This window comes from Salmo salar, chromosome 15 (assembly GCF_965601325.2).
Source record: "Salmo salar chromosome 15, fSalSal1, whole genome shotgun sequence".
NCBI classification, from domain to species: Eukaryota; Metazoa; Chordata; class Actinopteri; order Salmoniformes; family Salmonidae; genus Salmo; species Salmo salar.
The window spans coordinates 47,821,973-47,965,697 of record NC_138305.1 but is presented as its reverse complement, the minus strand read 5'-3'; the positions used below and the strand labels follow the sequence as shown (position 1 = coordinate 47,965,697).

At 43.6% G+C, this 143,725-nt stretch overlaps 7 protein-coding genes, 1 long non-coding RNA gene and 1 pseudogene across 16 annotated transcripts in view; 4 read left to right on the top strand and 5 right to left on the bottom strand.

The window, feature by feature from the left end:
- The window catches only part of LOC145860877 (uncharacterized), a 6,184-nt gene extending 2,439 nt beyond the window's left edge, over positions 1-3,745 (bottom strand). The window contains exons 1-2 of the long non-coding RNA XR_014380625.1: positions 2,382-3,745; positions 1-978 (exon numbers count right to left, since the gene is read on the bottom strand). The exon at positions 1-978 is cut by the window's left edge and continues 2,439 nt beyond it. This is a non-coding gene — a long non-coding RNA (uncharacterized LOC145860877). The remainder of the gene's footprint in view (positions 979-2,381) is intronic.
- A 39,020-nt stretch (positions 3,746-42,765) lies between these two features.
- Positions 42,766-47,072, top strand: LOC106571490 (inactive serine protease 35). The gene is made up of 2 exons (XM_014144652.3): positions 42,766-43,203; positions 43,882-47,072. Exon 2 carries the CDS (start codon positions 43,901-43,903, stop codon positions 45,353-45,355), a length of 1,455 nt encoding a protein of 484 aa, XP_014000127.1. The 5' UTR covers positions 42,766-43,203; positions 43,882-43,900; the 3' UTR covers positions 45,356-47,072.
- On the bottom strand, positions 46,018-60,090 carry LOC145850244 (clathrin coat assembly protein AP180). 6 transcript variants are annotated; one of them, XM_082961843.1, is made up of 17 exons: positions 59,935-60,090; positions 59,745-59,839; positions 59,499-59,575; positions 59,359-59,373; positions 58,810-58,980; positions 57,711-57,809; positions 56,796-56,969; positions 56,388-56,462; positions 56,066-56,146; positions 55,452-55,517; positions 50,352-50,471; positions 49,419-49,443; positions 49,161-49,233; positions 48,219-48,272; positions 48,010-48,090; positions 47,822-47,935; positions 46,018-47,711 (listed from the first exon to the last, which is right to left on the bottom strand). In XM_082961843.1, the coding sequence occupies exons 1-16, from the start codon at positions 59,983-59,985 to the stop codon at positions 47,846-47,848; spliced, it is 1,347 nt and encodes a 448-aa protein (XP_082817969.1). In that variant the 5' UTR covers positions 59,986-60,090; the 3' UTR covers positions 46,018-47,711; positions 47,822-47,845. The 6 variants fall into 6 exon arrangements, with proteins under 6 accessions (XP_082817969.1, XP_082817970.1, XP_082817972.1 ...); XM_082961844.1 differs by having other exon boundaries at positions 50,352-50,456; XM_082961846.1 differs by lacking the exon at positions 48,219-48,272.
- On the bottom strand, positions 58,859-81,529 carry ap180 (Clathrin coat assembly protein AP180). Of its 2 annotated transcripts, NM_001141027.1 has the most exon segments (16): positions 58,859-58,980; positions 59,359-59,373; positions 59,499-59,575; positions 59,745-59,839; positions 59,935-59,947; positions 60,107-60,112; positions 62,168-62,229; positions 62,787-62,828; positions 62,996-63,097; positions 63,100-63,102; positions 63,326-63,437; positions 63,757-63,850; positions 64,051-64,153; positions 72,497-72,572; positions 73,003-73,145; positions 80,368-80,602. In NM_001141027.1, coding segments are annotated over 8 exon segments (669 nt in total). In that variant the 5' UTR covers positions 80,498-80,602; the 3' UTR covers positions 58,859-58,980; positions 59,359-59,373; positions 59,499-59,575; positions 59,745-59,839; positions 59,935-59,947; positions 60,107-60,112; positions 62,168-62,229; positions 62,787-62,828; positions 62,996-63,089.
- An 8,892-nt stretch (positions 81,530-90,421) lies between these two features.
- On the top strand, positions 90,422-96,975 carry LOC145860821 (phosphoacetylglucosamine mutase-like; annotated as a pseudogene). Its single transcript, XR_014380537.1, has 10 exons — positions 90,422-90,618; positions 91,137-91,337; positions 92,856-93,040; positions 93,453-93,584; positions 95,583-95,843; positions 95,974-96,057; positions 96,129-96,227; positions 96,339-96,451; positions 96,579-96,701; positions 96,831-96,975. The product of XR_014380537.1 is annotated as a phosphoacetylglucosamine mutase-like (transcript).
- A 735-nt stretch (positions 96,976-97,710) lies between these two features.
- Positions 97,711-102,032, bottom strand: LOC106571488 (alpha-internexin). Of its 2 annotated transcripts, none has more exons than XM_014144650.2 (11): positions 101,762-102,032; positions 101,276-101,441; positions 100,982-101,131; positions 100,754-100,873; positions 100,485-100,580; positions 99,850-99,984; positions 99,636-99,746; positions 99,225-99,335; positions 98,928-99,052; positions 98,371-98,652; positions 97,711-98,165 (listed from the first exon to the last, which is right to left on the bottom strand). In XM_014144650.2, exons 1-11 carry the CDS (start codon positions 101,962-101,964, stop codon positions 98,075-98,077), a joined length of 1,590 nt encoding a protein of 529 aa, XP_014000125.1. In that variant the 5' UTR covers positions 101,965-102,032; the 3' UTR covers positions 97,711-98,074. The 2 variants fall into 2 exon arrangements, with proteins under 2 accessions (XP_014000125.1, XP_014000126.1); XM_014144651.2 differs by having other exon boundaries at positions 97,711-98,160.
- Positions 102,033-111,378: 9,346 nt separating this feature from the next.
- LOC106571487 (cyclin-C) lies at positions 111,379-119,024 on the top strand. The gene is made up of 12 exons (XM_014144649.3): positions 111,379-111,534; positions 111,969-112,075; positions 115,794-115,878; positions 116,373-116,442; positions 116,615-116,666; positions 116,818-116,873; positions 117,810-117,845; positions 117,948-118,039; positions 118,123-118,190; positions 118,297-118,376; positions 118,466-118,584; positions 118,694-119,024. Exons 1-12 carry the CDS (start codon positions 111,503-111,505, stop codon positions 118,746-118,748), a joined length of 852 nt encoding a protein of 283 aa, XP_014000124.1. The 5' UTR covers positions 111,379-111,502; the 3' UTR covers positions 118,749-119,024.
- A 1,890-nt stretch (positions 119,025-120,914) lies between these two features.
- On the top strand, positions 120,915-127,591 carry LOC106571486 (failed axon connections homolog). Its single transcript, XM_014144648.3, has 6 exons — positions 120,915-121,690; positions 123,584-123,719; positions 123,901-124,097; positions 124,363-124,580; positions 125,150-125,266; positions 126,549-127,591. The coding sequence occupies exons 1-6, from the start codon at positions 121,431-121,433 to the stop codon at positions 126,839-126,841; spliced, it is 1,221 nt and encodes a 406-aa protein (XP_014000123.1). The 5' UTR covers positions 120,915-121,430; the 3' UTR covers positions 126,842-127,591.
- An 8,109-nt stretch (positions 127,592-135,700) lies between these two features.
- On the bottom strand, positions 135,701-139,703 carry LOC106571484 (POU domain, class 3, transcription factor 2). The gene has a single exon (XM_014144647.3). It carries the CDS (start codon positions 139,653-139,655, stop codon positions 138,312-138,314), a length of 1,344 nt encoding a protein of 447 aa, XP_014000122.1. The 5' UTR covers positions 139,656-139,703; the 3' UTR covers positions 135,701-138,311.
- Positions 139,704-143,725: the final 4,022 nt, after the last annotated feature.

Sequence of the window (143,725 nt, the reverse complement as noted above, 5' to 3'; positions counted from 1 at the left end):
TGCGGACAGTCTGAGCACTGATGGAGGGATTGTGCATTCCTGGTATAACTCGGGCAGTTGTTGTTGCCATCATGTACCTGTCCTGCAGGTGTGATGTTCGGATGTACTGATCCTGTGCAAGTGTTGTTACACGTGGTCTGCCACCGCGAGGACGATCAGCTGTCCGCCCTGTCTCCCTGTTGCGCTGTCTTAGGCGTCTCACAGTACGGACATTGCAATTTATTGCCTTGGCCACATCTGCAGTCCTCATGCCTCCTTGCAGCATGCCTAAAGCACGTTCACGCAGATTAGCAGGGACCCTTGGCATCTTTCTTTTGGTGTTTTTCAGAGTCAGTAGAAAGGTCTCTTTAGTGTCCTAAGTTTTCATAACTGTGACCTTAATTGCCTACCGTCTGTAAACTGTTAGGGTCTTAATGACCGTTCCACAGGTGCATGTTCATTAATTGTTTATGGTTCATTGAACAAGCATGGGAAACAGTGTTTAAACCCTTTACAATGAAGATCTGTGAAGTTCTTTGGATTTTTACAAATTATCTTTGAAAGACAGGGTCCTGAAAAAGGGACGTTTCTTTTTCTGCTGAGTTTATGTACAAGAGCTAGCAATATCTATACCACAATGCAGTTGTGAGCATACTAGGCATTCTATATTATACTACAACATCAGTCTAACTGAATATGGATGTTGTGTTGACTGAATGTTCCAGGCACGTTCCAGAGTGTTCTTCAGCTGGTGAACGTCGTGTTGTTGGATAATGGAAGCTGGTGTTGCAGACTTTGATGCTGTGGCGATGTTGGCAGGGATGTTGGGTTTGGGAAGCTGTGACTCTGGCTCCTTGTTGACAACATTCTACGTTGTTCTGCACTCCACAGACAGGTGGACAAGCCTCTCCCTGAAGTGGTGGGTTCTGGGCTCATACACTTTCTTCACCACCCACTGCGTCGACCTCTTGCAGAAGATGTGTTTGTACTGCAAGTCTCCTGGAAAAACGTGAATACTGATGAGGATGTGTAAAACAATGACTGATCATGAGGATGTGTAACCATACAAGAAACCATGTTAATCTGTAAACGTCAGAAGAAATTTGGCATGCCTCCCCGGGTCCTCTCTAAATATTACCACTGCACCATTGAGAGCACCCTGACCAGTTGCATCACGGCCTGGTACGGGAATTGCTCCGTCCACATCGGCAAGGCCCTCCAGCGGGTGGTGAAGACAGCCCAGTACATCACTGGGACCGTGCTTCCACCCATCCAGGACATCTACTCTTAACGGTGCTTGAGGAAGTCTCGCAGCATTATCAAGGACCCCACACACACACCAGACACAAGCTGTTCTCTCCCTTACCGTCAGGCAGATGGTATCGGAGAATGAGGTCTGATAGAAACTCTCTGAGCATGTTGGTATCTACAAGACTGCTGAACACTTGAACTTGACTGACCACCTGCTTTGATTCTCCGCACCTTAGCACACATCACAACTACTGCTACCAAACACATATTATACTGCTCAATGTATACACTTGCCCCCAACCCCCCCTTCTCCAATACACATATTGTACTATACATTGTGCCTTCCTGTATAATACTTATGGTAAAATGTTTATTATATTCTACTGCCATTTACTTTGTTTTTATTCTTATTTTTTACCATTTCTCATTGTTGCATTAAGGAACCTGCAAGTGAAGGAACCTGCAAGTAAACATTTTGTGGGATGATGTATACCATGTGTATCCCGTACCAACGACCAATAAAACTTGAACCAAAAAAGGATACAGTAGACTGGTACAGTATGTGTTCTGTTACGTTCAGAGTCAATAATGGGGCATTGAGATGGACTGTTAGCAAAGATGTGAAACGTTTGATGGGGGCTTGACTTGTTGACAGTCCAGTTGTGTATTGTTGTATATGAGGGCTTACAGTTGTGCTGTTGGGTAGACAAGCACTGCCAACAATAGAGTAAATATGTTGGAAGAGTACACTAACAACCCCTCTCCCCCATGCCAAAGAATATGTCGGACACTCAATAGTCAGTGATTAGCCAACATTTTACAAATGTGTCCCCCATCAATACACACTCAAACAAGGTACTATATCCACCCACCCCCCCTCACGTCAATACATGAACCTTCACACACACACAAGTCAGTCACCCACACCATCCCCTCCTTACTAATACCTCCTTTTCTCCAATGTTGAAGACGTCAAGCCTTGTATGAACAATTAACTAAGCCTCCACTACACAGAGAAAACGACAGTAGTTGTAGCCTACTTGTAAACACAACAGCCATGACAACAAGACACGGACCATGTATAAGCCTAGCTCCAGCATATTTATTTACTCATCGTGGAGTCATGGAAAGATTTAGCAAAGGTAACTTACACTAGTTCCTGGTGCTGAGTTTGAGTTTGATGTTGATGCCGCTGCAGATGTTGATGGGATCGAACACATAGTCACGTTAGCCTCTACGGTACTGTTAGTCAGTTAGTTAGCTAGCTAGCTACGATCCGGTAGGCTGTAGTTAACGTAGCCTAATGTAGCTAATGTTAGCTTGCAAAGTTACAAATCACTTTGCCAGATAGCTGCTAGATAATTACATTGATTTGCTTTGGAATGTCTAGCCAGCGTATTATGAACGCTAGCTAGTTAGATTTTGGTTTAGATAAACAAACGTAGTTAGCTAGGTAAAGTTAGCTACGTTATCTCAGCTCGACTTCTTTTCTGCTGTGCTGATGTTGGCTGATCGGGTACCTTTCCTCTTTGAAGTGAATGGGAAAATCTATGGAACAGCATCACTTTAAAACTTTCGATGTCCTGGCAACCTCATCAGTTGAGACTTCAGGTACATATCGAAATCCTCAGGCTGAAAGTGCTGGATACAAACACAGACATTTTGATATTTCTCCAGGTGAGTATTCAACTGGATCCACCTCCACTGAAATCGCTAGGAATTCTGGATATTGCGGTTTGCTTACAACCAGGAAATGTAGATGACCCGTTTCTACCAATGAGGTGCAGAAACGCTCATATTTGCGTGTAGTGAGGAAATTCTCGATTTCTATGACACATAATATGTTAATAACATATTAATGAGCACACACTGTGTAATAGAGCAGCGGTGAAATTTCCCTTTAACGATTTCTAGCATGCAATGTTGCTGTATAGAGCGCAACATGGTAAATGTAGGAAACTTGGCTGAACAAGTTGCTGTTTTATTTGCCTCAAGGGAGAGTGGTGTGGTCAGCGGGATGTTCTGGACCAAACACAAATGACTAAACTCCAATTAAGGACCAAACTCCAAGGGATCCACTTAAACTCCCACAAAATGAACACAGCCAGTAAGATATGCATATAGTCAGCCACAGTCCTCCATCCACAGAGAGAGAATACCACAGTTATTCAATCATTGAAATGATGTAGAATATGGAGAATAGACTTGAAGTGCTGTAGTATGTACAAGGTCAAGCCTGGAAATGAGTGACATTATGGTTCAGTTTAGTTTTTTAAGACCCCCATTAACTTCTGCACATGCAGCAGCTACTCTTCCATGCACCAGCAAGGTGGTTGTCATGGCAAAGGGCTTGCCTATCCTGTGACATTCCCTGAGTAACCATAGTACCCTATTGCCTTAGGGTGTTACTTTATGATTGATGAGTTATATTGGTTGAATATGTCGGAGGAGAAGAGTTGTGCAAGGCTTTATTTTCGTAGATTGATTTATAACCACAGTGATGCAAAGGTGAAAGTGTTTACTTTGAATCCAGTGCCAAAGTTTTATGTGTGTGTGTGTGACTGTGCGTGTTTGAGGTGATTGTGTTTATGCATATCTCGGTTTGAATGTAAGGGGCCAGGTGTGTGTGTGTGTGTGTGTGTGTGTGTGTGTGTGTGTGTGTGTGTGTGTGTGTGTGTGTGTGTGTGTGTGTGTGTGTGTGTGTGTGTGTGTGTGTGTGTGTGTGTGTGTGTGTGTGTGTGTGTGTGTGTGCATGCGTGCCTGCATGTGGGTTTCATGTTTTCATGTCTGTAAGCATGTGAATGTATGTATGAATGTGATTGTTCATGACAGAGCATGTAATATGAATAGTAGTCTATATCCCTATGTGTATAGAAGTGTGTGGGTGTATCCTGACATTTCCATGTGTTCCTTAAACTGAGTGAAAGCTGATATTTTCCACAGTGCTCACTGACAGTGCTCTGTGTTGGCTGCAGTCAGACCTGCTCCAAGCAGCACACATCTGTAACCTGTTAACAGGTCTCCCATGTTCAGGAGAGTAGACTGCCAGAGAGGAGGAGGAGGAATACACTCCCTGTGTTCAGAGTTGACACAAAAATACACAAACCCACACAGCTGAGTCTCAGCTATGTCTCTCTCCCCTCACTGCTCTGCAGAGATAAGTCCACTGCCACCCCCGGTATGGATGTTCAGTCAGTGGCAGTATGGATATTCTAATGCAGTGTTTCCCAACTCCAGGCCACAAGTACCCCCAACAGTACACATTTGTGTTGTCTCCTGGAGGACTGGAGTTGGGAAACACTGTTATAATATTTGTAAACTCTCTTATTTAAAATGTTATATTAGTGTGGAAGGTCTAGACTAGGTCCCTTTCTTCCTCTGCTTTCTGCTTGCTTGGTTTATGTGTACAGGGTGATTTAGGGATATGCTTCTCTACTGATGAGTGTGTAGGAGACAAAGGAGAGGGGGAATAGAGAGAGAGAGAGCTCTCTGGGTTGTGGTCAGTTCGCCTTACTTCGCTTGGCTAGAGTTATCCACGTCTGCCTTAAGCCAGGTCTAGTCTTGTGGAGGAGGTGGGAGAAGAAGAGAAGGACAGGGGGGAGAAGAAGGAGAAGGAAAAGTAACAGGATGGGGGAGAATGACGAGGTGGAGAGGAGGGCCTAAAGTAGGTGGAAGAGGAGATTCGGTGGAGAATAAGGTGAACAACTAGAGGAAAAAAGGTGCTTGGTAAAATAGAAGATAATGCAATCAAATGATCAGCGAGTCATTATCCCATCGATCAGATCCAACAGTCTAAGATTGTATTTTTCGTCTTTTTTTGTGTATATTTCAATTTATTTTCGATCTCTTTTCCATTTTTAAATTAAATATACCTTCCGGTAACCCATCTCACCCAATGTGACACGGATCCGCAATTCTTTTTAGACCTTATAGCCAGAACCTCCATCAGAAGATAGCCAGCTAATTAGCTACTAGCTATTTAGCCATTGTTAGCCACTGCTAGTGGCCTTTCCTTCTGCACAGACACCAGCCGTTTTTTTAGCCTGGATAATACTTGCCAGCATCGGACTGTTTTCTCCACTACAACGCCGGATTCCTGCCGTAAACCCTGAACCATTACTCCTGATCATCACAGCTAGCTAGCTGCCACCGAGTGACCCAGCCCCGAAGCTAGCCCTGAGCCAGGCCCACCTCCCGGCCTACTCTGTGATCACCTTTGTTGACACGGCTCCCCGCCGTACCACCACGACTGGTCCGCCAACTTAACTCCATCCGCTGTGCCCTCAACCAGTCTTCGCTAGACGTCGGAGCAGACGCTTCTACTTACCCTGGCCTGCTAACTTTAAACGCCGTGTCTCCCGCGTGCTAGCGTAGTAATGACTACCCCGCGGCTTCCCTGTTCCATCTATTGCTGTTCACTGGATCCTATGATAACTTGGCTACATAGCTGATGCCTGCTGGACTGTTCATTATTCACGGTACTCCATTTTGTTTATATGTCGGCCTCAACTCAGGCCTTGTGTGTAGTTAACCGACCCTCTCTGCCCATTCATCGCCATTTTACCTGTTGTTGTTGTCTTAGCTGATTAGCTGTTGTTGTCTTGCCTGTTGTTGCCTTAGCTAGCTCTCCCAATCAACACCTGTGATTGCTTTATGCCTCGCTTTATGTCTCTCGCAAATGTCAATATTCCTTGCACACTGTTGTTTAGGATAGTTGTCATTGTCTTAGTTTAATGAGGAGCCCCTAGTCCCACTCAACATGCCTTTGATAACACCTTCGTCCCACCTCCCACGCAAGTGATGACCTCACCCAGAATAACTAGCCCGTACAGAGATGCAACCTCTCTTATCATCACTTGGTGCCTGGGTTTACCTCCACTGTACCCGCACCCCACCATAGCCCTGTCTGTACATTATGCCCTGAATCTATTCTACCACGCCCAGAAATCTGCTCCTTTAACCTGTCTGGGCTAGGGGGCAGTATTTTCACGGCCGGATGAAAAACGTACCCAATTTAAACAGGTTACTACTCTGGCCCAGAAACTAGAATATGCATATTATTAGTAGATTTGGATAGAAAACACTCTGAAGTTTCTAAAACTGTTTGAATGGTGTCTGTGAGTATAACAGAACTCATATGGCAGGCAAAAACCTGAGAAAATGCCAAGCAGGAAGTGGAAAGTCTGAGAATTGTAGTTCTTCTTTTGATTCTCTATCAAAGCTACAGTGTCTGTGGGGGACGTTGCACTTCCTAAGGCTTCCATTGGCTGTCTAAAGCCTTCAGAAAGTGGTTTGAGCATTTTCCTGTCATTGGGCAGATAATAGGAGCTCATTCGCTGAGTGGTCTGCCTGGCAACAAAGGGATTGGATATGCTCGGTCCCGCGAGTGCGCCCCTCCTTCTTTTTCTTCTTGAATGAATATGCTATTGTCCGGTTGGAATATTATCGCAATTTTACGTTAAAAATACCATAAAGATTGGTTTTAAACAGCATTTGACATGCTTCTAAGTACAGTAATGGAACATTTGGACTTTTCGTCTCTCGTTCTGCACTCACGCGTTATGCTTTTGGATAAGTGATCTGTACGCATGAACAAAACTGAGGTATTTGTACATAAATATGGATTATTTCGAACAAAAACAACATTTATTGCGGAAGTAGCAGTCCTGGGAGTGCATTCTGACGAAGATCAGCAAAGGTAAGAGAATATTTCTAATACTAATTCTGAGTTTAGGTTGCCCCGAACTTGCCGGGTGTCTGAATAGCTCACCGTGATGGCTGAGCTATGTACTCAGAATATTGAAAAATGTGCTTTCTCCATAAAGCTATTTTAAAATCTGACACAGCGGTTGCATCCAGGGGTAGTCTATCAATAATTCTTAAAATAATTGTTATATATTTTGTCAACGTTTATGATGAGTATTTTTGTAAATTGATGTGCAAATTCACCGGACGTTTTGGTGGGAATACATTTTCTGAACATCACGCGCCAATGTAAAATGCTGTTTTTGGATATAAATATGAACTTTATCGAACAAAACATTCATGTATTGTGTAACATAATGTCCTAGGAGTGTCATCTGATGAAGATCGTCAAAGTTTAGTGCTTCATTTAGCTGTGTTTTGGGTTTTATTGACACATGTCCTTGCTTGGAAAATGGCTGTGTGATTATTTTTGTCTATGTACTCTCCTAACATAAATCTAATGTTTTGCTTTCGCTGTAAAGCCTTTTTGAAATCGGACAATGTGGTTAGATTAACAAGAAGTTTATCTTTAAAATGGTGTAAAATAGTTGTATGTTTGAGAAAGTTGAATTATGACATTTTGTTGTTTTTCAATTTGCCGCCCTGATATTTCACTGACTGTGTCCCGCAGGTGTGACGCCATAGAAGTTAATTCTCTGTCCCCAACGCACTAGACGACCAGTTTTGATAGCCTTTAGCTGTACCCTCATCCTACTTCTCCTCTGTTCCTCGGGTGATGTGGAGGTTAACCCAGGCCCTGCGTGTCCCCAGGCACTCTCATTTGTTGACTTCTGTAACTGAAAAGCCTTGGTTTCATGCATGTTAACATTAGAAGCCTCTTCCCTAAGTTTGTTTTACTCACTGCTTTAGCACACTCCTCCAACCCTGATGTCCTTGCTGTGTCTGAATCCTGGCTAAGGAAGGTCACCAAAGATTCTGAGATTTCCATCCCCAACTACAACATTTTCCATCAAAATAGAACTGCCAAAGGGGGAGGAGTTGCAATCTACTGCAGAGATAGCCTGCAGAGTTCTGTCATACTTTCCAGGTCTATGCCCAAACAGTTCGAGCTTCTAATTTAAAAAATGAATCTCTCCAGAAATAAGTCTCTCACTGTTGCTGCCTGTTATAAACCCCCCTCAGCTCCCAGCTGTGCCCTGGACACCATATGTGAAATGATTGCACCCCATCTATCTTTAGAGTTAATTCTGCTAGGTGACCTAAACTGGGATATGCTTATCACCCCGGCATTCCTACAATCTAAGCTAGATGCCCTCAATCTCACACAAATGATCAAGGAACCCACCAGGTACAACCCTAAATCCGTAAACATGGGCACCCTCGTAGATATTCTCCTGACCAACTTGCCCTCCAAATACACCTCGGCTGTTTTCAATCAGGATCTCAGCGATCACTGCCTCATTGCCTGCATCCGATATGGGTCCGCGGTCAAACGACCACCCCTCATCACTGTCAAGCGTTCCCTAAATCACTTCTGCGAGCAGGCCTTTCTAATCGACCTGGTGGTCGAGGGCAGTCAGGTCTGGAGTGAACCAAGGGCTATATCTGTTCTTAGTTCTACATTTTTTGAAAGAGGCATGCTTATTTAAGATGGTGAGGAAATTACTTTTAAAGAACGACCAGGCATCCTTGACTGACGGGATGAGGTCAATATCCTTCCAGGATACCTGTCAATCACCGTATCCTTATCGGCAGACTCAACAGCTTTGGTGTCTCAAATGACTGCCTCGCCTGGTTCACCAACTACTTCTCAGACAGAGTTCAGTGTGTCATATCGGAGGGCCTGTTGTCTGGACCTCTGGCAGTCTCTATGGGGGTACCACAGGGTTCAATTCTCGGGCCGACTCTTTTCTCTGTATATATCAACAATGTTGCCCTTGTTGCTGGTGATTCCCTGATCCACCTCTACGCAGACGACACCATTCTGAATACATCTGGCCCTTCTTTGGACACTGTGTTAACTAACCTCCAAACGAGCTTCAATGCCATACAGCACTCCTTCCGTGGCCTCCAACTGCTCTTAAACGCTAGTAAAACCAAATGCATGCTTTTCAACCGTTCGCTGCCCGCCCCCACCCGCCCGACAAGCATCACTACTCTGGACGGTTCTGACTTAGAATATGTGGACAACTACAAATACCTAGATGTCTGGCTAGACTGTAAACTCTCCTTCCAGACTCATATTAAACATCTCCAATCCAAAATTAAATCTAGAATCAGCTTCCTATTTCGCAACAAAGCCTCTTTCACTCACGCCGCCAAACATACCCTCGGAAAATTGACTATCCTACCGATCCTCTACTTCGGCGACGTAATTTACAAAATAGCTTCCAATACTCCAGTCAGCAAACTGGATGCAGTCTATCACAGTGCCATCTGTTTTGTCACCAAAGCCCCTTATAGCACCCACAATTGCGACCTGTATGCTCTAGTTGGCTGGCCCTCGCTACATATTCGTCGCCAGACCCACTGGCTCCAGGTCATCTATAAGTCTATGCCATGTAAAGCTCCACCTTATCTCAGCTCACTGGTCACGATAACAACACCCACCCATAGCACGCGCTCCAGCAGGTATATCTCACTGGTCGTCCCCAAAGCCAACAGTCTAAGATCATCTAAAAACAATGTGTCACGACACCGACGGAAGGTGGCGCCCCTCCACGCCTGGGCGGCGCTCGGCGGTCGTCGTCGCCGGCCTACTAGCTGCCACCGATCCTCTGTTTCACTTTCTGTTGGTTAGGTCTAGGTTAGGCACGCACCTGTTTTGTATTAGTTGTTAATGGGGGGGGTATTTAGTCTAGCTAGGTAGGATTGTTTTTTGTGCGTGATTGTTCTATGTCAGGACGTATGTTGTTTGAGGAACAAGTGTTTCCCTCTGCCTGTGATTTTTGCAGAGGTTATTGTGGGCTGCGTCCCTGCATTGTGTTGGGCTGGGTTTTTGAGCATTTGTTTTATGCGCCCTGCCCTACCTAGTTTTCGGTCTGAGTGGATACCCATTAAAAGTGTGTTCACGGATTTTCTGTCTCTTGCGCTTGACTTCACCTCTCCTGCTTCCTTGAGCCACCCCTGACACGTCATCCAAAACATCTATTTTTCTCTCTTCCCTCTGTCTCTCTCTCTCCTTTGCTGACTTTGCTCTCATTATTTTACTTTGTTTTCTCTATTTTATTGGAAGTGCCAGTGTGAAATAACAAACTAACGAATTAAAGCAAATACACTATATATAAAAAAAATAAGTATATGGTGCAGCCCTTCAAATTAGTGGATTCGGCTATTTCAGCCACACCCGTTGCTGACAGATGTATAAAATTGAGCACACAGCCATGCAATCTACATAAACAAACATTGGCAGTAGAATGGCCTTACTGAAGAGCTCAGTGACTTTCAACGTGGCACCATCATAAAATTTCACCTTTCCAACAAGTCAGTTCGGCACATTTCTGCCCTGCTAGAGCTGCTCTGGTCAACTGTAAGTGCTGTTATTGTTAAGTGGAAACGTCTAGGAGCAACAATGGCTCAACCGCAAAGTGGTAGGTCACACTAGCTCACAGAATGGGACCGCCGAGTGCTGAAGCGCATAGCTTTTATCCTCAGTTGCAACACTCACTACCGAGTTCCAAACTGCCTCTGGAAGCAACGTCAGCACAAGAACTGTTTATCGGGAGATTCATGAAATGGGTTTCCATGGCCGAGTAAACGTATTTATATTTTTATTTAACCTTTATTTAAGTAGGCAAGTCAGTGAAGAACAAGTTCTTATTTACAATGAAGGCCTACCAAAAGGCAAAAGGCCTCCTGCGTGGACAGGAGCCTGGGATGAAAAAATAATAATAAATACAATATAAATTTAGGACAAAACACGCATCACAACAAGAGAGACAACACAACACTACATAAAGAGAGACCTAAAGACATCAACATAGCAAGGCAGCAACACATGACCACACGGCATGGTAGCAACACAACATAGCAACAACATGGTAGCAACACAACATGGTAGCAGCACAAAACATGGTACAAACATTATTGGGCACAGTCAACAGCACAAAGGTCAAGAAGGTAGAGACAACATTACATTACATTACATCACACAAAGCAGCCACAACTGTCAGTAAGAGTGTCCATGATTTAGTCTTTGAAGAGATTGAGATAAAAATGAAGGAATTGAGATAAAACTGATAAAAATGCCAACAGCGAGCTAGGCCTAATTGCCAAACATCAGTGCCCGACCTCACTAATGCACTTGTGGCTGAATGGAAGCAAATCCTCGCAGCAATCTTCCGATATCGAGTGGAAAGTCTTCCCATAAGAGTGGAGGCTGTTATAGCAGCAAAGGGAGGGACCAACTCCATATTAATACCCATGACTTTGGAATGAGATGTTCGACAATCAGGTGTCCACATAGTTTTGGTCATGTAGTGTTCCTCAAATGGGTGTGAGAAGTTAAGAACCCATTCCTGACACACGTTGTCTTAAAGCGTTTCTCATGAACACCCTTACTCATGTGAGCGATGAGACAGAGAGAAAGCGAGAGCAAGAGAGAAACTTGGAAGCTCATCTCTGAAGCCGCCTCCACACTTTGAACCAGCCAAGACGTCGTCAACAGTTTTTATGTGGACTTTAGTTTACGAGCACAATATTAGTGTTTACGGAATTGTTTTCACTGAGGAGTTCATATTATTATTCTCCCAGACACTAGCAAATATTTAGAGATTTCGTGGCCTTTGTGTTAGTTGCTGTCTTACAAATATTTTGTATGTTTATAATCATATGGTTTCCTGTTCAGAGAAGATAGGCTTGGTTCCCCTCCTCAGACACAACACAAAGGATTGAATGAGAGCATTATCAACATTACGTCAGACAGATTGACTATGTGTTTGTGGGGTGTTGAGCCATGGGTGCATGGAACCATTCAGGGATTGGATTACTCATTGTACGTTAACTAATATGGGGTGGAACAGGTTGCCGTGGTTTGTTATGGGTGTACCCAGCACTCATGGGTACACCGATAATTCAGAAACTGAGACCAGGGCTTAAGAAACTATTTGCACTCACTGCTCCAGTCCTCTACAGTAGAGGGGAGACTCCTTATTTCCTACCCAGCTGACATAGGCCCTAAATATCACCGAGCACCTGCCAGTAATACAAACCCTGATTCAGGTTCCCCTTTCTTACATAACTATACACTATGAAAAACCAATCAGTGCAATGAACAGCTGGTGAACATCAGAGAGAATATTTCAGCCCTCTGGTTCATAGAGAGAGAGCAGGTCAAAGTAGTTTATTTCAATATTAATTAGATTCATACAGAGGGGAAATATGGATATAATATGTTCTACGCCAGCCCAATGATGGCAGAATTCCATAATATTCACAAAGCTGGTCCTGGTAAATGCATGTTATTTGGACTTGTAGGTTGTGATCAACAGTGCAACTGGACTTCATGAATGTATTTTCTAAAGATCTTAGGCCAGTGACATGGGTTGGGGCTGGATTGGTACTGTAGTGTCACAAGAATAATCTTTCGGTCATTTGTGAATTAGTTGACCACTGTACTATGTGAGGCCACAAAGAATACTTTTTTCTCTCTCTCTCTCTGATGAATTGACATACTGTATTCTAAAAGAGTAACCATACATTCACTTCATTAAAGACTGAATATGACAGTGATGTAGGGACATTTACAATCATCCTGCATTTGATAAAAAGGGATATAAAAATGAGAATGGAAATGTAAACCGGGATTAAATGATCGATAGAGTGGAGGGGATGTGATGACTTCATGTTAAAGGAACTCCAAGCAGATTTGGGGGATAAATTACAGGTTCCATTTTGGCATAAATGTTTTTACAGAAAGAAATGATGGATTTCCCTTCAGTTTTGGACCAAGAGAGAGAGAGAGAGAATGTAAAAGAGATCCTGCATCTCCAGTTGTTTATGTGTTTACCAAATTGTCAGAGATGCTGCAGTTTGGTAAACACATAAACAGAGAGCGAATGGAGGAGGACGGGGAGGAGAGGCAGAAAAGGAGGAAAACAGTAGAGTTGAATGATTTACCCCTGTCCTGATATTTCACTATGTGGGGTCAACAGTGCCAACTCTCTCCCACTGTCTGATATTACACTGTGTTTTCCACTGCACTGTTTTCCTCCCCCTTTGTCTCTCTGTGGTATACTTGGTGACAGCGTTGGCCTTACAGAGAATCCCTCTTCACCACACCTTGTGCATAAGAAAGTCAGAAGAGACTAAGCAGCACACACAGTCGGTATTATCTAGGAGTTTGCCTTCTTTTCTTTGTTCTACCACTAATTACTTGATGTGATAACTGATCTGACTTGGATAGGTGAAATCATTATGGTAGAAGACCGGATTTAACCCATCTCTGATTCAAAGGATGCATATCTTAAAGTGATGTTCCAGCACTTTTGTATAATTTCAGCCAGTAGTTTTGAAAGTGGTGCTCACAAGCTATAATGGGTCCCTGTTTTTTGTGTACTATGTCATCCATTTTGTATGTTATGTCTTGTTTGTTTGTTGCAATTCGTATGATATGCTAATAATCCAATTCGTGGGGCCTCCCAAGTGGCGTAGCGGTCTAAGGCACTGCAGCGCAGTGCTAGAGGTGTCACTACATATCTGGGTTCGATCCCACCCTGTATCACAAATGGCCGTGATCGGGAGTCCCATAGGGCGGCGCACAATTGGCCCAGCGTTGTCTGAATTAGGGGAGGGTTTGGCCGGGAGGGGGGCTTTACTTGGCTCATCACGCTCTAGTGACTCCTTGTGGTGGGTACCTGCAGGCTCGGTCGTCAGTTGAACAGTGCTTCAGGGTGAAGCGGGCTGGTGTTAAGAAGCGCGGGTCATGTTTCGGAGGACTCATGACTCGACCTTCGTCTCCCGAGCGTGTTGGGGAGTTCCAGCGATGAGACAAGATCGAAATTGGGGAGAAAAAGGGGGGTAATCTAGTTTGTACAATATGTTCCGAATTTGTTGTGCTTAATATCCCAGACTGCATCTTTCAGCGTGAGATCAAGACTCCAGATGACATGGTGGTCTGTGTGTATCTCATGGTTTACAGGCCAGAGAGACTGAGGACAGTAAATACAACAACACTCCAAACGAGTGAGTATTATCATAATAACAAATGCATAAACAGGCAATATGGTCCACACACACACACACACACACACACACACACACACACAGAGAATGTAGAGATGGAATGGAATCCCAAAAACATCTGGAGTTGATATAGAATAAAACTATTACGATATGTGATGACACATGACACTAACACACAAGAAGCTGTGTTTATACAAATGCTGCCAGAACTGCTGAATAGTACTATAATCTGAAGAAAACAACATGGCAGGTAGTAATATTTCAGTGTAGTTGGACACACTAAATGGGTGGTCATTATAAAGTTTGACTGTTCAGTGGGGTTTTGTGGCAATGCTTGAACAAGATCCGTCTCATTGGCTTTGGTAAAGGTATATGCTGTCTCTGTCTCCCTCCCTCCCTCTCTCTCTGTATATCATTTATCTTTGTATATCTCCTCTGAAGGTGTTTCATTCTGAATAAGAGGTGTGGGTTGTCAGTGTGGTTCTGATTAATTAAAAAACGATCTATAGTCAATGCTAACACACAGAGTATCAGCTCCTTGCAAGATGCCTCATAGTTGTTATTCCAAGTTTTAGAGGGCAGGCACCTGTTAGGATTTCACAACTAGCTACCGTTTGAGCTTTTCAACTAGACTCCAGAGCAGTAACAACTGGTTGTCCATAAGAATGTACGATGTTGACCTGAGATGTCTATTTAAACAGTCAGACACTGATATGAACCACCAGACACCTGCTTTTACTATTTTAGCTTATAGAGTAACACTGCAAACAAACATTCTATTTTCTATACTCAATGTGTACACAATCAAGAAAATGGCTGTTGGATGAAGTCCAGTTTCTTCTGGCTGTTGACTAGTTTCCAATAGTTCAAGAGGTGATTATGCATAACATTTATTATTGGAAATAGGAATTCACAAGAAATTCACTGCAGCTCCAGAGTAGTATTTCATAGAGGAAAATGACATGTGTGTGTATGTGTACGTACTCAACAGACCCATGCTCTGTACTATTGTTCTCTTTCATCTCTACAACACATACACATCAAATCTAATCTACCAAAACAAAGTCTCTCTCTCTCTCTCTCTCTCTCTCTCTCTCTCTCTCTCTCTCTCTCTCTCTCTCTCTCTCTCTCTCTCTCTCTCTCTCTCTCTCTCTCTCTCTCTCTCATAACCCTGTGCTCTCTCTCTAGACACACATGCCACTATTAACACAACTGATACAATAAGGGCCACAATGAAAAATACTGTGTGTGTGTGTATGAGAGGTTGTGTGTTTTCTCCCCAGATGTTCCTACGCTATGCCTGTATTTCCAATGGCTCAATCTCATTCCTACAAGCATGACTTCCCCTCTATTTGCAGTCTGTAATACAGCCAATATGCTTGGAAGGAAACATTTTTGTGTATTTTATTTATTTACTTTTATATTTCTTTTATGTTTCTGCTAACATTTGTTTTTGTAAGTCAGGAATTGTAAGCCTGTGAACAAATATAAAGATTTCTCTCCTCACTCCTTTATTCTGGTAAATAAATAGATTTGCATTTGGAGTGGGTTGTGTTTTCCCTGGACAGTAAACAGCTCTAGGATCCTACATAACATCAGTAAGCACTTGTCTATTGTAGCAACCACATGGATTTACTCACTGATCCGTTTAACAATTTACGAATCACTCAGTTTATTTTCCTTTCTGATCATATACTGTACCAATACACACCAACCCAGCTGTTTCATATACTGTACTAATACACACTAACCCACCTGTTTCATATACTGTACCAATACACACTAACCCAGCTGTTGCATATACTGTACCAATACACACCAACCCAGCTGTTTCATATACTGTACCAATACACACTAACCCAGCTGTTTCATATACTGTACCAATACACACTAACCCAGCTGTTTCATATACTGTACCAATACACACTAACCCAGCTGTTTCATATACTGTACCAATACACACTAACCCAGCTGTTTCATATACTGTACCAATACACACTAACCCAGCTGTTTCATATACTGTACCAATACACACTAACCCAGCTGTTTCATATACTGTACCAATACACACTAACCCAGCTGTTTCATATACTGTACCAATACACACTAACCCAGCTGTTTCATATACTGTACCAATACACACTAACCCAGCTGTTTCATATACTGTACCAATACACACTAACCCAGCTGTTTCATATACTGTACCAATACACACTAACCCAGCTGTTTCATATACTGTACCAATACACACTAACCCAGCTGTTTCATATACTGTACCATTACACACCAACCCAGCTGTTTCATATACTGTACCAATACACACTAACCCAGCTGTTTCATATACTGTACCAATACACACTAACCCAGCTGTTTCATATACTGTACCAATACACACTAACCCAGCTGTTTCATATACTGTACCAATACACACAACCCAGAAGTTTCAAAGACATTTAACACAGAACCAACATTGGCAAGGTAGTCAGTATATTTTAAGAACCATTTAATTGATATTTGCATACATTTTTGTGTTAATTACTGATAAATAATTTGTTGTTCTGGAATAGCATCACATGTTTTGATTTCACCACTTACTGTATGTCCAAAGTGGTAATGTTTATTGACATGACTGTTGTGTCAATCATGGTTTTAGCAATCATAATTACTTTAATGATGGCGGTAAGACCTAGTTGATTATGCAAGCACAGTGATGAGAATGTACTACTGTGGGTTAAACATGACAAAGATGGAATTAATATGAATGGTTTCAGACAATGAAGTAGCAAGGGTTTATGTATAAACACATGCTGTAGGTTTCCCCTTAAACAAAGGTACACACGGTAGATGTCTTCTTACTGTACTTCTTACTGTCATCTTCTGTTTGACATGAAGGGTTTACACTCCAAATCACTAGTTAGTCTACAGTGAAAATGTAGAATGTTTGTATTGAAGTCATCAAGACAGTGTTTATTATGTTAGACCCTTGTATGTTGGGGTTAGTGGAATTGGACAGGGTGTGTGTGGTGGGATCCAGGCTGATAATGAGATTGTATTTGATCCCCTGCTGATTTTGTACGTTTGCCCACTGACAAAGAAATGGTCAGTCTATAATTTTAATAGTAGGTTTATTTGAACAGTGAGGGACAGAATAACAACAACAAAAATCCAGAAAAACGCATGTCAAAAACATTATAAAATGATTTGCATTTTAATGAGGGAAATAAGTATTTGACCCCTCTGCAAAACATGACTTAGTACTTGGTGGCAAACCCTTGTTGGCAATCACAGAGGTCAGACGTTTCTGGTAGTTGGCCACCAGGTTTGCACACATCTCAGGAGGGATTTTGTCCCACTCCTCTTTGTAGATTTTCTCCAAGTCATTAAGGTTTCGAGGCTGACATTTGGCAACTCGAACCTTCAGCTCCTCCACAGATTTTCTATGGAATTAAGGTCTGGAGACTGGCTAGGCCACTCCAGGACCTTAATGTGCTTCTTCTTGAGCCACTCCTTTGTTGCATTGGCCGTGTGTTTTGGGTCATTGTCATGCTGGAATACCCATCCACGACCCATTTTCAATGCCCTGGCTGAGGGAAGGAGGTTCTCACCCAAGATTTGACGGTACATGGCCCCGTCCATCGTCCCTTTGATGCGGTGAAGTTGTCCTGTCCCCTTAGCAGAAAAACACCCCCAAAGCATAATATTTCCACCTCCATGTTTGACGGTGGAGATGGTGTTCTTGGGGTCATAGGCAGCATTCCTCCTCCTCCAAACACGGCGAGTTGAGTTGATGTCAAAGAGCTCCATTTTGGTCTCATCTGACCACAACACTTTCACCAGTTGTCCTCTGAGTCATTCAGATGTTCATTGGCAAACTTCCGACGGGCATGTATATGTATTCTTGAGCAGGGGGACCTTGCGGGCGCTGCAGGATTTCAGTCCTTCATGGCGTAGTGTGTTACCAATTGTTATCTTGGTGACTATGGTCCCAGCTGCCTTGAGATCATTGACAAGATCCTCCCGTGTAGTTCTGGACTGATTCCTCACCGTTCTCATGATCATTGCAACTCCACGAGGTGAGATCTTGCATGGAGCCCCAGGCCGAGGGATATTGAAAGTTCTTTTGTGTTTCTTCCATTTGCGAATAATCGCACCAAATGTTGTCACCTTCTCACCAAGCTGCTTGGCGATGGTCTTGTAGCCCATTCCAGCCTTGTGTAGGTCTACAATCTTGTCCCTGACATACTTGGAGAGCTCTTTGGTCTTGGCCATGGTGGAGAGTTTGGAATCTGATTGATTGATTACTTCTGTGGACAGGTGTCTTTTTTACAGGTTACAAGCTGCGGTTAGGAGCACTCCCTTTAAGAGTGTGCTCCTAATCTCAGCTCGTTACCTGTATAAAAGACACCTGGGAGCCAGAAATCTTTCTGATTGAGAGGGGGTCAAATACTTATTTCCCTCATTAAAATGCAAATCAATGTATAACATTTTTGACATGCGTTTTTCTGGATATTTTTGTTGTTATTCTGTCTCTCACTGTTCAAATAAACCTACCATTAAAATTATAGACTGATCCTTTCTTTGTCAGTGGGCAAACGTACAAAATCAGCAGGGGATCAAATACTTTTCCCCCCACTGTAATAGCACTATATTTCCTGTGTCTATGAGATGAGTCATCAACAGGACCTGTCATGCCCCTCTTCTCACTCTCTCACACTTATTTGTTGTGCTGCTGACCCTCTTCTCATCTCTATGGGCCCTTTTTTCTCTTTTCATCTACCTCTCTCTGTTCTCACTCTACTGCTCTACTTTCCTCCCTTTCGATCGTACTATCATGGATCTACATGGCGACTTTTTCTTTTTTCATTCATTCAATCATTCATTCATTCTTCTCTCCTCCATCTTACTCTGTCTACCTCTGTCTTTATCCCTTTGTCCCTCTCATTGTTTCTTTTCCCCACTTCACCAGGTCTCTCGCAGGCCAGCTGGCAGAGGGGCAGAAGAACATAAAGTGGAGTAGCTTTAGGAGAGAGATCTCGCTTAGGCCAAGTGCCGACGAGAGGAGGAGGAGAGGATGGGTTTGTCTTGGCTCTATACATCTCCCTGTGCCGTGTAACAGAGAGCTTTACAGTTTCCTGTCCACTTTTAATCCCCCCTTTATTGTTATGCGGAGCTAAATGGAAAGTTCCCTTGGAGTGATAATCTAATCAACCTGCTCAGTGTTTTAGTAGTCAGATTTCTGATGTAGCCTTGAGCTGTTGATGACCAGCTGGCAAATGCTAACACAGGGCCATTTTTAGATTTAATAGTCTATATGTGGTCTTGATTAACTTTTCACAGCTCAACACAAGCATACATAAACATGTTAACATCACTCACCTCTCTAAATAGGGAGGACTATTCACACTTTGAGACTATACACACATCTGGGATTAACTAACATACATTATAGAGGTGAGGTGTGTGTGGGGGGAGGGGGGAAGGTGTTTACTTTCCAAATGATGTTGCTCAAGTCATAGGGTGTGCAAGATACTTAACAGGACAGGTTGGAGGGTACAATTATACCATCATTTTAAATGCCAACTGGAATCCTATTGGCTCTAGGCAATTGGCATGGGCACATGTATAACATGCTCACACATTCATTTTATGTCTATTTTATTGTGTTACTTTTATAAGAATATTTCTGTTTTATGATGTGTCACGTCATTTGTAACCTCAACTCACCCCGGGGGAAATTAAAACATTATTTATTCTCAGGGTTTGAAATGATAGAGTGAGTGGTGGAAGGATGTTTGGCCTGTGAAGATGTTGCCCTGGGAGAAGGTCCAGGACAGAGGATCCTGTGAGATGTTGCCTCTGGAGAAATACCAGGATTAAAGGTCCTGTGAGATTTTCACTTGGGAGAAGGTCCAGGATGGGAGTTCATGTGAGACCAATGAAGCATGGACACTCAGATAGACATAGTTCTTACCATGTGTGACTGTGAGCTTACATACAGTGCATTCGGAAAGTATTCAGACCCTTTGACTTTTTTCACATTTTGTTACATTACAGCCTTATTCTAAAATTGATTAAAACATTTTTGTTTTAAGTATTCAGACTCTTTGCTATGAGACTCGAGCTGGCCGCCCGGCCAAACTGAGCAATCGGGGGAGAAGGGCCTTGGTCAGGGAGGTCACCAAGAACCGAATGGTCACTCTGACAGAGCTCCAGTGTTCCTCTGTGGAGATAGGAGAACCTGGCAGAAGTACAACCATCTCTGCAGCTGTCACGTCCTAACCATAGTAAGATGTTATTTTCTATGGTAGAGTAGGTCAGGGGGTGACAGGAGGTGTTTTTCTATGTTTCGTATTTCTATGTTCAGGTTCTAGTTTTGCATTTCTATGTTGGGTTTGTTTGGGATGATCTCCAATTAGAGGCAGCTGGTCCTCGTTGTCTCTAATTGGAGATCATACTTAAGTAGGGTTTTTTTCCACCTGGGTTGTGGGATCTTGTTTTTGGATTGCTCAGTGAAGCCTGCAGAACGTGATGTTCATGTTTCTTTGTTTATTGTTTTGTATAGTGTTCTGAGTATAATAATAAATATTTATCATGAGCATTCAACACGCTGCACCTTGGTCCACTCCTTACGACGATTGTCACAGCAGCACTCCACTAATCAGGCCTTTATGGTAGAGTGGCCAGACAAAAGCCACTCATCAGTAAAAGGCACATGTCAGCCCACTTGGAGTTTGCCAGAAGGTACCTAAAGACTCTCAGACCATGAGAAACAAGATTCTCTGGTCTGATGAAACCAAGATTGAACTCTTTGGCCTGAATGCCAAGCGTCATGTCTGCAGGAAACCTGGCACCATCCCTACGGTGAAGCATGGTGGTGGCATCATGCTGTGGGGATCTTTTTCAGTGGCAGGGACTGGGAGACTAGTCAGGATCAAGGGAAAGAGGAATGGAGCAAAGTACAGAGAGATCCTTGATGAAAACCTGCTCCAGAGCGCTCAGGACCTCAGAGTGGGGCAAAGGTTCACCTTCCAACAGGACAACGACCCTAAGCACACAGCCAAGACAACACAGGAGTGGCTTCAGGACAAGTCTCTGAATGTCCTTGAGTGGCCCAGCCAGAGCCCAGACTTGAACCCCATCGAACATCTCTAGAGAGACCGGAAAATAGCTGTGCAGCGACGCTCCCCATCCAACCTGACAGAACTTGAGAGGATCTGCGGAGAAGAACAGGAGAAACCTCTCAAATACAGGTGTGCCAAGCTTGTAGCATCATACCCAAGAAGACTCGAGGCTGTAAACACTGCCAAAGGTGCTTCAACAAAGTACTGAGTAAAGGGTCTGAATACTTATGTAAATGTGATATACATTTTTATTTGTAATACATTTGCAAATAAATTCTAAAAACCTGTTTTTGCATTGTCATTATGGGGTATTGTGTGTAGATTGGTGAGGGGAAAAAATGATTTAATGAATGTTAGAATAAGGCTGTAACGTAACAAAATGTGGAAAACGTCAAGGGGTCTGAATACTTTCCGAATGCACTGTACATGCCTTCATAATGTATGATGAAGTACATACTGATAAAGGCATATTTGCGGGTATGCGTCTGTTTTAACATACCCAATATATGCTTCGTAATTCCAGGAGAAAAATAGTTAATGTTGCATGTTGTACTTAAAGGTCATGAACAGTCAAAATCATGTTTTTTATTAAATTGAATAATATTTGAAGGAAACCAGGTCAAAGTATGGTGACCAAAGTATGAAAAATATCTGTTGCTTCTACAGTGATAAAGTTTGTTCATAAAGTTACTGGTCCCCTCCCCCATGTCAAACACATGGATTAATTATTAAGGTGAGATCACCTTAACTCTCATTTTAATACACCAATGATAACATGATATTCTCTTACCTAATTGAATAAGTAATGCCTTGTATCCAACATCGGAGAAGGCATGTTTGTAGAGGAGTGTGGTTTATATAGCTAGATAGCTAATCTACTGAAGACACATTTTGACTGTAGGGTGTCAGCAAATATAATTAAACGTTTACGCTGATGGGATCTGACTCTTAAACTTGAAATGAGGAGTGCCATAGCCTGGTTTCTACACCAGAAGTTAATGGTTATCTGTAGGAGGAATGTGGAGGCAATTAATCTTGGAATGTACTGAGTAAAGGAAAGCAATCACATGGTTGCAGGCACTGATAAGGGTGGAGAGATGTGGTTTAGTGAGGAATGGGGGCCGAGGTCAAGTCACATTAAGGGAGAAGGAACACTTTATTGCCCACTTCACTTAACTTCCTGCCTGGCAATAAAGATGTAATGTTTAGCGGGAAGGAGGATGCGCCTCCCAAATTGGGGATATATAATGTATACTACCACTGGTGGAACCATGTCTTTGTCTTATGTACCTGTATGACCCAGTGGGTGAATAAACTTGGTTTGTGCTTTACTAAGCGTCCGTGAGTATTTTACTCTGTTTATTTAGAACCTAACAATGCTATTCATCTATGGCAAAGACACTTACAGTGCATTCGGAAAGTATTCAGACCCCTTCCCTTTTTCCACATTTTGTTATGTTACAGTCTTATTCTAAAATTGATTAAATAAAAAATATTCATCATCAACCTACACCCAATTTGCAAACATTTCTAAAAACCTGTTTTTGCTTTGTCATTATGGGTTATTGTGTGTAGATTGATAAGGTAAAAAAACGATTTAATCCATTTTAAAATAAGGCTGTAATGTAACTAAATGGAGAAAAGGTCACGGGGTCTGAATACTTTCCGAATGCACTGTATATGTTTCCCCTTTCATCGGTGTCTGGTGTTCGCTAGTTACTGGCTAGCTAGATCTTTAGCCATTATGGAACAAAAGGGGGGGAAAGGTTGTTCAAAACTCAGACGCAGTTGTCAAGTCAACACATCCGTCAGTGATGCTGTGAACCGCATCACAAGACATGCCAAACGGGAGATGCATAAAAAATATATATAACATTGACGCATTTTCAATGTTGTTTGAGTTGCTTTGTGTATCACCAAATTTGCTTGAGATGATTTTACTGCAACACCGCTCACTGCATCCACGTTGCTTGACATAGGCATTTCATAGAGCGGTCAGTCAAGGCGAGCTCATGAATATAAGATCCCCACCCACTCAGCATGTCTTTTCAAACTTCCTGGTAGTTAGCCATGAGAGAAACATTTATTTTTAATTCAAGATCCAACCGAAGCCATTCTGTGACCGTCTCATGATTGATTTATGAACTTGAATCTACTTTGTTTACATCTATGTCAGTGAGTATTTCTCCTTTGCCAATGTAGTCCTTGAAAGGTGTGGCATATTAAAAAGCTGATTAAACAGCAAAGGCCACTCGAAAATGTGCAGTTTTGTCACATATCACAATGCCACTTACAGTACCAGTCAAAAGTTTGGACACACCTACTCATTCCAGGGTTTTTCTTACATTTTTTAAATGTTCTACATTGTAGAATATTAGTGAAGACATAAAAACTATAAAATGACACATACTGTATGGAATCATGCAGTAACCAACAACAAAAAAGTGTTAAACAAATCAAAATATATTCTTCAAAAGTAGCTAGCCTTTGCATTGATGACAGCTTTGCACACCCTTGGCATTCCCTCAACCAGCTTCATAAGGTAGTTACCTGGAATGCATTTCAATTAACAGGTGAGCCTTGTTAAAAGTTAATTTGTGGAATTTCTGTCCTTCTTAATGCATTTGAGCCAATCAGTTGTGTTGTGACAAGGTAAGGGTGGTCTACAGAATATGGCCCTATTTGGTAAAAGACCAAGTCCATATTATGGCAAGAACAGCTCAAATAAGCAAAGAGAAGTGACAGTCCATCATTACTTTAAGAACTTAGAAAGTTTCTTCAAGTGCAGTCGCAAAAACCATCAAGGGCTATGATGAAACTGGCTCTCATGAGGCCCGCCATAGTAATGGAAGACCCAGAGTTACCTCTGCTGCAGAGGATAAGTTCATTAGAGTTAACTGCAGAGTCAGAAATTGCAGCCCAAATAAATGCTTCACGGAGTTCAAGTAACAGACACATTTCAACGTCAACGGTTCAGAGGAGACTGTGTGAATCAGGCCTTCATGGTCAAGCTGCTGCAAAGAAACCACTACTAAGGGAAACCAATAATAAGAAGAGACTTGCTTGGGCCAAGAAACACGAGCAATGGACATTAGACCGGTGGAAATCTGTCCTTTGGTCTGATTAGTCCAAATTTGAGATGTTTGGTTCTACCCGCCGCGTATTTGGGAGACGCAGAGTATGTGAACGGATGATCTCCACATGTGTGGTTCCCACCATGAAGCATGGAGGAGGTGTGATGGTATGGTGGGGGTGCTTTGCTGGTGACACTGAATTTGGAATTCAAGGCACACTTAACCAGCATGGCTACCACAGGATCCGCAGCGATACACCATCCCATCTGGTTTGCTCTTAGTGGGACTATCATTTGTTTTTCAACAGGACAATGACCCAACACACCTCCAGGCTGTGTAAGGGCTATTTGACCAAGGAGAGTGATGGAGTGCTGCATCAGATGACCTGGCCTCCACAATCATCCGACCTCAACCCAATTGAGATGTTTCTTATTTTTATTAATTTTTTTTTACTTTTATTTAACTAAGCAAGTCAGTTAAGAACAAATTCTTATTTACAATGACGGTATAAGGGCACAAGGCGAGACCCAGATGCAGACACAGGAGGCAGATGGTTAGAGTCCAAGATTAACAATTTATTAACAATCCAAAAGGGGTATGCAAGAGAATGGTCATGGACTGGCAAAAGGTCAAAACCAGTTCAGAGTTCCAGAGGTACAGAATGGCAGGCAGGCTCGAGGTCAGGCAGGCAGAATGGTCAGGCAGGCGGGAATGGAGTCCAGAAAAACAGGCAAAGGTCAAAACCGGGAGGACTAGTAAAAGAGAATAGAAAAGCAGGAGCACGGGAATAATGCTGGTTGACTTGAACATACAAGACGAACTGGCACAGAGAGACAGGAAACCGGGATAAATACACTGGGGAAAATAAGCGACACCTGGAAGGTTTGGAGACAATCACAAGGACAGGTGAAACAGATCAGGGCGTTACAGACAGCCTACACCGGCCAAACTCAGATGACGCTGGGCCAATTGTGCACTGCTCTATGGGAGTCCCAATCACGGCCGGTTGTGATACAGCCTGGAATCGAACCAGGGTGTCTGTAGTGACGCCTCAAGCACTGAGATGCAGTGCCTTAGACCGCTGCGCCACTCGGGAGCCCCAATGAGTTGGACTGCAGAGTGATGAAAAAGCAGCCAACAAGTGCTCAGCATATGTGGAAACTCCTTCAAGACTATTGGAAAAGCATTCCAGGTGAAGCTGGTTGAGAGAATGCCAAGAGTGTGCAAAGCTGTCATCAAGGCAAAGGGTGGATACTTTGAAGAATCTAAAATATATTTTGATTTGTTTAACACTTTATTTGGTTACTTTGATTTCATTTGTGTTATTTCATAGTTTTGATGTCTTCACTATTATTCTACCAAGTAGAAAATTGTAAAAATAAAGAAAAACTCTTGAATGAGTAGGTGTGTCCAAACCTTTGACTGGTACTGTATCTCTCAAGTTTTGAGGGAGCGTTCAATTGACATTCTGACTGCAGCAATGTCCACCAGAGCTCTTGCCAGAGAATTTTATGTGTATTTCTCTAGCATAAGCCGCCTCCAACGTAGTTTTAGAGAATTTGGCAGTATGTCCAACCGGCCAAAAAAACACAGACCACGTCTATGGTGTCGTGTGGGAAACTTTGTGAACAGAGTGCCCCATGGTGGCAGTGGGGTTACTGTACGGGCAGGCATAAGCTACCGACAAGAAACACAATTCCATTTTATCGATGGCATGTTATTAAATGGCAATGCACAGAGATACTGTGATGAGATCCTGAGACCCATTGTCGTGCCGTTCATCCGCCACCATCACCTCATGTTTCAGCATGATAATGCACAGGCCCATGTCGCAAGGATCTTTTCACAATTCCTGGAAGCTGAAAGTGTTCCAGTTCTTCCATGGCCAACAAACTCACCAGACATGTCACCGATTAGGAATGCTCTGGGTCGATGTGTACGACAGCGTGTTCCAGGTCCCAACAATATCCAGTAACTTCACACAGCCATTTAAGAGGAGTGGGACAACATTCCACATGCCACAATCAACAGCCTGATCAACTCTATGCGAAGGAGATGTGTCATGCTGCATGAGCCAAATGGAGGTCAACAGATGCATATCTGTATCCCCAGTCATGTTAAATCCATAGATTAGGACCTAATGAATTCATTTCAATTGACTGATTTCCTTATATGAACTTTAACTCAGTAAAATCATGGAAAATGTTGCATGTTGCATTTATATTTTTGTCCAGTATATGTCAGGCAAAGCAGCACTCCCTATTTTTCTGAGAAAGAGAGAGAGAGTTGTCTTTGGAGCGATATGAGAGGAGAGAGGGACTTTCCTCTGAAAATCAGGGATTCCTTAGAGGAAATATGCTGGAAAACAGCAGTAATTCTATAGAACATGAATAATACCCCGGAGTACAGAATAATAATAATAATCATTTTAAAAGAGGAACATGTTTTATGTTTTTAATACACAGTTAGTCACTTACTACCTCATAGCTTTAAAACAGATTGACTTGTAGGTGGCGTTGAAGAGAGTTCAAAAGAAAGCTTAAAAGACTGTGTTGTATTTATGAGACAATGAATTAGTGGAACAATAATCATTTCCACTCGTTTCACTGTAGATCGTAACGAGAGCTGTAAAGGTTTATGCTAAGTTCCTATTCATTAGTGGTACATTCAGAATGCATTCCTCCCACTGGAATGACTCCAAAACAAACATTCTTAACATTGCTAACAAATTAGTTATTCGGTCTAGCTCTATCTCCATCTCATCTCCATGTCCTCGTACAGTCCCATTGACCCTTTGAACATGTAAACTTTTCTCACTTCCGGACATACAGTATGTTTACAATAAATGCAGAGACATGATTACGTAGTCAGAAGGCTTTTAAAAAATATATTTATCATTCTCTATCACCAAAACACAGAAATTATACAAGTGGAATTGTGTGATATGGGTGTGTTTTGAATTTACTGCATTTTCCCTGTTTTGCTTGAGAGGCAGAAAGCCAATCGCAATCAGCAAGGTCAATTCCAAATTCCTAAACCTCCAACATGAAGAACATTACACCACAAATCAATCAAACCCCACTCAGAACATTCCCTCTCTCAATGTGTTAGTTATGGTTACAACCCAAATCTGACTTAAGAGCGTTGAGGCTTCATATAGAGAAGTTATCACTGGTGTGCATTACCACAGCTGCCTCACCTCAAGCCTACAACCAGCTGTTAGTAATAGCCACACAAATAAATGATTAGTTGTTGGTGTAGTGGGAGAACTAGAGTATGAAGTAGGGCTGTGAAGGTTATGGAATTGTGGGTTAAGTTTTTTTGTCAGGCAAATGTCCATTGTCACCTTATAAACGTTCCAATTGCAAAATGAAGGCATGCTATTTTCTCCTCATCTCTGTCTGCTGCACTACTTCCAGCAGCTGCAGTAGCACCAAATATTCATTTTTTTACTAACCCTTGCTAGCTCCTTGTTCTATTTGTGGTAGCACATTGCTTTCCATTGCTTAGCAATCACAGTAAACAAGTCTATCACACAGTGGTCACGCAGTTGCATTGGGTGGAAACTGGTTGAATCAATGTTGTTTCCACATAATTTCATCCAACAAATTCAATGTGATGACATTGAATCAACGTGGAAAACTGATTGGATTGCAAAAAAGTTATGAAAATAAGGGAATTTCATATTTTTTTCTCCTATCTTTTAACCTAAATCCAATGACATGGTGAAATGTTTTGTTGAATTCACGTTAGTTGACAACTCAACCAATTGGAAAACTAGACGGTGAACGGTTAAAAACAATTGTATAATAGGTTAATCGTTAATTTACACTACTGTTATTGGGTATATTGGATATAAAATGAATGTATTAGAACAGTTAAGATGGTTATTTCATTTTATTCATGGTATCATCCTTAATTGTCAGTTACAGGGTTATACAAATACCGTGTCAGCCCTAGTATGAAGTGCTGATTTTGTATGGTTCAAATCCTGGATGGATCCGGCAATGCATAATACAGACATTGGAATCCACTATAACCCTCCTTGGGTTTTAAACTGTGGGTTGGAGAAGGGCAATTCCACGGAAACAGATTCACGCCGAGACTCCGATCTTTCACTTTAAAATGTATGCCAAACAAAAACCATGTATTTCAAAGTTTAACAAACCATACAACTCAATGCACAATGACTACTTTGAACAATTCCGTTACCATGGAATTGCCCAGAAGTTACAGAAAAAAAGAGTGAAAGAGAGCCTTCCAAACCATGTAGCCAAAACAGCATTAACGTTACAAACAAGCTGGCCTTTCAGCACGGATTCTTTGAGAAAATAAATCAGAACCTGAGTCTGACCACATGGGTGGGTCTATGATTTCAAGGTGGATTTTATGACTGAATATTTTCATTGACCTGAGTAGTCTAAAGGAGGTGCTCATGTTTAGACCACCCTTTGTGTAGGGCTTGCACAATTACTGTATAACTGTGTAACCAACAGTTATGGATGAAGACTGTCATGAAAATAAAATAACCAGGGTTTTTTTGGTTTGTGAAAAGAACAGCTGACTGAAGATGGGATGGTTTGACATTCGTGCGGTTGAGTCAATTTCTGCTGTATCAAGGACTCTACCACGTGATGAAACAAGGAAGGTGTTGTAGTGAACAAGTCTTCGGTTGCCTAGGCAATGCCCCCCTTCTTGCAGCAGCAGCACAGACAGTCAGGAGAGGAGAACATTTGCATATAATAACATGTATAAATAAAAATGTGTCATTTGGCTGATCAATAACCAAGATGTCACAGCCCTACCTTTGGGCTTCGCTCAGGGACTACAGGGGGATGTATAAGGGCCTATAAAATCCACATTGCGGAGAACGCGGATGGAATCACGGGAAGCAGATATTAAAATGTAATTCAACAATATTCAAAAAATGCTATGAACTTAATAGGAAATCAACTAAATGTATTGAACTTATTAGAACATGTATTCATTTGCCCAAGTTAATCATAAGACGAACAAAATGAATCAGTGATTCTTATTTTCCTGCTGCTTTCTGAAACTGCACCGGAATGCCCATGTCTGTGTGTGCGTGCGGTGTGTATGTTTTCACTTTGTGTAGCCATTAGCGATGATGCTAATGGTAACCTTCTTCTGGTAGAGATCTAAAGGCTTTCCCAAAAACCTTCTCAATTAAATGTTTACTACAAAGTAGCCTATGCCTACCCGGGAGAACGATATCATTATTATTTGCATAATTCCAGTGGCCATTTGTTTTGTAAACTCTGCAATCACATGAGCGCTAGAGAAACACTGCTAATCAACAGTACGTTGCTGGTGCACACTTTCATTAAAGGGTAAAAAAAATGGCACTGACCTACACACAATACCTCATAATGTCAAAGTGGAATTATGTTTTTATATATTTTTACAAATTCATAAAAAAATTAAAAGCTGAAATGTCTTGATTCAATAAGTACAATACAGGTGTCCTTCCTACCTGTGCTGCCGGAGAGGAACGGAACTGCACAGGGATTTCACCACGAGGCCAATGGGGACTTTAAAACAGTTACAGAGTTGAATGGCTGTGATAGGAGAAAACTGAGGATGAATCATCAACATTGCAGTTACTCCACAATACTAACCTAATTGACAGAAGGAAAAGATATTCCAAAACATGGATCCTGTTTGCAACAAAGCATTAATGTTGTACTGCAAAAAATGTGGCAAAGCAATTAACTTTTTGTCCTGAATACAAACATCATACATTTACATTTTACATTACAAAGTGTTATGTTTGAGGCAAATACAATACAACACATTACTGAGTACCACTCCATATTTTCAAACATAGTGATTGCTGCATCATGTTATGGGTATGCTTGTCATCGTTATAGACTGGGGAGTTTTTTCAGGATTAAAAAATAAACGTAATGGAGCTAAGCACAGGCAAAATCCTAGAGGAAAACCTGGTTCAGTCTGCTTTCCACCAGACACTGGGAGATTAATTCACCTTTCAGCAGGACAATAACCTAAAACACAAGGCCAAATCTACAAAATCTACACTGGAACTCTTACCAAGAAGACTGAGTGGCCAAATTACAATTTGGACTTAAATCTACTTAAAAATCTATGGCAAGACCTAAAAATGGTTGTCTAGCAATGATCAACAACTAACTTGACAGAGCTTGAAGAACTTGGGAAAGAATAATGGCGCACAATCCTGCTGTGGAAAGCTCTTAGAGACTTACCCAGAAAGGCTCAGTGATGTAATCGTTGCCAAAGGTGCTTCTACAACTCAGGGGTGTGAATACCTATGTAAATATTTTCACTTTGTCATTATGGGGTATTGTGTGTAGATGGGTGAACAAAATAAAATGTTGAATAAGTCAAAGGGTATGAATACTTTCTGAGGGCACTGTATCTCTCTCATACATCTCCCTAAACCTCCTGGGGTCCAGCAACATTAAGGCATTTTTACATGACATTACATTTCATAATACTTTTCACAAAACATGAAGTGTGTGCCCTCAGGCACTACTCTACTACCACAAATCTAAACTCAGCAAAAAAATAAATTAAAGGCAATTATGGTCACAATTATGGTCAAACTTAGGACACTAAAGAGGCCTTTCTACTGTCGTGTCTTTGGGCATCATTAAAACCGAAGACTTATTTTTATCAAATAACTCTCTGTAATTATTATTACGCGATTAAACTGATTAATCGTGTAACTGTAATTAACTAGAAGGTCGGGGCACCAAGGAAAATATTCAGATTACAAAGTTCTAATTTTCCTAATATAACTTTCCAGATATCATAATATCTGATCTATGAGTCTTCTGATTTAATGACTTATTATTTACCTCGCGTCAGTCTCATTCCAAATGTCGTAAATTGTTGTTATCTGCACGAACCCAGTCTTCACTAAGTCATCCATACATCAATTGTCTTAAAATCATTTATTTACTAAACTAAGTAATTCACAGAAAGCATACAAAACAGTAGGTATCGTTACAAAGAAATGGTAGAGGAATGTGCCCTAGTGGGCTAAACCGGCATGGCGGCTTGTTAAACAAAAGTTGATAATTATAACAATTGATATGCTAATCCTTTGCACATGAAAGCTCACTCATTCGGAAACAATTGCAATCAATATATATATTTACGCTCGGTGTGTCGTTGTGATCTTTGTTGGAGAGTTTCGTCTCTCTCTCTCTCTCTCTCTCTCTCTCTCTTGGTTAGAATGGATCTTTCAAAGTGACATTCGTTCATGTCGTTATAGAATGGATGTTTCGTCGGTCTTCGTGTTCAATGATACCGAATTCCTAGCTGCAGACTAGTAATTAATATCAGACTGGTTATTATTCTGTATCGATAGTTTAACCACGTGGTATGGTTAAAGTTCAGTAGAGGAATGCATGGTCAAACCTTGGCCTTCTCTTCTCGAGGTAAGCTGGTCTAAAGAAAGAAACCCTGGGTGGGGGTTTATATACTGAACGTAGAAAAGTCTGTCACATGACGCCAGGTCCTGTCTGTGTCCCTGGGGGTGTGCCGATGACTTAGTTAAGACTTTGAACAGAAATACAATTCTCTCACATTAACATCAGTACATAGCATCTCAACATATTCCAAATAGCTTTATCCTTATTCATTCAGTTGATACAACCATTTAGATGTAAGTCCCATAGCTGAGGCTATTATATAAACATTATTATGGTAATATGGCCGTATTGTCTCTCATGAGTTTCACAACATTGTACCAAACGGACCAGTTCGTAGCTGGATTCTTCACCGATCTTTTATACCTTCTCCAGAACATAAATGTCGTTCGGTTCCCCTGTCCTGTGAGGTGGAAGAATTCCTTTGTCTCTCTATGAAACCACTCTGTCTCAACACTGTGGCCACGAGGCAGGACATTCCCTTTGGAATTTACGACCGCCTTCTGACCACAGCAGCCTGGGTGTAGGAGACAGAGGGAGATGGTGCAGAAGTAGGGGGGTGGTGCAAGGGGGAGGGGGTCAACTGTGCTCCCTGTACTCAAAGAGGGCAACGTCATGACACTACTGACTCTGAAAAACACCAAAAGAAAGATGCCCAGGGTCCCTGCTCATCTGCATGAATGTGCCTTAGGCATGCTGCAAGGAGGCATGAGGACTGCATATGTGGCCAGGGATATAAATTGCAATGTCGGTAGTGTGAGACGCCTAAGACAGCGCTACAGGGAGACAGGATGGACAGCTGATCGTCCTCGCAGTGGCAGACCACGTGTAACAACACCTGCACAGGATCGGTACAAATGAACATCACACCTGCGGGACAGGTACAGGATGGCAACAACAACTGGCCGAGTTACACCAGGAACGCACAATCCCTCCATCAGTGCTCAGACTGTCCACAGTAGGCTGAGAGAGGTTGGACTGAGGGTTTGTAGGCCTGTTACAAGGCAGGTCCTCACCAGACATCACCAGCAACAACGTTGCCTATGAGCACAAACCCACCGTCGCTGGACCAGACAGGACTGGTAAAAAGTGCTCTTCACTAACGAGTCGCGGTTTTGTCTCACCAGGAGTAATGGTCAGATCCGCGTTTATCGTCGAAGGAATGAGCGTTACACAGAGGCCTGTACTCTGGAGTGGGATCAATTTGGAGGTGGAGCGTCCGTCATGGTCTGGGGCGGTGTGTCACAGCATCATCTGACTGAGCTTGTTGTCATTGCAGGCAATCTCAACGCTGTGCGTTACAGGGTAGACATCCTCCTCCCTCATGTGGTACCCTTCCTGCAGGCTCATCCTGACATGACCCTCCAGCATGACAATGCCACCAGCTATACTGCTCGTTCTGTGTGTGATTTCCTGCAAGACAGGAATGTCAGTGTTCTGCCATGGCCAGCGAAGAACCCGGATCTCAATCAAATCAAATCAAATGTTGGATCGGAGGGTGAGGGCTAGGGCCAATCCCCCCAGAAATGTCTGGGAACTTGCAGGTGCCTTGGTGGAAGAGTGGGGTTACATCTCACAGCAAGAACTGGCAAATCTGGTGCAGTCCATGAGGAGAAGATGCACTGCAGAACTTAATGCAGCTGGTGGCCACACCAGATACTGACTTACTTTTGATTTTGACCCCCCCCTTTGTTCAGGGACACATTATTCAATTTCTGTTAGTCACATGTCTGTGGAACTTGTTCAGTTTCTGTCTCAGTTGTTGAATCTTGTTATGTTCATACAAATATTTCTAAGTTTGCTGAAAATCAACCCAGTTGACAGTGAGAAGACATTTCTTTTTCTGCTGAGTTTTACAATGCATGTGTGTGTGTCTGTATCTCTTCACAGTCCTCGCTGTTCCATAAGGTGCTTATTAGTAACTGGAATAAGAAATGTCATAAATGTGTCAAGTGCAGCATCTGGTTGCTCCTCATTACACACCACAGACCAGCAAATATTAATATTATATGACCTCTTATACACTATATTAGGCCCAGCCTTTGGGACTTTGTTTTTCATAGATATGGCTACTAAATTGTGATCACTACATTCATTGGATTTGGAATCTGCTTTAAAGCAGATTTCTGCAGCATTAGTAAAGCTGTGATCAATACATGTTGATGATTTAATTCCTGTGCTGTTTGTAAATACCCCGGTAGGTTGACTGATAGCCTGAACCAGGTTGTAGACACTGGTTACAGTTAGAAGCTTTTTCTTGAGTGGGCAGCTTGATGAAACCCAGTTAATATTTAGGTCACTCAGAAAATATACCTCTCTGTTGATATCACATACATTATCAAGCATTTCACACATATTATCCAGATACTGGTTGTTAGCACTTGGTGGTCTATAGCAGCTTCCCATAAGAATGGGCTTTAGGTGAGGCAGATTAACCTGTAGCCATATTACTTAAACAGTATTTAACATGAGATCCTCTCTAAGCTTTATAGGAATGTGGTTCTGAATATAAACAGCCACATTTCCATCTTTAGCGTTTCTGTATTTTCTGTAGATATTATAACCATGTATTGCTACCACTGTATCATCAAAGGTATTATCTAAGTGAGTTTCAGATATAGTCAGAATATGAATGTCATCTGTTACTAGCAAGTTATTGACTTCATGAACCTCTTTTCTTAGGCTACATATGTTCATGTGGGCCATTTCTAGCACTTTTCTTGGATGCTTGATTGTTTTTATTGCTTTACTGGGAAGCTTATCAGAAGTAGACATGACAATGTTATTTATGTTTGAGCTGAGAGTGCAGGGTGAACTTCCTACTAGGGCACACTGCCTTAGTGCTAACAGTATAACTCTGGTTCATAGGCACATGATTACTGTATAAAATAGCTGTAGGATCGACAGAGGCTTTCAGGGAAGTTAGAGGGACATACATTAGGTGACTTACGTTCATTCAAACCTCTACACAAAACTCTCACTCAGAAATCCCCAATTTCTTATTCCCTGAAGAATTCTTCTGTATGTTATTCTCCTTACACCATTTGTTATCTTCACTGTCAAAGTGGAGGCACTTTGCTTAATTGCCCCAATTAGAATGGGTAATTTCCCTCAAGCAAACTAACCAATAACATTTACTCACATCCATGGGCCAGAATGCAATCAACATCAACTTCTGTACAGCAGGAATGACTTACAGATGTTTGGGACCATCTCAGAGATAGGCTCAGTTACAGTTGAAGTCAGAAGTTTACATACACCTTAGCCAAATACATTTAAACTCAGTTTTTCACAATTCCTGACGTTTAATCCTAGTAAAAATTCCCTGTCTTAGGTCAGTTAGGATCACCACTCTATTTTAAGAATGTGAAATTTCAGAATAATAGTAGGGAGAATGATTTATTTCAGCTTTTATTTCTTTCATCACATTCCCAGTGGGTCAGAAGTTTACATACACTCAATTAGTATTTGGTAGCATTGCCTTTAAACTGTTTAACTTGGGTCAAACGTTTCAGGTAGCCTTCCACAAGCTTCCCACAATACTTTGGGTGAATTTCGGCCCATTCCACCTGACAGAGCTGGTGTAACTGAGTCAGGTTTGTAGGCCTCTTTGCTCGCACACGGTTTTTCAGTTCTGGCCACAAATTTTCTATAAGATTGAGGTCAGGGTTTTGTGATGGCCACTCCAATACCTTGACTTTGTTGTCCTTAAGCCATTTTGCCACAACATTTGAAGTATGCTTGGTGTCATTGTCCACTTGGAAAACCCATTTGCGACTAAGCTTTAACTTCCTGACTGATGTCTTGAGACGTTCCTTCAATATATCCACATTATTTTCCTTCCTCAAGATGCCATCTATTTTGTGAAGTGCACCAGTCCCTCCTGCAGCAAAGCACCCCCACAACATGATGCTGCCACCCCCATGCTTCACGGTTGGGATAATGTTATTCGGCTTGCAAGCATCCCCCTTTTTCCTCCAAAGACAACAATGGTCATTATGGCCAAACAGTTCTATTTTTTTTATCAGACCAGAGGACATTTCTCCAAAAAGTATGATCTTTGTCCCCATGTGCAGATGCAAACCGTATTCTGGCTTTTTTTATGGCGGTTTTGGATCAGTGGTTTCTTCCTTGCTCAGCGGCCTTTCAGGTTATGTCGATATAGGACTCGTTTTACTGTAGATATAGATACTTCTGTACCTGTTTCCTTCAGCATCTTCAAATGGTCCTTTGCTGTTGTTCTGGGATTGATTTGCACCAAAGTATGTTCATTTCTAGGAGACAGAACGCGTCTCCTTCCTGAGCGGTATGACGGCTGTGTGGTCCCATGGTGTTATACTAGCGTACTATTGTTTGTACATATGAACGTGGTACCTTCAGGCGTTTGGAAATTGCTCCCAAGGATGAACCAGACTCGTGGAGGTCTACAATTTTTTTTCTGAGGTCTTGGCTGATTTCTTTTCATTTTCCCATTATGTCAAGCAAAGAGGCACTGAGTTTGAAGGTAGGCCTTGAAATACATCCACAGGTACAACTACAATTGACTCAAATGATGTCAATTAGCCTCTCAGAAACTTCTAAAGCCATGACATAATTTTCTGGAATTTTCCAAGCTGTTTAATTAAAGGCACAGTCAACTTAATATATGTAAACTTCTGACCTACTGGAATTGTGATACAGTGAATTATAATAGAAATAATCTGTCTGTAAACAATTGTTGGAAAATTTACTTGTGTCATGCAGTAAGTAGATGTCCTAACTGACTTTCCAAAACTATAGTTTGTTAACAAGAAATTTGTCGGGTGGTTGAAAAACGAGTTTTTATGACTTCAACCTAAGTGTATGTAAACTTCCGACTTCAACTGTATATGGTCAGCATTGGTTACAGCATTGGACATTTAGATTAACAGTATACAGTTCACCTCTAAAACATTTGATAGGGTCCTATGGAAAGAATTTGGGAGTGTGACTGTGTGTGTGTGTGGGCGCTAATGTGTGCGTGCTTGGTGCATGTGGAGCCCACATATTCAGTGTTCCACCTCTAGAATGGTCTACAACTGACTAGGTATCCCGATTATCCTTCCCTTTCCCTTCTGTGAAGTTCAGTCAAGGGAAAAGTGTTGAACATATATATTTGTTTCAATATATATTTGTTACACATTATGTTTCAAACCCACACTGGAGTGTGTGTAATCTCAGAGACAATCTGGCACATTTCACATTTCACTTGGGAGGGAGGAAATAGAAGGGAAATAGAATGGACACGCACGTACACACAATGTGTTCTCTCTACTCTGCTGTACATCGTTTTAGCTCTCACTATCAGTATGACATTTATCGTTAAAGAGTTTTGGTAACAAGTGAAAGTAAGGTGGTACCGTCCAGTACGGCATCCTGGCAAAATAAATAGTGGGGAAGATCCGTACCGGTAAAACATCACAATAGTTAAAACAAAATGTGAAGAAAACTATAGGGTATTTCACCATGATTTGTCATTACTGCATGTCAGAGGCATGAAACTTTTGCAAAAGGTCTTGAAATAGGATAGCCTACATGCCAAAATGCTATGTTTTTCCGATGAGAACACTGATATTTTGCCAAGGCAGAGATGCCTGGCCGACACAGAGACGCATGTGGACAGCAGTGGACGCATAAATTCGGGCCTAATGACATTAGCCTTAATGTCATTACACTTTTTGGTGTTTTGTGTAAAAGATGTCTCTTTCCATTCACCACTGTTGAGGGCTGGAACTACAGTAAGTTGTGAGTAGATGAACATGTGCAGGTAGCCTAGTAAAGGAGCCCTTTGAAATTATTGTTTGACATTCAGAAAAATATGACTGGTTGTGATTACACCACAATAAAAGATAATCCATTATAAAAGTTAAATGACAAATCTTTACAACGAGCCCCACAGAGATCATGTGTGCAAGCTGATCTGGGAAAAAATGAAATCACCTTTCACCGCTGGGTAACAAACCATTTCATCCTGTCATGATGATGAATAACAGCGATCATCTTTGGCCCTTTCATTGACCTCTGTTCTCATCAACCAATGGCAGAAATCTACCAGGCAGCCCATAACTGAACTATGACCTCTAATAGCTCCACCCATAAAGAGGATACAGTGAGGGAAAAAAGTATTTGATCCCCTGCTGATTTTGTACGTTTGCCCACTGACAAAGAAATGATCAGTCTATAATTAAAACAGTAGGTTTATTTGAACAGTGAGAGACAGAATAACAACAAAAAAATCCAGAAAAATGCATGTCAAAAATGTTATAAATTGATTTGCATTTTAATGAGGGAAATAAGTATTTGACCCCTCTGCAAAACATGACTTAGTACTTGGTCGCAAAACACTTGTTGGCAATCACAGAGGTCAGACGTTTTTCTTGTAGTTGGCCACCGGGTTTGCACACATCTCAGGAGGGATTTTGTCCCACTCCTCTTTGCAGATCTTCTCCAAGTCATTAAGGTTTCGAGGCTGACGTTTGGCAACTCGAACCTTCAGCTCCCTCCAAAGATTTTCTATGGGATTAAGGTCTGGAGACTGGCTAGGCCACTCCAGGACCTTAATGTGCTTCTTCTTGAGCCACTCCTTTGTTGCCTTGGCCGTGTGTTTTGGGTCATTGTCATGCTGGAATACCCATCCAATACCCATTTTCAATGCCCTGGCTGAGGGAAGGAGGTTCTCACCCAAGATTTGACGGTACATGGCCCCGTCCATTGTCCCTTTGATGCGGTGAAGTTGTCCTGTCCCCTTAGCAGAAAAACATCCCCAAAGCATAATGTTTCCACCTCCATGTTTGACGGTGGGGATGGTGTTCTTGGGGTCATAGGCAGCATTCCTCCTCCTCCAAACACGGCGAGTTGAGTTGATCCAAAGAGCTCCATTTTGGTCTCATCTGACCACAACACTTTCACCCAGTTGTCCTCAGAATCATTCAGATGTTCATTGGAAAACTTCAGATGGGCATGTATATGTGCTTTCTTGAGCAGGTGGACCTTGCAGGCGCTGCAGGATTTCAGTCCTTCACGGCGTAGTGTGTTACCAATTGTTTTCTTGGTGACTATGGTCCCAGCTGCCTTGAGATCATTGACAAGATCCTCCCGTGTAGTTCTGGGCTGATTCCTCACCATTCTCATGATCATTGCAACTCCACGAGGTGAGATCTTGCATGGAGCCCCAGGCCGAGGGATATTGAAAGTTCTTTTGTGTTTCTTCCATTTGCGAATAATCGCACCAACTGTTGTCATCTTCTCACCAAGCTGCTTGGCGATGGTGTTGTAGCCCATTCCAGCCTTGTGTAGGTCTACAATCTTGTCCCTGACATCCTTGGAGAGCTCTTTGGTCTTGGCCATGGTGGAGAGTTTGGAATCTGATTGATTGCTTCTGTGGACAGGTGTCTTTTATACAGGTAACAAGCTGAGATTAAGAGCATTCCCTTTAACCTGTCTTGGCTAGGGGGCAGTATTTTCACGGCCGGATGAAAAACGTACCCAATTTAAACAGGTTACTACTCTGGCCCAGAAACTATAATATGCATATTATTAGTAGATTTGGATAGAAAACACTCTGAAGTTTCTAAAACTGTTTGAATGGTGTCTGTGAGTATAACAGAACTCATATGGCAGGCAAAAACCTGAGAAGAATTCAAGCAGGAAGTGGAAAGTCTGAGAATTGTAGTTCTTCTTTTGATTCTCTATCGAAGCTACAGTGTCTGTGGGGTGACGTTGCACTTCCTAAGGCTTCTATTGGCTGTCTAAAGCCTTCAGAAAGTGGTTTGAGCATTTTCCTGTCACTGGGCAGATAATAGGAGCTCAGTTACTGAGTGGTCTGCCTGGCAACAAAGGGATTGGATATGCTCGGTCCCACGAGCGCGCCCCTCCTTCTTTTTCTTCTTCAATGAATATGCTATTGTCCGGTTGGAATATTATCACAATTTTACGTTAAAAATACCATAAAGATTGATTTTAAACAGCGTTTGACATGCTTCTAAGTACGGTAATGGAACATTTGGACTTTTCGTCTCTCGTTCCACACTCACGCGTTATGCCTTTGGATAAGTGATCTGTACGCACGAACAAAACGGAGGTATTTCGACATAAATATGGATTATTTCGAACAAAAACAACATTTCTTGCGGAAGTAGCAGTCCTGGGAGTGCATTCTGACGAAGATCAGCAAAGGTAAGAGAATATTTCTAATACTAATTCTGAGTTTAGGTTGCCCCGAACGTGGCTGGTGTCTGAATAGCTCACCGTGATGGCTGAGCTATGTACTCAGAATATTGAAAAATTTGCTTTTTCCGTAAAGCTATTTTATAATCTGACACAGCGGTTGTATCCAGGGGTAGTCTATCTATAATTCTTAAAATAATTGTTATATATTTTGTCAACGTTTATGATGAGTATATTTGTAAATTGATGTGCACATTCACCGGACGTTTTGGTGGGAATACATTTTCTGAACATCACGCGCCAATGTAAAATGCTGTTTTTGGATATAAATATGAACTTTATCGAACAAAACATACATGTATTGTGTAACATAATGTCCTAGGAGTGTCATCTGATGAAGATCGTCAAAGGTTAGTGCTTCATTTAGCTGTGTTTTGGGTTTTATTGACACATGTCCTTGCTTGGAAGATGTCTGTGTGATTATTTTTGTCTATGTACTCTCCAACATAATCTAATGTTTTGCTTTCACTGTAAAGCCTTTTTGAAATCGGACAATGTGGTTAGATTAACGAGAAGTTTATCTTTAAAATGGTGTAAAATAGTTGTATGTTTGAGAAAGTTGAATTATGACATATTGTTGTTTTTGAATTTTCCGCCCTGATATTTCACTGGCTGTGTCCCGCAGGTGGGACGGTAGCGTCCCACGTAGCCCATAGAAGTTAAGAGTGTGCTCCTAATCTCAGCTCGTTACCTGTATAAAAGACATCAGGGAGCCAGAAATCTTTCTGATTGAGAGGGGGTCAAATACTTATTTCCCTCATTATAATGCAAATCAATTTCTAACATTTTTGACATGCGTTTTTCTGGATTTTTTTGTTGTTATTCTGTTATTCAAATACACCTACTATAAAAATTATAGACTGATCATTTCTTTGTCAGTGGGCAAACGTACAAAATCAGCAGGGGATCAAATACTTTTTTCCTTCACTGTATGTGTGTGTGTGTATGTGTGTGGAGGCCGGTGGGAGGAGTTAAAGGAGTTTGGGCTCATTGTAATGGCTGGAATGGAATTAATGGAACGGAATCAAACATATGTTTTCCATATCTTTGATACCGTTCCATTAATTCCATTCCAGCCATTACAATGAGCCCATCTGTCATGTCCTGACCAGCAGAGGACATAATTGTGTCAGTTTTGGTCAGGATGTGGCAGGGTTTTTGTGTGTGTTAAGTGTTGTGTTGGTGATTGGACTCCCAATTGAAGGCAGGTGTGTTGAGTTGCCTTTGACTGGGAGTCCTATATAGTAGTGTGTGTTTTTCTTTGGGGTTTTGGGTAGTTGTTCTTGCATTGCGTTTGTATGCCTGCAAGACTGTTCCTGTCTTGTTTATTGTTGTTTTCCGGTGGATGCTTTACTCCTTTTTGGAATTAAAATATGAGTATCCACATACCCGCTGCGCCTTGGTCCATTTTTGAAGACAGTTGTTACACCACCCTCCTTTAACTCCTACAACTAGCCTCCAATGTGGTCTGTGTGTTTAGGCCAAGACATGGGGTATTGCTACACAGATGGGAAAAGGCAAACAGTTTTTAGATCCTTAAAAGCCTTATAATGCCATGATTGGTTCAGGTTTGTTGCACTGGCTCTATGGGACCCCTAGAGAAACAAACACAGCATAAGAACAAGTTCTCCCATGTCACCACACTGCTCCGCACACTCCACTGGCTTCCAGTCTAAGCTCACATCCATTACAAGACCATGGTGCTTGCCTACGTAGCAGCAAGAGAAACTGCCCCTTCCTACCTTCAGTCGATGCTCAAATCCTACACCCCAACCTGAGCACTCCGTTCTGCCACCTCTGGTCTCTTGGCTCACCCACCCCTACGGGAGGGTAGCTCCCGCTCAGCCTAGTTCAAGCTTTTCCCCAATGGTGGAACCAGCTTCCCACTGAAGCTAGGACAGCAGAGTCCTGAAACCCTACCTCTTCAAAGAGTATCTTAAATAATCCCCCACCTCACCTCGACCATTGCACGTGACCCCCCCCCCCCCACCCCCCACCCCCCACACACACACTTTATTGAGAAAAAGTTAACTTACTATACTTGTGATATGTGATTGTCCCACCTACCTTTCTTAAGATGAACACACTAACTGTAAGTCATTCTGGATAAGAGCGTCTGCTAAATGACTAAAATGTCAATTCACACATCCACAAGAAGTTACATGTTAGGGCAGAAGTATGTGGTAACATTAACCAGCCAAAGATCTCTGTGAATGACTTAAAGGATCTTTGATTGTGAACACTGGTCACTGCTATACTGTATTAAAAGGGAAAGCAGGAGGAAGGGGAGTGGGGAGGAAGAGAGTTCATTTGGTGAATGAGTTGAGTGCCTGTGCATTCAGGAGGCCAACCAGTTGTCATAATAAATCTTCTGGAGTTGAAATGCAGGTTGTTACCTTAGATCTATGGAGGTCCAGGACTGAATCAATACCAATTTTCTGTTGACTTTTATTGTGTGTGTGTGTGTGTGTGTGTGTGTGGTGTGTGTGTGTGTGTGTGTGTGTGAGAGATCATCTGCCTCTGACAGTGTGTGAAGCCACAAGCCATCAAAGGTTACCTGGCTGACACATCTGAATTTACAGTTTTGCCTACTGACATTCAAAACACACAAAGATATGCCACACAAACTCAAAGGCTGCCATTCAATTAGTTATTTTGTCATAAAACAAATCAAAGCTGCTGTTCAGGTTGATGTCTGATATGGTTAATTATAGCGTATCCTTCAAAGTTATTCAGTCAGCAACAAGGCAGGAATGCAGGATATTTAGCTTAATTCAAAGCAACTCGACTAGATATGTGAGGTGGGGAATGAAAATACGTTTAAGGGAGCTGAAAACAACCAATAACACGTTTTATATGATTTTCCTGCTTTTGTACAGGAATTCCACAGCTCACGGGCTCAATAACTGAATTAAAGTTCAGTCCTCTTTCTCATCGCTTTCCTCATCACCAGGGAGTACCTCCCCCGGTCTCGTCTTGTAACATGAACAAGCGGCACCTTTTTCCATCAAATGTTTTCTTCATCATGGACAAATCTCAGTGAAGATCTCGCTCACGGCTTTTCGTTGCGTTCGGGTTGTTTGATGCGCGGACGATAATGGGACGCGGTCTTTCACGCACTGACTGGTACCCGACTGGATAAAATACCTTTTTTTTTTTTAAAGAGGAATTTTGCTGACTTCTCCAACTTTTATTTTCGAATGCTTGCAGGTATGATTGTTTTGTTAACTCTTGAAGCAACTACAATTTCAATACATTCACGTGACAGACGGGATTGTATAGACACATCAGGCATTACTAATCAATGATTATCAAATCCAATTTCCACTCTTACAGTTTCATAATTTACTTTGCTTTGTGTGATTAGGCTACTATGACCAATGTGAGAAAGTCTCAGAGTTTTATCACCATCACCATTAGACTAATAGGCTAATTCTGATATATCCAGTATTTCCTCTAATCATAATTCGTTGACGTATTAAACAAATCATATTCCTGGTCACTTTCATACCACTGATGGAGATTTTTTTTATCAAGCTTTTGAATTTGTGCTGCATTCTAACAAATAATTTATTTGAATTTAAGCTTGGTATGATCATATTTTCCTTGTGTAGAGAATAGTTGTAAAACGTTATCATCAGAGGAATTTAGGCTATTGTTGGAGCCAATTAAATGTAACAATTTCCCACCCTGTGCCACCAACGAAATGGACTTCACTACCAGCGCCATCTGCTGGTGACAACGCTTTGTAGAGAGAATACTTCAATGACGCTCAAGCAGTTGGTGATGACTGTGGGGGATTGAGCGCCCTCTGCTGGCCTCATCTTATACACCAGTCACCTGTTTCTTTTTGCGCAATCTTCCTCCCTCCCTCTCTCTGTCTTTTAGGCCCTGGTGGAGCAGTGTGATGACTCTCATTCCCCTGTGTCTGCTGCTGCTCTGTGCCCTGCCCCTGTGGGTTCCTGTCTGGGGGGGCCACGGTGATGGTGTTGATGAAGAGTATGGCTGGTCCATGCAGCGGGTCCCGTTGATTCTGGACAGCCACACAGTGCATCTGCGGAGCCCCACGTTTGGTGGGAAGGTTGAGGGGGCAGGTGAGGATGAGCAGGGGGGGTGTGGGATAAAGTGTCAGAGCGCCCTCCCCCCTCCCGACTGGGCCACACTGGAGAGCATGCTGGGATACGAGACGGTGTACGAGAACGGCACGCGCACGCACAGTGACGTCACGCTGCAGGGCCTGAATGACACAACCTCACACACGCCCTTACACACCCCCTCACACACTCGCAGGAAACGTCAGGTGTACGGCGAGGACGGACGCTTTGTCATCTCGGACAGCCACTTCACCACCAGCTACCCGTTCTCCACGGCGGTCCGCCTGTCCACGGGCTGCTCCGGGGTCCAAGTGTCTGAAAAACACATACTGACGGCGGCCCACTGTGTCCACGATGGGAAGGACTACCTGCAGGGGGTCCGCAGGCTGAAAGTGGGGGTCCTACAGGTCAAATCTAAACGAGGTAGGAGGGGTGGGAGGAGGAGAGGGGGGAGGAGAGGAAGAGGAAAGGGGCAAGGAGAGGAAGTGGTAGGAGAAGAGGAGAAAGGGAATGGGATAGATGGAGAAGAACCGAGACAGGAGCAGAGACGGAGAGGAGGGATGCAGAGAAGGAGGAAGGGAGAAAGGGTTGATGAGACTGGAGCAGAGGGAGTTGAAGGAGGGAACATGGAGAAGGAGAGGGGACAAGGAGAGGGTAGGCAGAGAAAGAAAGGTAGCAGAAGCAGCCGTGTACAACGCAGCACCGAACCCAAAACTCAGCCCTCCTTCCACTGGACACGCGTAAAACAAACCCACATCCCCAAAGGTTGGATACACACAGGAGATAGAACCAACGCCATATCCCACAACTATGACTACGCCCTCCTGGAGCTCAAACAGCCAATTAAACAGAAGCACATGAAACTGGGTGTAGTGGCCGCTACAAAGCCCCTCCCCTTGGGTCGCATCCACTTTTCAGGGTTCGACAACGAGCCAGAGGGAGGACAAAAGGAGGGAGAGAGGGAAAAGGTGGTCTATCGCTTCTGTTCAGTGACGGAGGAGTCAGACGACCTGTTGTATCAGCATTGCGATGCCCAGCAGGGGGCGTCAGGCGCTGGTGTATACATCCGCCTCAGACAGGAAGTGGTGGGGTCCAATAAGGGGAAGTGGCAGCGGAAGGTTATCGGGGTGTTCTCAGGGCACCGCTGGGTGGACGGGGACGGGGGTGAACAGAGGGACTATAATGTGGCGGTGAGGATCACTCCGCCTAAATACGCTCAGATCTGCCACTGGATCCATGGGGATCCCAGCATGTGTAGGGAGGCCTGAGACACCAGGGATCTGTCAGACTGATCAGAGTAAGAAAAAAAGAAGATATGCATTCATGTAGTGCCTTTCACTGAGACCTCAAAGCGCTGAGGTGGCGGTGGACAAACTAACCAATGGCCAGCACAGACAGATCAGATGGAATAGAACTTTAAAATATGGGATGATTTCCGTTGCTCTGGTCAATCAAACAGATCCCTATCCAGACTGAGGTCTCAAAATTCTATGGTGCGCTAAAAACAGGTTTCTTTGTCACGTGCTTTTTGATGTTTTGTTTCCAAGAAATACCCATCGTGCACATAATATGGGTGCTAAGATGACTTCCGTTGGGGATGATTTTTCTTGGGTAAATCTTAGTTTTTACTGTCTCTACATGATTCAGTTATCTAGCCAATGCTCTTTTTGGGTGCAAATAAGGGTTATAATAGTTATCCGAATATTTTTTTTCAGGGTCTATATTTTGAGTGTATATGTGTATTTTGTTGAGCATGTCCTAAACATACATTTTGCTTGGGAAAAAAATTGGATCAACAATAATGTAAAAAATAAAATGTCTTTATATTAAAACCTACCATTGAATACCAAAACACTTGTGATGGACTGAACATGTTCAAGCATGAATGACAACAGTGGAGACATTAGTGATGAGGCCTGAAGTCTTTCCATCAGTGTATTTGTATTTTATTGCATCTCAAGGGACTCAACATGCAAGTGGGGGAGAGAAGAGGAATGATGCCATCCAAGAACCAAACACTGCCTTCAACCAAATATATAGCAAATATTGTTACCCACATTTTTTATTTTATTCCTCTTTTTCTTTCTCAATTCTTTTTTTTCCCACAACAAATTAAGATAGTCACTTTGGAAGAAAAACAACACATGGACCATCCAGTGTATATCGGAGCGGTTTACAGCTAACGAGTTCCCAACACCTCTGGAGTGTTGCTTCGGGAGACAATACAACAACTCTACTGATCACTGCTCCACAATGACCTTAGGTCAGGGTTGTCAAACTCATTCCATGAAGGGTATAGTGTCTGCTGTTTCTTTTTGTTTTTCCTTTCAATTAAGCCCTAGACAACCAGGTGTGGGGAGTTCCTTACTAATTAGTGACCTTAATTCATCAATCAAGTACAAAGTAGGAGCGAAAACCTGCAGACACTCAGTCCTCCGTGGAATGAGTTTGCCACCTAAGCATTAGGTTGATATGGGCTGTGTCCCAACAATATTTACAAACCTCCTTTCCTTGTCTCCTTCATTTCATGACCACTGGTTGGTTTTCACCAATTGCCTTTCACCTATCAATTCAATTCAGATAATTGGCCATTAAGTAAAGGAGAGAAGTAAATGAGGATTTTTTTAAGTATTTGGATGCAGCCTAGATCAACTTCACTTGACACGGTCATATGCAGTAACACTCCACACCAACAGGGAGAGCCACAGTAAACACTGGGGGCTGAGTTTGCATTCAGTACTGCCTCCAAATACAGATGAGAGATATTTTTCCAAACTGCTTGAATTTTTAGAACCTTAGAATTCATAGACATAACTAAAATATATGATACATTTTCTCTCAAAATAAAGATTAAAGAAATATATGTATAATCTATACTTAAAAATATTCTAAAATGCATATGTCACTTTGAACATAGTCCACAAATGTTGCATGTAACACACAATCAAAAAAACAGACAAAATAAAAACAAAATATTTTGTCGTATGATTTGTCATCTGGTAAACCCAGATTTGTGGTGACAGTTGTACATATTTCAGTATTCATCAATATACACCAATGTAACTGGATCTGTTCTCAAAGAGGCTGGGTGGATAAATTAATGGAGAGGAGTACAACTAAGTGTTGAATGATGTTAGAAAGACAGCAATATACAGAATTTGATTGGATAGCGAGGGAGAGGATAGGGCAGGGATTGGCCAGTGAGGTTTACACACACCGAACACAGTCCACGGTTAACAACACAATCCTCGTCTGGGAAACGCGCAAGAAAATCAACACAGAGCCACCATTCCAAGTCAGCTGACACGTGGGAGTTCCAGAACAAATCTAAATACACTAGAATTTTTTATGGTCATTTTTTTTTCTTAGTTTAGGTAAAGGATAACATTGAAGTACACGCACACTCACTCACACACACATACATACACCGTTTAGTTTTCTGTATCTATGATTCACAGCCACGGTTTTTGCTACAACAGCAGACAGAGAGGTTACGGGGAAGTCAGAGGACAGGGGTCGTAGTGCTAATGGTTGATTGGCTGAAGGGGCTGGGGCGTGACAGGAGGGAGACGGGGGGGGGGGTGCACACATCCACATCCACAGCTCCAGACATAACAACAACCTCTGGAGAGAAGAGACAGAGAGAGGGATGATTACCACAATGTTATTATGTAACTGGCTCTTTTCATTGCATTGTGTGCATGTCGTTTGGTGCCACTGTGAGAGAACCCTACCTCAGAGGGATGGGTTAGAGGGGTTTACATGAAGTCCTTGATGTTGAGGTCATCCAGGGCATTCTTGGGGGGCGGAGGCCTCCTCGGGCTCCCGGCCATCCCTGGCGATCCCATCTGTCACAGGGAACAGTGTTTCATGAAATATATATGTGTGTGTGTGTGTGTGTGTCTGTGTGTGTGTGTCTTACCGGTGCTCCTGGGGCTGCAGGGGCTCCAAAGCCTGGCCTAACCATGGGCATCATGGGAGCTCCAGCGCCGGCCGCCCCACCCTGAGAGAGAGGAAACAGTCAGACACTATGGCAGCCATTTTAGAGATGCGTACATGGGCCACCTAAAGGGGTCATTGGCCGTCTTAGGTGCTCCTAATGGTCCTAGGTTGAGGGCGGGGTGGTCTTACCATGCTGAATCCTTGGTAAGACCCCATAAAAGAAGGGGATCCCATTGGAACGTTCTAGGGGTGTGGAGTGGGGGAGAGGAGGTGGGACATTACCACACTACATTCAACACAGGCACAGTAAAGACAACACTGCAACAACAAACACACAGACATATCACTGACACGCACACATAGAAAACATAGACAAAGACATCATAAACATTTTTTTAAGTGCACGCACGCACACAGAGAGAGAACAGCAAAGCACAGCACATAAAGACACTCTAACCTAACCTCTAAAATCAGGTTCAGGTGATTTGCTCATGCATTTGAAGACCACAGGGTCAATCATAAGAATACATGATCAGGCAAGCCAGTTTAAATCAGCAACTGATTATCTGATATTCATGTCAGTGGTGAGGCTTTGGCTAAATGAACAGCTGAAGCCATGGTTTAATACAGTAACTACAGACCCTATAGCAAAACCTTTTTTGGATAATGGTTAGTGCAGCAATTAAATTATGAAGATAAAGCGATCAAAATTTGTATTGTGTTTCGTTTGTACACTGGGAAGAGGAGCTGTTGCTCAAAAAAATGGGGGTTGAAATAAGGAAATATGCAGATGAATGGCGCATGTTGGGGTCAGCTAAGGGTCAGGTGGCTTGTTCGAGGTCAGAACTATAAGGGAAGAAAAGGAGGGAAGTGGGTTTCCCAGCAGCTCCTTGGTTTGGGATAAACCTCAGCCCGCTCAGAGCTCTCCAGTATTCCCAGTCCAACCCTTTAGTTTTCCCACAAAATATTCACCCCTTTAAACCAAACACCAAATTCCAAATGTTCATATTCCAAATGTGATTGGACCACCCTGGAGAGTCAGAGAGGAGATGTGCGTGTGATTGGCTCCATGCCATGCCTTTCACTGCCACGTGGCTGCACTCCATGCTATATGACAAAGACCAGATTTACCATGGGAGCGCCCCAACTGGGAGGAGCTACCTGAGGAGTTGACCAGCCTCCACTTCCCATCGTGTTCTCCCCCCTGCGGAAGAGATGTCAATCAGTCCGTAAGCAAATAGAAAGAGAGCAAGAAAAGACAGAGGCCCCCAACCTCTTAAAATGTAAAGCTCATTGAGCGCTTGGAAAATGCTACGTGATTGTAATCCATGACATTAAATGACATGTCGAAACACAAAGTGACACATACTCAAAACAGGAAAAACGTACGTTTTTTGGCTCCCCATTCCCAGATCTGAAAGAGAGAAAATAAGACATTTCCCAGTCAGACAGAATAATGTACATTAAATATCTTATAACAGTTGCAAGTACTATGTAACATGTTGTACCTCTACTGTAATTACACTGTATCTGGCTATGTAACATGTTGTACCTCTACTGTAATTACACTGTATCTGGCTATGTAACTACCATGTACACTCAGTAGCCGTTCATGGAAAAGGTTCGCTCCTACAGACAGTGAGTCACGTGGCCATGGCTTGCCATATAAAGTAGGCAGACAGGCATCGAAGCATTCAGTTACTGTTCGACTGAGTGTTAGATTGGGCAAAACAAGTGACCTAAGCGACTTTGAGCTTGCTATGATCGTCGGTGCAAGCTAACAGGTGGGCTACAAACAGGCAAATAACGGCGCAGTACAACTGTGGTGTGCAGAACGACATCTCAGAACGCACAACCCGTCAGTCCTCGTCACAGATGAGCTATTGCTGCAGACGGCCACACAGGGTTCCACTCCGATCAGCTAAAAACAAAGCGGCTCCAGTGGGTACATGATGACCAACACTGGACAATTGAGGAGTGGACCACTGCCTGGTCCGACGAATCCCGGTTCGTGTTGCGCCATGCTGATGGCAGAGTCAGGATTTGGCATAAGCAGCACGAGTCCATGGCCCCATCCTGCCTGGTGTCAACGGTGCCCCAAATAATTCAGGCTGTTCTAGAGGCAAAGGGGGGTCTGACACAGTACTAGATGGGTATACCTAATAAACTGCACACTGAGTGTAAGTAACGTTACAATAAGGTGAGATTGGTTATAGGAACATGTCTATGCATAGATGGACAGCACCATGATGCTGAAATTATTCCGGCCAAATTGAGAAGCCCTGTCCTGTGTCTGCTCAGAGACTCTGTTCAGAGACTTACTGCTAGCCATGCTAGCCATGGTGGCGTCGAGGTCCCCTCCCATATGTTTAACTGGAGACGAGGCGGCCCCAGTCTGGGGCGTCATAGCAGGCATCAACACATCCCCTAGACCATCAAACGCTACAGGAGACACGTAGGAGGGGGGAGAGATAGGAATGGAGTGGAGGGGGGAAAGGGAGAGAGAGAGAGAGAGGTGAGAAACAGCCACAATAATCCTCTCTGATCATAACAGAGGGGTCCTCCTTACGAGTGGGATTACCATGACAACCCATCGAGAGGGTCTCCATGACAACAGTGATCAGAGAGGAGCACAACATTGGAATGTTAACAAGAGGCAAGCCCTCATACTGATACTCAGTATGACTGAGGGCTTATACTGTGCCTCAACACACACACACACACACACACACACACACACACACACACACACACACACACACACACACACACACACACACACACACACACACAGTTTAAGTGATACTCTCCATGTAATATAAATCAACAGCATAAATATGCTGTCTACTCAACTCTACTAAATAGTATTACTATCCTATTAGCTAGCTTGTTTGAGATGGGGCATCATCCTTTGTATATTGGTGACAGTAAGGATGCAGCCACTACTCTACAGGGAGAAAGCAGTACCAAGCTAAATGGGCATTGTGATGTGAGCATCTCACACACCATATTTATTAGGCATCTGTCAGAGCAGAGGGAAAATAACAGCAGCAGTTTCTCTCTTACTGCAATGCAGCAATGCACTGTGGGAAACAGCGCATCAATGAGCCAGAACACTCACCCAATCAGAGAGCAGGAAGCAAGCAATGAGCCAGCCCCAGAGCCAGATGGAGAGAGAGAGGAGCGATAGAGGGACGAGAGAGAAAGAGAGAGTAATAGAAAGTGAGAGAGGACAAAGAGTGTGAGAGAGAGCGCACGAGTGAGTGAGATAAAGTGCAGAGGGAAAGAGAGAGAACAGAAGGAGGGAGGGAAAGAGAGGGAGAGGATGTAAGGGTAAGAAGAAAGGGACAGAAGGACAGTAGTGGAGGGAAAATAATGGAGTGAGTTAGAGATGACAAATGTTGCAAGAGAAAGAGAGATGAAGGAGAGAGAGAGAGAGAGAGAGAGGAGAGAGAGAGAGAGAGAGTTAAGGCTTAAGCAGTAGTACTTGCAGGTCGTCATTTACATAACATGCAGGGCAGTGACAGCCTTGATCATAAACCTGGTAAGCACAGGGAATGTTGCCACGGTAAAATGTGAAAAAGTCAACCAATGCACACACCAACAGAGAGAGAGACAACTAAGGAAGAATCTAGAATGAGAATTACCATACACAACAGCATGTACATGTGGAATGGCCATAAAACCAAGGTATGTTCACAAGTTACATACACTCAGGGTGTATTCATTCAGACAGACACATGTTCATATATAGTACCAGTCAAAAGTTTGGACACACCTACTCATTCAAGAGTTTCTTTATGTTTACTATTTTATACATTGTAGAATAATAGTGAAGACATCAAAACTTTGAAATAACACATGGAATCATGTAGTAACCAAAAAAAAGTGTTAAACAAATCAAAATATATGTTATACTTGAAATTCGTCAAAGTAGCCACACTTTGCCTTGATGACAGCTTTGCACACTCTTGGAAGTCTCTCAACCAGCTTCATGAGGAATGCATGTTCAACGGTCTTGAAGGAGTTCCCACATATGCTGAGCACTTCTTGGCTGCTTTTCCTTCACTCTGTGGTCCAACTCAATTGGGTTGAGGTTGGGTGATTGTGGAGGCCAGGTCATCTGATGAAGCACTCCATCACTCTCCCATCTTGGTCAAAATAGCCCTTACCTGCCCTCCAGGACACCTACAACACCCGATGTCACAGGAGGGCAAAAAATATAATCAAGGACATCAACCACCTGAGCCACTGCCTGTTCACCCCGCTTCCATCCAGAAGGCGAGGTCAGTACAGGTGCATCAAAGCTGGGACAGAGAGATAGAAGCTGTTTTTCAATCTCAAGGCCATCAGATTGTTAAACAGCCGTCACTAGCACAGAGAGGCGGATGCCTACCTACAGACTTGATATCATTGGCCACTTCAATAAATGGAACACTAGTCACTTTATTAATGCCACTCTAAGAATGTTTACGTATCTGGCATTACCTATCTCATATGTACAGTTGAAGTCAGAAGTTTACATACACTTAAGTTGGAGTCATTATAACTTGTTTTTCAACCACTCCACAAAATTCTTGTTAAGAAACTATAGTTTTGGCATGTCGGTTAGGACATCTACTTTGTGCATGACACAAGTAATTTTTCCAACAATTGTTTACAGACAGATTATTTCACTTATAATTCACTGTATCACAATTCCAGTGGGTGAGAAGTTTACATACACTAAGTTGACTGTGCCTTTAAACAGCTTGGAATATTCCAGAAATTATGTCATGGCTTTAGAAGCTTCTGAGAGGCTAATTGACATCATTTAAGTCAATTGGAGGTGTACCTGTGGATGTATTTCAAGGCCTACCTTCATACTCAGTGCCTCTTTTGCTCAGACATTTTTTTGTAGACCTCCACAAGTCTGGTTCATCCTTGGGAGCAATTTCCAAACGCCTGAAGGTACCACGTTCATCTGTACAAAGAACACAGCCTGGAGGTGTGTTTTGGGTTATTGTCCTGTTGAAAGACAAGTGATCGTCCCACTACGCGCAAACCACATGGGATGGCATATTGCTGCAGAATGCTGTGGTAGCCATGCTGGTTAAGTGTGCCTTGAATTTTAAATATATCATTGACAGTGTCACCAGCAAAGCACCCCCACACCATCACACCTCCTCCTCTATGCTTCACGGTGGGAACCACACACGTGGAGATCATCCTTTCACCTACTCTGCGTCTCACAAAGACAGGCGGTTGGAACAAAAAATCTCAAATATGGACTCAATAGACCAAAGGACAGATTTCCACCGGTCTAATGTCTGTTGCTCGTGACCCAAGCAAATATTTTCTTCTTATTGGTGTCCTTTATTAGTGGTTTCTTTGCAGCAACTCGACCATGAAGGCCTGATTCACGGAGTCTCCTCTGAACAGTTGATGTTGAGATCTGTGCATTTATTTGGGCTGCAATTTCTGAGGCTGATAACTCTAATGAACTTATCCTCCACAGCAGAAGTAACTCTGGGTCTTCCATTCCTGTGGCGGTCCTCATGAGAGCCAGTTTCATCATAGCGCTTAATTGTTTTTGCGGCTGCACTTGAAGAAACTTTCAAAGTTCTTGACATTTTCCGTATTGACTGACCTTCATGTCTTAAAGTAATGAAGGACTGCCCGTTCCATGATCTCGCCATCACGGTTGACAACTCCCTTGTGTCCTCCTCCCAGAGTGCTAAGAACCTTGGCGTGATCCTGGACAACACCCTGTCGTTCTCCACTAACATCAAGGCGGTGACCCGATCCTGTAGGTTCATGCTCTACAACATTCGCAGAGTACGACCCTGCCTCACACAGGAAGCGGCGCAGGTCCTAATCCAGGCACTTGTCATCTCCCGTCTGGATTACTGCAACTCGCTGTTGGCTAGGCTCCCTGCCTGTGCCATTAAACCCCTACAACTCATCCAGAACGCCGCAGCCCGTCTGGTGTTCAACCTTCCCAAGTTCTCTCACGTCACCCCGCTCCTCCGCTCTCTCCACTGGCTTCCAGTTGAAGCTCGCATCCGCTACAAGACCATGGTGATTGCCTACGGAGCTGTGAAGGGAACGGCACCTCCATACCTTCAGGCTCTGATCAGGCCCTACACCCAAACAAGGGCACTGCGTTCATCCACCTCTGGCCTGCTGGCCCCCCTACCTCTGAGGAAGCACAGTTCCCGCTCAGCCCAGTGAAAACTGTTCACTGCTCTGGCACCCCAATGGTGGAACAAGCTCCCTCACGACGCCAGGACAGCGGAGTCAATCACCACCTTCCGGAGACACCTGAAACCCCACCTCTTTAAGGAATACCTAGGATAGGATAAAGTAATCCTTCTAACCCCCCCCCCCCCCCCTTAAAAGATTTAGATGCACTATTGTAAAGTGGTTGTTCCACTGGATATCATAAGGTGAATGCACCAATTTGTAAGTCGCTCTGGATAAGAGCGTCTGCTAAATGACTTAAATGTAAAATGTAAATGTAATGAAGGACTGTTATTTCTCTTTGCTTATTTCAGCTGTTCATGCCATAATATGGACTTGGTCTGTTACCAAATAGGGCTATCTTCTGTATACCACCCCTACCTTATCACAACACAACTGATTGGCTCAAATGCATTAAGAAGGAAAGAAATTCCACAAATTAACTTTTAACAAGGCACACCTGTCAATTGAAATGCATTCCTGGTGACTACTTCATGAAGCTGGTTGAGAGAATGCGAAGAGTGTGCAAAGCTGTCATCAAGGCAAAGGGTGGCTACTTTGAAGAATCTAAAATATATTTTGATTTGTTGAACACTTTTTTGGTTACTACATGATTCCATATGTGTATATGATTCCATGTGGGTCCCGTGTAGCTCAGTTGGTAGAGCATGGTGTTTGCAATGCCAGGGTTGTGGGTTCGATTCCCACGGGGGACCAGTACGGAGAAAAAAATGTATGAAATGTATGCATTCACTACTGTAAGTCGCTCTGGATAAGAGCGTCTGCTAAATGACTAAAATGTAAATATAAGAAGGGTATGTATGTATGTATGTATGTATGTATGTATGTATGTATGCATATAGAATTACTATATTTGTTGTAATTGTTATTCACAATTATTAATAATCAAATAACCTAATCTCTATCTAATATACATATGAATAAAATTATATTATATATCTGAAGTACCCAAAAAGGCCACTAGATGTCATCTGATAGAAATCCAAATAAACCTTGAAAGTAACCAAAGATTCTGGTCGTTTACTGGTAAATTTAGAAAGTTTCCAGTAATACACCCTACCTTTGTAACCCTATATGTGGTGTATTTACTGTTATGTGTCTTGCATACAATGTGAATGGGTCATGCCTGTTGTTTGTGTCATGCCTAGTGGGTGTGTCGTGCATCGGTAGGTACATTACCTGCCATCAGCTCAGCACCAGAGGCAGCTGCAGGTGCAGCAGGTTGGGCTTCTCCACCGGTGGAGTCTAATGGGTCAAACCAAACCATACCAGGCCAAGGTGGGCCAAGCCATTAACAGTGCAGCATGAGGGCAGAGAAGAGTTAAGAAGTCAGCCATCGGCTCCACACTAGGATCGCCAAACAGATAGAAAAGCATTATCATTGTCAGATAGGACAGTAGACATACACAAGTAGTCACCAATACACCAATAGTCTCAAACACACCAATAGAAACTCCTTTGATCCCAATATGCTGTGACAAGTCTACATCTACTAAGCAATACAAACTCAAAATTCTGTAGAGGACGTTGAAAAGTCAGAGTCCATCCTGAATACCACAGCTAACAAGTTAACTACAGCAACAACTTTATGGGTCACCAAAAACATACAGAGAAACAGAACGAGAAATGCTGATGAAGGTGAATGACATGATAAAAATAATCTATCAAATAATCAGTTAAAATTAGGGTTTTCCTGCTTCGAAACATTTTTACAAAAGGCCACTCATTTGAAGACCGTCGACCAGCTGCAAGGGGGATAGTGAGAGGTGGGGGGAGGGTGTACATTTACCCACCCCCAAACATGTCCATGATCGCCCCCTTGTCCGTTGGGGGGTCTGAGGAGAGGAAGGGGGCAGGGGAGGAGAATGCATCTGCTGTAAGGGGAGGTGTAGAGAAGGGTTAGAACACACAGTGTGTGAATTATGTGCAAATGTCACCGTATAATTCACACTCACGTCACACAACCAAACAAACCCATACCAACTAAACAAACTCACACAAACAACAAAAATACAATAAGTATCCTTGAATTACAATAATGCACAAATGTACATATAAAAAACAGCACTCCAAACACATGCTGAGAAAGAAGGCAGATGGTGTGAGTTTGGGTACCTGCTCCAAACATGTCAACACTGGGGGCAGGGTCTGCTTTGGTGAAGCTTGGATCTGGCATTGAATCAAACATAGCTACAGGACAAGTACACAACACACACAATTTAAATGAGAACAGCAGACTACAAACAATGACTCATTAGATTAACAATTGTGATTGAAAGCCAATGCAGGAGCAGAGAGGCAGCTGGGGAGAATGCATCCAAGCTGAAAGGAAGCAGAGGAAGCGTGATATGTGCAAGTTAGCCTCACAAAGAGAAAGGGACATCAAGGAACCATGCAGTTGACGGGTAAAATGCAGGAGAGGATAGGACACCGATGCAGAGTAGAGGACAAGGACAAAAGAGAAGAAAAGAAAAAGGTTTAAAAAAGTACCACACACACACACACACACGTGTAAACATTTACCACTGAAGAGGTCTGTCGATAGGGTGGTAGGGGGGATGGGTGCTGCGATGGTGGATGAGGGGGCAGGAGGGGGCGCCACTGAGTTAAAGCAGTTGTTCTCCATTGGCATCATGGCAAACAGGTCCAGCCCTGGGCCTACTGCATTTGAGCTGCTACCAGTGGGGGCAAAGGGGTCTTTGGGAGGAAAGAACCAGGGAGGGGATGACAAGGGGGATGGAGATATTACACAACCACTATAACGCAGTGTGAAATGAACCTAGAGGTATGGCAAGAGCTATATTCTGTGAAATAGGGAAGAGGAATAGGTGCATTCGGCTGAAATTCTGAGGATACAAACTTAGTTAGGGAATTCACAGCTCCATATTCTTCATAAACATACAGTACATGTAAAACACTATGAAGTATTGTATGATCAAGAGATAATCTGGAAAATAAGCATGTCTGATGAAAAATGATAAGAAAAGAACACGATTTGTGAAAAGAGGGAAACATATTGGAGAAAGCAGTATTAGTAGTATTCACACGCTCTCTTTATACTCTCTGAAATACCCATACTAGACCAGATTTACAGAGTGTAACCACAGAGCTTGCAGACACATTTTGGGATTTATAGAGTGAAAGGAAACCCCAGGTGGTATCTAGCATGGTGGCCAACCACTGTCCTCAAATCAACCTCAGCAACAATCTCCATAGTAACAGCAACAGCCATGCCCAGAAACAACCAACAGCAGCACCTTTCTAGGGAAACTAGCTACACCCACTCACAGCAATGGGATCAACTGTTAAAACACACTCTCCATACACAAAAGCACATAAGCATGGATGCACCGAGCACTCGAATACAGCCAAACACACAAACACAGCCACAAAAATATACACACAGCCATTTACACAGACACACATCCTGTAACCCACCGGCTGCAGCGTCGGCAGCTGGGGTTGGCGTGGAGGCCGGAGCCCCGCCCTCGGCAGCAGCAGAGGCATCAGAGGCGGGAGCAGGGGTCGAAAACGCATCTGATACCCAACACACACGGATGATAGAGAGAGAGAGGTACAGCGAGAGATACGGAGAGAAAGAACAGAGAAAAGAAACAAGCCAGACAAGAAAGAGAGTAAGTCAGAAAAGTAACTTCAGAAAAGGAAGGTCAAGAAGCCACCTAAAAGATGGTCTGTGCCTCTAAGCAAAGTTTAGAAATACTACTATTACTTTGTTAGGAATTTAATTTACTTAATATACTGTACCTATATTAAATACTTGTAATGTCAGGCATAAGATATGTAATATACTTATTAATCAGAGGTATTTTATTGCAGAGAGATATATTGCAGAGAGAAACTATTTAACTGAGCCATCTTTTGATTACTGTAATAAATTCAGTTTAGATTAGTTACAAAACATTTACTCTGTGGCATTACTTCGTGGCATGAATGATTGACTGGTGAAGGGTAAATGAGAATACAGACAGGAGGCACAGCAAGGCCTATGGAAGGCGGGCTTTAGCTACAACTAAACTAGAAAGCGGTAACTAGGTCTGTTGCGCTACATAACTGGACAAGCAGGCCACAGAATGAAACCGGAAGCAAAGCAATGAGTCTTTTAGGCGGCAATAAAGAACATGACTCTGTTTGATAGATTGGCTTTTCTCTGAAGTTAAGGAAAAGCTGTTGGACTATCAAACAAAAAGAAGCATGTGAAAATGTATGGGTAGCATGTCTGAGTGGGTCTACAAATGTGAGCATGCTTGTCTCTGTGTGTAGATCTGTGTCAATGAGCATAAGATGTACAAAATGCATACCAGTATGTTTGTTGATTGACATGTTCTTCCAAAATGGATGTGTTTGTTTTGGGGTATCTGGGTCACTGTGTGCATGTACATGCAGAGACTAAACATATGCATTAGTGTGTGTACATTCATGTAGAGAACAAAACACTGTATCTCCTGTGTGTGCATGTGGAGGGTTGAGCTGTCCAGCAGAGATTCTGTGGTAGGGAATCCTCCAGAAGCCCACTGACCTCCCAGCAGATCCATATTCGTCGCACCGGGGGAGGTGGTGGCGGCCGCACTAGGGGGAGGAGCCAGAGTGACTCCTGGCTCTGCGGCTACAGGGGTGGGCGTTACCCCCGCGGGAGAGGGAGCGGTGTCTACAGCGAGGGTGGGGTCAGGAAGCATGGACTCGCCCATTTCTGCAGGTACCCACGTGGTGTGCCAACCAAAGCCAAAACAAGGTACCAAAACAACCCCCAGAAATCATCCCCCAAAATACCCCATAGGAACCAAAGCAACCAGAAAGGCCCCGTTAGAACCAAATGAAGGTATCAAATCAACCCAATTTCAAAGAAACAACCGAAAAACAAAATCATCCCCAGAATTAAAGCCCCCGAATGAACCAAACCAGGGGATGTGGGGGAGGGATAGAGAGCAGAGAGAAACAAAGAGAGAAATAGACTATTGAGACTAGAGCAACACTATGAAACACATTGGGAGATCTAGAGATGACACGCTCTGTTAATGTTAATACACTAGAGAGGTTAAAGCCAGGGGCACTGTGGGATAACACTCACCTGATCCAAGGAGGTCTGTGGCAGCATCCCCAGAACAGCATGGGAGAAAAATGCAATTATATTAATGTTGATTAGATAATGGAACTACCAGTAAGTTTGAATTAAGAATTAAACTATCAAGTTTTGATGTGGGACATTACCTCCCCAGGACATAGGGGCTGCTGAGGCTCCTGCTGACGGACCAGAGGAGGACAGAGGGTCCAGATCCAACAGAGAACTAGAGAGAGATAGAGGGATGGAGACAGAATGGAAGGGGAAGGAAGAATGGACTCTTATTCACAGTTTTACCAAATAAATGGAACAGATAGAATGCTTGAATGCCAGAACTGAGGAAATCCCTGAGGTGACGAGGTAAACTGTGGTAGGCAGAGGAAGTAGTCACTCACTCAGTGGCTTCTTCGGGTGGCGGCACTAGGGTGGGCACGGCGGCTGCAGATTTGGCGGGGGTGGAGGTCGGGGACACGTTATTGGTGGGGGACCCCTGGAATAGAGAGGGAGAGCCTTATTACTATCTATGTGTCGAGATATAACCAGAAATAGAAAGGAAGATAAAATAATTTGTAATCTTCAACTCACCTTTGTTGGAGACCTGAAAGAGAGATGGAATAGTTCATATTTAAATTTCATCAGTGCTAGATATCACCTTTCAGAGCTGAAGTCATCTACATTTAAATTACCTTTTAAACTTATTTTCATGACTTTACAATAAACTCATCTGTCAAACCCTAAAGAAATCGTTCATGCTCACCCTTCACTTTGATCCCCAATGATGAACAGAAAGGAACAAAGAGAGGAGAAGGATTAAAGGAAAAGATAACACAAAACTGTCTTCAGAACTGTGGCGTTGGGATAGGATTCAGCCTGGCAACAAGGGCTCATCCAATTTGTGGTGATTGTTATCCACCCATTAACAAACAAGCGAACCATCGTTAAATAGGAATTACATTTCCCAAAACACATAAATAATGTGCACATAATTTGAAAGTTATGTTAATTCTATGTTGACTGAAATTATTGAAAAATTTAAATGTTTGTTATCACGTAGACTAGTAATAGCACTCGAACGCTGAAATGACCAAATTAGCATTCTCAGATCGCAAATATCCTAATGTTATCTACATAAAACATTTTGGCACCGTTTCTGTATTTTGTCATTGATATTCTGTGCCTAACAATACTGCCAGTTCAATAATTGATCTTTGATTGAAAAGGGATAGCCTGTATGGATAATGAGCATTATATACAGTCTAATATGTGTTCTTACTACGTGAAAACAAGCATAATTTTTTTCAATAATATTCCTCAGCATATAATGAACATATATTTCAAATTCTGTGCTCGTTATTTCATAGTTTTAACAAATGTAATTCATATTTAACGATAGTTTTGCTTATTTATGAATGGGCTGGAAGGAGGAAAACCAGCCTGGTCTCAGAGCATTTCGTATATTTCTGTAAGTAAATCCGAGACACCCCATTTAGTATGATAAGTTAAGTTTCATATTGTATGTATTAATTTGTGGATGTCTATCACTCATTACGTAAGATATGTTACCAATTACAATTAGTTTTATATGTTCTGAATTTGCAAAACGTATGATATGTTACAAATTCTAGCTAGGTGGCTAATGTTAGCTAGCTGGCTAACATTAGCTAGGCTAGGGGTTAAGGTTAAGTTTAGGAGTTAGCTAAAAGGGTTAGGGTTGGGGAAGGGTTAACATGCTAAGTAATTTCAAAGCAGCTTAAAAGTTGTAAGTAGTTGTAAAGTTGCTAATTAGCTGATAATGGAATTTATATGTTTATGGTAATGACTAAAGAATTCCACCCTGAAACGTAATTATTAGATTATGTAACATGTATAATGAATAATTAGACTAACGTAATTATTAGACTATGTAAAGTAAAATGAATTAGAGTGATAAACTTAAGTCCAATAAGGTTTGGTTGAGACAAGTAAGGGAGAGAAATGTCTGTGTGACTAAGAAAACACAGAGGACAATTAAACTATACATGACCTGACCTGGTTGGAACTTTGAAAAACCTACGACAGGAAAGAGACACTGTCAAGGTCCTTCTAATCTCGGGAGGAAGGGAACGGTATGGAACTGCCAGCTTGGTAGTGATAAACGAGGAATGTGGACTGTGGGGAAAGATACATCCCACCTACTCGTTGTGTGTCTGTGTAAGTAGGTGGGGGGATGGAAGTTATAAAATGACATGTCTTTGCATTTTGGACTTTAGAACGTTCTCTGAATAAACCTTACGGACCTTTTGCAGAAGCTGAGTCTTTGCCTAATTATTATTCAACCCAGGGTCTTACAAACCTCGGGGATTGGTCAAAGCTTAAATAATTGTTAGTTATAATCATTGGGATTGAAAATTCTCGTGACATTAGCTAAAATGCTAAAGTTGTCCATCATGAGAGTCGAACTTGTAGACTGTGGGCTGTTAAACATTCGCATTATACGCTCACCCATCCACCCTGACCAACCAACCCTACTTTCGTTTTTTCCTTAAGTAACCATTTGTCTACTGTAAACATACCAAACGTAATAAATCATACTAATTTGAGTGTCCCGGATTTACATTTACTATGTTACATCTAGTCTATGAGACCAGGCTGCATTCGATCAGGAACTGGGTCAAGTGGGCAGGGCTAAATAAGGTGAATAGAGCCCAAGTTATGAGTCTATCTAGTTTCTCACCCTCTCATTTCTCAATTCAGATTTTCTCTGTGTACAGACACCAAGAGAGCCATTTCCGCATTTTAGCTCTTTTTGAAATGGTGTGGTTAGAGAGGGTCCTCTTACCCCTTCTTCCCCTCCAAGCTGTTCATGTGTGTCTCCAGAGACTCCAGGATGCTACTGGGAGCCTGAGGGTCAGAGGACAGAGAACCAATCAGAGACACAGAAACAACAGGTTTATGTGACTGACTTTCTTACTCATCTGCATGCCAACACCTCAAATAACACAGCACCCTATTCTATTTCTATGGCAGCACCACTCCAGACCCTTCATTTTTAACTCATCCCACTACCCCACTTTTCTATAAACTCAACGGCCTGTAGAATGAAGTGTTAAGGAACATTTTACTTAAACTCTTCAGTCGTTTGTGCACGGAAGCACACACACATGCAAACATACACACAGACATGCACTGCAGTCAGAAGTGTCAGTCTGTAGAATTATCCCATGCCAAAACCCCATCCTCCCAAACAGGCACTCTGCCAAGCCACTCCATGTCTCTATGGTTACCGGGTCCTCGATAGGCTTAAAGGGACAGTCCTCATCGTCTGAGTCTATGAGGTTCGTCACCACTCGAGGGTGCAGACACTGGGATCGCAGGGGGGAGATTAGGATGGATGTGTGTGTGTGTTACAACTATGCCAACATCCTTCCATAGAGAAAGCACAAAGACCAGTGACTTACATAGTTGATGTCTGGAATGTCATTTTTTTCGACACCGACTGTCTGTGGAACACAACACACACAAGAGACAACTTCACAATCATATCCGTGCATCATAACCTTACATTCAAAATATAGACAGACACTGTATGTGAGCAAGCACGGTGTGAGTTTCACTTGGATATAAGTTAGTTAGAATACAGCCTAACCCGTTAGGAAGTTTCCTTTACCTCAGCGAGCTTCATGAACTCTCCGATCTTGGTGACCCTGGTCAGGAACCTCTTATAGATCTCCAAGGCCTCCTTGCAGTCGCTCTTCTTCATCTTAAAGTATTTCTCTACAGACATTTAACAGTTGTTATGAATAAGAGCATCTTCTAAATCGCTACACGGTGAAAGGAAGTAACTTATCTTTTAATTGGTCTGCTTCCCAAATGTCACCCTATTCCCTTAATAGTAAACTACTTTTGACCAGGGCCCATAGGTCTCTGGTCAAAAGTAGTGCACTATAAAGGAAATACGGTGCCATCTGGGATGCACACAATGACATGTCTAGCTCACCTAATAGATTAATGACCCCATCGTTGTAGGAGGCAAACAGCTTGACCAGATCCTTGAAGAGCAGCAGGAACGCTGCGTTGATGATAGGGTTATTCAGCTCCTTGGGGTGGACCTGGGGGAGAGAGAGAGAGAGAGAGAGAGAGAGAGAGAGACCTTTCAAAAGCGTTTTATTTATGTAGTTCAACAGAAGAGGAATTAAACTCCAGCAATATTCTGCTGTACTAAAACATTGTACACCCCCACAGAAATATCAGGGTCAATACAACAGACAGACAGACAGACAGACAGACAGACAGACAGACAGACAGACAGACAGACAGACAGACAGACAGACAGACAGACAGACAGACAGACAGACAGACAGACAGACAGACAGACAGACAGACAGACAGTTATAAACAGATCAATGATAAACAGCATGTCCAACTCACATCAAACTCCAGCAGTGTGTCGATCTGGGTCTGCAGGACGGGCATGCCTTTTAACAGCTTGTCTGGAGCCATTGTCCTCATCACCCCTTCAGCACTGTGGAGGAAACACACAGGGGAAAGCATAACGAGGGCCTCATGGATGAGGTAAATTACAAAATGTCCTCAGTGATGAGGTGAATGACAGTATGAGGTGGGCCTCCGTGACGAGGCGAACGACAGTACGAGGTGGGCCTCAGTGACGAGGCGAACGACAGGTGGGCCTCAGTGACGAGGAGAGACAGGGAAGTGACTGACCCCTTCTTGACTTTGGTGAAGTCGAAAGCCATCTGGCGATAGGCGAAGGCCCTCTCATTGAGGTAGCGGCCGTAACGTCTGATGAACGTAGACATGTCATAGCCTAGAGAAAGAAGAGAGCACCACATTCATGTCACACCAAAGGTAAAGCTCCTGATGAAATGTAAAGGCCCTTCAGTTTTGCAAGTCGTGTATCTGATTGTAGGAGAGGGTTGCAGTAGCTCTTTTTCTTGTTTACGGTAGGATGAGAGACAGTACGATGACACAGGGGATCTATAATGAGACCAGGGCAAGACACTGGTGACAAGCGCAGGAAATAGCAATCAGAGGCAGGAAGCAGTTTAGTGTGCGTGTGAATGTGCGTGCAAGAGTGCATGGATGCGTGTACAGATGTAGGATCTCAATTTGAGCCAGTTTGCTACTGCAGGAAAATAATGCTGCAGCAACAGGAAATGTGAATTATTATGTAGAATATAATTAATGGACATTTTGGTAGGGGTTGATACATTTTCGTAAGGGAAAATGAAGTATGAAATTTCAAAGTGGAAATTAAAAACTTCAGAAGCCTTTTTAAACCTCAAATACACTACAAGTTTGAAATGTCTAGCATTGCAGGAAAGTTCTCCTGCAACAGGGTGATCTTGTTGTGGTTCTTAATGTTTTTCCACATAATACTGGACTATCAGACCACCATTTTATTACGTTTGCAATCGCAACAAATAATCTGTTCAGACCCCAACCAAGGATCATCAAAAGCCGTGCTATAAATTCTCGGACAACCGAAAGATTCCTAGATGCCCTTCCAGACTCCCTCCACCTACCCAAGGACGTCAGAGTACAAATATCAGTTAACCAGCTAACTGAGGAACTTAATATAACCTTGCATAATACCCTGGATGCAGTCGCACCCCTAAAAACAAAAAACCTTTGTCATAAGAAACTATCTCCTTGGTATAAAGAAAATACCCGAGCTCTGAAGCAAGCTTCCAGAAAATTGGAATGGAAATGGTGCTACACCAAACTGGAAGTCTTCCGACTAGCTTGGATAGACAGTACCGTGCAGTATCAAAGAGCCCTCACTGCTGCTCGATCATCCTATTTTTCCAACTTAATTGAGGAGAATAAGAACAATCCAAAATGTATTTTTGATACTGTCCCAAAGCTAACTAAAAAGCAGCATTCCCCAAGAGACAACGGCTTTCACTTCAGCAGTGATAAATTCATGAACTTCCTTGAGGAAAAGATCATGATCATTAGAAAGCAAATTACGGACTCCTCTTTAAATCTGCGTATTCCTCCATAGCTCAGTTGTCCTGAATCTGCACAACACTTCCTGGACCTAGGATCAAGGGAGACACTCAAGTTTTTTAATACTATATCTCTTGACACATTGGTGAAAATAATCATGGCCTCTAACCCTTCAAGCTGCATACTGGATCCTATTCCAACTAAACTACTGAAAGAGCTGCTTCCTGTGCTTGACGCTCCTATATTGCACATAATAAACGTCTCTCTATCCACCAGATGTGTACCAAACTCACTAAAAGTGTCAGTAATAAAGCCTCTCTTGAAAAAGCCAAACCTCGACCCAGAAAATATAAAAAACAAAGAATCGGCCTGTACCGAAACTCCCATTCCTCTCAAAAAATGTTGAAACATCTGTTGCGCAGCAACTCACTGCCTTCCTGAAGACTAACAATGTATACAAATGCTTCAGTCTGGTTTTAGACCCCATCATAGCAATGAGACTGCACTTGTGAAGGTGGTAAATGACCTTTTAATGGCGTCAGACCGAGGCTCTGTATCTGTCCTAATGCTCCTAGACCTTAGTGCTGCCTTTGATACCATCGACCACCACATTCTTTTGGAGAGATTGGAAACCCAATTAGGTCTACACGGACATGTTCTGGACTGGCTTAGATCTTATCTGATATCAGTTTGTCTCTGTAGATGGTTTGTCCTCTGACAAATCAACACAAAATGTCAGTGTTCCTCAAGGCTCCGTTTTAGGACCACTATTCTTTTCACTATATATTTTTCCTCTTGGTAATGTCATTCGGAAACGAAATGTTAACTTTCACTGCTATGTGGACGACACACAGCTGTACATTTTGATGAAACATGGTGAAGTCCCAAAATTGCCCTCCCTGGAAGCCTGTGTTTCAGACATAAGGAAGTGGATGGCGGAAAATGTTCTACTTTTAAACTCGGACAAAACAGAGATGCTAGTTCTAGGTCCCAAGAAACAAAGAGATCTTCTGTTGAATCTGACAATTAATCTTGATGGTTGTGCAGTCGTCTCAATAAAAGTGAAGGACCTCGGCGTTACTCTGGACCCTAATCTCTCTTTTGACGAACATATCAAGACTGTTTCAAGGACAGCCTTTTTCCATCTACGTAACATTGCAAAAATCAGAAACTTTTCGTCCAAAAATTATGCTGAAAAATGTATCCATGCTTTTGTCACTTCTAGGTTAGACTACTGCAATGCTCTACTTTCCGGCTACCCGGATAAAGCACTAAAATAAACTTCAGTTAGTGCTAAACATGGCTGCTAGAATCTTAACTAGAACCAAACATTTTTATCATATTACTCCAGTGCTAGCCTCTCTACACTGGCTTCCTGTTAAGGCAAGGGCTGATTTCAAGGTGTTACTGCTAATCTACAAAGCATTACACGGCTTGCTCCTATCTTTCCGATTTGGTCTTGCCGTACATACCTACACGTACACTACGGTCACAAGATGCAGGCCTCCTTATTGTCCCTAGAATTTCTAAGCAAACAGCTGGAGGCAGGGCTTTCTCCTATAGAGCTCCATTTTCATGGAATGGTCTGCCTATCCACGTGAGAGATGCAGACTCGGTCTCGACCTTTAAGTCTTTACTGAAGACTCATCTCTTCAGTAGGTCCTATGATTGAGTGTTGTCTGGCCCAGGAGTGTGAAGGTGAACGGAAAGGCACTGGAGATACGAACCGCCATTGCTGTCTTTGCATGGCCGGTTCCCCTCTCTCCACTGGGATTCTCTGCCTCAAACCCTATTACAGGGGCTGAGTCACTGGCTTACTGGTGCTCTTCCATGCCGTCCCTAGAAGGGGTGCGTCACTTGAGTGGGTTGAGTCACTGATGTTATCTTCCTGTCTGGGTTCGTGCCGTGGGGATAGTACGTTGGTGGTTGAAGATATCCCTCTAGTGGTGTGGGGGCTGTGCTTTGGCAAAGTGGGTGGGGTTATATCCTGTCTGTTTGGCCCTGTCTGGGGGTATCGTCGGACAGGGCCACAGTGTCTCCCGACCCCTCCTGTCTCAGCCTCCAGTATTTATGCTGCAATAGTTTGTGTCGGGGGGCTAGGGTCAGTCTGTTATATCTGAAGTATTTCTCCTGTCCCCAGTCCACCTGGTCGTGCTGCTGCTCCAGTTTCAACTGTTCTGCCTGCGGCTATGGAACCCTGACCTGTTCACCGGACGTGCTACCTTATCCCAGACCTGCTGTTTTCAACTCTCTAGAGACAGCAGGTGCGATAGAGATACTGATCTGAGCCAACTGACATTTACTCCTGAAGTGCTGACCTGTTGCACCCTCTACAACCATAGTGATTGTTATTATTATTATTATTAGACCAAGCTGGTTATTTATGAACATTAGAACATCTTGGCCATGTTCCGTTATAATCTCCACCCGGCAAAGCCAGAAGAGGACTGGCCACCCCTCATAGCCTGGTTCTTCTCTAGGTTTCTGCCTAGGTTCCGGCCTTTCAAGGGAGTTTTTCCTAGCCACCGTGCTTCTACATCTGTATTGCTTGCTGTTTGGGATTTTAGGCTGGGTTTCTGTACAGCACTTTGTGACATCAGCTGATGTAAGAAGGGATTTAGAAATACATTTGATTGAATGATTGATTAAGATCCCACATCTGTACACGTACAGTACTATGTTTCGCGTGTGCACATTGCATGCTTGCTACTGTTCATTATGCAATTAAAAGGCCAGCAACTTCCTCTCTTTCCAGATGGCCCGTCTCCTCCTGTCTCCTTCAAATCCCTCCTCTCTCCGCCTCATCTCCCGCCTCTCCACCTGTCTCCGCTTCTCCTCCTGTCTCCACCTCTCCTCCGATCTCCCTCTCCTCCTCCCTCTGCCTCTCCCTCTGTCTCCGCCTCTCTCTGTCTCGCCTCCTGTCTCCGCCTCCTGTCTCCGCCTCCTGTCTCCGCCTCTGCTCCTGTCTCTCCATTATTCTGCCTCTCTTCCCGTCTCCGCCTCTCTCTGCCTGTCCTCCTGTCTCAGCCTCTCTCCGCCTCTCCTCCTGTCTCCGCCTCGCCTCCTGTCTCCTCCCTCTCTGCCTCTCCGCCTCTCTCTGCCTCTCTCTGCCTGTCCTCCTGTCTCCGCCTCGCCTCCTGTCTCCGCCTCCTTTCTCTCTGCCTCTCCACCTCTCCTCCTGTCTCCGCCTCTCTCTTCCTCTCCTCCTGTATCCGCTTCTCCTCCTGTCTCCGCCTCCCCTCCTAGCTCTCTTCCAATCTCCCTCTCCTCCTCCCCACCTCGGCCTCTCCTCCTGTCTCTGCCTCTCCTCCTATCTCCGCCTCCTGTCTCTGCCTCTCCTCCTGTCTCCGCATCATTCTGCCTCGCCTCCTGTCTCTGCCTCTCCTCCTGTCTCCGCCTCTCCTCCTGGCTCTCCGCCGATCTCCCTCACCCTCTCAGCCTCTCCTCCTGTCTCCGCCTCTCTCGGCCTCTCCTGTCTCCGCCAATCTCCGCCTCTCCTCCTGTCTCCGCCTCTCCTCCTGTCTCCGCCTCTCTCGGCCTCTCCTCCTGTCTCAGTCTCTCTCGGCCTCTCCTGTCTCCGCCAATCTCCACCTCTCCTCCTGTCTCCGCCTCCTGTCTCCGCCTCCCCTCCTAGCTCTCTTCCAATCTCCCTCTCCTCCTCCCCACCTCGGCCTCTCCTCCTGTCTCCGCTTCTCCTCCGATCTCCCTCTCCTCCTCACCTCTCTCCTCCTCTCTCTGCCTCTCCCTGCCTCTCCTCCTGTCTCCGCCTCCCCTCCTGTCTCTCCTCCTGTCTCCGCATCATTCTGCCTCTTTTCCTGTCTCCGCATCATTCTGCCTCGCCTCCTGTCTCCCCCTCGCTTCCTGTCTCCCCCTCCTCTCTCTCCGCCTCTCTCTGCTTCTCCTCCTGTCTCCGCCTCTCCTCCTGGCTCCGCCTCTCCTCCTGGCTCAGCCTCTCCTCCTGGCTCTCCGCCGATCTCCCTCACCCTCTCATCCTCACCTTTCTCCGCCTCTCCTCCTGTCTCCACCTTTCTCCGCCTCTCCTGTCTCCGCCTCCTATCTCCGCCTCTCCTCCTGTCTCCTATCTCCGCCTCTCCGCCAATCTCCGCCTCTCCTCCTGTCTCCGCCTCTCCTCCTGTCTCCGCCAATCTCCACCACTCCTCCTGTCTCTGCCTCCTGTCTCCGCCTCCCCTACTAGCTCTCTTCCAAGCTCCCTCTCCTCCTCCCCACCTCGGCCTCTCCTCCTGTCTCCGCTTCTCCTCCGATCTCCCTCTCCTCCTCACCTCTCTCCTCCTCTCTCTGCCTCTCCTCCTGTCTCCGCCTCTCTCTGCCTCTCCTCCTGGCTCCGCCTCTCCTCCTGGCTCCGCCTCTCCTCCTGGCTCTCCGCCGATCTCCCTCACCCTCTCATCCTCACCTTTCTCCGCCTCTCCTCCTGTCTCCACCTTTCTCCGCCTCTCCTGTCTCCGCCTCTTATCTCCGCCTCTCCTCCTGTCTCCTATCTCCGCCTCTCCGCCAATCTCCGCCTCTCCTCCTGTCTCCGCCTCTCCTCCTGTCTCCGCCTCCCCTACTAGCTCTCTTCCAAGCTCCCTCTCCTCCTCCCCACCTCGGCCTCTCCTCCTGTCTCCGCTTCTCCTCCGATCTCCCTCTCCTCCTCACCTCTCTCCTCCTCTCTCTGCCTCTCCTCCTGTCTCCGCCTCTCTCTGCCTCTCCTCCTGTCTCTGCCTCTCCTCCTGTCTCTGCCTCTCCTCCTGTCTCTCCTCCTGTCTCCGCATCATTCTGCCTCTTTTCCTGTCTCCGCATCATTCTGCCTCGCCTCCTGTCTCCCCCTCGCCTCCTGTCTCCCCCTCGCCTCCTGTCTCCCCCTCGCCTCCTGTCTCCCCCTCCTCTCCTGTCTCCCCCTCCTCTCTCTCCGCCTCTCTCTGCTTCTCCTCCTGTCTCCGCCTCTCCTCCTGGCTCTCCGCCGATCTCCCTCACCCTCTCATCCTCACCTTTCTCCGCCTCTCCTCCTGTCTCCGCCTTTCTCCGCCTCTCCTGTCTCCGCCTCCTATCTCCGCCTCTCCTCCTGTCTCCGCCTCCCCTCCTAGCTCTCTTCCAATCTCCCTCTCCTCCTCCCCACCTCCGCCTGTCTCCGCCTCTCCTCCCGTCGCTGCCTCTCTCTGCCTCTCCTCCCGTCGCTGCCTCTCCTCCCATCTCTGCCTCTCCTCCCGTCTCCGCCTCACGTCTCTTCCTCTCTCCACCTCACCTCCCGTCTCTTCCTCTCTCCACCTCTCTCTGCTCCTTCCTCTTTCCACCTCTCTGCCTCTCCTCCCGTCTCCGCCTCACGTCTCTTCCTCTCTCCGCCTCTCCTCCCGTCTCTTCCTCTTTCCGCCTCTCTCCGCCTCTCTCTACCCGTCTCACCTCCCGTCTCTTCCTCTTTCCGCCTCTCTCTGCCCCTTCCTCTTTCCGCATCTCTGCCTCTTCTCCGCCTCACCAGTCTCTTCCGCTCTCCGCCTCTTCTCCTCCTGGTCTCCGCCTTTCTCCACCGCTCTGCTCCCGTCTCTGCCTCTCCTCCCGTCTCATCCTCTTTCCACCCCCGCCTCCCGTCTCATCCTCTTTCCACCCCCGCCTCCAGTCTCATCCTCTTTCCGCCTCCGCCTCTTCTCCTCTTTCCACCCCGCTCCGCCTCTTCTCCTCTTTCCACCCCGCTCCGCCTCTTCTCCTCCCCACCCCTCTCCGCCTCTTCTCCCCCCACCCCGCTCCGCCTCTTCTCCTCCCACCCCGCTCCGCCTCTTCTCCTCCCCACCCCGCCTCTCCGCCTCCCCACCCCTCTCCGCCTCTTCTCCTCCCCACCCCGCCTCTCCGCCTCTTTTCCTCCCCACCCCTATCCGCCTCTTCTCCTCCCCACCCCTATCCGCCTCTTCTCCTCCCCACCCCTCTCCGCCTCTTCTCCTCCCCACCCCTCTCCGCCTCTTCTCCTCCTGTTCGCCGCCTTTCTCCACCGCTCTCCACCCAGCTCTGCCTTTCCTCCCAGCTCATCCTCTCCTCCCAGCGCATCCTCTCCTCCCAGCTCTGCCTCTCTCCACCTCACGTCTCTTCCTCTTTCCGCCTCTCCCTTTCCGCCTCTCTTTCCGCCTCTCTCTTTCCGCCTGTTCTCTGCCTCTCCTCCAGTCTCTTCCTCTCTCCACCTCACGTCTCTTCCTCTTTCCGCCTCTCCCTTTCCGCCTCTCTTTCCGCCTCTCTCTTTCCGCCTGTTCTCTGCCTCTCCTCCAGTCTCTTCCTCTCTCCACCTCACGTCTCTTCCTCTTTCCGCCTCTCCCTTTCCGCCTCTCTTTCCGCCTCTCTCTTTCCGCCTGTTCTCTGCCTCTCCTCCAGTCTCTTCCTCTCTCCACCTCACGTCTCTTCCTCTTTCCGCCTCTCCCTTTCCGCCTCTCTTTCCGCCTCTCTCTTTCCGCCTGTTCTCTGCCTCTCCTCCAGTCTCTTCCTCTCTCCACCTCACGTCTCTTCCTCTTTCCGCCTCTCCCTTTCCGCCTCTCTTTCCGCCTCTCTCTTTCCGCCTGTTCTCTGCCTCTCCTCCAGTCTCTTCCTCTCTCCACCTCACGTCTTCCTCTTTCCGCCTCTCCCTTTCCGCCTCTCTTTCCGCCTCTCCCTTTCCGCCTGTTCTCTGCCTCTCCTCCAGTCTCTTCCTCTCTCCACCTCACGTCTCTTCCTCTTTCCGCCTCTCTTTCCGCCTCTCTCTTTCCGCCTGTTCTCTGCCTCTCCTCCAGTCTCTTCCTCTCTCCACCTCACGTCTCTTCCTCTTTCCGCCTCTCCCTTTCCGCCTCTCTCTTTCCGCCTGTTCTCTGCCTCTCCTCCAGTCTCTTCCTCTCTCCACCTCACGTCTCTTCCTCTTTCCGCCTCTCTTTCCGCCTCTCTCTTTCCGCCTCTCTCTTTCCGCCTGTTCTCTGCCTCTCCTCCAGTCTCTTCCTCTCTCCACCTCACGTCTCTTCCTCTCTCCGCCTCACCTCCCGTCTCTTCCTCTCTCCACCTCACGTCTCTTCCTCTCTCCGCCTCACCTCCCGTCTCTTCCTCTCTCCGCCTCTTCCTCTTTCCGCCTCTCTCCGCCTCTTCCTCTCCTTCTGCACCTCCAGGTAGTCTCACATCTCATCTACTGTAGCCGTTTATGGTCTCAACTGGGAGGGAATCCACCTGCTTCCCTCCACAAACATACAGGAAGTGCACTTACCGTGGGAGCCTGTTTTGTCGATAAAGTTGCTGAGGTTGAACAGAGCGGTCCTGGAGGCCAGGTACTGGATGAACCTCTGAGGAAGCAGAATGACAATAAGGCACTGACACTCTGAAACACCTTACAATGAAATAGGCTGATTAAACAAAATCAGAATCCAAGAAAAAAAAGACAATTAAGCTATATTTACTGAAAATGTCAACTACAAATTGAGTGCTAGTATGTTAGTCCAAAATTGAGACTTTACAGTGTGTGAAAGCATGTCTTTTGCAATACAGCAACTCAATATGCAAATATAGCTCCAGACAAACACAACGGTGATTGATAACCATGTTTCAGAACGAGCTCTAGTCTGCAGCAATACTAATAGCACTGTTCCAGCACCATGGACAGCCACACTCACAGCTCCCCTGGGATGAATCAAGACAGCCGTGTAGCTGTCCATGGTGCTCAAACAGTCCTAATTGGTTTTATTGTGGTTGTGCACTAAAATGCTACCCTCTGACCTCGTTTCCATGGACACACATGTGGTGTGTGGTGACTAGGGCCTTGAAGACGACAATCCAGCTGGCGTTGGTGGCCCTCTCAAACAGAGTGTCGGCCATCTGAGGGATGTTCACGTTGGTCGCATTGGTGGCCGATATCAGATCTGAAACACATACAGATAGGTTTGTTAGTACTGTGGGGAGAGGCTGTTCGTGCAGCTCAGTGAAACCGTTCTCTTGTTGATTGTCGATCCGTGAAACGGTCAGACATTTTGAGACAGTGGAATATAGCAGGATTTGTTAGGATATATCAAGGTATTGAAAGAGTTGTAAAATCATGATGAGTAAGTACAATTTCAAAGTGTTAAGACATGCTGACTGCCAAGAAAATATGTAATGTGCTGCCATAGCTGATAGTGAAGCCTCACCCCAGGTCAAATGAGACTCAGTCTCCCTTGCTCCATTCATGTGCTCTGTGATTTTTGGAGTAGAAGTGCTGGGCTGTGTGTGTGTGTGTGTGTGTGTGTGTGTGTGTGTGTGTGTGTGTGTGTGTGTGTGTGTGTGTGTGTGTGTGTGTGTGTGTGTGTGTGTGTGTGTGTGTGTGTGTGTGTGTGTGTAAGCCATAAAACAGCCTCTGGGGGTTGTTCACTTCACTGTGTACCTAGTGGAGCTAGGCATTGCCGAGTCAGACATCCATTTGGGAGTCAGGACACACATACCAAGCCTCACAGCCACCAACACTGCTGGAAAGGATCCAACACAGATAGAAGTAGTGCACACACACACACACACACAGACAAAGAGACATACAGACTGCCATTTAGACAGAGTGACCGACAGGTCTGACTCAGAGAGCAATCACCTCAACTCAGCTCTTTGGGATACAGTACATGACAGATTAGCGGCTCGGAAGAGAGAGGGGGATATGAGATGTCACCTGGCCTTTATTGGTATATTATTTTATCACACTAATGTTAACCAACCATCCCTCCTAGGATCGGGAAGGTTGCTATAAATCATAGCCAAACCATGTTTCTGTACTTCCAAAAGGCGGAAGCTTGTCCTGCCAAGGGATGGAAGGCTGCAATATTATCAATGGTTGACCAACACTGACCAGACTAAAAAGAGAGAGGGGCTGCATGTTGAAGAAGCCTTGTTGGTCATTTCATGGTCAAAGGGCAGGGGCTTTGTCCACAGATTAATATAAATCAGTATGGAGTCTGGTGTGGTGACCCCTCTCCCAACACACACACACACACACACACACACACACACACACACACACACACACACACACGTCTCCAGTTAGAAGCTTTTGTGTCCAGTTTTTGCCTAATGTTGACTGATGTACTGACTGTACATTCTTATAAAAAAACAGGTGCTATCTAGAGCCTGAAAGGGTTTTCGGCAGTCCCCACCGGAGGAACCTTTGAAGAACACTTTTTGGTTTCAGGTAGAACCCCTCTGGGTTCCATGAAGAACCCTTTCCACAGAGGGATAGCCGAAGAACCCTTTTATGTTCTCTCTCTCTCTCCTAAATGTATCTGCCTCTCAGTAAAACAGTTGGTGATGACAGCCCTAATATTCCTGTCTGTCCCCGCTTTGCTCAGCTCTGTTTCCTACACCACAGCTCAACCATATGTTCCATCTCAACAGGCAACCCTGTGGTGTGGATTTTATGTGTGGAATATTTGTGGCCCACTATTTTGTTTGCCACACAAACACATGTGTGTCCATACACACACACACACAACCACAGAGCAGTGTGTGTGTGTAAGTCTAATGATGATTGACTGATCTAAATAAAGACTCAGTAATCCACAGCAGACAGGAGAGCTGTAAAAATTAACTGGTAGGGGAGTCTATAACAAGGCACACAGGACTGTGCATGTGCGTGTGCGTGCGTCAGGGGCGAAAATCTGATATCAACTTTGGGGGGGGACAATTACATGAAATTTTCTCAAGAGCAATTCCTGAGGGGGACACCAAAAGTAGTGCTGTAACACATAGCCTACATTGTAATATGGTAAATGTATATTGAGGAACCAAAGAAATAAGGTGTTTGCCGTACTCCTAACTACCGGTACCCAAAACTACACAACTAATCACAACAGCAATACCATTGCCTTTAACAAATCTTAGTTCAGTCACCAGTTTAAGTTGAGAGTGGGGGTATCCATGGCATTTTCCAATTATGTTCCTATTTTACAAGTAAAAAAAATGGAGAACCTTTCATAATGTTGCCAAACAAAGACTCAACAAACTTACCTGAGACTCCCTGTTTCTGCCAGTCTGTCCCTGCATATCTGTCCCCAACTCTGCTGTCTGTGTGCCATCTGTTGCCTGCTCTGCCTAATGACATCACTGTGAAACATTTCCATTAGAATTTCATTTCTTTCTTATGAACATTTTATCAACTAGTCTTTGAGATATTAGGCTACTAGGGTTCTTACTTTGCGTTTTGGTGTACTGAAAAATACTCTGATGTCCGTCTTTTATTTTTCTGCCATTTTTCTACCTGGCTGGCTGGCTGGCTACACACACAGTGTGTAGGTTATTTACAGTAGGAGATGGGCTTCTATCATCTTATCTTTTATCATTCTATTTGGGCTTCGATCTAAAAGGTAGCTAGCAAATGTGAAACGGATTAAAATGACAAGAGTTGACAGCTGTATGAGTTCACCATTTACACAACATATGCTGCAACCTTTTGTAATTTTAATAGTTTGTTTCATATTGGCTGGCTTCCAACAATAGCTGAATTTGCAAAGCTAGCGAGCACCAATTCAGTTTCAGTGGTGTTTGCTATAATCTTTGCTACCCGGGTTAAATAAATAAAAGTTCCCTTGCGACAATTTTGCTTTTGCAGCGAGACCATAAAATATATTTAAGACAATGGTAGAAGAGAGTGTAGTTCTGTTCAGTTTGGACTTCAGTTTATCGCTAACCTTATCACAGGGACTTTGAAGCACTAACTTACATCATCTGCATGCTGATCTCGGAATAAATTGACGATAGCAAAGATTCCATCTTTGACGAGGCCACATAAATGGAATAGGTACTAGCTAGCTTAATAGTTAATATTTGCACGCTAGCTCTGCATATTCAGCTAGTGTGAGTGCGCGATTGACTGGATTAACCTCACTTCAGTTACGTTCATTGAGTGCCTTTCAGACAGTGGCTACAACCCCTCTGTTACCTTGCCAGTGGATCAAACCATTGTGAGGAAAAGGGTGGGGGGGGGTCGCAATCTTTTGAAACTTAAAAACGCGCTATTAAGTGTCTACAATCAGCACAATTGCTTTCATTGCGTATTATTAATATTATTTAAATTACATAGTTATGTTTCAGTGATATATTGGGGGGGACAAATCATATTTTTCCCAGGATGGGGGGGGTCGTGTCCCCCCCGTCCCCCCCGGGATTTCCGCCCCTGGCATGCGTGCATATGTTTGCGGCCTGCCTGGGTGTGTGTATTGTTGTACTCACACACCAGACTGCTCCGAGGTTAGAGTGACAGGAATAGGCCAGATTAAATCAGCTGGAAGCCAGCGTATAGGCCCCAACCCATTACCCTAACGACACTCCTGAGACCACACACACACACTTGTTAAGCTTGTCCAGAGGTATCAGCTCAATGATTCACTTACCAGATGACTGAAAACGCCTACACACGCGCACAAGCTGTGTCCATGCATAAAAACATGCATGCGGGTATAGGCTACACTGACCACTAAACCAGTGATTCCTGTCGCATCACTGATCTTCAATGTATTTTTATCACATTGCTCAGAGGGAACAGGTTTGTCAAATTTAACGAACTGTGTTTCACCACAAGAGGAAACAAGAAGAGTCCTATCAAAATGAAATATATTTCAGGCATCTCGCTCCTTCAGAGTAAGAACCAATAAAAAAACATTGAAACCCATTTCTCACTCTGAAACACCAAAACAAGTCAGAAAATATCATTCTAAGGACATGCTACTGCCCAAAATGACTGTCGGTTGAAGCACTCTGGAGTCGTTTGCCCTCCACTGTGCCTTCCCAGAACCCCTCTTTGTGTCAGCCTGAGTCTTTGACCCGCTCTACAATCTGTTTCCATGGCAACCGGACTGCCTCTCAAGGGTCAGCAATCATGACACAATGATGAAGGACAACAACAACTACCTTCTCCTTTACAATGGCTTCACACAAAGACTAGAGGGGTAATGTTTGATGCATCATCACACTGGCACATCAATGTCTGCGTCAAAGTGTATAGGGTCATTGACATATACAATACTCTTATTCCATGTCCATGTCTAGGCCTAGGGCATTATCTGTGGAATCTGTGCGTTATGCCATCTAACTTAAGGCCAAGAGATATGTAATATACAGTACCAGTCAAAAGTTGACACACCTACTCATTCCAGGGTTTTTCTTTATTGGTACGATTTCCTATATTGTAGAATAATAGTGAAGACATCAAATCTATGAAATGACACATATGGAATCATGTAGTAACCAAAAAAGTTACACAAAACCAAATATATTTTAGATTCTTCAAAGTAGACACCCTTTTCCTTAACGACAGCTTTGCACACTCTCAACCAGCTTCATGAGGTAGTCACATGAAATGCATTTCAATTAACAGGTGTGCCATGTTAAAAGTTAATTTGTGGAATTTCTTTCCTTCCTAATTTGTTTGAGCCAATCAGTTGTGTTGTGACAAGGTAGGGGTGGTATACAGAAAGCCCTATTTGGTAAAAGACATACCTTCTTTATTTGTGCTTTATGTATTGTTTTTGTTCCATTTAGAAAAGTATTATTATTGAATATCAGTATAAATATGGAATGATTAATTATAGAGCATGGTTGATGAACTCGTGGTTTTTGGTGGGTATTTAAAACCATTATGTGTTCCCCTTCCCTTTACCCATTTTGGTTTTTGGCAGAATGGGTCTACTAAGCCTCACGTATGGCGGGACCTTACAGTTTTTTGACCGCTACGCCACTAAGCTACTACTAGTCTATACCTTTTGTTTACAGTTTAAATCTGACCGCTTTGCCTTTGATTATCTAGGGAATATAGCCTATGAAATGACCTTTAGTTTGGAAAATGTAGAACTTTGAATTCTCTGTTCTGTGGTTGCTTTTGAAGCGCGTCTGACTACGGCATCACATACCTGTGGCCTCAAGGCAAGTTTGGAACTGGATTATCCCTGAGGAGATGACAAATAATATGTCCTACTAGAGTTTCCAATAATATATTTAGGTTAGACTGAGCCCTTGCCTAAAAATGTTGGCCTAATTTAATGTTTTGGTGTTTGAAGCCTTGAATGTTGCCTTGAGGGCATTAACTATGCGACAAGAAAATAATATAAGGGAGACATTGTGCCCTATATTTATTTAGTTTTGAAGGGCCATGATATTGACACACTGTACATGCACTAGGATTAACTGCAAGGCAAGAGACATAGTTAGAGGTACTCAACTATCAATGTCACAACACAGACAAGACACAGACAATATCCTTCCACCTGGATAAAGACAGGATCCATTTGCATTGTGCTTGTTTAATCACGCTTATCGTATTTGGTTAACATGTGTAAAAAATTAACTAAACTATAGTAAACATACACTGAGTATACCAAACATTAGGAACACCTTCCTAATAGAGTTGCACCCCCTCCCCCATTTTGCCCTCAAAAGAGACGCAATTCATCAGGGCGTGGACTCTAAAAAGGTGTCAAAAGCATTCCACAGAGATGCTGGTCAATTCTGACGCCAATGCTTCCCACAGTTGTGTCAAGTTGGCTGGATGTCCTTTGGGTGGTGGACCATTCTTGATACACACAGGAAACTGTTGAGTGGGAAAAACCCAGCAGCGTTGCAGTTCTTGACACAAACCGGTATGACTGGCATCTTCTACCATACCCTGTTCAAAGGCACTTAAATCTTTTGTCTTGCACACATACACAATCCATGTCTCAATTGTCCCCAGGCTTAAAGATCCTTCTTTAACCTGTCTCCTCCCTTAACAAGTGACATCAATAAGGGATCATAGCATTCACCTGGTCAGTCTGTGCCATGGAAAGAGCAGGACATATGTGTATTTTGTTGGGTAAGAATCTCCCTTCTCTGGACAGCCATACTCTGAGTTCTCTGCCTCTCTGTGCAATGCTATGCTAATCCCCAGCAGTCTCCTGCCTACTTTAGCATTAGCATGGTCACCTTTGGCTGTGTAAATAATAGAGGCCAGTCATTGGCTGATTAATGCATTATTCAGTGGGGAGCGTATCACACGATATAAGTTCTGAGTCTTGCTAGAGCTAGCCTGAGACTGGGCCGGCCACCTGACCACACACACAGGCAGGTGGAACACCATTCATCCACGACTGCTGTAGTCCGACTCGGGCTGCTAGGCCCTATGCCAGCGATTCATATTGTCTTGTCATGAGGCGGACCCTGAGTCTTTATGGAAGCAGCGCTGATGCAGGGAAACTTGGATACTGGTGAATAAGCAGAATCGGACGTTAAGGTCTATCTACAGTAGGCCTACATCTATCTGGTTTCTATTTGTTGCCCATTTAATTCACACTTGATATAGTGTATAGGCTACACCTGTGAAACCAAGTGAGGAAGCTCTTTAGCTTATCAATAACAAAGACAACTACAGTAGCAGACACTGCAGCCGTTGAAGACATGCACTCCTGCCATATGTATTACTTAGGGGAAGCTTGGGAGGTGTAGTGTGCAAGGACAAGTGAACAAGGGAAAATGTAATGTATTGTGACCTCTGTGTGAGTCAGTCTGTTTTGAGTTATGACCACCTTTCTCTCCAGTCACTGTGAGCTACACATGTAGGATGACTAGGGGTCACCATTGGGGTCATCTCCATGGTAACATCAATACATGGTAGGCCTCAGGTCATGCAGGGCAGGAGCATAGAAATGTAATGCATTGGTTGATGATTCAACAAGCTCTCACAGTCTCACAGAATTAGACAACATTTCTAAGTTGTTCCAAACGTCAACTTTCTAAGGGTTTAAGGTTAAGTTTAGGCATTAAATCAGATTTTTTTAAGGTTTGAGTTAAGTTTAGGCGTTAAGATTTCGTAGTTAAGGTTATGTATTAATTCTGAATGGTTAAGGTAAGGGTTGAGATTTGGGATAGTCTTAAAACAAAAATCTCAACAATGTTCCATTGCTGGATTCGAACATGCAACGTTTGGCACCAGAGGCATATGTTTACAATGGATGTCAACCATTTTTTTTCCATAGATATCTAATCAGTTCATGATGCAGTATTCTTCACTTCATAGTGTGTGTGTGAGTGAGTGAGTGAGTGAGTGAGTGAGAGAGAGAGAGAGAGAGAGAGAAAGGGTGGGGATGAGAATGCACTTACATTCCAGGTGCTTTTTCTTGGGCGCCATCACCTCGTGAGTGGTGGCTTTGCAGACGGCGCGAGACACCTCTGATCCCGTCAACTGGTACTGCGCAGCGGCAATACGATCCGTGAGCGTCTGCCCCGACATTTTCTCCTCGTGTAGTCGACCACCTTAAGAATTGATTTAACCAAAGAGAGAAATAAAAGGCGGTCTTGCTACAGGAATACGGGTATCAACGACGCCGGTGCTGTGCGGTCCTCTCCAAATCCCCCACGTACAGGCCTGTGACCTTCTGGATGGGCGAACAATTTTCAATATTAGCTCAAATAAATAAATCAATATTTCATTTGAAATTAAAATTGGGTCACGTTGATGTGTGCTCTGACCTGGGTAGACTTGAACAATATTGCCTTCTTCCTTCTGTGTCCCGCTATACCGTTCAATTCAGCACCTTGGATAAAGTCACTCTTACGTAACACTACGCTGGAAATACAATGTATTTCCTCAGCCCACAGCAATAAAGCAATAATAAAGAAGCAATCCGGAGATTGAAAACGTTGCGACCGCGCAGCGTTTGTTATCCTTACAATGAATGGGTTTGGCCAAATGTCCAACCTTCATCAAACATACATAGAATATTCCGTTATCCGTTTTGCAGGAGCATCGGATACACTGTCAGTGTTACCTTCTCCACGACGCACGCAAAAAAGGCAAACCGAAGGAGTAAAATGCACCGGGGGGCTTTCAAAATAACGATTTTGTAGTGACGCACAGTGGGCTCGTTGATTAAAATCTTCGCTCCGGACGTTTTCTGATCAAGAATGTCTGATAGAGAGAGAAGGGCAACGAGCCTGTCGACAGTAGATGTGCCTCTAACCCCTGTGGCAAGAGCCAACACTGACCGGCGCACCAATCCAAGGAGGCTGAATAGGCTACACTGTATGGAGATGTTGGAAATAATTGTGTCTTCCACTCACTCGAATGTATGTTTATTTAGACTATATATCCTCTCCCCCCGTGCAGTGTTAGGACAGGGTCAGGTGACACTTCATTAACAAACCGACACACGTCCATCCCACGCTCACCGTGGCGCGTTCTTAAAGGGGAATATTCCTAGGCCTACTGTATAGCCTAGCAATCATATCATTAATATGTCAAAGGGTTTACGAGTGAGCTCTACTGCAATGGTGCAAAATATTAAAGAGCCAGATTTGAACCCACTGCGCACAGGAAGTATATTTTCCAAATGGCACGTGCCCTCATGCTGCTACTCGCTCTCCCGTTACCTCTGTTAGTATCCTTCCCTGCGGTTGTTTACTCTGGTCATTGACACTTTGCCACACACGTATAGGCTTTATTATGCCCTATAATTAGCATAACTGTATTGCCTAGAGCAAAGTTATTATAGTTTTGTGTTTTTATATTAGTTTTTATTTCTATTCGTTTTTGTATTATTTGGAAGTAAGTTTATTTTCAGTTCGTTTTCAGACCTGATTTGCTAGTTTTTATTTAGTTTAGTTATATACAAATATTTATATTTTCAAATCAAACTGTATTTGTCACATGCACCAAATACAACAGGTGTAGAACTTAGTGAAATGCTTACTTACAAGCCCTTAACCAACATTGCACTTAAGAAAATACCTAAAACAAGTAAGAGATAAGAATAACAAATATTTAAAGAGCAGCAGTAAAATAACAATAGGGGGGTACCAGGTACAAAGTCAATGTGTCGAGGTAATATGTACACGTAGGTAGAGTTATTACAGTGACATAGATAATAACAGAGAGTAGAAGCAGCATAGAAGGGGGGAGGGGGGCAATGCAAATAGTCTGGGTAGCCATTTGATTAGATGTTCAGGAGTCTTATGGCTTGGGGGTAGAAGCCTCTTGGACCTAGGCTTGGCACTCCGGTACCGCTTGCCGTGTGGTAGCAGAGAGAACAGTCTGACTAGGGTGGCTGGAGTCTTTGACAATTTTTAGGGCCTTCCTCTGACACCGCCTGGTATAGAGGTCCTGGATAGCAGGAAGCTTGACCCCAATGATGTGCTGGGACATACGCACTACCCTCTGTTGTGCCTTGCAGTTGAAGGCTGAGCAGTTGCCATATCAGGCAGTGATGCAACCCGTCAGGATTGCTATCGATGGTGCAGCTGTAAAACCTTATGAGGATTTGTGGACCCATGCAAAATCTTTTCAGTCTCCTGAGGGGGGAATAGGTTTTGTGGTGCCCTCTTCGCGACTGTCTTGGTGTGCTTGGACCTTGTTAGTTTGTTGTTGATGTGGACACCAAGGAACTTGAAGCTCTCAACCTGCTCCACTACAGCCCCGTCTATGAGAATGGGGGCGTGCTTGGTCCTCCTTTTCCTGTAGTCCACAATCATCTCCTATGTCTTGATCAAGTTGAGGGATAGGTTGTTGTCCTTGCACAACACTGTCAGATCTCTGACCTCCTCCCTATAGGCTGTCTCATCGTTGCCGGTGATCAGGCCTACCACTGTTGTGTCATCTGCAAACTTAATGATGGTGTTGGAGTCGCGCCTTGCCTGGCCGTGCAGTCATGAGTGAATAGGGAATACAGGAGGGGACTGAGCACGCACCCCTGAGGTATTATTATAGTATTTCGTTTTAGTGTTGAGGACAGAAAGCATGCGTGAGAGTCTAGGAGCCATTTGTGTTTTATTGTTTTGTTTTAGTTTTTTGGGATGTCATTTCTTGCAACTGGGGGGCACTGGAGATGTAATACATACAGTGCATTCAGAAAGTATTCAGACCCCTTTACTTTTTACACATTTTGTTACATTACAGCCTTATTTGAAAATGGATTACATTTTTTTTGCCCTCAATCTACACACAATATCCCATAATGACAAAGTGAAGACCTGTTTTCAGACTTTTTCCCAAATGTATTAACAATAACAGAATTACCTTATTTAGTATTCAGACCCTTTGCTATGAGACTCAAAATTGAGCTCGGGTGCATCTTGTTTCCATTGATCATCCTTGAGAGGTTTCTAAAACTTGATTGGATGCCATCAGTGATAAATTCAATTCATTGGACATGATTTGGAAAGGCACACACCTGTTTTTACAGTGCCTTTGGAAAGTATTCAGACCACTTGACTTTTTTCACATTTTGTTGCGTTACAGCCTTATTCTAAATTGGATAAAACTTTATTTAAAAATCCTCAGCAATCTACACACAATACTCCATAATGACAAAGTTGAAAACAGGTTTTTAGAAATGTTTGCAGATGTATTAAATATAAAAAACATAAATACCTTATTTACATAAGTATTCAGACCCTTCGCTATTAGACTCAAAATTGAGATCAGGTGCATCCTGTTTCAGTTGATCATCCTTGAGATGTTTCTTCAACCTGGTTGGAGTCCACCTATGGTAAATTCAATTGATTGGACATGATTTGGAAAGGCACACACCTGTCTATACAGTGCCTTGCAAAATTATTGATCCCCCTTGGCATTTTTCCTATTTTGTTGCATTACAACCTGCAATTTAAATTGATTTTTATTTGGATTTCATGTAATGGACACACAAAATAGTCCAAATTGTTGAAGTGAATTAAATGACTTGTTTAAAAAAATATTTTTTTAAAAAGTGGAAAAGTGGTGCATGCATATGTATTCACCCCTATGCTATGAAGCCCCTAAATAAGATCTGGTGCAACCAATTACCTTCAGAATTCACATAATTAGTTAAATAAAGTCCACCTGTGTGCAATCTAAGTGTCACATGATCGCAGTATATATATAAAATCACACACACGTTCTTAAAGGCCCCAGAGTCTGCAACACCACTAAGCGTGGTGTGATCTTAACATAAGGAACTCAAGTCCTTTTGTTCACCTGACCTAGAATTCCTTACAATCAAATGCCGTCCGCATTATCTACCAAGATAATTCTCTTCGATTATAATCAAAGTCGTGTATATCCCCTCCAAGCAGACACATCGACGGCCCTGAAAGAACTTCATTGGACTCTATGTATACTGGAAACCACATATCCTGAGGCTGCATTTATTGTAGCTGGGGATTTTAACAAGGCTAATCTGAAAACAAGGCTCCCTAAATTTTAATCAGCATATCGAATGCGCGACCCGGGCTGGTAAAACCCTGGATCATTGTTACTCTAACTTCCGCGACGCATACAAAGCCCTGCCCCTCCCTTCTTTCAGAAAATCTGACCATGACTCCATTTTGTTGCTCCCAGCCTATAGACAGAAACTAAAACAGGAAACACCCGTGCTCAGGTCTGTTCAACGCTGGTCCGACTAATCGGATTCCACGATTCAAGATTGCTTCGATCACGTGGACTGGGATATGTTCCGCATAGCGTCGGACAATAACATTGATGAATACGTTGATTCGGTGAGCAAGTTTATTAGCAAGTGCATCGGTGATGTTGTACCCACAGCGACTATTAAAACCTTCCCGAACCAGAAACCGTGGATTGATGGCAGCTTTCGCGCAAAGCTGAAAGCGTGAACCACTGCTTTTAGTCAGGGCAAGGCGATCGGAAACATGACCGAATACAAACAGTGTAGCTATTCCCTCCGCAAGGCAATCAAACAAGCTAAGCGTCAGTATAGAGACAAAGTAGAATCACAATTCCACGGCTCAGACACGAGAGGTATGTGGCAGGGTCTAAGTCAATCACAGACTACAAAAAGAAAACCAGCCCCATCGCAGACCTCGATGTCTTGCTCCCAGACAAACTAAACAATTTCTTTGCTCGCTTTGAGGACAATACAGTGCCACCGACACGGCCCGCTACCAAAACCGGCGGGCTCTCCTTCACTGCAGCCAACGTGAGTAAAACATTTAAACGGGTTAACACTCGCAAGGCTGCCGGCCCAGACGGCATCCCTAGCCACGTCCTCAGAGCATGCGCAGAACAGCTGCAAACTCGTCATTAAGCTCGAGACTCTGGGTCTCGACCCCGCCCTGTGCAACTGGGTCCTGGACTTCCTGACGGGCCGTCCCCAGGTGGTGTGGGTAGGAAACCAAATCTCCACCCCGCTGATCCTCAACACTGGGGCCCCACAAGGGTGAGTTCTCAGCCCTCTCCTGTACTCCCTGTTCACCCATGACTGTGTGGCCATGCATGCCTCCAACTCAATCATCAAGTTTGCAGACGACACTACAGTGGTAGGCTTGATTACCAATAACGACGAGACGGCCTACAGGGAGGTGAGGGCCCTCGGAGTGTGGTGTCAGGAAAATAACCTCACACTTAATGTCAACAAAACAATGGAGATGATCGTGGACTTCAGGAAACAGCAGAGGGAGCAGCCCCCAATCCACATCGACGGGACAGTAGTGGAGAAGGTGGAAAGTTTTATGTTCCTCGGCGTACACATCACAGACAAACTGAAATGGTCCACCCACACAGACAGCATGGTGAAGAATGCGCAGCAGCGCCTCTTCAACCTCAGGATGCTGAAGAAATTCGGCTTGTCACCAAAAACACTCAAACTTCTACAGGTGCACAATCGAGAGCATCCTGTCGGGCTGTATCACCGCCTGGTACGGCAACTGCTCTGCCTACAACCGTAAGGCTCTCCAGAGGGGGCAAACTACCTGCCCTCCAGGACACCTACACCACCCGATGTCACAGGAAGGCCAAAAAGATAATCAAGGACAACAACCACCCAAGCCACTGCCTGTTCACCCCGTTATCATCCAGAAGGCGAGGTCAGTACAGGTGCATCAAAGCTGGGACCGAGAGACTGAAAAGCAGCTTCTATCTCAAGGCCATCAGACTGTTAAACAGCAATCACTAACATTGAGTGGCTGCTGCCAACATACTGACTCAAATCTCTAGCCACTTTAATAATTAAAAATTGGAATCTAATAAATGTATCACTAGCCACTTTAAACAATGTCACTTTATATAATGTTTACATACCTTACATTACTCATCTCATATGTATATACTGTAGTCTATACCATCTACTGCATCTTGCCTATGCCGTTCGGCCATCACTCATCCATATATTTTTATGTACATATTCTTATTCATTCCTTTACACTTCTGTGTATAAGGTAGTTGTTGTGAAATTGTTAGATTACTTGTTAGATATTACTGTATGGTTGGAACTAGAAGCACAAGCATTTCGCTACACTCGCATTAACATCTGCTAACCATGTGTATGTGACAAATTAGATTTGATTTGATGTAAGCAAAGGGCACCACCAAGCAAGTCGCACCATGACAGCCAAGGAGCTCTTCAAACAGGTCAGAGACAAAGTTGTGAAGTACAGATCAGGGTTGGGTTATAAATAAATATCAGAAACTTTGAACATCCCACAGAGCACCGTTAAATCCATTATTAAAAAAAATTGAAAGAATTTGGCACCACAACAAACCTGCCAAGAAAAGGCTGCCCACCAAAAAACTCACAGGCCAGGCAAGGAGGGCATTAATCAGAGAGGCAACAAAGAGACCAAAGATAACCCTGAAGGAGCTGCAAAGCTCCACAGCGGAGATTGGAGTATCTGTCCATAGGACCACTTTAAGCCGTACACTCCACAGACCTGGGCTTTACAGAAGAGTGGCCAGAAAAAAAGCCATTGCTTAAAGAAAAAAATAAGCAAACACATTTGGTGTTTGCCAAAAGGCATGTGGGAGACTTAAAACAGATGGAAGGTACTCTGGTCAGATGAGACTAAATTTGAGCTTTTTGGCCATCAAGGAAAATGTCTGGCTCAAACCCAACACCTCTCATCACCCAGAGAACACCATCCCCACAGTGAAGCATGGTGGTGGCAGCATCATGCTGTGGGGATGTTTTTCCATTGGCAGGGACTGGGAAACTGGTCAGAATTGAAGGAATGATGGATGGCACTAAATACAGGGAAATTCTTGAGGGAAACCTGTTTCAGTCTTCCAGAGATTTAAGACTGGGACGGAGGTTCACCTTCTAGCAGGACAATGACCCAAAGCATACTGCTAAAGCAACACTCGGGTGGTTTAAGGGGAATTATTTAAATGGCCTAGTCAAAGCCCAGACCTCAATCCAATTGAGAATCTGTGGTATGACTTAAAGATTGCTGCACACCAGCGGAACCCATCCACCTTGAAGGAACTAGAGCAGTTTTGCATTGAAGAATGGGCAAAAATCCCAGTGGCTAGATGTGCCAAGCATATAGATATACCCCAAGAGACTTACAGCTGTAATTGCTGCAAAAGGTGTCTCCACAAAGTATTGCCTTTGGGGGGTGAATAGTTATGCACGCTCAAGTTCAGTTTTTTTGTCTTATTTCTTGTTTGTTTCACAATAAAAAAATATTTTGTATCTTCAAAGTGGTAGGCATGCTGTGTAAATCAAATGATACAAAACCCCCCAAAATCTATTTTAATTCCAGGTTGTAAGGCAACAAAATAGGAAAAATGCCAAGGGGTGGTGAATACTTTCGCAAGCCACTGTATAAGTTCCCACAGTTGACAGTGGGTGTCAGATCAAAAACCAAGCCATGAGGTCGAAGGACTTGTTCGTAGAGCTCTGAGAAAGTATAGAGGCAGAGATCTGGGGAAAGGTACCAAAAAATGTCTGCAGCATTGAAGGTCCCCAAGAACACAGTGGGTTCCATCATTCTTAAATAGAAGAAGTTTGGATGGTGCTTCAACAAAGTCCTGAGTAAAGAGTCTGAATACCGACGTAAATCGTGATTTTTCAGTTTGTTACTTTTAATACATTTGCAAAAATAAAAAACGTTTTTGCTTTGTCATTATGGGGTATTGCTTGTAGATTCATGACGGGGAAAAAAAATTGAATCTATTTTAGAAAAAGGCTGTAACGTAACAAAATGTGGAAAAAGTCAAGGGGTCTGATACTTTCCGAATGCACAGTAAGGTCATGGGTCAGGTTTAAGTGATAAAGTCAATCTCAATGTGATTTGATTTAAAAGGAATAGCTCCAAGACAAAAAAATATGGTGGAAGAAACTGTCATAGCTGTCTAAAGGAGCAGACCAAAGTGCAGTGTGGTTGTAGTTCCACAATTTATTTACTCTGAAATTTTGCAATACATAAATAACTGAATTTGACAAAACAACAAACCGTGACGCAGAGAGAAACAAACACTACTCAAAAAAAGAATAACCCACAAAAACCCAGGAAGAAAAACCACTACTTAAATATGATCTCCAATTAGAGACACGAGGACCAGCTGCCTCCAATTGGAGATCAACCCAAAAAACAACATACAAATAGAAAAACTAGAACTTAAAAAAATACAAAACATAGAAAAACACAAAACACCCCGTCACGCCCTGACCTACTCTACCATAGAAAATAACCTCTTACTATGGTCAGGACGTGACACTCTCGCCCATGTTTAAACCAATCGAAAGGCTTTTCAACTTTTGTAGTACATGTAAGAAGAATAAAGTTAGCTACTTAGCCGATTTTTTATTTCCCTCTTAGCTAGATATAGCTAGTGATAGTGATGTGCAAGCTAGGCCCATTTGAAACATTGCCATCTCCTGGTTGCATTTACCCACCAGATTGAATAAACAGACATTCATCCTAGTTTTGGTTTTTATTTTTGTAGTCAAAGATAATAGTTTCAGTATAGTTTTACGAACGGGTTTGTTCATTATTTTATTTCAGTTTACTAAATTGTTTTTTCATGATTCATTTTAGTTTATTAATAACCTATAGACTCCTTATAAACAAAATATCATTATCTGTCATTTGTTGTGCTATACTGGGCGAGATACTTCTGTGTGTATATATAGTGTATCTGGACACCCCTTCTAATTAGAGGATTTGGCCATTTCAGCAACACCGTTGCTGACAGGTGTATAAAACTGTAAGTGCTGTTATTGTGAAGTAGAAACCTCTAGGAGCAACAACGGCTCAGCCACGAAGTGGTAGGCCACCAATAGTATGCTGTAACCTTAATTGGGGAGGACGGGCTCGTGGTAATGGTTGGAGCGGAGTCATTGAATGGTATCAAAAGCATCAAACACATGGTTTCTATGTGTTTGATGTCATTCAATTTACTCCGTTCCTTCGAGTGCTGAAGCGCGTAGCATGTAAAAATCGTTTGTCCTCGGTTGCAACACTCACTACCAAGTTCCAAACTGCCTCTGGAAGCAAAGTCAGCACAATAACTGTTCATCAGGAGCTTCATGAAATGAGTTTCCATGGCCGAGCATCTGCACACAACCTTAAGATCACCATGAACGATGCCAAGTGTTGGCTGGAGTGATGTAAAGCTCGCCGCCATTGGACTCTGGAGCAGAGAAACACATTCTCTGGAGTGATGAATCACGCTTCACCATCTGGCAGTCCGATGGATGAGTCTGTTTTGCGGATGCCAGGAGAACTTTATCTGTCCCAATGCATAGTGCCAACTGTAGAGTTTGATGGAGGAGGAATAATGGTCTGGGGCTGTTTCATGGTTCAGGCTCCTTAGTTCCAGTGACGGGAAATATTAACTCTCCAGCATACAATGACAGACAATTCTGTGCTTCCAACTTTGTGGCAACAGTTTGGGGCAGGCCCTTTCTGGTTTCAGCATGATAATGCCCTCGTGTACAAAGCGAGGTCCATACAGAAATGGTTAGTCGAGATCGGTGTGGAAGAACTTGACTGGCCTGCACAGATCCCTGACCTCAACCCCATTGAACACCTTTGGGATGAATTGGAACGCCAACTGCGAGCCAGGCCTAAACACCCAACATCAGTGCCCGATCTCACTAATGCTCTTGTGGCTGAATGGAAGCAAGTCCCCGCAGCAATGTTCCAACATCTAGTGGAAAACCTTACCAGAAGAGTGGAGGCTGTTATAGCAGCAAAGGGTGGACCATCTCCATATTAATGCCCATGATTTTGGAATGAGATGTTCAACGAGCTGGTGTCCACATACCTTTGGTCATGTAGTGTATAATAGGTAAGAACTGCATTTTATATAGGCCCATTTATTCTGGGCACGTTATTATAGGCCTTATGATTAAATCGATATGTATATTGAATTGTCTTGAGTCGGTAAAAACATTGGGTAAAGCTTTTAGCCCACTAATTGTCCTTGGGGAAATCGTCCTCTAAAACTGTGCCCACTAAATAAATGCATCAAAACATGTTTAATCTGCCCAGCCTACTATGTGCTCAGATTATTGGTTTCGTGCTGTGTAGCGACTCATGACAGTTCAAGGGCGTGGTCAAGGGACTTACAAGGAACTGCAGCCGCGTCGCCAGTAGAATCGGGAGGCTTTCAATTCACTCCTTCAACAACTGCAAGTAAGTGAAACTATTTATACGTTTAGTAAATATTTCGAAATTAATAGCCTGTATTCTATTTGTCTTGTAACAAGTAAATGACCTTGCACGCATGTTGCGATATCAATCTGTCAATAGAGAGGAAGGAGCTTAATCATGTTTCTGCATGAGTTGATTTAGCTAGTTAGATACCTAGCTATCAATGCTCAGCAGCAGCACAGATACACCTTTGAAATAAACTTTGCCCCGTAGAGTATGACCTGGTAGGGCCAAGGCTACTTTAGTGGATTTACGACGAATGAATGAACATGATTTCTCAGTGCCCTCATTAAATTGACAGATCAAATATTGAAATAGTGTTCAAAGGTTTATGGCTATCATTATTGTAAACTGTTCAAAATTATTATCACATTATTAGGGGTATTTAATGTTCAATCCCTTGAATAATATAGGCTACATTTTATGAAGGAGATGAGCTGAAGAGAGGTACCCACCTCAAATTGAGACATCCCCTTTGTTTTTCTGTTTTGGTGTTTCAGGAATGGCCCAGTTTGAGGAAGTATCCCAGAAGTCTGCTGTCCACCCTAAACCTGTAGGGTTGGTCCTACAGTATGGTACTGCTGGGCTCCGCACCAACTCTAAGCAGTTAGACCATGTCATGTTCCGAATGGGTTTACTGGCCACACTCCGCTCCAAGAAGACTAAGGCCACCATTGGAGTCATGGTCACACAACCCTGAGGTGAGCCAAACCTAACACTTGCTTCCTTTAATACTCTTCGCTGTGTCTATATGGCTTCAGGGTCATTCCATGTCATTTCAAGCAAACCATGACATCTCAGATTGTTCTGAAATCATTTCTCTAGTTAGATACAGATAATAGCATTCCTGCAACATTACTTTGTTGAAATATAATTTGATCTATGATAAATTAAGCTAATTGATTGCACCCAAATTGGCCATTTTAAATGTATAGGATTCATGTAATATTCAATAAATGTAGTACCTAGCATCTGATTTTGACAATTTTTTAAAAATAATTAAGACATGAAGAATCCAAAGAAATGGTCAGAAGCCACACATGGACCAACCCCCAACGCCAATCCTCCCCAACAACCAGTATTCTGTATCTGTTCTGTCTGACAAGTACTGTGGAGCTGCAGCTCAGAGTATTGTTTATTCATACTATGTAATATATTCTCAGTGAATTTGGTGAGATTTCCCCCCCCCACCCTGTTCAGAGAAGTTAGTCATTGAAGCTGTTAGGTTTGTATCCCATCCGACATCCTTATTACCAGATTCTGACCACTAGATGGTGGTGTTCCTACTATTAGGTGATTTAAAACAATTATAATAATCCCCCCTCAATGTTGGAGAGTTCACACAAATTACAAAATTACATATTGGTTTCCTTACCCTGTCAGCAGTTTATGGACATGACATGTATGACAGCAACCCATGCTTGGTCCAAATCGGATGTGTCACGAACCGGCTCAAAGTTCGTAACAAAAGGGAGACAAGGAATAACAAAATATATATTTATTAACTAAGGTAACCTATATACAAATAAACATAGTGTGTCTGCATGGAGAGAGTCTCCCCAATGAATGCCGACGAGGTCTATTTATCCTGGGACACACCCGGGCCCAGGTATTTCCCATGTAGCTGACAACTCTCCCAGCTCCGCCCACCAGCATCCTAATAAGGAAACAAGACCTAAGAGAGAGAATACGGCAGACAGAGTGGGAGGGTCGTCACAGATGTTAGGTACTTTATTTATTGAATATTGTATGAATCTTATGAATTAAAATGTCCAATTTGGGTGCTTAATTGCTCAAATCAAATTATATTTCAACAAAATATTTCTAACAACAGAAACAATTTCAGAACAATCTGAGATGGTGGGTGTCAATCCTCTTACTTTTGCTTTTTGAGGTGGAACGACCCTTCCCGTCTGTCTTTGACCGATAGTCCCTGGTTCTATTCTGGTCTGCTCCGAGGGCCACAAATAAAGCTGCTGATATTATTAGAAAAAGGTTGTCTGGAATTGATTTGCTTTCATGGAAACTATTGCTTTTCTGACTTACACAATATCCCAATCTCCATCTTTATCTCTCCCCTCCTCCCTCTCTCCATCTACCTCACCCCTAATATCCACACAATACTACAACCACCCCTTCCTGTTCCTCTCTTACCCCTTCCTTCCTTCTCTCCTCCTCTCCCTTCCCATCCACTATATCCCTCCACCCTCCCTCTCCAGGAGGATAACGGGGTTAAACTGGTGGACCCCATGGGGGAGATGGTGACCCCTGCGTGGGAGGGCTATGCCACCCAGCTGGTTAACGCAGAGCGGGGGGGGCTCCTCACCGCCCTGAAGGACGTAATCGAGAGAGAGGCCATCAGCATGGCCCAGGAGGCCAGCGTGTTTGTGGGTAAAGACACAAGGTACTGGGGTATTAACATTCTCTAGTCTAGAAACTAAACTATAATCTTGAATATCAAGGGTTAGCAATATAACAGGGGGCAAGTTAATTTTTCATCACCCGGTGTCCCAGGTGGGTGGAAATGTCACTTTAGGACCAATTGAATGATCTAAAATACTTAAACTCACCCCATCCGGGGCACCAGGTGATGCAATAAGAACTCAACCAAGGTTACCTCAGACATTTAATGTGATTGGTTGTGTTACATCAGGCCCAGTAGTGAGAGCCTATCACAGGCAGTACTGGATGGAGTCCACTCCCTAGAAAGCCACAGTAAAGGTGCACTAAATCTTGGGTTTAACTACACCTTGGTATTTGATTGTTGGTTCTTCTTGTTTGGAAATCACTTATTGGTGACTCTTCCTGTCTATCAGATTATGGCTTGGTGACCACACCCCAGCTGCACTACATGGTCTGCTGTCAGAACACCCAGGGTCGCTATGGCAATGCCAAGGTCAAAGGTTATTACCAGAAACTCCCAGGCATTCATCCAGCTCACTTAGAACGTAAGACTACATAAGCTCTGTCTGTAACACTTTTTAATAACCATGAAAAAGCATGGCTAAGTGCTTTATAAATATTGAACATATTCTATAAAAAAAATGATTACAAAAATTGGTCAGCAGTTATAAGCAAGTTTATTAATTTGCAAGAACTTATAATTGCTTGTTATAATTGCCTGCTTGTTATTATAAGGATAAACCAAGATGGCGTTGCAGTTTAGACATCTTTGCCTTTGTCTTGTCATGTCCCATGTATATATCTTTTTTCCTTGGTATATCTTTTTTATATTTTTAACCTCAGTTTCAACATACTCTCCTGCAACCCGCCTCACCCAATGTAGTATGGATCTTCTATTTTCTATACTTTAGAACCGGAACCCCCAACAGAAGCTAGCCAGCTAACTAGCTAGTAGTCAGTTAGCCACTGCTAGTGGTCATCAGCTAACCTTAGCCCGGTCAACTCCTGTCAGTCTGCACAGCGCGATTCAACCCAGAGCATACCGGACTGCTTTTTCTCCACATCTCCGGATTTCTACCGCAATCTCTGAACCTTCTCACCTGGATCATCGCAGCTAGCTAGCTGCTATCCGAGTGGCTTCCCCTGGCTAACGTCTCTGTCCCGAAGCAAGCACCAGTGAGCCTGGAACTAGCCTCGTGCTAGGCCCATCTCCCAGCTAGCTGAAGAGGTCCATCAGCCACTCCTTGGGCGACAATACCTATTTTGCCAATTGGCCTGGACCCATTTTACTGCTGACACGGAGCCCCGCCGATCCATCACGACTGGTCTACCGACGTAATCCACCCGAGGGGTTTCAACAGGCTCCTCCGACGTTTCTTGTAGTTGGCCACCAGGTTTGCACACATCTCAGGAGGGATTTTGTCCCACTTCTCTTTGCAGATCTTCTCCAAGTCATGAAGGTTTCAAGGCTGACGTTTGGCAACTCGAACCTTCAGCTCCCTCCACAGATTTTCTATGGGATTAAGGTCTGGAGACTGGCTAGGCCACTCCAGGACCTTAATGTGCTTCTTCTTGAGCCACTCCTTTGTTGCCTTGGCCGTGTATTTTGGGTCATTGTCATGCTGGAATACCCATCCACGACCCATTTTCAATGCCCTGGCTGAGGGAAGGAGGTTTTCACCCAAGATTTGACGGTACATGGTCCCGTCCATCGTCCCTTTGATGTGGTGAAGTTGTCCTGTCCCCTTAGCAGAAAAACACTCCCAAAGCATAATGTTTCCACCTCCATGTTTGATGGTGGGGATGGTGTTCTTGGGGTCATAGGCAGCATTCCTCCTCCTCCAAACACGGTGAGTTGAATTGATGCCAAAGAGCTCAATTTTGGTCTTATCTGACCACAACACTTTCACCCAGATGTTCATTGGCAAACTTCAGACGGGCATGTATATGTGCTTTCTTGAGCAGGGGGACCTTGCGGGCGCTGCAGGATTTCAGTCCTTCACGGCGTAGTGTGTTACCAATTGTTTTCTTTGTGACTATGGTCCCAGCTGCCTTGAGATCCTTGACAAAATCCTCCCGTGAAGTTCTGGGCTGATTCCTCACCGTTCTCATGATCATTGCAACTCCACAAGGTGAGATCTTGCATGGAGCCCCAGGCCGAGGGAGATTGACAGTTCTTTTGTGTTTCTTCCATTTGCAAATAATCACACCAACTGTTGTCACCTTCTCACCAAGCTGCTTGGCGATGGTCTTGTAGCCCATTCCAGCCTTGTGTAGGTCTACAATCTTGTCCCTGACATCCTTGGAGAGCTCTTTGGTCTTGGCCATGGTGGAGAGTTAGGAATCTGATTGATTGATTGCTTCTGTGGACAGGTGTCTTTTATACAGGTAACAAACTGAGATTAGGAGCACTCCCTTTAAGAGTGTGCTCCTAATCTCAGCTCGTTACCTGTATAAAAGACACCTGGGAGCCAGAAATCTTTCTGATTGAGGGGGGTCATCTCAATGAATCACATGACGTATACTGCTTGTTACAGCTAAACTCCTTTAGAAGGGTCAGAGCCATCCACTCTCTGTCTGTGTGTATTGCTCTCTCACTCATTTTCCCATCCCAATCTTTCTCTTTTGTCTCGCATCTCTCTCTCGCTAGGTGTGGAGATGAGTGCAGGGGAGGGTTGCTGTTCGTTTGGTGTGCTGATCATATTGTTTATTACTACAGCGACTCAGAAGGGAGATTTCACCTGCTAGACGGAGACAAGATTGCCACCCTCATCAGCACATACCTCAAAGAACTGCTTACACAGGTATACACCCACGCACTCGCTATACTCACCTGTGACGCTTAAACATGCCCCTACATAACACACCAACTCCTCCTCATTCAGAAGTGTGCACACACTAACATGTTCCCCTGTGTGTGTTTGATTTGCGCAGGCTGGTCTTGACCTACAAATAGCCGTGGTACAGACGGCGTACGCTAATGGCAGCTCTACACGCTACCTGGAAGACACCATGATAGTGAGGACACACACACACACCTTAGTCCTTCCAACACACACATGCGATCAGTGCTGACCTCCTCCCTCCAGGTGATAGTGCGGTGTACCAAGACCGGACTGAAACACCTTCACCATGCAGCCCAGGAGTTTGACATTGGTGTTTACTTCGAGGCCAACGGCCACAGGACTGTGAGTAGGAAACCTACTCGCACATGCTTACACACTGATCTGTGACGGGTAGATTGCTTGAACGTACCCGCTCAGTGACGGCCTGTCTGTATGATTGCGGTCCTGTCTCAGATCTTGTTCAGTAAAGAAGCAGAAGAGAAGATCTAGCAGGTAGCCCGGGACGCCAACGACAAGAGGAAAAATGCTGCACTGCTACTGCAGAACACAGTCAACCTCATCAACAGGTATGACCACACACGGTCATAGCAACACAATCAACCGTTTTTAGCAATAGTGACTACACACGTTCATTGCAATTTAAGGGTCCAATCCTGTATGCATAACTGACATTTTCTCTCGCTCTCACTGTAGACAGTAGGAGATGCTATCTCTGACATGCTGCTGATTGAGGCGGTGTTCACCATCAGAGGGATGACAGTACAACAATGGGACGCAATCTACACAGACCTGCCCAAAAGACAGCTCAAAGTCAAGGTGTGTGTTTGCGTGGGTGGATGCATCGTATGTTACTTTAAATGCCTGTATAATAAAGAAATCTAGTATATATGTTTTAACACTGTTTATCCCAGTGCCTCAGTTGCAGTGTTGTTGTGTGGCCTGTAGGTGGCAGACCGGCGTGTGATTGACACTACAGATGCAGAGAGGAGAACAGTGAGTCCAGCAGGTCTGCAGGAGGCCTTAGGCAGCCTGGTGAATAAGCACAGACATGCACACTCCTTTGTCTGCCCCTCGGGTACTGAGGATGTGGGCCGGGTGTACGCTGAGGCAGACACACCGGTTGGGACTGAGATGCTGACACTCAAACCTACTTGAACAAAAAAAACAGAGCGATAGGGATTCACTCAATTCACATTTCTTTGTTCACTCACTATGCCTTTAACTTTCTTTACACTTTCTTTTTCTGTCGCTCACTGTCTGATGGTGATGTGTGTTTCAGGAGAGTGCTGATGCCCTGGCACATGAAGTTAGCCTGGCAGTGTACCGCCTCGCAGGAGGAGTGGGAGAGGAGCCCAAACCTTTATAAACAGGCATTATGCAATGTCTGTCGAACACATTTTTTTTTCATGCATCTAATGATGACAACTTCCTCAACCCATGATTCTACGTCAAATGTGTAGTCTTTATCAGGTGCCAAATCATTTTATAATGTGTACTGCATTTAATACTGTGTTATCACTTTTCTGTGAGTCTGAACAATTTGATTTGTCATTGTGAATGAAAGGGAATCACTGTATTGGACAATGAAGGGAAAATATGCTAAATAGGGTTAGACTTGTTATCCTCTTTTTTTTACCCAACCTTAATCCTCTGTCAATGTAGTGGTAATTATGTACATGTTTACATTAGCAGTTATTGTAGATCAATTTTGTATTACTGTTTATAGTGGAGTAATTGCACTGCTTTGAACGGACCTCAACTAGAAAGACTGTGCTGCTATGTAATTGTTGAACACCAGGAGTAAAAATAGGAAACTGACATCAAATTTGTTCTATTTTTTAATTTTTTATTTTGGACCTAAATATGTTTGGAAATTACCACATCAAGAGAAAAATACTATAATTGCTTTGCTGTTTTTTTTTATTTGTTGCTTGTAGAGCGATATGGTTCTCAGACACACACAGGGAGTTAAAGGCTAACAGAAAAGCAATGTGAGGCTAAGAGGGAGTTTAGTGCAGGCAGAGACACACAGAAGAGGACCATAGGGGTCCTGATCCTGAAGACCATTATCCTAGGTGGTTGGTGTGGGTTACATTTTTGGGGGCAAGGGTGGAAGGGCTGGGGCTTAGGTCTCAAGGGGTCTAACATTCATTCGGTGGTGTAGGAGTTGGGAGCCTGGACTTCCATCTCTAGTCCTCGTCTGTGACATCAGCAGCTCTAGAGATGGTAATGGTGCGTTCCTGTGTGTCGCTCTCATACATGTCATCTGTCTTAACTGTTCTGAGAGAAAATGGGAAAGGGCAGGGGGAAAAGGGGTTTGAAAACAACACTGGGTGAGAAATATATTTTATACAAATATATAAAAATGTCCTCAATCACATATTCAGATGACAAAACAGACTACCGGTATGCCATATTTTATCCACAGATTATAGGTAAGATTATCTCCCAGTATGGTTTAAATTATGACCAAGGCTTGCTCTACCTGATGAGAAGAGTCTTCCGCTCAGTCATCTCCACTGACTGTTCCTCGAAGCTCTCCGTCTGGCTCTCTGGTGATATCACCGCCCCGCCAGGGGCCTCTTTGGTGCCTCCGTATCCATTACCAGGGGCTCTGCCCAGCCCGGCCCCGTATCCGCTGACAGAGGCGGCGCTAACCGAGGCAGAGGTGGAGCTAGCGCTGATGGCCACACCTACTCTTCCTCCACCCAGGGACATGCCCTGTACCATGGTGCTGAGACGGGTGTCCTCGCCCTCGATCAGCGCCCTGCCAAATACACAACCACAGAGAAGACACACAAAATCACAGATTTACACTTAGCAACCATAAAGTAGGCTGCATATCAAAAGAGTTGTGTTGCTGCCTTTCCTTGCCTCCTCTTTTTCATCTCTACAGATTTGACAAACCCAGGATAGCTGAAAGCAATATGGAGGACACCTACTTGGTGCAATCTGCATTTACCTGTCCAGTTATTTCCTCTTCAAGGGGAAATGAGGAGCAGAAAAGGCCTATTTAGACTATAGGAGAGTTATGATTGTCACCTGTAGGTGGTGATCTCAATCTCCAGGGCCATCTTGACGTTGAGCAGCTCCTGGTACTCTCTCAGCAGCAGAGCTATCTTCTCCTTCATCACCATCAGCTCCAGCTTCAGCCCCTCAATACGCTCCTGTGGGAAACACACACAAGCTTTTAGCTCATAGGGAGCCAATTGTGACCGGCTGTTAGAGTCCATTTTAAAGAACTCTCACTCATTTCCCACTTTGTAGAGCAAATATCCATTCTGATCTCCCATGCTTCTTTCTACAGTAAAGGTGTGTAGTGAGAGTAGTACTACTCACACGCAGTGTCTCCTCTTCTTTCTTGTGTCTCGCCACAGCGTCACGAATCTGGACCTCCAGAGACTCATTTCTCGTTTTCATAGACTCCAACTCACGCTCCAGGTTTAAGCTCTACACACAGAGACAAACACACAGTCTTGTTTAACTAACCTTGTGGGGACACACAATTATAACCATTCAAAATCCTAACCCCTAACCCTTACCCTTATCCTAAACTCCCTAAAAGTATAATTTGATCTTGTAGGGACTAACAACATGTCCCCAGTTGGTCAAATTTGTGTTTGTTTACTATTCTCGTGGGGACTTCTGGTCCCCACAAGTATAGTTAAACACGTCCACCCATGTGTTTTCAATCTGTTGCCTACTGGTGTCAATAACAGTATTATCGATGATAAGAAAAGAGGGTCTCACATCTTTCTTGTAACTTGCGATTTCCTCTCTCACACTTCGAACGCTTTGAACGTGTTTGGTTGTCACATTGTTCAGGTCCTGGAACTTTGACTTGTACCAAGCGTCCATCTCCTGAGGAAGAATAGAAACAAAATGGATTCAGTTTTCTGTGTAATTATGTAATCAAATATGAAGTTGTGTGTAATAAATCTGTAATAATATCTGCAATTGGTACCTGTAGGTTTCTGGCAGCGATGCTGTCGTACTGGGACTGGATTTGTTTGAGGGCGGAGGAGAGGTCAGGAAGGGCAAAGGTCATGTCCACCTTCGCCACCGCCACGTAGATCTGCTGCATCAGTTCCTCAATTTCCTGACAGGGGAAAACAAAATGGAGCCTACTCATTCCTTCTGTGAATTTCGCTTTCATTCTTATCTGTGGAAACCCTAACTTCCGAACTCAGCCTGCCATGCCGTTTTCACAGTTAGTCGATAAAGTTTTCATCACAAAACTGGCAATCACTAGGCCCATGATACAAACTCTCCCACTTTAACTCATATACTGTCATAAGTAAATTAGCAGGTCATTACAGCAGTTTTGTGAATCCAGCTGCATGCCTGTGATGGCCACAAATCATACTAAACAGATGCTGCTACAGACACATACAGTATGTAAGATACAGTATGTTACAGTCCGCCTTTGTGAACAGATACAGATAGAAAAGGACTACCTCAATCTGAAAATAGATATAGGCAGAGGTATGTTGCCCCTCTGTGAATCAAGACAGTGAAAGACACTTACACCTGTGAGTACAGCTACCTTCCTCGTTGGGAAAACAGACGTAGACAGAGATATACACCCAGACGTGTTACCTCTTTGTGAACTCTGGTCAGGAAGGCCAGCTCCACCTCCAGGTTCTCCAGCTGTTTCTCCAGGCCGATACGGGCCGAGGTGGCTCTATCCACATCCTGCCAGACAGGTTAGAGGATGAATTTATTATTGAGTTTATACACAGGAATAACTGAGAGAGTAAATTGTTTCATGACAGCCTGGTAAATGAGGTAGGTGATTCTGTGTGTACACAATTTCAGTTCATGTTGATATTGTTTAATGGTTATGTCTGCATCTGTGTTTGACTCACGGGGCGGAAGGCTTCGATCTCCAACTCTGCATTCTTCCTGGCCTCCAGAGCCTCCTCATATTTGACCTTGAGCACCTCCACCTGTCCTGCCATGGCCCCCTTGGCCGCTACAGCCAGGTCCTTAGGGTGGAGGAAACACAGTCAAACCCAATACCTGTCTGTCTCATCCCAGTCCACCATTGTAAATGTAAATATCATGCATAGGCTATAGGTGGTCATAAAGCTCACCCTCTGCACTCTCATCTGCTCCGCGATCCGGTGGAGCTCTCTCAGCTGTCCCTCGTAGAGCTGTCTCAGCCCAGACGGCTTCATATAGCGGTTCTTCAGAGCATCAATCTCAGCCTCCAGCAGCTTGTTCTGCCCCTCCAGAGTACGCACCTGGGACAGAACATGGGTTTGTGAGTGAGAAAGAGCGCAGAAAAGATAGGTTTGCATGAAAGTGTGACTGAGTGTGGCATAGAGTTTGAGTGAGAGAGAGGAGATTATGAGTGACAGAATGTGTGAGATGAGGTGTGGTCTTGCCTTCTCGATGTAGATAGCCAGGCGGTCGTTGAGGGCCACCATCTCCTGCCTCTCGCCGGTGCGGGTGCTCATGAATTCTTGGTTCTCCGCTGCAGCTGCATCCAGGTCCAGGCTGGGCCCCAGGCCCATGTTCATTCCGAAACACAGGGCCCCCATACTCACACTGCTGTGGTCAGGACAGGAGGGGACAAGGCCAGCCATCAACATCCACTATATTTGACTTCATTACATTTTTCATCTGGATTGTTCAGGTAATGATATAATCAGAATAGGTCTGATACTCAAAGTGAAATATATTTTATCAATAGAAATGAGTGTCCCATTAGGAATAAATTCAGTGATTACTAGGCTAAGCCTATTATAAATGAGGCAGTATTCCAGTGAAAGAACAAATGGATAGTTAATGCTGATATTGCATTAAAACCTAAACTGTAGCCTATTATGGTCCTATCCATAGAGAATAAAACTTCAAGAGAGTTGTATTACCTGGTCATACGGGATTTGCGGTTGCTGGAGGTGTTCCTCCTCCCCATGGTTCCACCGCTGCGACTGTAGCTGGCAGAGCGGTGACGTACATCCCTTCGGATCGGTGAAGGGCTCGAAACCTGCACCTGGTAGGAAGCAGAGGAGGCAAGGGCGTCCTCGAAGTGGCGGCGGTAAGAAGACATCCTTTCTGGGCTGCGACTCATGATGACGGCCTGTAACTTTACCTTCACTCAATACTGGAAACTGTTCACACTTCGTTGGAATGGGATAGTGGTGCTTTTATACCTGGGCACTCTCCTTCAGCCCTTCCCAGTTTCCACCACCAGGACAAGACGCACCAGCGGCGAGGAATTTAGAACCTCCCCATTCCGAAGGCTGACCGTCCCTGCAAAAATCTATCATGGTTCCGTGAAGAGACTACAGTGGTAAAAATAGAGGGTTGAATGAGTCTTAATACAATGACTGTTATTACACTGGAATGTTTACTGTAGCCTACAGAGCAGAATAATCTACTCCTCGATCCAGGCTGTATCACAACGGGCGGTGATTGGGAGTCCCATAGGGTCGGCGCACAATTGGCCCAGCGTCGTCCGGGTTTGGCCGGTGTAGGCCGTCATTGTAAGTAAGAATTTGTTCTTAACTGACTTGCCTAGTTAAATAAAGGTTAAATAAAAATGTTGCTTCTGTCTTTTTTTAGTGTGGCCTATCCACAGCTTGGTTATTTACCCATGTAATTATCCCATCTAAAGTTCATATGGGTTAATGAGGATGAATAACAATTATAGTCAATTATTGTATTAAAAACATAGACGTGACAAATATTTAACCTAATTTGCATTACCCATTACCAACCTATCATGGATAAGGTCGTAACAAGATGGGGTGTGGACGGCTTCCTGATACTGTCATCTCTCCAAGAGTGGAATCATATGATCACTGTGGGGCTGCATAGCTCCATTCTTTCCGCATGTTCGGGCTTGCATGCATGTGGCAGGTGCACAGAGTCATAGTCTATTGGAGGTGTGAACAGAAACAGAGTAATTGTGCTTGAACCCTGGGCTTCCCAGGCAGTAGCCCATTGTCCTTGCCTTACCGTGTGTGTCTTAGGGCAGACATGGAATTATAATTCCTTAGTAATAGTTTATATACAGTGCATTTGGAAAGTATTCAGACCCCTTGACTTTTCCACATTTTGTTACGTTACAGTCTTATTCTAGAATGGATGAAAAAAAAAAAATTCCTCATCAATCTACACACAATACCCCATAATGACAAAGTGAAAACAGGTTTTTAGATATATAGATTTTTTAAACTAATTGCACCACCAACTAACCCTACACTTATTTACCACTATTTAAAAATATTAATATCTCTAAACATATTATAACTCTACTAAAAATCTCTAGTAAAATCTTGTACACCCAGGTACTGCTCTGCAGCTGCCACCTACAATCATTAAAAACCGACTACCCCATTCCACTACTTTGACCCTATCTGTTCCTGCACCATGCCAACAGCCTGGGAGAACAGGACACCACCCTGTCAACACACCCTGTAACTCTTCAGTCAAATCTTGTACACCCAAATACTTCTCTGCAGCTGCCACCACATCTATTTTCTGTGATTTACATTCCATTTCTGCGTTACAGTTGATAACCATTGCTATGAACACTAAGAAACCAACCTTACTGAAGCATAAATCACTCGTTGGCCTATCCCTCTGTGCTGGCACAGATCTACTACTCATTGGGATCCTCTCAGGATCCCTCACCCTTGACCCGTCCTCCTCTACTTTCTTCACTGCCTCAGCATATGACACCTTCTGCACTATTTTGACTCTGGCCACTTCAACCTGCCATAATGCAATAATAGTATTTAACAACAAAAACAATGTATGACTACCTCATCTCTGTACCCCACACATACAATTATATGTAAGGTCCCTTAGTTGAGCAGTGAATTTCAAACACAGATTCTACCACAAAGACCGTGAGGTTTCCAATGCATTGCAAAGAAGGGCACCTATTGGTGGATGGGTAAAAAAAAAAAAAAAAAATACAGACATTGAATATCCCTTTGAGCATGGTGAAGTTATTAATTACATTTTGGATGGTGTATCAATACACCCAGTCACTACAAAGATATAGGTGTCCTTCCTAACTCAGTTGCCAGAGAGGAAGGAAACAGCTCAGGGATTTCCCAATGAGGCCAATGGTGCCTTTAAAACAGTTACAGAGTTTAATGGTGTGATAGGAGAAAACTGAGGATGGATCAATAACATTATAGTTACTCCACAGTACTAACCTAATTGACAAAGGGAAAAGAAGGAAGCCTGTACAATGCATAACATGCATCCTGTTTGCAGCAAGGCACAAAATTTATACTGCAAAAAAATGTGGTAAAACAATTAACTTCTTGTCCCGAATACAATGTTTTTGTTAGGGGCAAATTCAATACAAAACATTTCTGAGTACCACCCTCCATATTTTCAAACATAGTGGTGGCTGCATCATGTTATTAGGAATTCTTGTAATCGTTAAGGACTGGGGAGTTTTTCAGCATAAAATAGAAACGGAATGGAGCTAAGCACAGGCAAAATCCTAGAGGAAAACCTGGTTTAGTCTGCTTTCCACCAGATACTTGGAGATGAATTCACCTTTCAGCAGGACAATAACCTAAATCACAAGGCCAAATCTACACTGGAATAATTTACCAAGAAGACAGTGAATGTTCCTGACTTAAATCGACTTGATTTAAATCGAGTTTTGACTTAAATCGACTTGAAAATCTATGGCAAGACCTGAAAATGGTTGTCTAGCAATGATCAACAACCAATTTGACAGAACTTGAAGAATTTTGAATTGGAATAATGGGCAAATGTTGTACAATCCAGGAGTGGAATGATCTTAGAGACTCACAGCTGTAATTGCTGCCAAAGGTGCTTTTACAAAGTATTGACTCAGGGGTGTGAATACTTATGTAAATTAGACATTTCTGTATTTCATTTTCAATACATTTGAAAACATTTCTAAAAACATAGTTTCACTTTGTCATTATGGGGTAGTGTGTGTAGATGGGTGAGGAAAAACAATTATTTAATCTATTTTGAAGTCAGGCTGTAAGACAACAAAATGTGGAATAAGTCAAGGGGTATGAATACTTTCTGAAGGCACTGTATACCCTAACATGACTTTGTCTGCTAGAGAATCTGATTCAAAACTCAAAAGGACTGACAGTGGCTCCTCTGTTTCACCACGCTCTCCACCGGGTCTGTGTCGCACCAAATAGCGGACATCACAAAAACCAGGAATTTTAAACTTCAATTGCTCCACCTCTTACCATATTATAAGCCTATCCATAGTTCATATAAACCACTAGGCCTATCAAAGATGGCCAAGTTTGTTAGGATATGGCAGGATCAATGGCATGGGGTATTCTCAGTCACACCTGCAACCAATCAGAGCCGACAAACAATTAATTCAAATGGACCAACCAGCTCAAAGTTCACAATCACATGTCTACCACTATGCATTGATTAGAGCTCACCAGCTTGTAGTCCTAAAACCCGGAAATGAGTTACCTCTGGTTCGTTAAGCTATCCCTATGGGGCAAATGAAAGGGGAAAGAATAGGTTTTTGGGATAACACCGAAAATAAGGTCTGAGGTTAACAGAGGTTTAGGATTGTGCTTTACGTTCCTTTTTTGATCCATAAATGCATCAAAATTCACAAAAAGTGATCTTAACTGATAAAGATGATCTCATAGAACAAAACGTATAAGATCTCTTAAATCTGTGTTTACCACAGATCTCATTTTTGGCCTTCATACAAAAACCATACAAAAACTACTGTTTCCATTACTATTGCTCTCTATAGAGGCACCACCACCCTGTTAAAGCCAAGTCGAAACAGTTTGCGCGTAACGAATAATTACAAAATGTTTGTTCGTTTTGTCTGTTTGTGAACACAACATGTTTTCTTGAGGCTGTGATTGGTCAACAGTACTACTCCTAGTAGGAGTGGGAACTATGGACAGGATTCTTCAATGAAGCGTTTGTCAGTCATTGAGCGACCACTACTTTTCAAGCACATTTTTCCACTTGAGAAATACCGCACCAAACCTCTTAATTAGATGTAAAATTACGAGTTTAAGACCTCTTCGGCAAAAATGACAAAATGTATTACAGGTTTCTATATTTATCTTAGATTAATTCAGACTATTTTGAGGAAGTGTATAGATGGGTTTGCAGACAACGTCACGAAAATGATGTGGGCAAACCCGTATATACACTTCCTCAAAACAGTAGAGGGTGGCCATAAGCCATGCTTTGTTATAATTCTGAATGCTCAGATAGCTAGCAACAACGTCAAGAAGCTGCCATGTATGGAATCGTAGGTGGCTCATTTTAGCTAGATGTATCTTCCTCTTGATACCATGTCTTGTTTTGAGGTGTTTGACTTATTTCATGTCAATGCTAATATGGCAGAATATTTGCTAGGTAGCTGACCAAAAATTGTAATGATGTACAAAAATTTTAATATTTGCACAACAAGTGTAAACATTTGGAAATATAGTTTACATGTTGTCAACAATCTAAGCCAAACCAGTCTGTTTTGCCCCATAGTTGCGCCCATCTCGGTTTTGTTGCTAAACAACACGTCTTGTTGCTATGCTCAAGAGGGATAAACGGTAATATTGACAAAATATGTCTGCTGCCCTTTAAATACATTTACATTTGAGTAATTTACCAGACCCCACCAAACGGAGCAAACATACATCAAAGTCTGTTCAAGAACGTTGAAGAACATTTTTGGGAAACCTGCCATTCAGTACAAACCGTTACACAACATAGCAAATGTTGGGTTGGGGTAATTTCGGAATTCAATTAAATTCAAACAATGAATCTGAATTGGTCACACCCCACAGGAAGCAGAATTTGAATTGAAGGAAGTATAACTGAATTCAAAGCAATTCAATTGAGACATGAAAGTCTCGTTCATTTGACAAATATTTTATTAAAAGCATATGCCGCTTACTAATGCAAAGAATACACATACCATTTCAAATATTACTTTGATTATAACTAAAAGATTTTCAGTACATCGCGCAGAGAGGAATACATATCACTCCGGGAAGCAGAAGGGCGGAGGGGTGTGTTTCATGATTAACGACTCATGGTGTAATTTTAGGAACATACAGAAACTCAAGTCCTTTTCTTCACCCAACCCAGAATACCTCACAATCAAATGCCGACCATATTATCTCCCAAGACAATTCTCCTGTACCCAAGAAGGCAAAGGCCCTCCCCCGCCCTCCTTTCGGCAAATCTGACCACGACTCCATCTTGCTCCTCCCTTCCTATAGGCCAGTGGTTCTCAAGCCTGGTCCTGGGGACCCAAAGGGGTGCACATTTTTGTTTTTGCCCTAACACTACACACCTGATTCAAATCAACAACTCCTCATCAGGCTTTGATGTTTTGAATCAGGTGTGTAGTGCTAGGGCAAAAACAAAAATGTGGACCCATTTGGGTCCCCAGGACCAGGATTGAGAACCACTGCTATAGTCAGAAACTCAAACAGGAAGTACCCGTGCTAAGAACTATTCAACGCTGGTCTGACTAATCAGAATCCAAGCTTCAGGATTGTTTTGATCACGTGGACTGGGATATGTTAGAGCTAGTTTGCGAAAATAATCGACGCATGCACGGATACGGCTACTGAGTTTATAAGGAAGTGTATAGGAGGTGTAGTACCCACTGTGACTATTAAATCCTACCCTAACCAGGAACCGTGGATAGACAGTAGCATTCGCGTGAAACTGAAAGCACGAACCACCACATTCAACCATGGCAAGGTGACTGGGAATATGGCAGAATATAAACAGCGTAGTTATTCACTCCGTAAGGCAATCAAACAAGCTAAACGTCAGTATATAGAGTCGCAATTTAACGGCTCAGACACGAGACCTATGTGGCAGGGACTACAGACAATCACGGAGTACAAAAGGTAAACCAGTCACGACGCAGAGACTGACGTCTTGCTTCCGGACAGGCTAAACATATTTTTCGCACACATTGAAGATAACACAGTGCCAAGGACTGTCAGATCTCCTTCTCTGTGGCCAATGTGAAAAAAACCTTTAAACGTGTTAACCCTCGCAAGGCCGCCGGCCCAGACGTCAACCCTAGACGCGTTCTCAGAACATGTGCAGACCAGCTGGCTGGTGTGTTTATGGGCATATTCAAATCTCTCCCTATCCCAGTCTGCCTTCCCCACATGCTTCACGATGTCCACCATTGTTCCTGTATCCAAGAAGCCAAAGGTAACTGAACTTAATGACTATCGCCGCGTCGCACTCACTTTTGTCATCATGAAGTACTTTGAGAGACTAGTCAAGGATCATATCACCTCTACCTTACCTGTCACCCTAGACACACTTCAATTTGCTTACCGCCCCAATAGATCCACAGACGATGCAATTGCCATCACTGCCCTTTCCCATCTGGACAAGAGGAATACCTATGTAAGAATGCTGTTTATTGAATATAGCTCAGCATTCACCACCAAAGTACCCTCCAAGCTCATCATTAAGCTCAAGGCTCTGGATCTGAACACCGCCCTGTGCAACTGGGTCCTGGACTTCCTGATGGTGAAGGTAGGAAACATCACCTCCACTCCGCTGATCCTCAACAATGGGGCCCCACAAGGGTGCGTGCTCAGCCCCGTCCTGTACTCCCTGTTCACCCATGACTGCGTGGCCAAGCATGCCTCCAACTCAATCATCAAGTTTGCAGACGACACAACAGTAGAAAGCTTGAATACCAATGATGACAAGACCGCCTACAGGGAGGAGGTGAGGACTCTGGGAGTATGGTGCCTGGAAAACAACCTGTCACTCAACGTCAACAAAACGAAGGCGATGATTGTGGACTTCAGGAAATAGCAGAGGGTGCAACCCTCTATCTACATCGATGGGACCACAGTGGAGAAGGTTGAAAGCTTCAAGTTCCTTGCTGTACACATCACTGACAAACTGAAATGGACCACCCACACACACAGTGTGGTGAAGAAGGCGCAACAGAGCATCTTCAACTTCAGGAGGCTAAAGAAATTTGGCTTGTCACCTAAAACCCTCACAAACTTTACAGATGCAAAATTGAAAGCATCCTGTCGGTTCTGTATCACTGCCTGGTACGGCAACTGCACGTCCCGTAACTGCAATGCTCTCCAGAGGGTGGTGCAGTCTGCCCAACGCATTACCGGGGGCAAACTACCCTCCTCCAGGACACCTACAGAACCCGAAGTCACAGGAAGTCTAAAAAGATCATCAAGGACATCAACCACCCGAGCCACTGCCTGTTCACCCCGCTATCATCCAGAAGGCGAGGTCTCTACAGGTGCATCAAAGCTGGGACCGAGAGACTGAAAAACAGCTTCTATTCCAAGGCCATCAGACTGTTAAACAGCCATCACTAGCACATTAGAGGCTGCTGCCTATAAGCACAGACTAGTATTCACTGGCCACTTTAAGGAATGGAACACTAGTCACTTTATTAATGTTTACATATCTGGCATTACTCATCTCATATGTATAGTTGGTCACCTGGTGTAACTGAGTCAGGTTTGTAGGCCTCCTTGCTCGCACACGCTTTTTCAGATTGAGGTCAGGGTTTTGTGATGGCCACTCCAATACCTTGACTTTGTTTTCCTTAAGCCATTTTGCCACAACTTTGGAAGTATGCTTGGGGTCATTGTCCATTTGGAAGACCCATTTGCGACCAAGCTTTAATTTCCTGACTGATGTCTTGAGATGTTGCTTCAATATATCCACATAACTTTCCTGCCTCATGATGCCATCTATTTTGTGAAGTGCACCAGTCCCTCCTGCAGCAAAGCACCCCCACAACATGATGCTGCCACCTACGTGCTTCACGATTGGGATGGTGTTCTTCGGCTTGCAAGCATCCCCCTTTTTCCTCCAAACATAACAATGGTCATTATGGCCAAACAGTTCTATTTTTGTTTTATCAGACCAGAGGACATTTCTCCAAAAAGTATGATCTTTGTCCCCATGTGCAGTTGCAAACCTTATTCTGGCTTTTTTTATGGCGGTTTTAGAGCAGTGGCTTCTTCCTTGCTGAGCGTCCTTTCAGGTTATGTTGATATAGGACTCGTTTTACCGTGGATATAGATACTTTTGTACCTGTTTCCTTCAGCATCTTCACAAGGTCCTTTGCTGTTGTTCTGGGATTGATTTGCACTTTTCGCACCAAAGTACGTTCATCTCTAGGAGACAGAACGCGTCTCCTTCCTGAGCGGTATGACGGCTGCGTGGTCCCATGGTGTTTATACTTGCGTACTATTGTTTGTACCGATGAACGTGGTACCTTCAGGCGTTTGGAAATTGCTCCCAGGGATGAACCAGACTTGTGGAGGTCTGCAATTTTTTTCTGAGGTCTTTGCTGATTTCTTTTGATTTTCCCATGATGTCAAGAAAAGAGGCACTGAGTTTGAAGGTAGGCCTTGAAATACATCCACAGGTACACCTCCAATTGACACAAATGATGTCAGTTAGCCTATCAGAAGCTTCTAAAGCCATGATATAATTTTCTGAATTTTTCCAAGCTGTTTAAAGGCACAGTCAACTTAGTGTATGTGAACTTCTGACCCACTGGAATTGTAATACAGTGAATTATAAGTGAAATAATCTGTCTGTAAACAATTGTTGGAAAAATGACTTGTGTCATGCACAAAGTAGATGTCCTAACCGACTTGCCAAAACTATAGTTTGTTAACAAGAAATTTGTGGAGTGGTTGAAAAACGAGTTTTAATGACTCCAACCTAACTGTATGTAAACTTCCGACTTCAACGGTATATGTTGTGTAATTTGTTAGATGTAACTTGTTAGATATTACTGCACTGTAGGAGCTATAAAGCACCAGCATTTCGCTACACCCGCAATAACATCTGCTAATCACGTGTTTGTGACCAATAAAATTTGATTTGATTTTAATAGTATTTTTGTCATGAGATGCTGGATTGTTCCCTACCATACTGCAGTGTTTGATCTAATGCATTCTGGGATTTTCTTTCTTCTTCTGATATTTAAATGGAGGGGAATATGAATTATTATAGACAACCCACAACGTGATCTTACAATATTTCCAGACCACTGTAATTATTTTTAATTGTTTTAGGAGAATGAGTTTTTAAAATGAAATCTTTCAACCTCATGCTGCATGGTATTGGTAACCATACATGATTTCAGATTAAACATTACTATGTTGATATTTGTCGAATAAATTAGCAATTTGAATGACCTGTACATTGAATTGAATTTAATTAAATTCTACTTCCTTTAATTAAAATTCAATTAAAAATCTTCTTTCTGTGGAGTGTGAATTCAAATTTAATTCAAATGTAAAAATTGAATTGGAATCAAAGAGCAATTTGCAACTCAATTCATAATCGACCCCAACCCTGATGGTTAGGCAACATCGATACTGTAACAATTGTATATTTACACGCAAAATTCGACAAGAGATGTGCGTTTCCCACCCTTTTAGCAACCCAGACCCAGCTAAGTGGAACACAAGCACATCACGCCCCAGTCGCCGTCAGAACAGCATTGAGTGTTGCACCACAAATTGATTAGCTGACCACTTTCTTCTCTATGTCCCGTCTCATCTTTCAAAATAAAGACATTTTAAAATAACATTTTCTACCTCAACTCATAAGCCATGGCTGGGAACTTCTGGCAGAGCTCACATTAGTAAGTATTCTGTCCAAACGTGATGTATTAGGACTATGTATGGGAAAGAAACTCCATTGATTTGGGGCCTAGCTAGAGTTAGCAAGCTAGCTTGCTACCTAACTTCAGCTTGTCCGCCCACTCTAGTCTTATATTATGTCAATATTAGTGTACCGGACGAACATTTAGTGGTCATTTTTCTTAATGGTAATTATCTAGATATGAATGCTGAGATTTATTTGTAGAGACAGCTAAGTATTTTTGCGCCCCTAGCGAGCTGGCTTAATAGCGTAGCCACACTGACATTAACTTAGTGCACAGGTCGTCAAGGCATTTTTGTGTTATTGTTTATTTCTGACGCGCCGCTCTCAGATTTCCTATCAGCAGTTTTGTTGTTATGATACTGTGTGTATGAGAGGGCTCGTTGTGGTTGATTGTCTCCTCTCTTTCACTAGTCTGCAGTGGGTCCTGGACAAGCAGGACCTGATGAAGGAGCGTCAGAAGGACATCAAGTTCATGTCTGAGGAGGACTACTGGAAACTGCAGATCTTCTTTGCCAATGGTATTTCTTCAGACTCATATGCTATAATAAATCTGTGTGGTGAGAGAATGGTTTTACTGTTAGGGAAATGGTACCATGTCACAACATTAATTACCCTCAAATCTCATTTGACACTGTACTCCTAGCAATAACTGGCAACAATTACCTATATTTACATTTGAGTCATTTAGCAGGAGCAATTAGGGTTAAGTGCCTTACTCAAGGGCACATGGACAGATTTTTCATCTAGTCTGCTCAAGGATTAGAACCAGCGACCTTTCGATTATGGGCCCAACGCTCTTAACCGCTAGGCTACCACCTCATACACTATGTGACCAAAAGCTTGTTGAACATCTCATTCCAAAATTATGGGCGTTAATATGGTGTTGGTCCCCCCTTTGCCGCTATAACAGCCTCCACTCTTCGGGGAAGGCTTTCCACTAGATGTTGGAACATTGCTGCGGGGACTCGCTTACATGCATCCACAACAGCATTAGTGAGGTTGGGTACTGATGTTGGGTGATTAGGCCTGGCTCGCAGTCGGCGTTCCTATTCATCCCAAAGGTGTTCGATGGGGTTGAGGTCAGGGCTCTGTGCAGGCCAGTCAAGTTCTTCCACACCGATCTCGACAAACCATTTATGTATGGACCTCGCTTTGTGCACGGGAGCATTGTCATGCTGAAACAAAGTTTGAAGCGCAGAATCATCTAGAATGTCATTGTATGCTGTAACATTAAGATTTCCCTTCACTGGAACTAAGGTTCCTAGCCCGAACGATGAAAAACAGCCCCAGACCGTTATTCCTCCTCCACCAAACTTTACAGTTTGGCAGTCCAACGAAGGCAAAGTGCAAATGGTGAAGCGTGATTCATCACTCCAGAGAACAAGTTTCCTCTGCTCCAGAGTGTAATGGTGGCAAGCTTTGCACCACTCCAGCCAGCGCTTGGCATTGCGCATGGTGATCTTAGGCTTGTGTGCGGCTGCTCGGCCATGGAAACTCATTTCATGAAGCTCCCGACAAACAGTACTAACGTTGCTTCCAGAGGCAGTTTGGAACTCAGTAGTGAGTGTTGCAATTGAGGACAGACGATTTTTACGTGCTTCAGCACTCAGCGGTCGCATTCTGTGAGGTTTTGTGGCCTACCACTTTGTTGCTCCTGAAGGTTTCCACTTCACAATAACAGCACTTAAAGTTGTGGGCAGCTCTAGCAGGGCAGAAATTTGACAACTGACTTGTTGGAAAGGTGTCATCTTATGACGGTGCCGCATTGAAAGTCACTGAGCTCTTCAGTAAGGCCATTCTACTGCCAATGTTTGTCTATGGAGATTGCATGGCGGTGTGCTCGATTTTATACACCTGTCAGAAACGTGTGTGGCTGAAATAGCCGAATTCACTAATTTGAAGGGGTGTCCACATACTTTTGTATATAAAGTGCATTCAGAAAGTATTCAGACCCCATGACTTTTTACACATTTTGTTACGTTACAGCCTTAATCTAAAATGTATTAAATTGTTCTACATACAATACCACATAATGACTACCGTAATTTCCGGACTATTAGGCGCACCTGAATATAAGCCGCACCCACTGAATTTAAAAAAAGATATTATTTTGAACATAAATAAGCCGCACATGTCTATAAGCCGCAGGTGCCTACCGGTACATTGAAACAAATGAACTTTACACAGGCTTTAACGAAACACGGCTTGTAACAAAAATAGATAGGCTTTAACGAAACACGGCTTGTAACAAAAAAAAAAAATTTTGCAGTAAGCTTTAGTTGTCTTTTTGCACTGAGTCAATTCCTCACGCTGCTGTTTCCAACGTCTTATCATCAACTCATTAAGACCAAGCTCCCGTGCAGTAGCTCTATTTCCTTTTCCAACAGCCAGATCAATCGCCTTCAACTTGAAAGCTGCATCATATGCATTTCTCCGTGTCTTTGGCATGATGAGGGTGACAAAATGACTACCGTAATCAGAATGATGGGAAGTTTGAGAGCGCTCGATTTAATCTAAACAGTAAACAAAAAAGTTGTTTGACCTTAACCCGTTCGGCAATTTCATTGGTCTAATGAAAGCTTCATGCCGCCAAAAAACTGAGCACGTCACAGAATGTGCTTTTTTGGAAAAAAAAATATTGAAAGCGGGAAAAATCCATATATTAGCCGCGTCATTGTTTAAGCCGCAAGGCTCAAAATCTGGGAAAAAAGTTGCGGCTTATAGTCCGGAATTTACGGTAAGCAAAAACAGGTTTTCTGAAATGTTTGCAAGTTTTTATAAAAAATTAAAAAAAATACATATCACATTGGCAGCGATTACAGCCTCAAGTCTTCTTGGGTATGATGCTACAAGCTTGGGATTTTTCTCCCATTCTTCTCTGCAGATCCTCTCAAGCTCTGTCCAGTTGGATGGGGAGTGTCATTGCACAGCTATTTTCAGGTCTCTCCAGAGATGTTTGATCAGGTTCAAGTCCGGGCTCTGGCTGGGCCACTCAAGGACATTCAGTGAATTGTCCTGAGGCCACTCCTGCATTGTCTTAGCTGTGTGCTTAGGGTCAATGTCCTGTTGGAAGGTGAACCTTCACCCCAGTCTGAGGTCCTGAGCTCTCTGGAGCAGGTTTTCATCAAGGATCTTTCTGTACTTTGCTCCGTTCATCTTTCCCTCGATCCTGACTAGTCTCCCAATTCCTGCTGCTGAAAAACAGCCCCACAGCATGATGCTGCCACCACCATGTTTCACCGTAGGGATGGTGCCAGGTTTCCTCCAGACGTGACGCTTGGCATTCAGGACAATTGGTTAAATCTTGGCTTCATCAGACCAGAGAATCTTGTTTCTCATGGTCTGAGGTGCCTTTTGGCAAACTCCAAGCGGGCTGTCATGTGCCTTTTACTGAGGAGTGGCTTCAGTCTTGCGACTCTACCATAAAGGCCTGAGTGATGGAGTGCTGCAGAGATGGTTGTCCTTCTGGAAGGTTCGCCCATCTCCATGGAGGAACTCTGGAGCACTGTCAGAGTGACCATTGAGATCTTGGTCACCTCCCTGAACAAGGCCAGAGAATCTTGTTTCATTGTTCAATTTGGTCAGCTCTAGGAAGTCTTGGTGGTTCCAAACTTCTTCAATTTAAGAATGATGGAGGCTACTGTGTTCTTGGGGACCTTCAATCTGCAGACATTTTTTGGTACCATTCCCCAAATCTGTGCCTTGACACAATCCTGTCTTGGAGTTCTACGGACAATTCTTTCGACCTAACGGCTTGGTTTTTGCTCTAACATGCACTGTCAACTGTGGGACCTTATATAGACAGGTGTGTGCCTTTCCAAATCATGTCCAATCAATTGAATTTACCACAGATGGACTCCAATCAAGTTGTAGAAACATCTCTAGGATGATCAATGGAAACAAGATGCACCTAAGCTCAATTTCGAGTCTCATAGCAAAGGTTCTGAATACTTATGTAAATAAGGTATTTAAAAAACAACATTTTTTTAATACATTTACTAAACAAATCAACCTGTTTTTGCTTTGTCATTATGGGCTATTGTGTGTAGATTGATGAGGGGAATGTTTTATTTCATCTATTTTCTAATAAGGCTGTAGCGTAACAAAATGTGGAAAAAGTCGAGGGGTCTGAATACTTTCCGAGTGCACTGTACAGTGTCGTGTGTCTTGTAAGGTTGCTGTTTGACGCAATTGAGGTTAGATGTGCTTTGTGTTCAACTTATTGTTCTGTTCCAGTGATCCAGGCACTGGGGGAACACCTGAAGCTCCGCCAGCAGGTCATTGCTACAGCAACCGTCTACTTCAAACGTTTCTATGCCAGGTGCTTATGCCATTTTCATGACAACAACACTGTGTTCTGTTCATCAGCGAATTATAAATGGCACTAGGGGAGCATTGTGTAATATCTACAGTGCTCTACAGTGCCACCACATGCGCCTAAATATTTTGCTCTACGACCTGGAATTTTAATTTAGGAGCACCAGGGCGCCTAGGAAAAAATCACCCAGGTGATAATTGTTGGAATTATTATTTCACTGTACCGCAGCCCCTGAGTGCCATGGAGAATACACTGAGCGCAGTTTTTAACCGTCATGCTTTCCCCATTACTTCAAAGAAAACGACTTGTTACTTCAAATATTTTTCATTGTGCTCCTACATTTCTTTGTGTGCTCCTACATTTTTCAACTTAGGCGCACACGTGCTCCCTGTAAATGTTTTATTTATTTTTAAACGGTCAGCGTAGAGCCCTGAGCTTTGAGCCTCTTCCAAATCTCTTTATTTGTCTCCCCCTCTTACTTATTTCTTCCTCTGCAGGTACTCCCTGAAGAGTATAGACCCAGTGCTCATGGCTCCTACATGTGTGTTCCTGGCCTCCAAAGTGGAGGTATATCTGGCCTGATATTCCACTGCCTTTCCAGTTTTCATAGTCTGTGTGGGAGTAGGGATAGGGTTAACACACAGGGTTAACTGCTCTGTAACATAGTCTTTGATAGTGCAGTTCACCCCATCCTACTCTGACAGCATCCTCAAAGCCCTTCTGTTACTGTCTCTTCCAGGAATTTGGTGTTGTTTCAAACACTCGTCTGATCTCTGCAGCAACGTCTGTGTGTAAGTAAGGAGACACGAAGCGTTTCCGTTTAGATATGATCTTATATTGAAGATGACAAATACACTCTTGCTGTGGTACAAAGGCTACATTCATTCTGATGCGTTGCATTCATTTGATGTCAAATCTAACAAGTGTTTTTGTTTTGTACAGTAAAAACAAGATTTTCCTATGCCTTCCCAAAGGAGTTCCCTTACAGAATGAACCATGTAAGTCTGACCTAACCTCGCTGTTGAAATCATTTAGGATGTGCTGTATGAACAGTTCTTAGGCTTAACAATGTAGTATTTATTATAAAGTTAAATGATTGAATATAATTCATTGTTGTAGCTAGATGTTACGATCATGTTGCATTGTGGTGGGACCTATCTCTGAGGCAACACACTCACTACATTGTGGAATATTTATACTTAAGCAATAAGGTCCGAGGTTGTGTGGTATATGGCCAAAAATGCTGTTCTTAAGCACGACACAACGCGGAATGCGTGGATACAGCCCTTAGCCGTGGTGTATTGGCCATATACCACAAACCCTGGAGGTGCCTTACTGCTATTATAAACTGGTTACCAATGTAATTAGAACAGTAAAAAGTAATGTATAGTTATACCCGTGTTATACGGTCTGATATACCATGTCTTTCAGCCAAACAGCATTGAGTGCTCGAACCACCCAGTTTATACACCAGTAAGAGTCCTTTACATTGTGTGTTGTAGTTAGGTATCAGTATGTTGGCGTCTACGGAGACGCCACATTCCACAACTAGTGTTCGCAAGCCTATGGCAAAACTCCCATCGCCATGGAAGGTGATTTTGACCGTGGTCGGTGGCGTCTCCTCACCGGGGCGTATCTATCGCTGTGGCGCTAAGTGGAATACGATTGCAGCGCCGGTTATTTATCTACTGATTCCACGGAGTTGCCAGGACCACGTTGGGGCTGTCCTAACACCTTGTAGACAATTATTGATTCTCTGGTGGTGTGGCGCAATGAAGGAGGTGATTATTCACACTGTAGGGGTTCAGTTAGCAGAATGTTGTTATTCCCAGATACTTCCCAGATAACAGAGAGAAAAGGGATACAAGTTGAGACTATGACACTGATATATTTACTAAACTGAGTTTGTACTTCATTTGCTTTCCTCATGACAGATATTAGAATGTGAGTTCTACCTACTAGAGCTCATGGTAAGTATAGAAGGTTTTGTCTCTGTCACAATACATTCAATGGTAGATGTCATCCATTTGTTGGATGGATGGATTCATGAACTGATTTCATGCGTGTTCCAGGACTGCTGTTTGATAGTGTACCACCCCTACAGACCCCTGCTACAGTATGTGCAGGACATGGGGCAGGAGGACATGCTACTGCCATTGGCCTGGTATGTGTTTATTTTTCTTTGTTTGCAGGAGCATGTATTGATTTGATATGACAATATTGAAACACTGTCTTATTTCTCTATAGGAGAGTAGTGAATGACACGTATAGGACAGACCTCTGTTTACTCTACCCTCCCTTCATGATCGCACTAGGTAAGACACCCCGTCAGGCCTCTCACATTTCCTACCAGTAGATATTCAGCTCAATAAAATATAGGTGAGGTGTTACACACACGCATTCTTCCCCCTGCATCCGCAGCATGTCTGCATGTTGCCTGTGTGGTGCAGCAGAAAGACGCCAGGCAGTGGTTTGCTGAGCTCTCTGTCGACATGGAGAAGGTACGGCCACACAAAACAAATGGCATATTAATACATCAATCAGAGGGGAAAGCTGATTGTCTGTGCGGTGACGTATGTGCTCTGCTCAGATCCTGGAGATCATCCGAGTCATCCTGAAGCTGTACGACCAGTGGAAGAATTTTGACGACAGGAAGGAAATGGCTACAGTGCTCAACAAGATGCCTAAACCCAAGCCGCCTCCCAACAGGTACAGAGATCTATCCTAATCTCACTTTAGTGTTCCACCTATGTACTGTTAACATGACCCATTCACTTCCTGTCTCAACTAACTGTTTCCTGTTTTGTTTGTGTACCAGTGATAATGACCAGAGCTCCAGTGGGAACCAGAATAACTCTTACATCCAGTCATAGGCAATGGGATGTCCACCTCGGCTCATGTATGATAACTCATCAGAGAGATGGCCACAGGAATGCTGGCATTAGCCAATCGGCGGCAGCAGTCCTGTGTTTCCATCCTTCAACAGTTAAAGGGCGCGTTCCTGTGCCCAGGTGTTGCTAACGCATGGCAGATCTTACAACACCTGGATAGGTATTTTACGTATCAGCTAACCACATGTTATAGCAATATAGTGCCCGACCGGCACAGTTGATGACTTCGCTCGCAACCATTGGTTGATGCATTCAACGTCTGAGCAGGGGAACGCGACCAAAACCTTATGGACCTAACTGTGAGGAACAGGAGGATGTAGTGAGGGAGGGGGGGACTATGAGTTGTGATGATCCTGACTTCCTTGAACACTCTCGGGGAACAATCATATAATATGGAGCTCTGTGGGACCAGAGAACTTGATCATTAGTGATTGTGATGTGTGAGTGGCCGATTTGGCAGTGTCTTCATTCCTCAGGGAGAATAGTCCTTTTTACTGGTATCGCTAAGATGATTGGACCCTGTACTGTTTGAGATGCATTCTGAAAGGATGAAAGGCTGTTCGATTGTGTGACCCGATTGCATGTCCTGTTATCTAAGGTCTACGTTGATTGGTTCCAGAGCTTAGCCGGTGAAGTCATGGGGGAGAATGGAATTTCTGGGGGTATACCCGCTAGATTCAAGTGTCTTCATTACCTGTTGTATCTCCAGCCTTTGTAAATAGCTTTACTCATGTCTTTCATTTCATCTTTTGTGTTTTACTTGATTGAGCAAATTTGCTTGGGTAGAAATCAAGAAATGTATTTGCTGTCTTCTTCAAGTAAAAGTGCTCAAATGTGTTTACTATCATGATATAATTAGCCTGCAACAAAAACGTTATTTTATTTTTTATTCTGCTTTTTTTAGATGGAGAATTGTTAGGACCACATTTTTGGTGGGGAAGGCAGGTGGATTTTTAGCTGTGTGTTCTTGATTGCATATTGAATCAGTCCTACACAAGCAAGGGTCCAATGTTTTCTGTCTGCATGTGCCATGTATTTTATCAAATTGAAGTGTCACAATACCTTTGTGTGCATATTTACTTGTATATATTGATATATTTTCTGTACAGTTATACAGTGGGAGCTGCTTGTGTGTGTGTGTGTCTGAGAGAGGTTGTTTCTCTTGGTTTCTGTGATATGTACGTGTTCATCTGTGTCCAGAACTGGGTGCTTGAATGCTTTCCAAAATAAGCTGTTTATCAAGGTAATAAGACTTACGAGCACACTGTGTCCTATTGCAGGGAAGTGATGTTTTTTTAGTGGGCCCTTCTCTTTGGGTGCATCCCAATAGTTTGAAGTGAATTCCTCTCCTTGTATCGGTTGCTTCATATACACTGATGTGAAAAGAAAATCTAGATGAAATCAGACTTGGTGGTCGTGCTCCATATGACTTTCACATACCGGCTGTTTGCAAGTCATTGCAGATAAAGGAGAGAGAGGATCCAGCTTTTAGACTATTGAGATACAGCCTTTTGCCTCAGAGTTCCCTTCCCCTCTACAGGCTCCATCATTTATCAAATGTGTTTACGTGACTGACTGGGATTGGCATACTAAGGTTTTCCCCCTGTCTCTATAGAAACACAACATGAAAATGTATGGTTTATCAAGTATTGGCTATTACTTGAACTGTATTTCTTTTTGAAAATCTTTTGTGGTAATAAAATGAATATTGCAGTAACCAAATGGGTTGATGCATCTGTAGCTCCTTCTTTGCACGACAGTCGTGCTCCTCCTCTGCACGACTGTTTTATATTATTTTTTATTTCAGGGGCATTAAATTGTTGCCTGACGCTTGACCATCCTGACCGACCGGTTTCGCTTCACTTCACTCAAAGATTAAAATCAAAGTTTATTGGTCGGTACACATATTTGCAGACATTATCGTAGGTGCAGAGTAATGCTTGTGTTTCTAGCTCCAAAAGTGAAGTAATACAGATATAATCCAAAAAGAAATACATTCATTAATCGGTATAGCGAAAAAATAATATAAACTCGCGAGACTTTAAGATGGCCTAGGATACAAGGCTAACTCAGCTGTATAGGCTACCACGTCTAGCCCTAAATTTGTGTTGCCTGGATTTAATTTTATAATGGTCTAAAAGTTTCTAGAACTAATGATCATCTTGCAACAAATTAAAGTCATAGGCTACACCACCATGCAATAGTTAGGCCTATATGACTTTAGTGCGATATGTATTGGTAAGGAGAGGTAATGTAGAGTCGTTACTGTTATCAACGCTGCAAAGCAGACATGTATACTATAAAGTTTATGGGAACGGTGAATTTTTTTCTTTTTTTTTAAAAGTAGACTATGCAATTAACCTACATTGAAGTTGCCAGGAAATTGAGTAGCCTATGCTATTGCCCAACTGATCGCAAAAACAGTTTCAAAGGTGCAGCTATCGTGACGTCACTCTCATCCGCGGCAGAGTGAGAGAGCGGCGACGATCGGCTGCGGAGGATACCGACCCCGCAGCCGGGACGGGACAACCGCCAGGCGAGATGGCCCCTATCCCTTTCTTCCTCGCATCCCGCATCGCAACGACCCATTGGCACGCATGAAGCCCCCGTTGATGAAGCCAAAACCGGCCAAAGCAAGGCAGAAAAAGGCCACTGAGAGAGAGAATGTACTGGCGCGTCGGGTTCGCCTGGACGCGCTCGTTTGTGGTTGATCTTGGACGGAACCAGAGCTTCTCCTTCGGCTTGTGCGGCTCCAATGAGCAGCTCTCGTTGTATGGGTACATCATCGCCTACCCTCTGCAGGACTACGGCGGGATCATGCCGCTCCTTGGGTCGGACTCTTGGTGGCGGAAAACGCTCTATCTGACCGGGGGCGCTCTGCTTGCTGCCGCTGCCTATCTACTGCACGAGCTGCTCGCCATCAGGTAGGCTTCCAAAATGAATGTAGCCTAACGGCCAGGTCCGCTTGAAGGATATTCCATGTTTAGTCGCGTTATGGAAAGAAAATAAATAAACCAATGAATCACACAAATGTTATGGCTCTTCGTATTCCAGTGATTGTGGCTATTAGGCCTAGATATCAAATTAAAACCGTCCATTTATTTGTTCATATGTAGCGTGAAGCCTGATATTAGAGATATTTGTGTGTAAATACAATAAGATAATTTTCATTGCTGCAAAGATTGACTCTTATTTATTTACGATTTCTCAAGGGCATGGGATGATAGGGCATGTGATATTGGCTAGATGGCTGTACCCAAGGCAAACATGTTTTCTGTCGAGTCGAGTCTTGGCACTATAGAAAAACATTGCGGTTGTGATAGAATGACCTTTACTAACCTCGCACTTGGGAGAAGTATACAGCTAAAAGTCAGGCCCGAATATGTATTAGCTAACAGGAATTGACCATCTGTGACCGAAAACTGCAGCTTCGCAGTAGAATCCCTAGATTGTAGCTGAAATAATGTCTGGGGGAATTGAGTTAGGTCGCTGCGGTCCTTAAAAAAACATATCGGGTTACCTGCAGCGATAACCCCAAGGCCTACTCAGCTAGATAAACACACTCTTACAGAGATGGATGCCTATTTCGATTTGAATTCACTTCACACTACACCAATAGGAATCGTTGTGCCCTAAAGCTTGTTGTTGTATACACAAAAGGGCATTTTGATTGACTGTTTTGTTGTTTTACATGTGGCTAGCACTGTGTGTGTTTTCTCATAGCTCTTCTTTTTGCTCCGCCTGTACTCTTATCTTAGAGACCCATTTTAAATCGATCTCTAAGTAGTTACTGTCTAATTTACTTTCCCTATATGTTATTACACCGAAGTGCTTTGCATTCTATAGATAACTGGATCAATAGGTTTGTTTTTTGAGGTATGTGGGCATTTCAGCACCACTGCTAAATGGACAGCTACTCCCCGGTGGCAATGGCGCCCTTGCCCGAGGAAAGTTTCAGCATGGGTCTTGTGCAAAGCTCTCTGTGCTAGATAGCTGTAAAACGGGAACTACTGTAGCACATGAGATTGTTGTGTAAGATCTAAGAACTTTTCCTTGATTATTTTCAAAGTACAATTTGATCATTAGCCTATAATCGACTCCAGATATATGTAAAAGCTTGGAAGTTATCCAGAGATTCTAAAATAATGTACAGTGTGTATAACCTACTAGGGGATCCAGATATCCAGAGATTCTAAAATAATGTACAGTGTGTTTGAATTGGGACATAATTTGCACTAATTTAATATGAGGATGGCCTTGCTACATCGGAATTGAGGGTTTGATTCCCACATTTTTTTTGTGATTTCCAATTGGTAGTTGCAGTCTTGAACTATCTCCCGTATGGACTCGGGAGGGGCAAAGTTCGAGAGCCATGAGTCCTCCAAAACACGACCCCGCCAAGCCGTACTGCTTCTTGAGACACTGCTCGCTTAACCCGGAAGCCAGCCACACCAATGTGTTGGAGGAAACACCATACAGCTGGCGACCAAAGTCAGCGTGCATATGCCCGGCCCGCCACAAGGAGATGCGCAATGAGACAAGGACATCCCAGCTGGCCAAATCCTCCCCTAACCCAGACGACGCTGGGCCAGTTGCCTCATGGGTGTCGCGGCTGCGACACAGCCTGGGATAGAACCCTGTCTGTAGTGTCGCCTCTAGCCCTGTGATCCAGTGCCTTTTACCGCTGCACCACTCGGGAGGCCTACACACATATTTAATGAATATATGCACTAACCGTAAGTTGCTTTCAATAAAATGTATAAGGATGAGTGATTAGAATGTGGAGCTCAAACTGCTTTGCTCTGGCTGGTCCATAGGAAAGAACAGGAGCTGAACTCTAAAGATACCATCATCCTTCACCAGTTCTCCAGGCCAAAGAGTGGTGTCCCTTCCCTCTCCCCCTTCTGCCTCAAGATGGAGACCTACCTGCGCATGGTGGACCTGCCCTACCAGGTGTGTGTGTGTGTGTGAGAGAGAGAGGGATGGGGAGAGAGACAGAGAAAGAGAGAGGGATGTTTGGGTTGTGCGTAGTTGAATTATTTGATGTAACATTGTGTCATTTTCTATTGAAGAGTAACTGACCATTGAAATTCCTTCTTCCTCTTTCCTTTCTCTCGCTCCCTCTGTCATGCAGAACTACTTTGATGGGAAGCTGTCTCCCCAGGGGAAGATGCCATGGATAGAGTACAACCAGGAGCAGGTGTCTGGTACAGAGTTTATCATCGACTTCCTGGAGGAGAAGCTAGGCGTGAGCCTCAACAAGAACCTCAGTCCCCCGGAGAAGGCTGTGTCCCAGGCTGTCACCAAGATGGTGGAGGAACACTTCTACTGGTGAGACACTTCCTGACACTACAGTAAGACATCCACTAGATGCTGCTCTGTTTGGAGACCTAATTTATTTGATACTGAGGGATAGGATGATAAACTAGTGAATGTGATTGGGTCGCAAACCATTACATCTGTCCCTTGAAACTCACAACCCTGGTGTTGCAAACTCCATGCTCCAACCAACTGTGCCATTGGGACCACACTTTATCAGCGTATGGATTTGAGATACTGTTGACCTAACGAACATCACGTCTGTGTGTGATGACAGGACCATAGCGTACTGTCAGTGGGTGGACAACCTGGAGGAGACCCAGAAGATGCTGGCAGTGAGTGGGCCACTGAGTGACCTACTCAAGTGGATCCTGAGTCGCCTGACTGGCGGCATCGTGAAGAGGGAGATGTACGGCCACGGGATTGGACGATTCACCAAGGAGGAGGTCTACGCTCTAATGGAGAAGGACATGCGGACGCTGGCCACCCTACTCGGTAGGGTGAGGGTATACTGTAGATAATCATTAAAATCACAATCATACAGATCATCATACCCATCTCATTTCACAAGGTACAGTCTGCAGCCTTAGAAGCCTTGTTAATCCCATAACTAGGGCTATGGCCAGCTGTAGGTTCCATTGTGGTTTAATTAAATTACTTGAGTTTACAGTACTATGGCCAGTTTCAAGTGCTTAAAGGAGCGGCCTTTTTATAGTCTTCCCTGTGGCTCAGTTGGTAGAGCATGGTGTTTGCAACGCCAGCATGGTGTGTGCAACGCCAGGGTTGTGGGTTCGATTCCCACGGGGGGCCAGTACAACAAAAAAAAAATGCATGAAATGAAATGTATGCATTCACATTTAAGTAAGTCGCTCTGGATAAGAGCGTCTGCTAAATGACTAAAATGTAAATGTTATAACAAGATAAATTGTACAATTCTGTCCTCTTCTGGAGAAAGTAGGACACTACACCATGAGGACTAATTTCCAGTCAAAATTTTACCCCCATGTCCCTTGTTCCATACAACATTCTTCTCGCCCCCTGATTCTTGGCGTTTTTCTGGGTAGGTGATAAGAAGTACCTGATGGGTCCTAAGCTGTCTATGGTGGATGCCACTGTGTTCAGCCATCTAGCCCCTGCCATGTGGACCCTGCCGGGCACAAGGCCAGAGCAACTCATCAAAGGTGAGTTTCACCAACAAGCCACATTGCGTGTCATGGTTAACATTACTCCCCAGAAAGGGTCTACATGGGTTCCAAAAAGTAAATAAATAGCAAGTTAGGGCAACAGTGAGGGCAATCACCCTACTTAAAAAGAAAGATAAGGAATCATTGTCATGCAGATCTTACCGCCCAATATTCCTCTTGAATGTGGATTACAAAATCATTGCTAAAGTATTGGCTTTTTGCATACAAACAGTAATACAAAAGTTGATTCACTCAGATCAACTCAGATCAAACAATCTCTGCCATTTTTTAAATATAATCCGTCATACTAAAAACTTGAACGCTCCAATAGTGGCAGTATCATTAGATGCTGAAAAAGCATTAGATATGGTGGGATGGGTATATTTGGTGGCTGTCTTCAAAGCGTTTCGTTTTGGTCCGGTATTTATCTCCTGGATTGAGCTATTGTACAAATCCCCCAAACCAGCGTGACAGGGATGACCTCTGTCTAGTTATTTATTTTCTTTAGCCACAGAAACCCTAGCATCAATTTGAACTCATGGCTCAATCCGGGGCAAAGAGATTGGTGGAGATCAACATGTGATATCATTGTATGCAGATGACATTTTTCTTTATTTATCTGAACCACAACATTCTCTGTCATTTATTTTACTTCTGTTAGACACATGTGGTGCTGTATCAGGATTCAAAGCGAATTGTGAGAAAATGGAAATATTGCCCATTTCTAATTATGATTTCTCAAGCTTAGAAAGTACATTTTAAAATGAACAAAGATGCATATGACATACCTAGGTGTACTGATACCATGCAATCAGGAGGAGGCATATAAAGTCAAATATTTTATTTTACTAGCAAAAAAGTAGAACCATCAATTGGAAGGCCTCATATTTACCCTCAATAACAAAGTGGAGGACTGAACAATCTAGCTACATAAAGTTGGATTTTGTATATTATAAAATAAAATAAAAACAGAAGTGTTTAAGGAAATTTGGAAATCATATGTTGATCATCTTGGGGAATGTGTTGTATAGTGGACGTTTTGTTTCCTTGTTGTGTTGTTTGTGGGGTGATGTGGAAACACACAAAATAACAAATTGTCAAATGTCAAAACAAAAAAATAACGAAAAAAAACTGTGATGAGGAAGAAACCTTGACAACAATCAGACTAGAAGAGACTCCATCTTTATTGAATAAAACACACCACATTTTGACCCATTCTCAGCTGAGCTTGTTGACCTTTGCCTTTGTGTTGACCTTTGACCCACCCTATCCGCTCCAGGCGAGCTGATCAACCTGGCCATTTACTGTGAGAGGATCCGCCGGCGCTTCTGGCCCGAGTGGTTCGTTGATCTGGAGGATTTCTGTTACGGTGACACCACAGAGGACGACGACTCCCCGTCCAAACTCCAGGACCTGGGGCTCTACTCCCGTACAGACACCTTCCAGGACGAGGCCAGCCCTCCTCACACGCACACACACACAATCTCACCAGACAGTGACCTCACAGGCCACTCGCTCTACGACTCGGACATGGACACAGAGTGCTCTGAGATGGAGCAGCTCAAGTGTTGACTGCCGTATGACACACACACGACACACACACCGCCTGGAGGGGTCTCGTGCCTCCCCCCAACACAGCGCCCTGTACCTGTTGAGCAGGGAATAACTACTGGGGGGAATTTCTGTTGCCAGAGGCTGTTGTTTGTGTTAATGAGTGATGGATTCAGAGATTCTACACACACAATGGGCTGGAGGAAATGAAAGACTGAATATAGAGATGAAGGAATAGAGATAGACGAGTAGAGAAAAAAACGGAGTAAAATAGGAATAGAGAGAAAAACAGCCAAAGAGGGATAGAAAGAGGTAAAGATAAACCGATGGAGAAAAGAGTTGAGAAAAAGAAAGATCAGGAGTTAATGACGCCATCGCTGAGAAACTCCTCTACCTGGGTGACGTCAACGCCTGTTGCCCAGTTTCGCATTGTCGAGTTGTTACCACGGCAACAACGTGGTGTGTGTTACCTGTGTCCCCCAATTTGAGATGCATTGTGTGTTTGACGTACCATGTGTGTTTGACGTACTGACCCCGTGACTTGCATCCTTGCAAAATATGAATCATTCTATTGATATTATATTGATATGTCAGACACTGATAAGATGCAGATGAGTGCAGTTCCATATAAATATGTAATCAGATCCCAAATCTGATTTAATATGAGTCTACATACAGTGAGGGAAAAAAGTATTTGATCCCCTGCTGATTTTGTACGTTTGCCCACTGACAAAGAAATGATCAGTCTATAATTTTAATGGTAGGTTTATTTGAACAATGAGAGACAGAATAACAACAAAAAAATCCAGAAAAACGCATGTCAAAAATTTTATAAAATGATTTGCATTTTAATGAGGGAAATAAGTATTTGACCCCTCTGCAAAACATGACTTAGTACTTGGTGGCAAAACCCTTGTTGGCAATCACAGAGGTCAGACGTTTCTTGTAGTTGGCCACCAGGTTTGCACACATCTCAGGAGGGATTTTGTCCCACTCCTCTTTGCAGATCTTCTCCAAGTCATTAAGGTTTCGAGGCTGACGTTTGGCACACAGATTTTCTATGGGATTAAGGTCTGGAAACTGGCTAGGCCACTCCAGGACCTTAATGTGCTTCTTCTTGAGCCACTCCTTTGTTGCCTTGGCCGTGTGTTTTGGGTCATTGTCATGCTGGAATACCCATCCACGACCCATTTTCAATGCCCTGGCTGAGGGAAGGAGGTTCTCACCCAAGATTTGATGGTACATGGCCCCGTCCATCGTCCCTTTGATGCGGTGAAATTGTCCTGTCCCCTTAGCAGAAAAACACCCCCAAAGCATAATGTTTCCACCTCCATGTTTGACGGTGGGGATGGTGTTCTTGGGGTCATAGGCAGCATTCCTCCTCCTACAAACACGGCGAGTTGAGTTGATGCCAAAGACCTCCATTTTGGTCTCATCTGACCACAACACTTTCACCCAGTTGTCCTCAGAATCATTCAGATGTTCATTGGCAAACGTCAGACGGGCATGCATATGTGCTTTCTTGAGCAGGGGGACCTTGCGGGCGCTGCAGGATTTCAGTCCTTCACGGCGTAGTGTGTTACCAATTGTTTTCTTGGTGACTATGGTCCCAGCTGCCTTGAGATCATTGACAAGATCCTCCCGTGTAGTTCTGGGCTGATTCCTCACCGTTCTCATGATCATTGCAACTCCACGAGGTGAGATCTTGCATGGAGCCCCAGGCCGAGGGAGATTGACAGTTCTTTTGTGTTTCTTCCATTTGCGAATAATCGCACCAACTGTTGTAACCTTCTCACCAAGCTGCTTGGCGATGGTCTTGTAGCCCATTTCAACCTTGTGTAGGTCTACAATCTTGTCCCTGACATCCTTGGAGAGCTCTTTGGTCTTGGCCATGGTGGAGAGTTTGGCATCTGATGGATTGATTGCTGCTGTGGACAGGTGTCTTTTATACAGGTAGCAAATTGAGATTAGGAGCTCTCCCTTTAAGAGTGTGCTCCTAATCTCAGCTCGTTACCTGTATAAAAGACACCTGGGAGCCAGAAATCCTTCTGATTGAGAGGGGGTCAAATACTTATTTCCCTCATTAAAATGCAAATCAATTTATAACATTTTTGACATGCTTTTTTCTGGATTTTTTTGTTGATATTCTGTCTCTCGCTGTTCAAATAAACCTACCATTAAAATTATAGACTGATCATTTCTTTGTCAGTGGGCAAACGTACAAAATCTGCAGGGGATCAAATACTTTTTTCCCTCACTGTAGTATAGATAGCCTGCTAATTACATATATGATCCCAATGTCATATAATGCAAATATGTGGTTCTCCCATACAACATCTCAGTGCTTGTTAAATATGACCAAACTCCCTGGTGACCCCCAACTAACCCCTTTATGCTGATCTAGGATACGTTTTCGAACTTCTAATTCATCAATTTGTTCCCAGAAGACTGACACTTTTCATCTGCAGTCAGGCTATCGAGTATTTCCTCAATCGTTTTTAGAATAGTCTGATGTTATGGGGGAGTTGCAGATACTGTAGATTGTGGGAACATCTCAAAAGTCTAAAGTGGCTTCCTTTCCCCATCTCCTCTCTATAATCTGCACAGATCTGAAAACATTGGATAGGTGAAAGCAATATGGTGGATGCCTACTGGAACGTTCTTCCACTTGTCCAATTCTTTCATATCAGATGAAGAGGAGGAGAGGAAACTCCTGGAGATCCTTAGTTGTGTGTACTTTTAGCCATTGAGAGCGGATGAAACAATCATGTAGAAATAGACTAAATAGACTAGATAGACATGGAGTTGCATGGCTGATAGGTGCCAATGAATATCACACTTTACCCTGCTGGTTATCTGTTATCTACATTTCTACGCTGGCCTGTCTTAATGTTTACTGTGATGCAGTGTGTCTGTGCATATGTGTGTACCTCAGGCCAGAGAAAGAGCGCAAAGATGCAATAGATGAAAAGAACACTTAGGCCTTTGCTCAGCATCTCTGTTTTCATCACATATAGCTGGTGTGTCCACCCCCCTTTAAGAATGAATCTTATCTAGAAATACAAGGAAGAGAATGGTCATTGTTGCTTTAAGCATCAATTCACTCTGTGCTAAGCATGAAACCACTACTATAATCCGCAGTATTGGTTGCTAGTCTTATTTAATAGTAGGCTGTGTGGAACAGTGAAACAGTCTATTCTAATTAGTCTATTTCTAGTGCATGGCTTGTGTGTGTGTGTGTGTGTGTGTGTGTGTGTGTGTGTGTGTGTGTGTGTGTGTGTGTGTGTGTGTGTGTGTGTGTGTGTGTGTGTGTGTGTGTGTGTGTGTGTGTGTGTGTGTGTGGGGGGGGGGGGGGGGGGGGATGGGACGTAGTGTCATCGTACGTCATGAGTTGATTTCGAGGCATACAACGTACAGGCATTCAGGCTGGGTGTTCACAGTAGTGTACATATATTGATACAGATACATATATTGATACAGATACATATATTGATACAGATATACACACAGATACATATATTGACACAGATACATATATAGATTCAGATACATATATAGATTCAGATACATATATAGATTCAGATACATATATAGACACAGATACATATATAAACACAGATACATATATAGATACAGATACAGATACACATAGTTATGGACACAGATACATATATAGACAAAGATACAGACACAGATACATATATAGACACAGATACAGATATATACACAGTTACAGTTAGAGACACAGATACAGATATAGACACAGTTACAGATACAGACACAGATAAAGATACAGATAGTTACGGACACAGATACAGATAAATATATAGACAAAGACACAGATAAAGATATAGACACAGATACAGCCACATATACAGCCACAGTTACAGATAGATACAGTAACAAACACAGATACAGATACTGATAGATACATATACAGATACTGATAGATACATATACAGATACAGATAGATACAGATACAGCCACATATACAGCCACAGTTACAGATAGATACAGTAACAAACACAGATACAGATACTGATAGATACAGATACATATACAGATACTGATAGATACATATACAGATACAGATAGATACAGCCACAGTTACAGATAGATACAGTAACAAAAACAGATACAGATACTGATAGATACAGATACTGATAGATACAGCTAGAGATATATACAGATACACATGACCACATTAGAGGATACAGAGGCAGGACTCTCATCTTGTCTAATGGCAGCAGAGAATAGTAGTGAAGTAGTGTGGCTAGATTGGGTTCTCTAAGGAAGGAGAAGCAGTTAGTAATGCAAAGATGAAAGTACTGATTGTAATGGTGATGATGATATGATTAAGATCCTCTACAAACCTTATTGCAACTTTAATTCTCCTGCACAATGAAAGTGCTCAGACCACATGTCGCCACATCTGAGTACAAAACAGAGTCAGCCTCTATATGGGTTCCATGGTGTGAATTTACACAGTGATACATAAGCCTTTGTGTATAGATGATGTATACCAGTCTGTTACTGTCTGTGTCACTCCCTATACCCTGTCTGCATGTTTCTTGCCTTCACTTATAAGAGCCAAGGGAGAGACACAGCCGTGGTGTTGACCGCTTAAGCCAGTGCCAGAATATTATTTATGTATTTATATGTAGTCTACATTATTTATTTTCTATTTATTTGTTTTCTATTTGTTTTGTGTATTTATGGAGGGGTTGTTTTTGCACTAATGTAATGTAGCTATTTATTTTCTTATATATTTTTGTACTTTTGTTCTAATACTGCCAATTAGGTTTTTTGTTCAGATTCTCTCCTATTTGAACACGGTAACAAGTTGAGTGTCGTTGTATGTCTATGTTGTGTGTCGTTGTATGTCTATGTTGTGTGTCGTTATATGTCTATGCTGTGTGTCGTTGTATGTCAATGTTGTGTGTCGTTGTATGTCTATGTTGTGTGTCGTTGTATGTCTATGTTGTGTGTCGTTGTATGTCTATGCTGTGTGTCGTTGTATGTCTATGTTGTGTGTCGTTGTATGTCTATGTTGTGTGTCGTTGTATGTCTATGTTGTGTGTCGTTGTATGTCTATGTTGTGTGTCGTTGTATGTCTATGTTGTGTGTCGTTGTATGTCGTTGTAAGTCTATGTTGTGTGTCGTTGTATGTCTGTTGTGTGTCGTTGTATGTCTATGTTGTGTGTTGTTGTGTGTCGTTGTATGTCTATGTTGTGTGTCGTTGTATGTCTATGTTGTGTGTTGTTGTATGTCTATGTTGTGTGTCGTTGTATGTCTATGTTGTGTGTCGTTGTGTGTCGTTGTGTGTCGTTGTATGTCTATGTTGGGTGTCAATGTATGTCTATGTTGTGTGTCATTGTATGTCTATGTTGTGTGTCGTTGTATGTCTATGTTGTGTGTCGTTGTATGTCTATGTTGTGTGTCATTGTATGTCTATGTTGTGTGTCGTTGTATGTCTATGTTGTGTGTCGTTGTATGTCTATGTTGTGTGTCGTTGTATGTCTATGTTGTGTGTCGTTGTATGTCTATGTTGCGTGTCGTTGTATGTCTATGTTGTGTGTCGTTCTCTTATTCTACTGGAACTGGGTTGCCATTCGTTTGTCAGAACTATGTTGTAATCTCAATTTCAACCTGAAGCAAACCTCTCTTGGAATCGTGACATGTTAAAATAATGTTTGATGATTATGATTTGTTCCAGTAGACGTGTCAAACTCCTACTACCAATGGGCATGCTTTTGATGTCCCTTATCTAGTACAAATCTATTCTCAAAACAAACCAAAAAACGATTGTGTCATCCTCATCCTACCATACCTCATCGCTTAGCTTTGTGCCAAGTGGAACGTTACCGTTGACATAGGCTTTCCAGGGTCCTCTTTAGGATACTAGATAGACGTTGCCCATGGTCACATATCTTGGATCGGCTGTCCCTCCTCCAATCTTTACCATGAGGGCCATGCAAAACTGACCTTAGATCAGTGTCTATGGGCAACTTTGTCCTACTCCGTTACAGATAGCAAAGGTCAGGGGTCAGAGTTCAGTCCTATTGTGTCACTTCCTTGTTGAGATCTGTGCTATTAGACTACTAGAGCCATATTACATAGTCAGTCTGTGTTGTGTGTGCTGAAACATGTGTGGACTCTCATAGTGTATACTGGATATAGGTGAGCAAAAAATTTTACATGTGTATATGAGCTAACAGAAAAACTCTGTAACATAATAGATAACAACTTCCTATGAATGTATTACCACTAGAGATGAGTGGCTGTATGAAAAAGAATCACTCCTAATATTTCATTAAATATAGCTGTGTTCATTTTACCATGCGTGTCTTTGAAAAAAAAAATGACATTGGGATTTTACCTGTTTTTTATTCTTTATTATTGTGTTTTGTTTTTTGGGGGTTATACCGGTGTTTTGTTGTTCTATTGTGTTTTACATATGTTTTTGTTGTTGTTGTGTGTTTTGTTTTTTACTGTGTTTACCTGTGTTTGTTTCTATTGTGTTTTAGACAGAGTTAGCAATCCTAGATCTGCTATCAGTACTATACTGTCTGAATTTCTTTCTCTCTGTTGGTCTCACTCCCTCTCTCTCTCTCTCTCTCTCTCTCTCTCTTTCTGTCCCTCTCTCTCTTGGTCTCTCTCTGTCTCTCTGTCTCTCTCTCTCTCTCTCTCTCTCTCTCTGTCCCTCTCTGTCTCTCTCTCTCTCTCTCTCTCTCTTTCTGTCCCTCTCGCTTGGTCTCTCTCTGTCTCTCTCTGTCCCTCTCTCTCTCTGTCCCTCTCTCTCTCTCTCTCTGTCCCTCTCTCTCTCTCTCTCTCTCTCTCTCTCTCTCTCTCTCTCTCTCTCTCTCTCTCTCTCTCTCTCAATCTTAGTTCAGCATCTAGGGCTCAACGTCATACAACTCCATAGGTCCCCTAGACATATCTTATCATCACTTACAGTTATATACTGTGAGTATATCAATTTGTGTTATCACCCGCACATCTGTCTCAGTGTCCCTCTTAGTGTGCTAAGACAATACTAAGCCAACCCAACAATATGAGAGGATTAGCCTCGTAGCTCATTTCTTTGTGTATGTATGTGTGAGGAGTGGGGGGTGCATGAGAGAGGGGTCTAAGACAGAGTGGGGAAAGACTGGGGGATGATGGGAAAGACCGAGATAGACAGGGAAAACGGTAAAGACAGAGAGACAGACAAACAGAAAAGGAAAGCCAGAGAATAAGAGCTAGAGAATACGATTTGGAGGACTTTGGCTCATTTTCAGTCTGTGGCCGTATTGTGGTTGAAATCCATTAAGGGTCTCTCCACATAGACAGTGGGTAGCTCTCCTCTCTCATGTCTTGCCTCACTCTGTTTTGAAATGGGAAATCCAGTTCAGACAATGGCACTGAAGCAGCATCCTATTATTATAAAGCTCTGGTGAGTCAGAGATGGCAGACTACAGCGCTGGAGCCAGCGGCAGAGGACTCTGAGTGTGTGTGTGTGTGTGTGTGTGTTGTGTGTGTGTGTGTGTGTGTGTGTGTGTGTGTGTGTGTGTGTGTGTGTGTGTGTAATGACATGAATAATGCAGAGAGAGTGCCTGTAGGAGCTTGAGGGCCGGGAGCAGGGCAGATGGTCGCCTGCTGATAGGACAGAATCCAGGCAGCAGGGTCCTCCAGAGAGCTGGGTTTACACTCTCTCTCATTTCCCCTCTCTCTCTCCCACACACATAAATGGTATTTTCTCTCATATTTTTAATTTCCCTCTCTGTCTATTTCCTTTAAACACACACACGCACACTTCTCTTTTCACTCTCTTTCTTGTGAACGCATGCATACAAACAGTATGGCCATACTCTGCACAACTGAAATACTGCATATTTCTTACATTTCTTAATGAACTATGCTGTGTTTGAAGCCACATGAGGCTTCATTGCCCTTACTGTAACTTGAGTGTAGAAATCCCTACAAACTGACATAAATGTCCTATTGCCAATATCAAGGATCTGTTTATCCTCGCTGAGGGCATTCTCTCTCTCTCTGTCTCTCCCTGTCTCTCTCTCTCTGTCTCTCTCTCTCTCTCTCTCTCTCTCTCTCTCTCTCTCAGTTCGATACAGGGTTTCTTCGACTGTAGATTACTTAGTATTAGATTATTACAAGGATATAAAAAGGAGGGTGAGCCAGAAGACGAGCTCAAAAAAAAAGTCTCACCCTCCTTTTTTCTCTTACAGAGATGTAAGTGCTCAGTGATAAAAACAGCAGCAATAGGCTGTTTGAACAAGCCCAACCTGAAGCGATACACAGTACAGTCCACTAGATGGCACTGCGAGACTGTTACAGAGGTTGACGGAGCAGCACCCCACCGTGTTTTCCTCCGAGGCAGTAGGACCACATAGACTGTAAAAGGACAGGACACCCTGAAGCAGAAATGGTAAGCTATTGTACAGAAATCAGGAATGATTTCGACGATAAACACTCCAATACCACCAATTACTAGCCTACATAACAACATAATCATTTGCTGTTCATACATTCTCAAAATTTGAAATTTGCTTTAATTTATAGGCCCAAATAATAAAATACCACCGATGGTCCCGGTTAGCTTGTCTATAGCCACTTATAATTTCTTTCTCCTTTTCCCAAAAAATATGTCGTAGGCTTTTTGAAAGTAAAAGGTACCAAAAGTGATAACCTACCAGTTTAAATATCTATTCAATGTTGATTTTTTTTTTTTATCGACTGAATGTGAGAAAAATATAAGTGCTGGGCCTATATGTTCAAACATGACTGCTAGTTTAGGGTACGCTACCCTATCTGACCGTCTGTGGAGTCCTGGTCACAAAGTTTGGTGCGTTTGTCTATACATAATAACCTGTAATAGCATATCGTTTTTCTGCGATTTTATTGCATTTCAGGTAAGAAATGTGGGTCTTTTTAGAAACACTGTAATCATATATTCTCCATAAAGACGTCTAAAAGCAAATTGTTTTTTATAACTGTCGCAATTGTTTTATTTGCAAGCCTACACTTTTGCAACATGTAGAAAACGGTAACTCCAATAGTGGACACAGAAATTACGTCAAAGTAAGAACAATATAATTTTTTGTATAAATGTTATTAACAGGCTACTTCTGTAACGACACGATTTCTTTCCCCAAGACAATATCTGTGCAAATCAGCGGTAATATACAGTTATCGGAAACCACTGAAGGACATTTTGTGCAAGCAACCAAGACAGATTGATAAAATCCATAATTATAACGCAGGCTCGTGCGCTCAAGCCTGTTGCGACAGCGTTGTGCGTGACAGCCGTGATCCATTCGTCAGGCTCAAATAATATGAACAGAATACAAAAGGATTATAAAAAACAAATACATTTTAATGACAAAAAGCATAATATAGAAATTGTGCAATTTTTATTTTATTTTCCCCTTCTGTTGATCAGAGTCACAGGATCGGGGTCAATTCAGAATATGTATGAACTCACATCCAATCCAACATTTTGAGTTTGAATTTGAATTGTCAAGAAAAAATATTTACATTTGAATGTGAATGACAGGAAATACAATTTAATTAAATTGAATTCCACAAATTCTTTGTATTGAATGTGTGGGCCTACTCAATTTGTATTTTCCTAGGAAGCCTTTTCACTAAGGCCAGGCCTACTTGTGTCAATAAATAAGCCTATGCTACATTTTTTATGTAATTATCAGTGAAATATTAGACTAGTTTGACTGGTGTGTGTGTGTGTGTGTGTGGGAGGGGGGGGGGGGGGGGGGTGTATAGATTTGCTATACCAATGTAATCCATTTTTTGTCAGTAGCCTATGTGGAGAATTTCCCATGAATTTAATTCAATTTCCTGTCATTCCATTTCAAATCCCGAATCATCCTCCTCCTGACACCATTCAAATTCAAATCCAAGTTCTTGAAATAACTTACACATTCGGACTATTGCCCTTGGTTTTTTGAATTTAGTCCAGGAATTGCCAAAGTTAACCCCGACCCTGCATGCTGTCAGATAGCCAATATATCACGAGTTGAGTGGCACAAGAGCAAGTGCACGTGTTTGTGCTTTGGCACTGGTCTACAAGAGGAAATTCAACAAACAAACAAACATACAAAGCCATACAAAAACAAATAAAGTTACATCCCACGAATAATTCTTCTTAGTGAATTAATCATCGTATAGATTAATTAGAGCCACTGAAGACATAGCTGGTACATATATATTCCGTTATTTTCTTCTTACGAAACGAAGGCAAATGGCAGGCTTCAGTGATATGGTGTGGTCTTTACAGTCTCGGTCTTTCTGGTCACAGCATTTTGGAAACACATAAATAAATATACTAATACAACACATAGCCTACTGTAAAAAGTCGCGCAGAACGGTCAAATGTACACGATGATGGACACGTCACGAAGTGTCAAGAGAATATAAAATGAATTAATTTTCATGGTTCTTTTGACCCCGTGGTGTGTGTGCCTTGCAAAGGCATACACAAGCCACAATTATTATTACTGTATTATTATTGTTATTGTTATTATGATTATTATTTAGGCCTATTATATGACAGTTGAATTTTTATGAAAAAAAATGTGTTTAGATTATTTGGATACAATCTGACCACATATATAACTGAGATATTGTCCCTTGGTAAATATGTTGTTGACAGTGTATTATCTACTGTGCTTTACTATTTGATGGTCATTAACCAACCGCAATTCAAATATAGGCTAGTTAGTCAAACTCAAACTAATTATGACAAATGTTTGATTAAAATTAACTTGATTAAATATTGATCATATTGATTTATTGATTAAATACATCTCAAAATACATCTCAATATATCCCATGTCCCTTTTCCCATGTATGCATGCCTTATGACTCTGGAAATACACAGCATAACCATGGTATATGCTTTGCCTTTGTGGTAGAAACATAATTATAATAATAATAATAATACCTTGATAATAACAATACAAATAGGTTAAATAATAATATGCTGGTGATGGCACTGGCTAGTATTAAATGGTTTAGCAGGTGTATTGAGCTTCGACCGTGTTCAACCCCTGTTGCTTTTGTTATGACTGAAAGATGGCGTTTATTTACCGACTGTCGACTGCAACTTGTATGCCTGTTTCCCGCGGGTAGGCTCGTGCACACAGTCTATGCTGTCTTTCTTTTTTACACGTCTTGACCATAAAATCGATTTGATGTCAATGATATTTAACCTTTTTTTGGTTAGCACACACACCAAACACGGTCCATGTAGCCGTTATTGCGCGTAGCATCTCCACTGCATGAAAACTCCACATAGCTCTCGCTGTGTCTGGGGTGTAGTGCTTTAGTTCCAACACTCGGTATTCCCACTGTGTTCCATAGGTCCAAAATTAGCACTGGCGACAGTCCAATGCTAACTGGCCCGGCACAGAGAAACATAAAGGTCAATCATATCCTTTAGGGATCCGTGTGTTTACTATAACGGGGTTCAGATCATTGTACAGGGGTTTGAGCGCCGTGGTGAGGTGGTGTGTCCCCATACATGTCCTCAGTTCCAGGTAACTGTCCTCCAATGGGCGTCATCCTCTTCTCTTTCTGCCGTCTGTTACAAAACCAAACCCTCACCACTTCTTTCTCCAGCTGCAGGCTGTCTGCTATGGAGGTGATCTCTGCGCCGCCGGGTTTGGGACTTTTGAGAAAATGGCTCTCCAAAGCCCCCTTGACGCCCACCTCGATGGAGGTTCTCTTTTTCCTCTTCCTCCCCTGCGCCGCGATCTTATCTAGGCTGGTGGGGCTCCCGGAGGTGGAATCCGCCTCCTCCAGCCACTTGTTAAGCAGTGGTTTGAGTTTACACATGTTTTTGAAGCTTAGTTGAAGCGCCTCGAACCTGCAGATAGTGGTCTGGGAAAATACATTTCCATACAGGGTCCCGAGCGCCAGCCCCACGTCAGCTTGGGTAAAGCCCAGTTTGATGCGCCGCTGCTTGAACTGCTTGGCAAACTGCTCCAGGTCGTCTGAAGTTGGCGTGTCCTCGTCCGAGTGGTCGGGGTGTCCCCCGTGCTGGTGGTGCGAGAGAGACGACTGGCCCCCACCTCCATGCTCGCTCAGGTGCGGGCTGTGGCTGTGGTGGTCTTCGTCCCGCAAGGAGTGGTGGTGCATCTGCTCTGGTCCCCCCAGGCCGAACCCAGACTGGGAATACACCAGGCTCTGGCCGTCAGACGTCGCCATACCGGGGATGTGCGTGGTGGCCGTGCTCGTTCGCCATGCCCTGGCGTCGTGATGCGCCTGGTGCGCTAGGTGAGGGTGTCGCTGCTGCTGCTGTTGCTGTAGACTAGCGGAATTCTGCTGCTCCTCCCGGTCGCTCTGTAGAATGGGCTTCACGTCCTGCTCTCCGAGGGGACTCGACGGCCACGGAGCCCCGTCCCCGTGCGACAGAGCCGTTATCCACTGGTGCGCGTGGCTGAGGGGATGGCCGCTGCCCGGTAGCGTGTAGTCGTTCTGGAGCAGGGTGTGCGCGTCCCTGTACGCCGCTGCCTGCTGCATGCTCCCGGACTCCGAGTGCGGCGGCGGCGCGCTGCTGGGGGTAGTCAGGACGCTGTAGTGGTTGGACGCTGCGGTCGCCATAACTCTCGGAGCCGAAGTGATAGCTCTCTTGTTAAAGAAGCTGCCTTTGACAGTTACTCTTTTCCGCCACGGGGCAGCTAGGATTCTCTCTCGTTCTCCCTGGCGCCGTGCCAAGGGGACGCAGAGGCGCGCACCTGAGGTCCGCCTCGCTCCGCTCTTTATTGGCCAAGAACGGTTGACAGATGTGGTTACCCCTGACAGCACCACGCTCATTGGTCACATGTGGTTCTATAGAAGCCCCTATCACTCGCCCCAACAATACTGGCAGTCCTGCTGCAAACTACAAGGCAGAGTGAAAAGCTGGGGTTGACTGAGAAACACTGGATATACTCTTATCTCAGTGGAAAAAACGAATCATTAAACTTTACCTTCGATAAACGTTTATTAGTATGTTCGATTGATGTAATGTATCCTGAATAAGTAGGCTATTAATCTTTTTGTGAGAAACATCCACAAACTGAATGCGTAAAAATGCATAAGAACCATGGGCTATATCATTTGTGCAAATGTTTATAATTTTTTGCTCAAATATTTTTATTTTTATTTTATTTCACCTTTATTTAACCAGGTAGGCTAGTTGAGAACAAGTTCTCATTTACAACTGCGACCTGGCATAAATATAGCCTATACCTATTCACCAAACAGTATAATCTTTTTACATTTAAAATATTTGTATCTTTATAGAGTTGCATTTTGAGAAAATCCTTGTTTTGTGTAGACCTATATTTATGGAGGCTTGTGCTCAGAGCAGTGGGATAATAACTGTCACGGACTCTCCAGCTGCCTCTCGCGATGCTGTCCAAAGAGAAGGGGCGCATTTTTCCCGGCCCTCTGCCCCGTTGCCATAGCGAGCGCATTGAATGGAACAACAACGCCCACGTCACAGCTGCATTTGCCTCTTCTTTTCGTTCCATTCCAAAGGGCCCATTCGAGCAGCTTGCTCGGCCGACACAACAAATAAAAGGAGGCAAGCGAAGAGGGCACCTCGGGGCCAAGGAGAGAGTGGTGAATAAATATCCTTCTAACCCACTGGCGCCCACAGTGCCTCTATATTCTGTGCCTGTTTGGTAAACTTCGCAATTCATGCACCCACACTGGAACCCGGTACCAATACACGCCCCGTAGTTCAATAGCTAGTTTGTATTATTTTAGCTAGTTTGTTTGTATTATTTTTGTTGTTGTATTGTTTGTATATTATTGTATTTTACATTTGTGTGACTGTCCTGTCGTTGTCTATCAGTGTTTTGTTACTTGTCAGGTCATTCGTTTTTTTTGGACCCCAGAAAGAGTAGCTGCTTCTTCTGCAAAAGCGAATGTGGATCCAAATAGGTGGTGGGCCATAGCAAGCTAGCTACCTGCTTTAGTTTTTGAGATGATCATCTCTGTCGAGGGTGAAGCTGGTTTTGACATATTGTGTATATGTATTTATTCTGAACACATTTCTGTTTGTTGGCAATGTCAATTCTTGCAATTTTCAAAATGCTTACTTTTATGTTCTCTAGCTGGACAGGCAAACGCTGCCTAGTACTAAACTGTAAATCAATCAAAACTTGTGTACTATCTGTGGTACTTTCTCTGCTCTACACTCCAAATTACTCCCAATTTACAACCCAGCAACCATAGTAATGTAGCAGCTTGCTAGTTAGCGAGCGAGTTACAACAAGTAGATCTGTTGCTAGCTAGCAGGATAAGATAGCTTTATCACTAGCTAGCATGTCATTCCTGGACACGGAGTGTTTTAGCTTTCCGTTTATTCCAAGTAATAATTTAAGACTACAAAAATCTATTGGACAAGTAGTGTAAATCTAACAGAGTCATAAAGGCAGGATCCAGAAATTTAATTCATACTGACAATTAAGGAATTCCACATTATTCCTGTCTATAGTTGGAGTAGGACGATTGCAGAGAACCCCGCCTCAGACTGTCAGGATGTTCATTTTCTAGCTCACAAACTACATTCCTTTACTGTGATGATTTATTGTATTCATTCCTGTCTCTCACTTTTGTCTCACATGATCTATTCAGCTCTCCTGTGTCCCGCTCCCAGAGATCAACCAAGTGATATTCACCAAGCATGGGCTGATTCACTCACCTACTGCAATTTGAACTAGCCCTGCCGTCACTATTTAGATATTGGGATCACATATGCATTTGACTGTTGTCTTTTTTTTGTGATTTTGTCTGCACAGTCTTGTGCATTTTAGAGTAGAAGAACACCCACTACAGATACATGTGCTTGTTTGAGCATTTCAAAGACTAAATTCAATGTACAATCAGTTTAACAGGTTACAAACAGATTATTTTACTATTGTAAAATGCAGTGGGGAGAATTCTATTGTCCCATTCAGGAGCTCAGACTTTTGCCATAGATGGCCGAGTTCTCGTCTCTGGACCACACACGCTATGCTAAAGCACTTGTCTCTCTCAACATCGGTCAGCTGCATTGGTGACCAGGGTGGGTTTATTTTGATACGTCTAACGGGCCTGGGCACACAAATGCTCCTAGAGAGAAGGGAGGGGTACTGAAGCATGTGTTGTTGACAGTTCTACAGTCTACATCAGAAACCCAGACGTTTTGGCAGATGGTAAAGCTCTTATTTCTGGACTGCAACATTGTAAGATTGTGCTTTCCATGGCACCTGATATACATTGATTGGTTACACTATATTTAGATACTTCATATACTGCCTGAGACATCTTTACTATTTGTCTCTGTACTCAATAAATGGTGAAACACTATTTGGGATGGTGTTCTTTGTTCCAATGTATATACATGAAACTAGGGCCGGCTCTAGCCATTTGGGGGCCCTAAGGAAGATTTGGTTGGGGCCCCCCACCTCGCAGCAAAACATTTTAGTGGCCCCGGGTGTCACGCTCGTTGTACGAACTGGAAGCATACTCGGACCAACGTGCAGAGTGATCTGGGTTCCACATATTTTATTTAAGTGAAACGCACAAAACAATAAAGAATAAACGAAGCATGACTAAGTGGTGCACATGCACAAAATACAAAATAATATCCCACAAACACAGGTGGGAAAAATGCTACCTAAATATGATCCCCAATTAGAGACAACAATTCCCAGCTGCCTCTAATTGGGAATCATACAAATCACCAACATAGAAATAATAAACTAGAATACCCCTCAGTCACGCCCTGACCTACTACACCATAGAGAAATAAGGGCTCTCTATGGTCAGGGCGTGACAGTACCCCCCCCCCCCCCCCAGGTGCGGACTCCGGCCGCAAAACCTGAAACGAAATAGGGAGGTTGGGGGGGTGATTAGTGTCTGGTGCGGGACGAAGTACTCGCTCATCCCGCGGATCCGCCAGCATCGGGGACGGCTCTGGTGCGGGACGAAGAGCCCGCTCAGCTTGCGGATCCGCCAGCATCGGTGGCGGCTCTGGTGCGGGACTGGACACCAGCCCTGGCCTGGACATCGGTGCCGATGAAGGCTCCTGCCATGGAGCGGGACTGGACGCCGTATCTGGACTGAGCACCGGTGCAGAAGAAGACTCCAGCCATGGAGCAGGTCTGGACGTCGTGCCTGGACTGGGCATCGGCGCAGGGGAAGGCTCCGGCCATGGAGCTGAGTTGGCCACCGTGCCTGGACTGGGTAGCAGCGCAAAGGAAGGCTCCAGCCTTGGAGCGGGACTGGACGCCGTGCCTGGACTGGACATTGGCGCAGAGGAAGGCTCCAGCCTTGGAGCGGGACTGGATGCCATGCCTGGACTGTAGGCCGTCTCAGGAGGTTCCGGACTGTGGACCGTCTCAGGAGGTTCCGGACTGTGGACCGTCGTTGGAGGTTCCGAACTGTGGACCGTCGTTGGAGGTTCCGGACTGTGGACCGTTGCCGGAAGCTCTGGACTGGAAACTGTCGCCGGAAGCTCTGGACTGGGGACCGTCGCCGGAAGCTCTGGACTGGGGACCGTCGCCGGAAGCTCTGGACTGGGAACCGTCGCCGGAAGCTCTGGACTGGGAACCGTCGCCAGAAGCTCTGGACTGGGAACTGTCGCCGGAAGCTCTGGACTGTGAAGCCGCACTGGAGGCCTGATGCGTGGGGCTGGCACAGGACATACTGGGCTGTGGAGATGTGCTGGAGACCTGGTGCGTAGAACCAGCATCAATGGTACCGGTTCGATGACACACCTCGCACGGCAAGTGCGAGGAGCTGGCACAAGACGTACTGGGCTGTGGAAGTGCACTGGAGACCTGGTGCGTAGAACCGGCACACATGGTACCGGACTGGTGACACACACTTCAGGGTGAGTGCGAGGAGCA

Excerpts from the sequence above, each read along its gene's own strand:
- LOC106571487 (XM_014144649.3), top strand. The coding sequence starts at position 111,503 with ATGGCTGGGAACTTCTGGCAGAGCTCACATTA. Across the intron at positions 118,191-118,296 it reads TCCCTTCATGATCGCACTAG|CATGTCTGCATGTTGCCTGT; the intron begins GTAAGACACCCC and ends CTGCATCCGCAG. Across the intron at positions 118,585-118,693 it reads CCCAAGCCGCCTCCCAACAG|TGATAATGACCAGAGCTCCA; the intron begins GTACAGAGATCT and ends TTTGTGTACCAG.
- LOC106571488 (XM_014144650.2), bottom strand. The coding sequence starts at position 101,964 with ATGAGTCGCAGCCCAGAAAGGATGTCTTCTTACCGCCGCCACTTCGAG. Across the intron at positions 100,874-100,981 it reads AGCAGATGAGAGTGCAGAGG|GACCTGGCTGTAGCGGCCAA; the intron begins GTGAGCTTTATG and ends CTCCACCCTAAG. Across the intron at positions 99,053-99,224 it reads AAGAAGAGGAGACACTGCGT|GAGCGTATTGAGGGGCTGAA; the intron begins GTGAGTAGTACT and ends TGTTTCCCACAG.
- LOC106571490 (XM_014144652.3), top strand. The coding sequence starts at position 43,901 with ATGACTCTCATTCCCCTGTGTCTGCTGCTGCTCTGTGCCCTGCCCCTG.
- LOC106571484 (XM_014144647.3), bottom strand. The coding sequence starts at position 139,655 with ATGAGCGTGGTGCTGTCAGGGGTAACCACATCTGTCAACCGTTCTTGG.
- LOC145850244 (XM_082961843.1), bottom strand. The coding sequence starts at position 59,985 with ATGAAATTTAAATATGAACTATTCCATCTCTCTTTCAGGTCTCCAACA. Across the intron at positions 56,147-56,387 it reads TGTTGACATGTTTGGAGCAG|CAGATGCATTCTCCTCCCCT; the intron begins GTACCCAAACTC and ends CTCCCCTTACAG. Across the intron at positions 49,444-50,351 it reads CATGGCTAGCATGGCTAGCA|ATCTGGGAATGGGGAGCCAA; the intron begins GTAAGTCTCTGA and ends TCTCTCTTTCAG.
- LOC106571486 (XM_014144648.3), top strand. The coding sequence starts at position 121,431 with ATGTACTGGCGCGTCGGGTTCGCCTGGACGCGCTCGTTTGTGGTTGAT. Across the intron at positions 121,691-123,583 it reads CACGAGCTGCTCGCCATCAG|GAAAGAACAGGAGCTGAACT; the intron begins GTAGGCTTCCAA and ends GCTGGTCCATAG. Across the intron at positions 124,098-124,362 it reads GTGGAGGAACACTTCTACTG|GACCATAGCGTACTGTCAGT; the intron begins GTGAGACACTTC and ends GTGTGATGACAG.
- ap180 (XM_045695182.2), bottom strand. The coding sequence starts at position 80,497 with ATGTCGGGGCAGACGCTCACGGATCGTATTGCCGCTGCGCAGTACCAG. Across the intron at positions 64,154-72,496 it reads CGACAAAACAGGCTCCCACG|GCTATGACATGTCTACGTTC; the intron begins GTAAGTGCACTT and ends TTCTTTCTCTAG. Across the intron at positions 63,851-64,050 it reads TTCACCAAAGTCAAGAAGGG|TGCTGAAGGGGTGATGAGGA; the intron begins GTCAGTCACTTC and ends TTTCCTCCACAG.